This window comes from Symphalangus syndactylus, chromosome 11, assembly GCF_028878055.3.
Source record: "Symphalangus syndactylus isolate Jambi chromosome 11, NHGRI_mSymSyn1-v2.1_pri, whole genome shotgun sequence".
NCBI lineage: Eukaryota > Metazoa > Chordata > Mammalia > Primates > Hylobatidae > Symphalangus > Symphalangus syndactylus.
Window position 1 is genome coordinate 17,348,034 of NC_072433.2, and position 129,142 is coordinate 17,477,175.

At 43.5% G+C, this 129,142-nt stretch overlaps 2 protein-coding genes, 1 long non-coding RNA gene, 2 other non-coding genes and 1 pseudogene across 9 annotated transcripts; 3 read left to right on the top strand and 3 right to left on the bottom strand.

The window, feature by feature from the left end:
* Positions 1-7,236: 7,236 nt before the first annotated feature.
* On the bottom strand, positions 7,237-22,185 carry CAMLG (calcium modulating ligand). Of its 2 annotated transcripts, XM_055297684.2 has the most exons (4): positions 21,815-22,185; positions 19,113-19,573; positions 15,480-15,545; positions 7,237-7,854 (listed from the first exon to the last, which is right to left on the bottom strand). In XM_055297684.2, exons 1-4 carry the CDS (start codon positions 21,984-21,986, stop codon positions 7,663-7,665), a joined length of 891 nt encoding a protein of 296 aa, XP_055153659.1. In that variant the 5' UTR covers positions 21,987-22,185; the 3' UTR covers positions 7,237-7,662. The 2 variants fall into 2 exon arrangements, with proteins under 2 accessions (XP_055153659.1, XP_063467777.1); XM_063611707.1 differs by lacking the exon at positions 15,480-15,545.
* LOC129492541 (uncharacterized) lies at positions 22,117-34,851 on the top strand. Of its 2 annotated transcripts, none has more exons than XR_010114169.1 (2): positions 22,117-22,270; positions 34,792-34,851. It is a non-coding gene; the product is annotated as an uncharacterized lncRNA (long non-coding RNA). The 2 variants fall into 2 exon arrangements; XR_008660928.1 differs by lacking the exon at positions 22,117-22,270 and adding an exon at positions 22,296-22,390.
* Positions 34,852-37,186: 2,335 nt separating this feature from the next.
* Positions 37,187-114,559, bottom strand: SEC24A (SEC24 homolog A, COPII coat complex component). 3 transcript variants are annotated; one of them, XM_055297681.2, is made up of 23 exons: positions 114,129-114,559; positions 102,334-102,801; positions 94,978-95,151; positions 89,781-89,858; positions 86,901-87,061; positions 86,459-86,631; positions 85,248-85,350; positions 81,636-81,762; positions 78,893-79,002; positions 74,477-74,589; positions 73,083-73,201; positions 68,722-68,777; positions 67,443-67,649; positions 65,364-65,484; positions 64,554-64,712; positions 58,408-58,581; positions 56,563-56,673; positions 53,030-53,205; positions 47,329-47,466; positions 45,042-45,146; positions 41,845-41,937; positions 38,958-39,061; positions 37,187-37,643 (listed from the first exon to the last, which is right to left on the bottom strand). In XM_055297681.2, exons 1-23 carry the CDS (start codon positions 114,223-114,225, stop codon positions 37,529-37,531), a joined length of 3,282 nt encoding a protein of 1,093 aa, XP_055153656.1. In that variant the 5' UTR covers positions 114,226-114,559; the 3' UTR covers positions 37,187-37,528. The 3 variants fall into 3 exon arrangements, with proteins under 3 accessions (XP_055153656.1, XP_055153657.1, XP_055153658.1); XM_055297682.2 differs by lacking the exon at positions 89,781-89,858 and having other exon boundaries at positions 114,129-114,546; XM_055297683.2 differs by lacking the exons at positions 37,187-37,643; positions 38,958-39,061; positions 41,845-41,937; ... (6 more) ...; positions 65,364-65,484; positions 67,443-67,649 and adding an exon at positions 67,682-68,348 and having other exon boundaries at positions 114,129-114,546.
* LOC129457855 (uncharacterized) lies at positions 46,900-46,999 on the bottom strand (annotated as a pseudogene).
* Positions 61,321-61,427, top strand: LOC129457986 (U6 spliceosomal RNA). Its single transcript, XR_008649501.1, has one exon. It is a non-coding gene; the product is annotated as a U6 spliceosomal RNA (small nuclear RNA).
* LOC129457902 (U7 small nuclear RNA) lies at positions 102,125-102,184 on the top strand. Its single transcript, XR_008649442.1, has one exon. It is a non-coding gene; the product is annotated as a U7 small nuclear RNA (small nuclear RNA).
* Positions 114,560-129,142: the final 14,583 nt, after the last annotated feature.

A 129,142-nucleotide genomic window follows, 5' to 3' on the forward strand; every position in this document is an offset into this window, starting at 1 on the left:
GTACAGTCAAGATTGAGAACATTATTCGAGAGTTTGGGCACCAAAAAATGTATATGTATTGTCTCATGCAACACATACAGAAATGTTGAATTTTTTTTTTTTTTTTTTTTGAGACGGAGTTTCGCTTTTGTTGCCCAGGCTGGAGTGCAATGGTGCGAGCTCAGCTCACCACAACCTCTGCCTCCCGGGTTCAAGCGATTCTCCTGCCTCATCCTCCCAAGTAGCTGGGAGTAGAGGCATGCGCCACCACCCCGGCTAATTTTGTATTTTTAGTAGAGATGGGGTTTCTCCATGTTGGTCAGGCTGGTCTTGAACTCTCGACCTCAGGAGATCCGCCCACCTCGGCCTCCCAAAGTGCTGGGATTACAGGCATGAGCCTCTGTGCCTGGCCATTTTGAGTTGTTTTTGCAGAGAGCTATAATGGAGTTGGAGAAGGGCTCACATTTTTGCTTTACTTGCCTCTGTACTATTTTACTTTCTTACACCTAAAGATGATGGAAAAGTTCTGTATCTTGATTTTAGTGGTCATTGAATAGATTTGCACATTTTTCAAAATTCACAGAACTGTACCCTTTTTTTTTTTTTTTTTTTTTTTTTTGAGACGGAGTCTTGCTCTGTCGCCCAGGCTGGAGTGCAGTGGCGCAATCTCGGCTCACTGCAAGCTCCGCCTCCCGGGTTCACGCCATTCTCCTGCCTCAGCCTCTCCGAGTAGCTGGGACTACAGGCGCCCGCCACCACGCCCGGCTAATTTTTTGTATTTTTTTTAGTAGAGACGGGGTTTCACCGTGGTCTCGATCTCCTGACCTCGTGATCCGCCCGCCTCGGCCTCCCAAAGTGCTGGGATTACAAGCGTGAGCCACCACGCCCGGCCTAGAACTGTACCCTTTAACTGTACATGACATTGTATGTAAATTTTACCTCAACATAGTTGATTTAAAAAAAAAAAAAGCAAACCAACGAGTGACACTCCAAGAGGAGTTTATGCTCCCCACGCCCCCTGTGGTTTGCTGCCCACCTGTGGTAGCTGTGAGAAGCATTGAAGAAAGATAGAGACTGGAGGGTCTGGCAGTCCATGCCAAGGGTAAGAAGGCCTGAGCTAATTAATAAGTGACAGGATGGACACCAAGGAGGGTTAGGAATCCCCCTCTAAATTGTTTGGATGTGGGCTGCGGGTAGGGAATGTGGATTTCAGCCTAAAAGACATAGAAAACCACCAGTGGCTTAAACAGTGAAGACTGAGAAGTGATCAGATTCTGGGTGTATTCTGGAAGCAGCTCTCAAAGCGCCAATAGATAAACTGGATGTGAGCTATGATGGAAAAGGAAGGAATAAAAGAAGACTGCCAGGTTTTCAACAGAGCTACTGTGGACTGTGGTGAATTTATGGAGATGAGAAAGACATGGGAGCAACAGATTTGGTGGAGGAAATAGAGAAAGTCATTGATTTTGTTTCAGTCATGTGATATTTGAGGTGCCTACTAGACGTCCAGGAAATAACAGCTACAAATAGAGGTGGGAGAGATATGGGTCCTCAGCATTTTATAGAATGTATAATACACAGTATTTGAAGCCATGGAACTGGATGAGGCCACGCAGAAGTGAATGGAAATAAGTCCTTAATTTTTGAAATTAACACAATTTGAATACTGCTTAGAATCACAGGATTAGGGCCAGATGCAGTGGCTCATGACTGTCATCCCAGCACTTTAGGAGGCTGAGGCGCGTGGATCACATGAGGGCAGGACTTCAAAGCCAGCCTTGCCAACATGGTGAAATTCTGTCTCTACTAAAAATACAAATACTAGCTGGGTGTGGTGGTGCGTGCTAATCCCAGCTACTTGGGAGGCTGAGGCATGAGAATCACTTGAACCCAGGAGACAGAGGTTGCAGTGAGCTAAGATCGCACCACTGCTCTCCAGCCTGTGTAACAGAGCGAGACTCTGTCTCAAAAAATAATAATAAAAAGAATAATGGGATTAATGTTATAGATTTTTTAAATCACAAACTCAAACTTCTTGACTTCAAGTAACAAAACTGAGACTCAGGAAACATATTTTGTCCTAGGTCACTAACCTTGTTGGAATCTAACCTGGAACTAGAGTCCAGAGATCTGACACTTAGGCTAGAGCTATCTTCAAGATACTTTATTTCCAACTCCTCTTTTTTTTTTTTGAGACGGAGTCTTGCTCTTTCGCCCAGGCTGGAGTGCAGTGGCGCAATCTCGGCTCACTGCAAGCTCCGCGTCCCGGGTTCACGCCATTCTCCTGCCTCAGCCTCTCCGAGTAGCTGGGACTACAGGCGCCCGCCACCACGCCCGGCTAATTTTTTGTATTTTTCAGTAGAGACGGGGTTTCACCGTGGTCTCGATCTCCTGACCTTGTGATCCACCCGCCTCGGCCTCCCAAAGTGCTGGGATTACAAGCGTGAGCCACCGCGCCCGGCCCTCCAACTCCTCTTTAAGAGAACACATTAACAAGACAATTCTAACTGGCTTAAATATTTCTTACATATATAATATATATTCTATATTATATATATTCTATATTATATTATATATATTCTATATTATATTATATATAATATATATTATATAGAATATATATATTCTATATTATATATATATTCTATATTACATTAATATAGAATATGTAATTGTAGAATATATATTTTATATATATATGTATTTTTTTTTTTGAGACAGGTCCTGGTTCTGTTGCCCAGGCTGGAGTGCAGTAGTGTGATCTCGGCTTACTGCAACCTCCTCCCAGGTTCAAGCGAATCTTGTGCCTCAACTTCCCAAGTAGCTAGTAGCTGGGACTACAGGCACACACCACCCCACCAGCTAACTTTTGTATTTTTCATAGAGAGGGTTTCGCCATGTTGTCCAAGCTGGTCTCAAACTCCTGGACTCCTGGTCTCAAGCGATCTGCCTCCCTTGGCGTCTCAAAGTGCTGGGATTACAGGTATGCACCACCCCCACTCCACCACAATATATTTATAGCAAATTCACATCAAGTCTGTCCTGGGGGGAGTTTTTTTTTTTGTTTTTTTTTTTGAGACGGAGTTTCACTCTTGTTGCCCAGGCTGGAGTGCAGTGGCGCAATCTCAGCTCACTACAACCTCGCCTCCTGGGTTCAAGCGATTCTCCTGCCTCAGCCTCCTGAGTAGCTGGGATTACAGGCATGAGCCACCACTCCCAGCTAATTTTGTATTTTTAGTAAAGACGGGGTTTCTCCATGTTGGTCAGGCTGGTCGCGAACTCCTGACCTCAGGTGATCTGCTGCCTCGGCCTCCCAAAGTGCTGGGATTACAGGTGTGAGGCTGGAAGGTTTTATCTATTAGACAAGTGAAAGAAATGACTATAGTCTGTGTTCTAATACATCACTTTCAGTAAACTAACCTGTTTTCCAAAGCAGCAGATTTTGACTGTGACTTGACTTACTAACCCAGTATTGAATATCTCATAACCCTCTTGCTGTTTTTAGTGCCAACTGTGATGACACATGTCCATTTACACAACTAACTGAACTAAAAAAACTACTAGGTAACATGGTCAAGATGTCACCTCTAAACAACCATCCTTGTCCCTCTAGTTTTAATCCATATATATATATATATATATTTTTTTTTTTTTTTTTGAGACAAAGTCTCACTCTGGGCCGGGCGCGGTGGCTCACGCTTGTAATCCCAGCACTTTGGGAGGCCGAGGCGGGCGGATCACGAGGTCAGGAGATCGAGACCACGGCGAAACCCCGTCTCTAATAAAAGTACAAAAAAAAAAATTAGCCGGGCGTGGTGGCGGGCGCCTGTAGTCCCAGCTACTCGGAGAGGCTGAGGCAGGAGAATGGCATGAACCCGGGAGGCGGAGCTTGCAGTGAGCCGAGATTGCGCCACTGCACTCCAGCCTGGGCGACAGAGCGAGACTCCGTCTCAAAAAAAAAAAAAAAAAAAAAAAAGTCTCACTCTGTTGTCCAGGCTGGAGTGTAGTGGCGCGATCTCAGTTCACTGCAACCTCTCCCTCCCAGGTTCAAGAGATTCTCATGCCTCAGCCTCTCGAGTAGCTAGGATTACAGATGCGCCCGCCACCACACCTGGCTAATTTTTTGTATTTTTTTTTTTTTTTTTTTAGTAGAGACAGGGTTTCACCATGTTGGCCAGGCTGGTCTCAAACTCCCGACCTCAAATGATCCACCTGCCTCGGCCTCCCAAAGTGCTGGCATTACAGGCATGAGTCATGGTGCCCAGCCAATCCGTATACATTTCAAAACCCAGAAATTTCCAAATAAAAAATGTTTTAAACTATTCCAAACACTAAGAAACTTCAATTCCCAGGCCAGGCGCAGTGGCTCTCGCCTGTAATCCCAGCACTTTGGGACGCCAAGGTGGGTGGATCACATGAGGCCAGGAGTTTGAGACCAGCCTGGCCAACATGGTGAAACCTGTCTCTACTAAAAATACAAAAAATTAGCTGGATGTGGTGGCATGCATCTGTAATCCCAGCTACTCTCAAGCTGAGGCATGAGAATCACTTGAACCAGCACAGGGGGCGGGCAGAGGTTGCAGTAAGCCGAGATTGACATCACTGCACTCCAGCCTGGGCAACAGAGTGAGACTCTGTTCTGAAAAAAACAAAACAAAAATTAGCCAGGGGTGGTGGCACATGCCTGTGGTCCCAGCTACTTGCAAGGCTGAGGTGGGAAGATTGCTTGGGCCTGGGAAAGCAAGGCTGCAGTGAGCCCTGATCATGCCACTGCACTCCAACAGGGGCAACATAGTGAGACCTTGTCTCAAAAAAAAGAAACTTTCAGGTCGGCTGCAGTGGCTCAGACTTTTTGTTTTCTTTTTTTTTTTGAGACAGAGTCTTGCTCTGTCGCCCAGGCTGGAGTGCAGTGGCACGATCTCACCTCACTGCAAGCTCCGCCTCCCAGGTTCAAGTGATTCTCCTGCCTCAGCCTACCGAGTAGCTGATATTACAGGCAGGTGCCACCACGCCAGGCTAATTTCTGTGTTTTTAGTAGAGACAGGGTTTCACCGTGTTAGCCAGGATGGTCTTGATCTCCTGACATCATGATCCGCCCGCCTCGGCTTCCCAAAGTGCTGGGATTACAGGCGTGAGCCACCACGCCCGGCCTCACGCTTTTAATCTCAGCACATTGAGAGGCTGAGACGGGCAGATCACTTGAGGTCAGGAGTTTGAGACCTGCCTGGCCAACATGGTGAAACCGCCATCTCTACTAAAAATACAAAAATTAGCCAGGCATGGTGGCAATGCCTGTAATCCCAGCTACTCACTACTCAGGAGGCTGAGGCATGAGCATTGCTTGAACCCGAGAGGCAGAGGCTGTACATCATGCCACTGCACTCTAGCCTGGGAAACAGAGTGAAACTGTGTCTCCAAACAAAACAAAACAAAACAGGGTGGGTGCGGTGGCTTACGCCTGTAATCCCAGCACTGTGGGAGGCCGAGGCGGGCGGATCACCTGAGGCCTGGAGTTCCAGACCAGCCTGACCAACATGGAGAAACCCCGTCTCTACTAAAAATACAAAATTAGCTGGGCGTGGTGGTGCATGCCTATAAACTCAGCTACTCGGGAGGCTGCGGCAGGAGAATCGCTTGAACCTGGGAGGCAGAGGCTGCAGTGAGCCGAGATTGTGCCATTGCACTCCAGCCTGGGCAACAAGAACGAAACTCTGTCTCAGAAAAAAAAAAAAAAAAACCTTTCATTTCTACTTGACATTATTCAACAAATGCAAGCAAATGATCAGGGAGATGCCTATCAGTTAAAGAGAAAAAATGGCACCAATAGATACAAGTATCTTATAACTGTTTTCAAAATATAAATTTGACAATGATCTACAATTACTAAAATTTTGCATATGTCAGCTGGCTAAATGATTTTTTTTTTTTTTTAAGAAACAAAAGTAGGCCAGGCACAATGGCTTGTACCTGTAATCCTAGCATTTTGGGAGGCCAAGGCAGGAGGACTGCTTGAGCCCAGTTCGAGACCAGCCTGGGTAACATGGCAAGATCCTGTCTCTACAAAAAATCAAAAAATTAGCCAGGCATTAATGGTCCCAGTTACTTGGGAGGCTGAGACAGGAGGATTGCTTGAGCCCAGGAGGTCAAGCAAGGCTCCAGTGAGCCATGATTGTGCTACCACTACACTCCAGCCTGGACAACAGCAGTAAACATGGTTTGGAAAAAAAAAAAAAAAAAAGGCAGCAAGAGTAAACATGTGCAATGTGCAATTGAAGACCACTAGTATCTTCTCAGGGATTAAGGAAGCGACAACTTTAAGGATGATTTACAACCCTTTAGATACTAGATTCATTATGGAATCAGGAAAATTGTGTGCTTATAATCTTCCACCCAAATCAAAAGAATAGACTTAAATTATACTTATTCTTCATTACCCTGGTTCAAAATGAAATGACAGAAATCAAGACTTAATGGGTAATTTTTTAAAAAGTATATGTGCTTTTAATGTCACAAGGATTAACCAAATTAGACTATACAAAAATCTGTATGGAAATGTAACACCAAGTGACATTAACACTTTAGTCTTATATTCTTTTAAGAAGACAACCCATCAAAATATGGCAGTTACTGAGTTAGTTAAAAGGATATTTATAAGGCCAGGTGCAGTGGTTCACACCTGTAATCCCAGCACTTTGGGAGGCTAAGGTGGGCAGATCACCTGAGGTCAGAAGTTCGAGACCAGCCTGACCAACATGGAGAAACCCCATCTCTACTAAAAATACAAAAATTAGCCGGGTGTGGTGGTGCATGCCTGTAATCCCAGCTACTTGGGAGCTGAGGCAGGAGAATCCCTTGAACCAGGAAGGCGGAGGTTGCAGTGAGCCGAGATGGCGCCATTGCACTCTAGCCTGGGCAACAAGAACAAAACTCTGTCTCAAAAAAATAAAAACAATGTTTATAATAACTCATCTAGACCATATTTGGGGGGAAAAAGGACATTTATGCTATTGGGTTGCATGCCTCAATTCTTCAGATCCCATTTTGTTTTTGCTTGCTTAAAACATACTTCTAAAAAGTGAAAACTCAAATGTAAAAAGTTCCAATTCTGAGTTTGGTATACAGCAATAAAAATTTTATAAATACCTTCCAATTTCACATGTATGAATCATTTCTTTGATCAAATACTTGTGCTGGAGTAAAAATTAAGATACTAACTCAACAAGAAAAGTTACAATGTGCAGACTTAACATTAGACAATTCAGTTTCTTTCATTTTATTTTTCAGATGACTTCATTTCTCAGGACAGAATAACACAAATACAAGAAGCAGTCTCTAGGGCTGGCTGAGACCACGTTTATCTGTTCTCCTAAAAGCACTAGCTCAGCTCCCAAAAGAAGAATTACAAATCTGAGAAGTTAGAGGAAAGGTACAGAATAGGAATTCTGATTAAACAAGAAAAATCAATTAATGACATTGGTACTCTATTCTTCATATCAGTAATAATACAAACTCAGCCCTTTTAAATCAGAGAATCTGCCATTCTATTTCTAATAAAGTAGTTTTACAACCCCTAAAGTAAAAGAGTTACATGAAGGTGTAAACCAATTTGCCTCCTTTAGAGACACTGCAATATAGAAGAGAATTTTTTTTTTTGTAAGCTTCGCCTTCTCAGTTCTACAGGCTTCATGGTACTCCAGAGCCCCAATAATCAAGCAGTTCATGACAAAAGATAAAAGTGAAAAAGTAGACACAGAGATCTGTGAAGACTTCGCCCATTTTGCTATAGGTATCCATTGATCGATTTATCACTTCGGCAGGAATTCCCGATAATAGAAGTGCAGCTGTTAGTACTGTTGTCTTTATCTTTTTTTCACTCTGTGTAGAGAAAAACTCAAATTAATCTTCAAAGTTTCAGCAGACTACATTAAGCTCTATACAAACATGATCAATACTGTTGTTTTGAACTGAAATGATTTAAAAACTGTTAATGATGTTTCAAAACAATCAGTAATATACCAACATTTACTGAGCATATAATATGTAACTCATCAAACTGCTAGGCAATAGCAGACATCAGTCTTGCTTTTTTTTTTTGAGACGGAGTCTCGCTCTGTTGCCCAGGCTGGAGTGCAATGGCACGATCTTGGCTCACTGCAACCTCTGCCTCCCGGGTTCAAGCGATTCTCCTGCCTCAGCCTCCTGAGTAGCTGGGATTACAGGTGCTTGCTACCACGCCCGGCTAATTTTTGTATTTTTAGTAGAGACGGGATTTCACCATGTTGGTCAGGCTGGTCTCAAACTCCTGACCTCGTGATCTGCCCGCCTTGGCCTCCCAAAGCGTCAGGATTACAGGTGTGAGCCACTGCGTCTGGCCCAGTCCTGCTATTAAAAGTTTTTAAAAAGTGTCATCTTGGAAGCATGACATAAATAACAATTTATGATATATACAACAGTACAATATAAAAACAACAAAAATATTACTACACAGGACATAAATAACTGCTAAATGACTGACACGGATAATGTGTGACATAAGAGCTCACAGGAGATATAAATTACTCCAGTGTTTTATGTAAATAAAGCACAAGGAGGACTTCAGAGGAAGTAAAATTAAAAACTGCAGTGGCTCACGCCTCTAATCCCAGCACTTTGGGAGGCCGAGGCTGGCTGATGGCTTGAGCTTAGGAGTTTAAGACCACTCTGGGCAACATAGGGAGACTCTGTCTCTACAACAAATACAAAAATTAGCTGAGCATGAGCCTGTAGTCCCATCTACTCAGGAGGCTGAGGTGGGAGGATCTCTTAAGAGGTTGAGGCTGTACTGAACTGAGACTGCACCACTGCACGCCAGCCCACGTGACAAAGTGAGACCCTGTCTCCAAAAACAACAACTAAAAACAGACCTTCAAAGAAGAGCAGGATTTAGACTGGCAGAAGTGAAAGTTTTTTGAAGGGTTAAGTCTCAGGACAAGTTAGAGGCAGAAGAATGCTTGGAGAACAATGAGTAATTTGTAACAGACTTACAGGAATGTAGGGCCCTAATTGTTATGCAAAGGAATCCACACTTGATTATACATCCAATAGGGTATCACTAACAATTCAGTATACTTCTGGTGGAAGAGAGAACATTTACTTACTAATTTTCTAGTCTCATTTTTTAAGAGATTAAAAGCTGATTTTTCTTTATTATCACAAAATCCAATCATACGGTTTAAAATATTTTTAAATATAAAAACCTATAGTCGGCCGGGCGCGGCAGCTCATGCCTGTAATCCCAGCACTTTGTGAGGTCGAGGTGGGTGGATCACAAGGTCAGGAGTTCGAGACCAGCCTGGCCAATATGGTGAAACCTCGTCTCTACTAAAAATACAAAAAAATTAGCCAGGCGTGGTGGCACATGCCTGTAATCCAAGCTACTTAGGAGCCTGAGGCAGGAGAATTGCTTGAATCTGGGAGACAGAGGTTGCAGTGAGCCGAGATCGTGCCACTGCACTCCAGCCTGGGTGACAGAGCAAGATTCTGTCTGGAAAAAAAAAAAACCAAAAACCTATAGTTACCTAAGAGAAATGAAATCTTTTTTTTTTTTTTTTTTTTGAGACGGAGTCTTGCTCTGTCACCCAGGCTGGAGTGCAGTGGCGCGATCTCGGCTCACTGCAAGCTCCGCCTCCCAGGTTCACGCCATTCTCCTGCCTCAGCCTCTCCGAGTAGCTGGGACTACAGGCGCCCGCCACCACGCCCGGCTAATTTTTTTTTTTTTGTATTTTTAGTAGAGACGGGGTTTCACCATGGTCTCGATCTCCTGACCTCGTGATCCGCCCGCCTCGGCCTCCCAAAGTGCTGGGATTACAAGCGTGAGCCACCGCGCCCGGCCGAGAAATGAAATCTTATGCTCACAAAAAGCCTCATACAAGAAAGCTCTTAGTTTTAGTCACAATAACCCCAAAATTGAAAACAACCAAGATGTCCATCTACAGGAGACTAGATAAATGGATATAGTCATACAATGGAGTATTACTGAGCCAAGAAGAAAAAAACGAATTAGCTACTAATTTATCTAACAACATGGATAAATCTCAAAAATATCATGCAGAATAAAAGAAGGCTTGCACAAAAAAGTAGTATCAAGAATGATCCCACTTATATGAATTACTATGCCAGACACAACTAATCTATGTTGGGAAAAAGTTCTTTGGGGTATAGGGACTGGGACTGCCTGGAAAGGAGCATGAAAGAAACTCCTGGGGTGACAGCGAAGTTATAAAACTTGAAAGAGGTATGGGTTTCACAGGATGTCAAACGTATTAAATGGTACAATTAAGACGAGCATTTCAAGCAATCAGTTAATTACGCTGGTACCCTGCTCTTCATTCTTTCATAGAACTAATTTTTTTTTTTTTGGAGATGTAGTCTCGCTCTGTCGACCAGGCTGGAGTGCAATGGCAGGATCTCGGCCCACCGCAACCTCCGCCTTCTGGGTTCAAGCGATTCTCCCACCTCAGCCTCCCCAGTAGCTGGGATTATATGTACCCACCATCATGCCCGGCAAATTTTTGTAGAGATGGGGTTTCACCATGTTGGCCACGCTGGTCTTAAACTCCTGACTTCAGGTGATCCACCCATCTCGGCCTCCCAAAGTGCTGGGATTACAGGTATGAACCACTGCACCCGGCCTCAGAACTAATTTTACCTTAAAATTTTACCTAAAAAAGGCCAAGCGCGGTGGCTCACACCTGTAATCACAGCACTTTGGGAGGTGGAGGTGGGCGAATCACAAGGTCAAGGGATAGAGACCAGAGACCAGCTAATTCTAGCACTTTGGGAGGCCGAGGTGGGCAGATAACCAGGTCAGGAGATCAAGACTGTCTTGGCCAACATGGTGAAACCCTGTCACCACTAAAATATAAAAAAATCAGCCAGGTGTGGTGGCATATGCCTGTAATCCCAGCTACTTGGGAGGCTGAGGCAGGGGAATCGCTTGAACCTGGGAAGTGGAGGTTGCGGTGAGCTGAGATCTCGCCACTGCACTCCAGCCTCGCGAAAGAGCAAGACTCTGTCTCCAAAAAAAAAAAAAAAAAGAGAGACCATCCTGGTCAGCATGGTGAAACCCGTCTCTACTAAAAATACAAAAATTAGCTGGGCTTGGAGGCGCGTGCCTGTAGTCCCAGCTATTCGGGAGGCTGAGGTGGGAGAATCGCTTGAACCTGGGAGGTGGAGGTTGCAGTGAGCCAAGATTGTGCCACTGCACTCCAGCATGGCAAAAGAGCGAGACTCCGTCTCAAAAAAAAAAAAAAAAAAACCAGGCATGGTGGCTCATGCCTGTAATCCCAGCACTTTGGGGGGCCGAGGTGGGCGGATCATGAGGTCAGGAGATCAAGACCATCCTGGCTAACACGGTGAAACCCCGTCTCTACTAAAAATACAAAAAAAAAAATTAGCCGGGTGTGGTGGTGGGTGCCTGTAGTCCCAGCTACTTGGGAGGCTGAGGTAGGAGAATGGCGTGAACCCGGGAGGCGGAGCTTGCAGTGAGCCGAGATGGCGCTCCAGCCTGGGTGACAGAGCAAGCCTCATCTCAAAAAAAAAAAAAAAATTTTTACCTAAAAAAAGAACCTTAAAACAGTAAATTGTAGTCAGTGTTATGTAAGAGGGGTGAGGTATACTGATGTGTACACCTACAACATACTTTGAAATGCATCAAGAAAAATTTGATGGAAGGCCGGGTGCGGTGGCTCACGCCTGTAATCCCAGCATTTTGGGAGGCCAAGGCGGGCGGATCACAAGGTCAGGAGATCGAGACCATCCTGGCTAACGCGGTGAAACCCCGTCTCTATTAAAAATACAAAAAATTAGCCGGGTGTAGTGGTGGGCACCTGTAGTCCCAGCTACTCAGGAGGCTGAGGCAGGAGAATGGCGTGAACCCGGGAGGCGGAGCTTGCAGTGAGCAGATATTGTGCCACTGCACTCCAGCCTGGGCAACAGAGCAAGACTCCATCTCAAAAAAAAAAAAAATTTGATGGAAAAACTTCACAGAGATTATCTTGGGTTTGAAAAATAAAGATACATAATATAAGAAGATGTTAATTGCAGAATCTAGGTGGTTGGTATTATATAAATGGGTGTTGACAGCACAATTCTTTCAACTTTTGTGTTTATTTATTTATTTTTGAGATGGAGTCTTGCTCTGTCGCCCAGGCTGGAGTGCAGTGGCGCTGTCTTGGCTCACTGTAACCTCTGCCACCCAGGTTCCAGCAATTCTCCTGCCTCAGACGCTGAGTAGCTGGGATTATAGGTCTGTACCCACCATGCCAAGCTACTTTTTGTATTTTCAGTAGATATAGCGTTTCACCATGTTGGCCAAGCTGGTCAAGAACTCCCGGCCTCAGGTGATCTGCCCACCATGGGCTTCCAAAGTGCTGGCATTACAGGCGTGAGGCACTGCGCCCGGCCAACTTTTGTGTTTAAAAACTGCTATAACAGGCCAGGTGCGGTGGCTCACGCCTGTAATCCCAGCACTTTGGAAGGCCCAGGAGGGCAGATCACCTGAGGCTGGGAGTTCCAGACCAGCCTGACCAACACGGTGACACCCAGTCTCTACCAAAAATACAAAAATTAAGTGGGTGTAGTCATTCACACCTGTAGTCACAGCTACTTAGCAGGCTGAGGCAGGAGAATGAACCTAGGAGGCAGAGACTGCAGTGAGCTGAGATCGTGCCACTGCACTTCAGCCTGGGTGACAGAGTGCGACTCTGTCTCAAAAACAAACAAGCAAAAACACCCTGCTATAACAAAATGCTGTTTTGTTGGGAGAATATATAAAGTCTCCCTTTTCTCTCTTCCATTTACATAGTACCCGTATATACATCTCTATCACACACATAAGTATTGTTAATAATTTCATGTATAGTCTTTCAGTTTGTTTATGCATGTATAAGCAAAATCAAATCATACATTATTTTTTATTTTCAAAAAGAAATTAGTATAGATTCTATTCTGAATTTTGTTTTTCTCTTAATATTTCTTGGAGAGCTTACCATTATCAGTACATTGAGAGCATCTTCATTCTGAATAGATATAATTTTTTTTTTTTTTTTTTGAGACGGAGTTTTCCTTTGTTGCCCAGGCTGAAGTGCAATGGTGCAATCTCGGCTCACCACAACCTCCACCTCCTGGGTTCAAGTGATTCTCCTGTCTCAGTGTCCCGAGTAGCTGGGATTACAGGCATGCGCCACCACGCCTGGCTAATTTTGTATTTTTAGTGGAGACAGGAGTTTCTCCATGTTGGTCAGGCTGGTCTCGAACTCCTGACCTCAGGTGATCTGCCTGCCTCGGCCTCCCAAAGTGCTGGGATTACAGGCATGAGCCACCATGCCTGGCCAATTTTTTTTTTTAATGTAGTCACTCAGTGGACATTTAGGTTCCAAACTTTGCTACTGCAAAACTACAATCAATGTTTCAAAGGTGAATTTCTTTTTTCTTTTTTTTTTTTTTTTTTTTTTTGAGACAGAGTCTTGCTCTGTTGCCCAGGCTGGAGTGCAAAAAAATGGCACAGTCTCGGCTCACTGCAACCTCTACCTCCCAGGTTCAAGTGATTCTCCCTGCCTCAGCCTCCCAAGTAGCTGAGATTACAGGCACCCGCAACCATGCCTGGGTAATTTTTATATTTTTTTTTTTTTTTTTTTGAGACGGAGTCTCGCTCTGTCGCGCAGGCTGGAGTGCAGTGGCTCAATCTCGGCTCACTGCGAGCTCCGCCTCCTGGGTTCACGCCATTCTCCTGCCTCAGCCTCTCCGAGTAGCTGGGACTACAGGCGCCCGCCACCACGCCCGGCTAATTTTTTTTGTATTTTTAGTAGAGACGGGGTTTTACCGTGGTCTCGATCTCCTGACCTCGTGATCCGCCCGCCTCGGCCTCCCAAAGTGCTGGGATTACAAGCGTGAGCCACCGCGCCCGGCCTAATTTTTATATTTTTAGTAGAGACAGGGTTTCGCCATGTTGGCCAGGCTGGTCTCGAACTCCTGACCTCAGGTGATCCACCCGCCTCAGCCTCCCAAAGTGCTGGGATTAGGGCGTGAGCCACTGGCACCCAGCCTGAAAGGTGAATTTTTTTTTTTTTTTGAAGAGTCTTGCTCTGTTGCCCAGGCTGGAGTGCAGTGGCACAATTTCAGCTCACTGCAAGCTCCGCCTCCCAGGTTCACACCATTCTCCTGCCTCAGCCTCCCGAGTAGCTGGGACTACAGGCGCCCGCCACCACGCCCGGCTAATTTTTGTATTTTTAGTAGAGATGGGGTTTCACCCTGTCAGCCAGGATGGTCTCGATCTCTTGACCTCGTGATCCGCCTGCCTCAGCCTCCCTAAGTGCTGGGATTACAGGCGTGAGCCACCGCCCCCGGCCTCAAACGTGAATTTCTAAACAAATGCTTCAATTAAAATTACAATGCTATTTACTCTTTTACTTCTTGTATTTGACCTGTTTGACCCTTCAAAAATGCAAATGCTTCAAATCCATTAAAATCATACACAGGTCTGTCAGCCTGTTAAATATAACATGCAAACAGCCAAATAGCATTTTTTTCAGCAAAAAGCTCCCACAAAATTCGATCACACTAGTTAGGCTGTCGTCTATGTCAGGCAAGCCAAGCCTCATAAAACTGTATGTCTGTAGTCAAGCAGGCCAGGTAAACATTGACTCTCAACATCATTCTGTTCTGTAATATTGGCCAAATATTTATTGCAAATATCAGGCCCTCAACACTGAAGATAAAGTGCACTGCTATTAAGTGTCCAATATGAAGTATGGTGAGATAATCAAATCCATTTTTAAATTAATTTCCTTTATTATAGGCAAAATGAATTACTAAATTTACTAATTAAATTTAATACTTTGCTTAAACAAGTACTATTCACACTCTTTCATGAAGGACCTCAATCCACAATAGACCAATATTTTTGTAAAACAGAATAACAATGTTATGGCAATGTCAAATTGCTATAAAAGTTTCTAATTACTCCTTTTTTTTTTTTTTTTTTTTTGAGACAGAGTCTCACTCCATCGCCCAGACTGGAGTAGTGCAGTGGTGCAATCTTGGCTCACTGCAACCTCTGCCTCCTGGGTTGGAGCAATTCTCCTGCCTCAGCCTCCTGAGTAGCTGGAATTACAGGTGTGTGTCACCACACCTGGCTAATTTTTGTATTTTTAGTAGATACAGGGTTTCACCATGTTGGCCAGGCTGGTCTTGAACTCCTGACCTCAGGTGATCTACCCACCTTAGCCTCTCAGAGTATGAGGATTACAGGCGTGAGCCACTGCGCCCAGCCAATTACTCATGTTTTTGAACTTAATGTATAACAAACACAAACACATAGTTTGGAGATAAGTGGGCAAACCACACTTTGAATAGCACCGATTCAGACCATAAGCAGGACTAACATTTTTAAGTTCCTTCAATTAGCTAGTCATAAATCAATCCAAACACATCATCAAAATTTAGGAAAAAAATTAATTTACCTTGGGAAAATATTTGTATAATCCCATGTACGCAAGTTGTAAAGTAAGAAATGGAGCAAATATGGACTGTGAAGATAGAAGATAAAATTAAATATTTCCAACATAATCATTCAAATCACAATAAATCAAACAGCAGCTACAAAATTCCAAGCAAAAGCTGTAAGAAAATAGTTATTATTTTTTGAGACGGGAGTCTTCCTCTGTCACCCAGGCTGAGTGCAGCGGCATGATCTTGGTTCACGGCAATATCCACCTCCCAGGTTCAAGCGATGCTCGTGCCTCAGCCTTCTGAGTAGATGGGATCACAGGCGCCCGCCACCACACCTGGCTTATTTTTGTATTTTTAGTAGAGACAGGGTTTCACCATGTTGGCCAGGATGGTCTAGAACTCCTGACCTCAGGTGATCCACCCACCTCGGCCTCCCAACATGCTGGGATTAGAGGTGTGAGTCACCGCGCCTGGTAATTACTTTTTTTTTTTTTAAGATGGAGTCTCACTCTGTCGCCCAGGCTGCAGTGCAGTGGCGCAATCTCAGCTCACTGCAACCCCTGCCTCCCTGGTCCAAGCAATTCTCCTGCCTCAGCCTCCCATAAAATTGTAATTTTAATGGTTAAAAGTAATCTTGTTTCTGCAGAAGAGTGAAGAAAATAAAATATTTGATTTCCTAACATAAAATGTTTCTCAAGTCATGCAATTCTTTCATATTCTTTTAGTGTCCCCAAAACTGTCTTCTCTCATAAAAACTTATCTTTTAAATTATTTAAAGTATTAAATGGTGACAGATATTTAACATAGTAACACAGATGCGGTAACATCTCCGTCACCCAGAGGGAATTAATTGACATCCAGGAAGCACACAGAAAAGGCCCAGGACTCAAAATAGATGGCATTCTTCCAGCTATGCAGAAGGCTGAGGCAGGAGGACTGCTTGAGCCCAGAAGTTCTAGTCCAGCCTGGGCACCATAGCAAGATCCTATCTCTAAAACAACAACAAAACTAAATGCTTGGCTGGGTGCAGTGGCTCATGCCTGTAATCCCAGCACTTTGAGAGGTAGAGGTGGGCAGATCACGAGGTCAAGAGATAGAGATGACCATCCTGGCCAACAAGGTGAAACCCTGTCTGTACTAAAAAATTAGTTGGGCATGGTGGCACGTGCCTGTGGTCCCAGCTACTCGGGAGGCTGAGGCAGGAGAATCGCTTGAACCCAGGAGGCGGAGGTTGCAGTGAGCTGAGATCGCGCCATTGCACTCCAGCCTGGTGACTCCGTCTAAAAAAAAAAAAAAAAAAACCAAAAAAACTAAATGCTATTCATTCCTCAGACTTCAAGGCAGGGAATCAACGCATACAGTTACCATCCCTGATTCTCCCATGGCAAGTTATTCTTATTAGAGATAAAATGGCTTGGTGAACAAAACAGAAAAGATCAAAATAACATTCACATAATTACTTCCTTTTTTGAGACAGTCTCACTCTGCTGCCCAGGCTGGAGTGCAGTGGCATGATCTTGGCTCAATGCAACCTCCGCGTCCTGGGTTCAAGCAATTCTCCTGTCTCAGCCTCCCAAGTAGCTGGGACTATAGGCACCTGCCACTCTGCCCAGCTAATTTTTGTAGCTGGGACTATAGGCACCTGCCACTCTGCCCAGCAGAGACGGCGTTTCACCATATTGGTCAGGCTGGTCTCGAACTCCTCACCTCAGATGATCCACCCACCTCAGCCTCCCAAAGCGCTGGGATTACAGGCGTGAGCCACTGTGCCCGACCCCTCATAATTACTTTTAAAATGAAACTATTAAGAAGGGAGTGAAGGAGCAAACATTACTAGATGGCAGTATAGAGAGAGCAGTAAGAAACAGTTGAAAATCTGATAGCAGATTTGGCAAGAAAACCAAAACAAAAAAACTCACACAAAAATAGGACATAACTTTAAAATCATGAAAGCACAGAGCCCTCCAGATAGAGACAAAAAAGAGATAGGCAGCTCATTAAATGCTGAAAGCATCACTGATCTTTGCATTATAGCAAACTATAATGACAAGTTATCATCAAGGAAAAACAAATCAAATCTGTTCAACATTCTATTTATGAAAACATCTACATAAAAATAGATTTTAGGTTGGGCGCGGTGGCTCAAGCTTGTAATCCCAGCACTTTGGGAGGTCGAGGTGAGCGGATCACGAGGTCAGGACATCGAGACCGTCCTGGCTAACACAGTGAAACCCCATCTCTACTAAAAATACAAAAAATTAGCCGTGCATGGTGGCACATGCCTGTAGTCCCAGCTACTCGGGAGGCTAAGGCAGGAGAATCACTTGAACCCAGGAGGTGGAGGTTGCAGTGAGCCAAGATCGCACCACTGCACTCCAGCCTGGGCAACAGAAACTCCATTTCAAAAAAAAAAAGATTTACAAAAACTGTTTTGCTTAATGATATAAACTTTAATTATCTGGATATTTATGTGCCTGGTACATATACTTAAAATGTCTACTGAATGGAAAAACCTCAAAGCAAGACACTGAACTCTGAGCTATGCTTTTCTGCATTCTTCGATATACTGTAAAACAAAATGACTACATCACGGTACAACCAAAATGGACTCATTATGATACTACATTAGGAAATGCTGAAATGTCTTCTAAACCATAGGAAAATTACCTCATATTCAGGACCAGAGGAACTGCATTTTACTATTTCATATTATTTGAAAATTGATAATATACAGTATATATATGTAAAGCACTTAACCCTTTGGTTAAGGAATGAAACTGCCAGGGTTTAATCCCAGCACCGCTTAGTAGCTATGTGACCTTGGGCAAATGATTTAACCTCTCTGAGTCTTCATTTCCCAATGGATTCAAATAATACCAAGTTCATAAGAATGAGGATTAGATGAATTAATATATGCAAAGCAATGAGAAGGGTCCATAGCATGAAAAAGGGGTTTTAGGACAGTCATCCCTCAGTATCAGCAGAGGACTGGTACCAGGTTCCTCTCGACACCAAAATCCACAGATGCTCAAGTTCCTTATGCAAAAGGGCACAGTAAATATAACCTACTCACTTCCTCCCATATACTTTAAATCATTTCTAGATTTTTTTAATGCCTAATGCAATGTAAATAGTTGTTGTACTGTTTTTATTTGTATTATTTATTGTTATTGTTGTATTGTTATTTCTTCCCCAAATATATACACATACACATATTTTTGAGACAGGGTCTCACTCTGTCACCCAGGCTGGAGTGCAGTGCCGTTATCCTGGCTCACTGCAACCTCCGCCTCCCGGGTTCAAGCTAATTCTCCTGCCTCAGCCTCCCAAGTAACTGGGATTACAGGCGTACACCACAACGCCCGGCTAAATCCAAATATTTTCAATCCACAATTGGTTGAATCCACATAAGGTGCAGAACCAACTAATATGGAGGGCCAACAGTAATTATTAGGCTCTGTATTTAACCACAACACTTCATTCTATGAGATGAATAACAAAGTTAATAATATATCTTCAAACAGCCACATGGATCTGGTAGATATTAATACTGGCAATGACTTCTATGGATCACAAGCACTCATAATTATTAACATTTTGCATTTTCCATTAAGTTAGTTAATAATTTACAGATCTTTTCTTACCAAGTATTTGCAAACAAAAGCTCTGACTCCAAGAGCAAGAAGAGCACATCCCACCAATCTAAATATTCGAAAAGAGTCAAATTCTTCTGCTGTGCTTCCATCCTCTTGACTGGGTTTTTCACTAATCAGCTGTTTCCTTAGCTTCATTGCTTCTTCGAATCTGGAAAGGTACTGCTCTAGGCCATGGTGGGAACCCCTCTGGACCGAGTCCGCTGTCAGGTCCCCTCTGTTCCGCTGCCGGAGCTCAAGGTTGACATCATTACTGCACTCAGGTGGTTTAATGAACGAGTCCAATTTGTCTCCCAGTTGGGTCCCCTTTACCTCGGCCACACCACCCTGCTGGTCAGTTGTTCCTGTACTGACTGAATCACCCAGCACTACTCGCTTTGAAACGGAAGGAACGCTGAGGGAGTTCAGTTTATCACTGTCCTGCTGCTTTGATTTTGTTTGACTTTCTTCTTCTGAGAAAAGAAATTTAAAAGTCTTATGTATTTATTCCATACTGGCAAACACCTTACTTTTGTTTTAAAATATGCTGTTGCAGCTAGAACTCAGCAGCCTCTGAATCAAAATAAATAAATACTGATTCTGCATTAAAGAAAAGCTGGTTTCGGCCAGGCGCGGTGGCTCACGCCTGTAATCCCAACACTTTGGGAGGCTGAGGCGGGCGGATCATGAGGTCAAGAGATTGAGACCATCCTAGCTAACATGGTGAAATCCTGTCTCTACTAAAATTACAAAAATTAGCTGGGTGTGGTGGCGTGCGTCTGTAGTTCCAGCTACTCTGGCTGAGGCAGGAGAATCACTTGAAACCTGGGAGGCAGAGGTTGCAGAGACTGTGCCACTGCACTCCATCTGCATCTGCCTGGTGACAGAGCGAGACTCCGTCTCAAAAAAAAAAAAAGCTGGTTTCTTCCTCTACACCCTCAAAATATATCACCCAAAATGAGTATTCTGCAGAGGAAATAACCCAAACTTTGTGGGTAGGAGATAAGATTAGTACACAAACCGGGAAAGATATTCAGAGATGAAGCAAGCTGAAAAGACCAACTTTTTATGGATAATATATCCCAGATGTATGATTGCATTGCCTGCCTTAGCTTATTCGGTTAAAAATATAAAATCAGTAAAGCCTTTTAAAATCTATATTTTAAAATTAGATTTCTGAATCCAGTGCCCTATGAGCATAGGGTGTGGCATATCCCACAGCTACTGTTTATGTAGTCAGGCAGCCATTAGTAGGCACTTCAGCAGTTTTAAGACACTACTCTGGTGGGTTTTTTTGTTTGTTTTTTTTTTTAAAAGGCCAGGCACAATGGCTCACACCTGCCATCCTGTAAGCCCAGCACTTTTGGAAGCCAAGGCTGGTGGATCACTTGAGCCCAGAAGTTCGAGACCAGCTTAGGAAACATAGTGAAACTCCCATCTCCACACACACATTTTTTTTTTTTTAATTAGCCGGGCATGGTGGCGTACACCTGTGGTCCTAGCTACTCCGGATGCTGAGGTAGCAGGATTGCTTAAGCCCAGGAGTTTGAGGCTGCAGTAAGCTATGATCATGCCACTGCACTCCAGCCTGGCCTACAGAGGGAGACCCTGTCTCAAAAAACAAAACAACCTTTAAAGACATAAAATTTTCAAAGCAAAAGAACAAAATATAGAAAGTACCTCGGGTAAGATCATAAATAATGCTTTAAGAATAAATAGGCTGATAGAAAAATGTTTCTTCTATTGTTCTAGAAGAATTTGAAATGGTTTTCTTACCTCTCATTTGAACTGTCTAAAAGTTCAGAGCTATACATCTAAAGCCTTACAGAACCAAAGTCACAAAGATATAAGGAGCTTGCGACCAGTGACTGAAGGCCAATTACTAAAGGAAACACTGGAAACTTAGATAACACTAGGGGGTGCTAATTGCTCAGTTATACTCACGTGAAATAAATTTTTTTAAAGAAAATCATTGGACATGTGTTTGAGGGAGGAATGAGGCGCTCTCCTTAGAAATGCAGTTCCAGACATCAATCACATCAATCTCCCCTGATGAGGAGAGGAAACTCTCAGGTGTGCACTTCGCACTTGCTGGGTCTCTGAAGAATGCTCACTCTCACTTTTCCCACCTTTTCTAGCCGGCCCGTAGGTGACAAGTGTTGAGGACACTGAACACAAACACTAGGATATGACCACAAGAGTCCCTGATACACGTAGGATGAACTAGCGGGCAGTTCAGTAAAGACAGGCTGATGTGGGCGGACAAGAGTTACACAGCAAAAGGCAAAAGAAAGTAGACGCTAGAGAAGGCACTGTAAGGAAAAGCACTTGGAACCTTAAGAAGGAAAGCCATCTTCCTAAGGGGAGCAGTGGACACGACAGTCTAGGGATACAACGTGTGCCCTTCAAGAAAGGCGAGGAGTGGCTAAGGAAAAAAGGGGCTGTTCAACGTAACTGGGAAGAGGGAGCGAGAGCTCTGCAGGCAGGGTGGGGAAAATCTCATGGCGAGGCCCCGGGAAAATTGGGGGGAGCGACTAGGAACATCCTGGGGTTCAGGAATGAGAACTTGGGATATCACCGAAAGGGCGGGACAAAGGAAGTCAAAGAGCAGGGCTTGGTCAAAAAGGTCAAGGGAGTGGAGGTGGGAGAGGGAAGAATGACCCTGAAGATTCAAGGTGATGGGCGGGAGACTGAGGGGAAATCGAGGCTCTTACCCGCGCCGCTCCCGGGCCTGTGAAAGCCCATGATCCGGTTGATGCGCTGTTCCGAGTTCATAAGTAGCTTTCTCCGACGCAGCTCGGCCCGACGCTGGGAAGCCGACAGACCTGAGCCCGCTGGGACCCCCGGCCTTTCCCCGCCGTCGGTAGCGACGGCCATCGACTCCATCCTCCCGTCTACAGTCTGGGAGGGGTGGCAGTGGCGGTGGTGTTGGCCGCCGCTGCGAGGGCGATGACTAGAGGCCGGGCCGCAGGGCGCGCGTCCCCTTCCCACTATAGACCCGCCCCCGAGCGCGGTGCCGGAGCCTGTGAGCTAAGCACTCACGCACCGCCCCACACGACCAAGCGCGAGGCTCTGGCCGCCATCTTGAGTGAGGGCAGCGCTGGACTCCCTGGTGCCTCCCCAGCTCGTCTGGTCCTCACCCAACAGCCCCCTCTGCTGTTCGCTCGGAGGTGAAGAAAACCGGCACCCAGGGCCGGGAGTGGTGGCTCACGCCTGTAATCCTAGCACTTTGGAAGGCCGAGGCAGGCGGATCACAAGGTCACGAGTTCGAGACTAGCCTGGCCAACATGGTGAACTCTCCCCCCTTCCCCCCACTCCGTCTCTACTAAAAATACAAAAACTTAGCCGGGCGTGGTGGCCTGCGCCTGTAATCCCAGCTACTCGGGAGGCTGAGACAGGAGAATCGCTTGGACCCAGGAGGGGGAGGTTGCAGTGAGCCGAGGTCGCGCCACTGCACTCCAGCCTGGGCCACAGAGCGAGACTCTGTCTCGAGAAAAAAAAAGAAAGAAAGAAAAGAAAACCGGGAGTGGGAAAGGGAAGGCAGTGAACAGATCAGCCTAGATTTGGTGCCAGGAAGCAAAATGGAGGTTGCAGCGGCAGTCGCTTGTTTACAGACCCGCGGCCTCGCCTGTAGGCAATGGGAATACGTAACCCTGGGAGCCGCGCTTAAAGGGAGCCTTACGCTGGGATTTGCTCTTGGTACCTGTTCCTCATCCTTAACTTCTTTACGCCGAAGTATACGGCTGATGTGTTCCTAGGCTTTCCTCGCGTTTTGTGCGTTTTTGTTCAAATTAGAATTTCCCAGTGAAGCCTTTCGTGCACATTCTATCTAAATTGCCAACACTCCCCATTCCCCTTCACCTTATTTTTTCTCTTTGTCGTTTATGACCACCTCGCATGCTATTATTTTTATTTATTTATTTTTTTTTTGAGACGGAGTCTCGCTCTGTCACCCAGGCTGGAGTGCAGTGGCGCGATCTCGGCTCACTGCAAGCTCCGCCTCCCGGGTTCACGCCATTCTCCTGCCTCAGCCTCTCCGACTAGCTGGGACTACAGGCGCCCGCCACCACGCCCGGCTAATTTTTTGTATTTTTAGTAGAGACAGGGTTTCACCGTGGTCTCGATCTCCTGACCTCGTGATCCGTCCGCCTCGGCCTCCCAAAGTGCTGGGATTACAAGCGTGAGCCACCGCGCCCGGCCTATTATTTTTTTCTCCTTGTCATTTATGACCACCTCGCATGCTAAAGATGCTCCAGCCTGGGCGACAGAGCGAGACTCCGTCTCAAAAAAAAAAAAAAAGAAAAAAAAAAGAAAAAGAAAAAGGCCAGGAGCGGTGGCTCACTCCTGTAATCCTAACACTTTGGGAGGCTGAGGCAGGTGGATCACCTGAGGTCAGGAGTTCAAGACCAGCCTGGCCAATATGGCAAAACCCCGTCTCTACTAAAAATACAAAAATTAGGCCGGGCGCGGTGGCTCACGCCTGTAATCCCAGCACTTTGGGAGGCCGAGGTGGGCAGATCACCTGAGGTCAGGAGTTCGAGACCACCCTGGCCAACATGGTAAAACCCCATCTCTACCAAAAATACAAAAATTAGCCGGACATGGTGGCATGCACCTGTAATCCCAGCTACTCGGGAGGCTGAGGCAGGAGAATCGCTTGAACCTGGGAGGCGGAAATTGCAGTGAGCCGATATCATGCCACTGCACTCCAGCCTGGGTGACAGAGGGAGACTCCATCTCAGAAATACGTATATAAAATAAATAAATAGGCCGGGCGCGGTGGCTCAAGCCTGTAATCCCAGCACTTTGGGTGGCCGAGGCGGGCGGATCACGAGGTTGGGAGATCGAGACCATGGTGAAACCCCGTCTCTACTAAAAATACAAAAAATTAGCTGGGCGCAGTGGCAGGCGCCTGTAGTCCCAGCTACTCGGGAGGCTGAGGCGGGAGAATGGCATGAACCCGGGAGGCGGAGCTTGCAGTGAGCCGAGATTGCACCACTGCACTCCAGCCTGGGCGACAGAGCGAGACTCCGTCTCAAAAAAAAAAATAAATAAATAAAAAAATAAATATAAAATAAAATCAGAACAAACGACTGGGCGCGGTGGCTCATGCCTGTAATCCCAGCACTTTGTGGGGGCTGAGGTGGATGGATCACTTGAGGCCAGGAATTCGAGACCAGTCTGGCCAACGTGGCAAAACCCTGACTATACTAAAAATACAAAAATTAGCCGGGCTTGGTGGCATGTGCCTGTGGTCCCAGCTACTTGGGAGGCTAAGATGGGAGGATCACCTGATCCTGGGGAGGTTGAAGCTTCAGTGAGCCGTGATCTGGCCACTGCACTCCAGACTGGGTGATACAGTGAGACCCCGTCTCAAAATAGTTTTTTTCAGAAAAAAATAATGTATTTACTATATAGTAATGGATCCAGTTTGGATTATAGTCATCATTAATAGCAATACAGTCATAAAATACAATTTTAAGTATGTTTTCAGGCAGGAAGGAGCCACAAAGGCAAAACAGCTTAGGGCCCTTGAAAGTCATAATGCAGCCTTGGTATTCAGTAATGACTTACTAAGTGAATGATTAGATGAATAAAGGAATTGAATCCATCAACCCTTGCTAACAGGGAGCCATGGCCAGTTCACACCTGAGGCTGCGGAGGGTTTTGAAGCAGCTTACTGGGTGGGCCCCCTGCAACTAAGCCTGCCACACCATCACCCTCAAAATAATGAAGTAGGTGAAATACCACTTAGAAGATAATACATTACTATATTTATATTAATACTGAAAAAGAAGTAAAAACAAAATAAACTTCGGTTTGGATTCAACAACATAAGGAGCTCAAAGAATATACAGACTGAACTTTCACCCTTGATTGGATGAAAGTTAAATCCCAGGGACATCCACTAGTTAATAATTTTAAAGTATTAGAGGAAGTTCTTCTGCATATCTGCACACACATAGATCTCTGAGCCCTAGGCTATTCCTTAAAACAATTTTACACACAATTGAAAATAATGGAAATAACTGTCAAATAGTAACAAATGTGCAGAATTTGATGAGGCACAGCCCTGATCAATCAAGACAGTTCCAGAAAGGGTTTGAGGAGCTAAATTAGAATTATAGTGTTATATTCAATGATATAAGCATCAAGCAAATTCTTTCCAAGTAATATTTCATTCCTCCTTGAAACTGAGGAAGCCATATAACTGAACTTGAACAGAATTATAAAAAATGTCTGGGCTGGCATTTGGGAGGTCGAGGCAGGAGGATCACTTGTGGCAAGGAGCTCAAGACTGACCTGGGCAACATAGTGAGACCCCCTTCTCTATTTAAAAACAAAGAAAAGAGGTCGGGAGGCCGGGCGTGGTAGCTCACGCCTTTAATCCCAGCACTTTGGGATGCTGAGGTGGGTGGATCACTTGAGGTCAGGTGTTCGAAACCAACCTGGCCAACATGATGAAACCCATCTCTACTAAAAATACAAAAATTAGCCAGGCATGGTGGCGCACACCTGTAATCCCAGCTACTTGGGAGGGTGAGGCAGGAGAATCACTCGAACCCAGGAGGCAGAGGTTGCAGTGAGCTGAGATCACGCCACTGCACTCTAGCCTGGGCGACAGAGTGAAACTCTGTCTCAAAAAAACAAAAAAAAAGAGGCCAGGCGCAGTGGCTCACGCCCGTAATCTCAACATTTTGGGAGGCCAAGGTGGGAGGACTGCTTAAGCTTAGGATTTCAAGACAGCCTGCGTAACATAGTGAGACCTCATCTCTAGAAAAAAAAAAATAATAAAAAAATTAAAAAAAATTTAAAACGAGGCAGGAAGTTTGCTGCAATGAGCCATGATTGCACCACTCCACAACCACTTGGGTGATAGAGCCAGACGTTGTCTCAAAAGAAAAAGAGTAAAAGAATGAATTGATGAAACTGCTTAAAAGAAATTCAAGAAAAATTTTCAGAAATTAGCAAATTACTTCCTCTAAATTCCAAAATGAGTCAAATTTTTATTTTTATAGACACAGGGTCTCACTCTATGGCCTAGGCTGGAGTGCAGGGACACAATCATAGCTCACTGCAGCCTACAGCCTTGAACTCCTGGGCTCAAGCAATCCTCCTGCTTCTGCCTCCTGAGTAGCTAGGGCTACAGAATTGAGCCCAGATAATTTTTTTTTTTTTTTTTTTTTTGAGATGGAGTCTTGCTCTGTCGCCCAGGCTGGAGTGCAGTGGCGCAATCTCGGCTCACTGCAAGCTCCGCCTCCCGGGTTCAAACCATTCTCCTGCCTCAGCCTCCCGAGTAGCTGGGACTACAGGCATGTGCCACCACGCCCGGCTAATTTTTTTTGTATTTTTAGTAGAGACAGGTTTCACCGTGTTAGCCAGGATGGTCTCGATCTGCTGACCTCGTGATCCATCTGCCTTGGCCTCCCAAAGTGCTGGGATTACAGGCGTGAGTCACCGTGCCCGGCCAAGCCCAGATAACTTTTTTAAAAAAATTTTTTGTAGAGATGGGGTTTCTATGTTGCTGGTCTTAAATTCCTGGGCCCAAACAATCCAATCTTCTCAGCCTCCCAAAGTGCTGGGATTACAGGTGTGAGCCCCTGCACCCAGCCAGAAATTTTATTTCAATAATTTTCTCAAGTATAGTTGTTAAACACCCTTAAACATTCGAAGTTTAAAAGAAACAATGAATTAACAGTTTCAGTAGGAGACATGTCAATAGTCCTCTCCTTAATGAGAATGGAGCTTAGTACAACAAACTGAAAGCCAAGTAATGAACCTCATGAAATAAATGTAATTTTAGATGGTACTGAATATTTTGTTTTACAGTATTTATTTATTTATTTACTCTGTCACCCAGGCTAGAGTGCAGTGGTGCCATCTCTCGGCTCACTGCAACCTCCACCTCCTGGGTTCAAGCTATTCTCCTGCCTCAGTCTCCTGAGTAGCTGAAATTACAGGCGCACACCACCACGCCTGGCTAATTTTTGTAATTTTAGTAGAGATGGAGTTTCTGCATGTTGGCCAGGCTGGTCTCCAACTCCTGACCTCAGGTGATCCACCTGCCTCGGCCTCCCAAAGTGCTGAGATTACAGGCGTGAGCCACTGCACCAGGCCTATATTAACTTTTAGTATGTTATAAACACTACAAAACAGGCCGGGCATGGTGGCACAAGCCTGTAGTCCCAGCTACTTGGGAGACTGAGGCACGAGAATCGCTTGAACCCAGGAGGCGGAGGTTGCAGTGAGCCAAGATCATGCCATTGCACTCCAGCCAGGGTGACAGAGGGAGACTATGTCGCCAAAATAAATAAATAAATAAATAAATAAATAAATAAATAAATAAATAAAGTTAATATAAATGTGTGGATGTTGTCGTGGGTTGGGACAAAATCATCTGGCTCCTTAGATAATATTACTCTCTGATGTTACCCCAGAGTGACACTGATGAGGATTTCTGCTACTCTAGGAGAGTGGCAGTTTAAGGTTTCTGGCCTCCCTTGCTCAGGCAGTCTCCATGTTTTTTTTTTTCTTTGAGACAGAGTCTCCCTCTGTTGCCCAGGCTGGAGTGCAGTGGCTCGAACGGGGCTCACTGCAGCCTTGACTTCCCAGGCTCAACTGATCCTCTCACCTAGCCTCCCAGGTAGCTGAGACCACAGGTACATGCCACCACATCTGGCTATTTTTTATTTATTTATTTATTTAGAGACAAAGTCTCTTGCTCTATCACCCAGGCTGGAGGGCAGTGGTGCGATCTCGGCTCATTGCAACCTCCACCTCCCGGGTTCAAGCGATTTTCCTGCCTCAGCCTCCCAAGTAGCTGCGACTACAGGCGTGTGCCAGCATGCTTGGCTAATTTTTTGCATTTCTAATAGAGATGGGGTTTCATTGTGTTGGCCAGGATAGTCTTAATCTCCTGACCTTGTGATCGACCCGCCTCGGCCTCTCAAAGTGCTGGGATTACAGGTGTGAGCCACTGTGCCTGGCCTATTTTTTATTTTTAAAGACAGGGTCTTGCCATGTTGCCCAGGCTGTTCTTGAACTTCTGGGCTCAAGCAATCCTCCTGCCTCAGACTCCCAAAGTGCTGGGATTACAGGCATGAGCTACCACGCTTGGCCTCTCCAGGCTTGTGAAGCCCTCCTGTACCTGCTATTTTCAGCACTCCTATAAAGTGAATTATTTTCGTGCCTCATCTCTTTTGCCAAATCATTGTACATGAGTATTATCCTGACTCAAAACCCCTAATACTTGAAGGAAGAATTCAGGGAGAAAGCTTCCAACACAGACCAATTGGTTTGTGCCAACCATGCCATGACCCTGGCTGAATTGCTAAGAATCTTATCCTTCTAAATGATACTGCAGTTTGATGTCACCACGGAGAAGAACGGTTTGAGGAAGTGATAATTATGACACACTGATTAATCCTGCCAACTAATATAAAGAAATAGTCCCCATTCTTGAGGACAAACTCATGCTCCAAATCATAACATGCTGATGATAAATTAGCATTCTCATAATATGTGGTAGGAACTAAAAAAAGTCTCTTGATTTATAATAGTAATCACTTAAAACTTAACATAGGTAAAATATTCACAAAAAAGAAAAAACAAAAAACTGGCTGGGCATGGTGGCTCACACCTGTAATCCCAGCACTTTGATAGGCTGAGGCTGGAGGATCACTTGAGCCCAGGCACTTGAGACCAGCCTGGGCAACATGGTGAAACCCTATCTCTACAAAAACTACAAAGAATAAAAATAAAAATAAATAAAAATAGCCTGTAATCCCAGTCACTTGGGAGGCTGAGGTGGAAGGATTCTTTTTTTTTTTTTTCTTTTCTTTTTTTTTTTCTATTTATATTTTTTTATTTTTTTATTTATTAATTTTTTTTGCATACAAAAACAATAAACATTTTCTAAAAATACATACAAACAAAAAGATGCATATCAAACATATTAGGAAGGTTGCACATGGGAAGTCGGGGAATAGAAATGGGGGGTGGGAGTTAAAATAAATGAGAGAGGGACTTTATATGGATCAGTGATAATAACTCAATCCTCTATTTGACAAAGAAGAGGGAGAAGGAAGAGGAAGAAAAAGAAAGTGGGATAAAGGATCAGAAAGGGAGGAAAATAGAAAAAAATTAGAGTATGACTCCAGGGTAGACCTGTTTTGTTGTCACTGAGTTGGTTGGTTGGTTTGTCTGTTGTATTCTTCATGTTTCGCCAAGTTGGCCAGACTGGTCTTGAACTCCTAGCCCGAAGTGATCAACCCGCCTCGCCCCCCAGAGTGCCGGGACCACAGGCGTGAGCCACCACGTCCAGCCCCCACATTGCTTCTGGCCTCCGTGGTAGACCTCCCAGACGGAGCGGCCAGGCAGAGGAGCTCCTCACTTCTACCCAGACACGGGGCGGCCGGGCAGAGGAGCTCCTCACTTCCCAGACGGGGCGGCCAGGCAGAGACGCTCCTCACTTCTTCCCAGACGATAGGTGGCCGGGCAGAGGCGCTCCTCACTTCCCAGACGATGGGTGGCCGGGCAGAGGCGCTCCTCACTTCCCAGACGGGGCGGCCGGGCAGAGGCGCTCCTCACTTCCCAGACGATGGGTGGCCGGGCAGAGGCGCTCCTCACTTCCCAGATGGGGCGGCCGGGCAGAGGCGCTCCTCACTTCCCAGACGATGGGTGGCCGGGCAGAGGCGCTCCTCACTTCCCAGATGGGGCAGCCGGGCAGAGGCGCTCCTCACCTCCCAGACGATGGGTGGCCGGGCAGAGGCGCTCCTCACCTCCCAGATGATGGGTGGCCGGGCAGAGGCGCTCCTCACCGGGAGGATTCTTTGAACCCAGCAGGTCAAGACTGCAGCGAGCTATGATCCTGTCAGTGCACTTACTGTGTGACAGTGAGACCTTGTCTAAAAAAAAGAAAAAATAAATGTGCCGGGCGCGGTGGCTCACGCTTATAATCCCAGCACTTTGGGAGGCCGAGGCGGGCGGATCACGAGGTCAGGAGATCGAGACCACGGTGAAACCCCGTCTCTACTAAAAATAGAAAAAATTAGCCGGGCGTGGTGGCGGGCGCCTGTAGTCCCAGCTACTCGGAGAGGCTGAGGCAGGAGAATGGCATGAACCCGGGAGGCAGAGTTTGCAGTGAGCCGAGATTGTGCCACTGCACTCCAGCCTGGGTGACAGAGCAAGACTCCGTCTCAAAAAAAAAAAAAAAAAAAAAAAAAAAAAAGAAAAAATAAATGAACATGTAGATGCTCAATGAATAACTGAAAACTTGGAATTAATTCATATTTCCAATATCGAGAGAAAAATAATAAATATTGATTAAATAGCTAATAATATGCTACTATGCAAACACTAACACTGCTAGAGTAATATGTATTCAATGCAAAATTGAATCTTAACTATGATTTATGAGATAATACAAAATTCAAATGCATTGAACAAAGAATGGAAGGGAATAGGGAACATAAAAAGACACCTTTTATGATTGTGGATGGACTTTCCAGTTTCACTGTTATGTTTGAGCTTGTTCATTCATTCATCAATTATTTGAGTGCCTAATATATATCAGCTATATATATTAGCTAGTTAAGAGTGTAAGAGTGTTAAATTTTCAGGTGGAAATAAATTCCCAGAAAACAATCCTCTGCCATCTCAGTGTCTCGCCAGTTATCTAAAATAGTTGTGTTTTTCCATAATCTTTAGGTTGTAAACCCTCGAATTGGCATTCATAAAGCAATTGTGAAGACCTATTTAGAATGTAATTAGTGAACATCTAAAAAAGAAAGGTTATATTATAAGAAAGAAACTCATATTCAGAGAGGTTCAGTCTCCTTTTGTCGTAGTCAAGGTCTAAAGGAAACAAACATAACTTAGGGTTGTGGGTATCTACCTAGAAAAGCGTCTAACCTCTTAAACATACAAGTACAACATGTCTCTTCCCTCTTCTCTTTTAATAACAAAGTTGGCTAAATATAATCCCAGGGTAAACAGAAGATCTTTTCATTTGAGATAGCCTATAAAAGCCAGATGAAAGTTTCAGTTCTTTAGATAGATGTTTCGATATATGATGGCTCATTTAAGTCAGGTGAGAGTTAAAGTGTCAAGATTGCATGTTATGTGCTTACCAATGTCTGGGGAACCTTTTCCTGGTGGGGTTTCTGTAGTTTCAGTTATCCTTCCTAGCACATCTTAGTGGTATGTGATTCTTTGATAAATGATGTGCATACATATCTCCCTCACTATAGGCTTTACAAGGGCAGGCCCTTCCTTTTTTTTTTTTTTTTTTTTTTTTTTTTTGAGACGGAGTCTTGCCCTGTCACCCTGCTATAGTGCAATGGCACGATCTCAGCTCACTGCAACCTCTGCCTCCCAGGTTCAAGCGATTCTCCTGCCTCAGCCTCCCAAGTAGCTGGAATTACAGGCACGTGCCACCATGCCCAGCTAATTTTTTGTATCTTTAGTAGAGATGGGGTTTAACCATGTTGGCCAGGCTGGTCTTGAACTCCTGACCTCGTGATCTGCCCACCTCTGTCTCCCAAAGTGCTGAGATTACAGGCATGAGCCACCACACCCGGCCAGGCCCTTCGTTTTTTTAAAAAAGTGTACCACTTTGTCCCAAGTCTAGTACTGAGTACCAGACTTTAGTACTAGACTAAATTTACCAGAATATTTGCAGAAATTTTTCTCTTAGAGCAAGTGTCAAAACTTGGCATTTTCAATGAGTTTTTTGTATGATTTGTATTTGATCCTAGTATTTTTTTAGGTAGGCTAATATTAGTAATTTTTAAAATAAACTGTAGATACAAAGCTGAACAGATTGAATAGCAATAAGTGATAAAACTAGAATCCAGTTTTTGGGGTTACAATTATGGAAGTAAGTTGACCCTTGGATACCTCTACTACACACAGTTAAAAATAAAAAAGGAGACAAAAGATAGCTTGCTTGATTCAAAACCATGAGAGAAACATCTCAGCAGATCAAAGAGTCAGAAACACAAGGAAGTGTAGAGTTGAAATCAGATGCCTGGTGGGCTACAGGTCCAGAAGCAGGAGAAAGAGAACATTTTATGGGGTGACAGGCATTAGTCATGCTCTATATGAGACAGGGAAGACCAGACCAAACTGTTTAAAGCCTGTCCTCGCTCCAAAATGTTCAAATCATAACTCACTATTGACCTACACAGCCTCAGATTTCTGCTTTAAAAGAAAGAAGGCAGAAGGGGGGGCAACAATTACACTTCCCACTATAGGTGACTGCAATGATGATATCCCCAAATCATTACAGAATAGGAACCCAGAAGCACTACTATGAGCCCTAGTTCTGGAAAAGGGGTCAGGAAAAGGCAATTATAAAAACCTTAGATAAGAGGTAGGCATAAACGAAGAGAGATGAACTAAAACAAAAATAAAAATACTTCCACTCAAATATGCCTGAAAACCCATATTCCAACAAACATGAAGAAATACAACACTTAAATTCTTCCAGCCGAGTTAAAAGTTGGAATAGAAATGTATTCCAGAAAGAATTAATTTTATAGAACAGTTTTCAAATATTTGAAAAGGAAATGGCTGGGAGTTTTTCAGAATTGTAGACAAGGATCTTTAAAGTGTGCTCTGAATAACAAGCAGGATAAAAAAAATAAACAACAGGCTGGGCTCGGTGGCTTATGCCTGTAATCCCAGCATTTTGGGAGGCCGAGGCAGGTGGATCACCTGAGGTCGGGAGTTCGAGACCAGCCTGACCAACATGGAGAAACCCCATCTCTACTAAAAATACAAAATTAGCCAGGTGTGGTGCCGCATGCCTGTAATCCCAGCTACTTGGGAGGCTGAGGCAGGAGAATTGCTTGAACTCGGGAGGTGGAGGTTGCAGTGAGCCGAGATCATGGCATTGCACTCCAGCCTGGGCAACAAGAGTGAAACTGTCTTGGCCAGGCGCGGTGGCTCACGCCTGTAATCCCAGCACTTTGGGAGGCCGAGGCGGGCGGATCACGAGGTCAGGAGATCGAGACCACGGTGAAACCCCGTCTCTACTAAAACTACAAAAAAAAAAAAATTAGCCGGGCGTGGTGGCGGGCGCCTGTAGTCCCAGCTACTCAGAGAGGCTGAGGCAGGAGAATGGCGTGAACCCGGGAGGCGGAGCTTGCAGTGAGCCGAGATTGCGCCACTGCACTCCAGCCTGGGCGACAGAGCGAGACTCTGTCTCAGAAAAAAAAAAAAAAAAAAAAAGAATTCAGTTTATAACCTCCCAGACATCTACTTAGGCTATTTAAAGCATCTTCAGCAATAGTTTTTTCATTGACATAATTTGAATGCACAACATAGCACTACTTAGTAATTGGCAAGTTGTTCGTGTCACTTTTTACTTAAAGAGATAGGGTCTTGCTTTCTTGCCCTGGGTGGAATGCAGTGGCACAATCATGGTTCACCGCAGCTTCACACTCCTAGGCTCAAGGGATCCCCCCGCCTCAGCCTCCTGAGTAGCTGGGACTACAAGCATGAGTCACCATGCCCCGCCACTTTTTTTTTTTTTTTTTGAGACTGAGTCTCACACTGTCACCCAGGCTGGAGTGCAGTGGCGTGATATCGGCTCACTGCAATCTCCGCTTCCCAGGTTCAAGCGATTCTCCTGCCTCAGCCTCCCAAATAGCTGGGACTACAGGTGCCCGTCACCACACCCAGCCAATTTTTTGTATTTTTAGTAGAGATGGGGTTTCACTATGTTGGCCAGGCTGGTCTCAAACTCTTGATCTTGTGATCCACCCGCCTCAGCCTCCCAAAGTGCTGGGATTACAGCACTTTTTTTTTACTGGGATTATACTTTTTTTTTTTTTAGATGGAGTCTCGCTGTGTTGCCCAGGCTGGAATACAGTGGCACGATCTCAGCTCCCTGCAACCTCTGCCTCTCGAGTTCAAGCAATTCTCGTGCCTCAGCTTCCCAAGTAGCTGGGATTACAGGCACCTGCCACCATGCCTGGCTAATTTTTGTATTTCTAGCAGAAATGGGGTTTCACCATGTTGGCCAGGGTGGTCTCAAACTCCTGACCTCAGGTGATCTGCCCGCCTTGGCCTCCCAAAAGTTTTGGGATTACAGACGTGAGCCACCACACCTGGCCTTTTTTTTTTTTTTGAGATGGAGTTTTGCTCTTGTTCCCCAAGCTGGAGTGCAATGGTGTGATCTGGGCTCACTGCAACCTCGGCCAGGGTTCAAGCGATTCTCCTGCCTCAGCGTCCTGAGTAGCTGGGATTACAGGCACGCGCCACCATGCCCGGCTAAGTTTTTGTACTTTTAGTAGAAATAGGGTTTCACCATATTGGCCAGGCTGGTCTCGAACTCCTGACCTCAGGTGATCCACCTGCCTTGGCCTCCCAAAGTGCTAGGATTACAGGTGTGAGCCACCACGCCCAGCCTACTTTTAAAAACTATTTTGTAGAGACAAGGTTTCACCATCTGGCCCAGACAGGTCTTCAACTCCAGGCCTCAAGCGATCCTTACACCTGGGCCTCCCAAACTGCTGGGATTACAGGTGTGGGCCACTGTACCAGGCTCATATCACTTTAAATAACTAGTCACTATATATAAGCTCTTTTCAATTAACTTTATTGAATAGCCAAGTTGATAAGTTAGCACAGATCAAATGATTGTTTGCATGGGTTACAAATGACTTTTTTTTTTTTTTTACAGGAATAAAACAGTGAAAATTACAAACTGTAAAAAGGAAGACAAATCTTGTCTCCAACATTTCAGAGAAGCAAGATTTAACGCAACACACTGAAGATCAATACATATTTGAATTTGAGAACAAGAATTTAATTTTACAATATTATACACTACTTTACAAAATCAAAATTTCTATATAAGGATTACATTTGTAATAGTTAACAAAATTTTGAAATCACATTTGGTGGTCCCCTAGATAATAGCTGTTATGCATCTTCGATTAGAAGAAATAAATCTTTATTCTAATTATTGCAAAACAGTCTGTTAGACTCAATACATTAAATTAAAAACAGTGAAAATATATGCAAACTAAAATAAATGGTACTGCTTGAGCGACTATTAGTATGTCAGACTTACAGAAATGTTATTTTAAAAATCCTAGAAATTAGAAAAATAGAGTACTTTTTATGGTAGAACTGCCATGCTCAGATTTAAATACCAAGATTGCCCTTGTCTGTTACATTAGTAGTTGTAGATCTGTAGAAAATTCAACGATCTTTCATAATTTACAACTATGATTAAAAAAAATATGGCATAGTGTAAATATTAGTTGCTTTACATCAAAAAGTAATACAAGATGATATGGCAGGTAGTGCCCTATTGGGGTAAAAAAAAAGAATCAAACTGAAAAACATATTCAACACTGCAAAAAATAATTGCTTTATATCAGTATCTCCAAAGGCTCATTCATTCTCTCATTATGTGGAGAACAAATATTGTGAATCCTAACTAAAGTTATATTTTTCATGACCTGTTATAAAATTATTGTGAATTGCACATGTTACACAGTATCTAAAATAATATTTAAAAGTAAATTTGTGAAATATACTAATTAAGCATGTGGTAATAACAAAAGTCATACCCACTTAGGGATGTAGTGAGGCACAAAGATTATCCCTAAAAGCACAAATGTTTCCCTCTAGAAGATTCTTTACTACTAAGAAAGGACCTACAAATAACTCCATTTAAAATCACATTAAGAGGCGCATTTTAGTTATTTTAAGAAACATCAGCATATAATGACTGTTTCTTTAAAAGAGGGGATAATATAATTTGCTACAATTTGAAAATTGCTTCTTAATAGATGAAGCAGCTTTCAAGAAAACTTCCAGTTCAATGTGCCACTTACACACTGCAAACCAACCTTAACACTGCTTAAGGGAGATATTTTCATAAAACATGATTATTTTGATCCAGCTGGCAAGCAGTAGTTGTATACTGTAGAGGGATTGCTTCTTCCCTATCCCAAACAACTCAGTTAAAGTCAGCTCATGTTGATATAAACCTGAAAGTTACTATTCCATTGGTGATCATATAAGACCAAGATTGTAAACACATTTTCTAATCCATTAAAACAAAACAAAAAACCCAAAAATATTTTGATCAAGTATCATACATGAACATATTTAAGAAATTCTTAAGACAAAATGAATCTGTGAAAACTGAGCCAAACTCTTAAAGACACTATGTCACAGCACTTTAAATATACAAATGTATAATTTACCTATTTGTAAACAAAATTCACTCAATAGTTTTGACTATAATATTTCTCTAGCTGAATCAAGAAAGCAGTCTCTTGAGGATTTTCAGAAATCAAGTTTCTTTCATAACTTTAATATGTTGGATGTGTATAATCTTAATATCCACTGAATCAAACAGCAGCATTTATGCTTTAATAGATTTTCATATTCAAGAATAAATATTTCTTATGAATGACTTCCAATTTAACAATTAAACTCCTTAGAAAAATGTTACTGATGTATTTGGATAGCACTTTAGAAACCTTTTATTTCTTCACTCTCATTTCACCAAAAAACCCCCACTTTTATTATACACCCAGAGCAGAAATGCACCAAATAAAATCCACTTAAAGGATCAAGATAATTAAAGTTTCTTATCTCCCTATTATCATTGCCAGTCCCAATGTTTATGAAGACAGCTCAAATTCTTTTCACTACAGATTAAGACAGTATGTCCAAGTCTTCATCAGGAAATCAGAAAACCACCTAATGATAGTTCTCACTTCAAATCAAAGTGACTTTGTTCTTCAAGTATAAAGAATACTGACAGATTTTAAAGCTTGAATGTGTTTCCTCATATTTTTCTCAAGCTATACTAGAATTAGTTTACTCTAGTTTTAGTCAACATGATGATCCTTTCCCTTCCTTAACAAAGAAAAAAAAAAAAGACACGTGTGGGGAATGAATTCTAGTTTTCCTACATTATATTTACTTCCCATTGTTTTTATTTTAAAAACACCACTACCAATGAATTTGTAACTTCCCTGCAATACTTAGTTTTGTGAGGTTTTAAATGTAGCAGCCAAAGATTCAGAAACATTAAAAATGAGAAATATACATGTAGAACACAGAAATCTTTATTTTACAAAGTGTACTTTGCCTCTGCAATATTGTCTTGTCTTATTTTAATCCATAACAACTCAAACATAATTGGCAAGAAAAAAGTATCCAATCATATGTAGCTATATTCTAATTTGAAAAATACAGTATTTCAGAGTTGCATGTTTGATTCTCTGCTGTGGACTTTTATTTGCTATAGGTTGTTGAAATCACAGTGAGAACATCTCAATCATCACATTAGTCCACAAACATAATAGAAAAAGAAGGTATTACACATTTCCAGGTATTCTGCACTATCATGACATTCCTTAGAAATAATTAAGTCAAATTTCTTCATTCATTCATTTATTCACTTGTTGCTGTATATGCAACAGGAATTCATAATATGATAATGCAGATTCTGTTCTGTCTTCTATCATGTTTTGAAGGAAGTTTGCTTTCATTGGACTCTCATCCCTTAGGAATAAAAGGCAAAAAAATTTAGATAAAATGTAGCAGTAAAATAGAATTGTCAGAAGGCTTTTGATTTCCTCATAACCATAACATTTACTATATAAACAGTTACTTCTAGAGGCTTTCTCTGAGAATACTTGGTTGATTATGTAAATTTTTGTTTAAGGGAAAAGCTTAGAGTGGAATTAAGAGAAATAGTTGATCCAGAAATTCCATTTCTGAATATATATCCAAAGGAATTGAAATCAGTATATCAAAGAGATGTCTGCACTTCCATGATCATTGCAGCATTAATCACAAGAGCGAAGATATGGAAATAACTGAATGAATGGATTTTTCAAATGTGGTATATATACACAATGGAATTCTACTGAGCCTTTTTTTTTTTTTTTTGAGACGGAGTTTTGCTCTTGTTGTCCAGGCTGGAGTGCAATGGCACAATCCTGGCTCACCGCAACCTCCGCCTCCTGGGTTCAAGGTATTCTCCAGCCTCAGCCTCCCGAGTAGCTCGGATTACAGGCATGCGCCACCATGCAGGGCTAATTTTGTATTTTTAGTAGAGACAGGGTTTCTCCATGTTGGTCAGGCTGGTCTCGAACTCCCAACCTCAGGTGATCTGCCCGCCTCGACCTCCCAAAGTGTTGGGATTACAGGCATGAGCCACCGCGCCCGGAGACTTCTATTCAGCCTTTAAAAACCAGGAAATTCTGTCATTTGTGACATTATGCTGAGTGAAATAAACCAGGCACAGAGAGACAAACACCACACGATCTTACTTATGTGTGGAACCTAAAAAAGTTGAACTCATATAAGTAGAAAATAGAATTATGGTTATTAGAGGCTAGGAGGCAGGAAGTGGCTGTGGAGAAGGAAAGAAGAGATGTTAGTCAAAGGGTACAAAATTTCAGTTAGGATGAATAGATTCTGGTGATCTATTACACAGTATGATGACTATGGTTAATAATAACGTATTGTATATTTTAAAATAGGCAAAACAATGGATTTTAAATGTTCTCACCACAAGGAAACAATAACTGGCTGAGAAGATGAATATGTTAATTAGCCTAATTTGATCATTCCACAATGTATACATGTATCAAGAAATCAGTGTACCCCATAAATATATACACTTATTATTTGTCAATTGAAAATGAAAAAAGTTCAGTATTTCCAATAATTGGATACAAGGCATGATTTACGCTATTTATTGAGAAGAATTCTTTTTCTTTCTTCTCCTTTGTTTTGCTATACTCTTGTCAGGTCCTGGCAAGGCCAAACAAATTGTTTTACTACTAGCAAATGGAAAATTCAACTTACCTTATTACATAAAGTATTGGGAAAAATGGTCTCTGCTCTCTAAGCCAAGAGATGAAAGCTATTATTCTGGCAGATTCTGGTGTATCAAGTTCTGGAAGGTCTGTCTGTTAACCAAAACCAACAATATCCAATTACTTTAATTACATATCTAATGTATGGTCTATGGTACTTTTCAAATTTTTATTTTTTTAATTACATTTTTTTTCTTTTTTGAGACAAGGTCTCTGTTGCCAGGCTGGAGTGCAGTGGCATAATCACGGCTCACTGCAGTCTCAACCTCCAGGCTCCAGTGATCCTCCCACCATAGCCTCCTGAGTAGTTGGGACTACAGGTACGTGCTACTACGCCTGAATAATTTTTGTATTTCTTGCAGAGACGGGTTTTGCCATGTTGCCCAGGCCGATTTCGAACTCCTGGGCTCAGGCAATACACCTGCCTCGGCCTCCCAAAGTGCTGGGATTACAGGAGTGGGCCACAATGCCTAGCCTACTTCTCAAATTTAACTTAATTTATTTTTTGAGACAAGGTCTTGCTCTGTTGCCCAGGCTGAACTGCACTGGTGTGATCATGGCTCACTGTAACCTCCACTGCCTCCCAAGGCTCAAGTGATTCTCTCACCTCAGCCTCACCAAGTAGCTGGAATAAGAGGCGTGTGCCACCTGCCAGGTAATTTTTGTATTTTTAGTAAAGACGAGGATCTCACCATGTTGCTCAGGCTGGTCTTGAACTCCTGGGCTTAAGCAATTTGCCCACCTCGGCCTCCCAAAGTGCTGGGATAACAGGTGTGAGCTACCATGCCTGGCCTTGAATTTTAACATGTATATGAATCACCTGATCATCTTCTTGAACTACAGATAATGATTTAGGAGGTCTGGGGCAGGGTTGTGGTCCTGAGATTTTGCTTTCCTAAAAAATTCCCACAGTGATGCCAATGCAACTTGACTTGGGACCACAATTTTCTATGAATAATCTAGAACAGGAGTAGGCAAACTTCTTAAAGGCCCTTATAGTAAATACTTTAGGCTTGCAGATCATTTGGTCTCTGCTGCAACTACTTAACTTGCCATTGTTTTTTATTTTTTGAGACAGAGTTTCGCTCTTGTTGCCCAGGCTGGAGTGCAATGGTGTCATCTTGGCTCACCACAACCTCTGCCTCCCAGATTCAAGCGATTCTCCTGCCAGAGATTCTCCTGCCTCAGCCTCCCGAGTAGCTGGGAGAGTAGCTGGGATTAAAGGTGTGCGCCACCACACCCGGCTAATTTTCTATTTTTAGTAGAGATGGGGGTTTCTCCATGTTGGCCAGGCTGGTCTCAAACTCCTGACCTCAGGTTATTCGCCTGCCTCGCCTTGAGACGGGGGTTTCTCCATGTTGGCCAGGCTGGTCTTGAACTCCCGACCTCAGGTGATTCGCCAGCCTTGGCCTCCCAAAGTGCTGAGATTACAGGTGTGAGCCACTGTGCCTGGGCAACCCTGCCATTGTTACACCAAAGTAGCCATAAACAATACATAAGTGAACAGGCATGGATGTTCCAATAAAACCTTATTTACAAAAACAAGTAGCAGGTACCCCTTGGGCATAGTTTCTAAGCCGTCATCTAAAAAAAACCTCTTAGTTCTTCCCTTCATTTTAGCATGACATCCAGAATTAACTGATTCATTCAGGTATTACTAAAAATATAACAATTTCTTACTCATTACTTAAAACCCTTAGTCATCCAGTCCAGTAGTTCTGTTCAAGGCCTGAAAGCCAGTGCTTATCCTAGCTATAATCCTGACACAGCTGTCTTTTATTTATTTATTTATTTTTTTTTTATTTTTGAGACGGAGTCCTGCTCTGTCGCCCAGGCTGGAGTGCAGTGGTGCAATCTCGGCTCACTGCAAGCTACGCCTCCTGGGTTCACGCCATTCTCCTGCCTCAGCCTCTCCGAGTAGCTGGGACTACAGGCGCCTGCCACCACGCCCGGCTAATTTTTTTTTTTGTATTTTTAGTAGAGACGGGGTTTCACCGTGGTCTTGATCTCCTGACCTCGTGATCCGCCCGCCTCGGCCTCCCAAAGTGCTGGGATTACAAGCGTGAGCCACCGCGCCCGGCCTGTCTTTTATTTATTTATTTTTTGAGACAGGTTCTTGCTCTGTTGCCCAGGCTGGAGTGCAGCAGCGCAATCACTGCTCACTCCAGCCTCAACCTCCCAGGTCCCAGCACTCCTCCCATTTCAGCCTCGTAAGTAGCTAAGACCACAGTTGTGTGCCACCATGCCCAGCTATTTTAAAAATGTTCTGTAGTTATGGGGTCTCACTATGTTGCTTAGGGTGGGTCTCAAACTCCAGGGCTCAAGTGATCCTCCCACCTCAGCTTCCCAAAGTGCTGGGATTACAAGTGTGAGCCACCATGCCTGGCATATCTTTTTTTTTTTTTGAGATGGAGTCTCGCTCTGTTGCCAGGCTGGAATGCAGTGGTACAATCTTGGCTCACTGCAACGTCCACCTTCCAGGTTCAAGCGATTCTCCTGCCTCAATCTCCCGAAGTAGCTGGGACTACAGGCGTGTGCCACCATGCCCAACTAATTTTTTATTTTTAGTAGAGAAGGGGTTTCACCATGTTGGCCAGGATGGTCTCGATCTCTTGACCTCGTGATCAGCCCACCTTGGCCTCCCAAAGTGCTGGGATTACAGCGTGAGCCGCTGCGCCTGGCATATCTGCCTTTTAAATACATAAATTCCCTAATGATTCTATGAGTGGAGTCATAGAATCCATCAATATGAAAACCTATCAATAAAAATTTTTGGTATGATTTTGTTATTATTTTCTGATATCAAAATAGGGGATATTCATGTTTTTGCCAACTTTGAAATGCCCTTTATAATCACTATAATAAAAGAGTCTTACCATAGGCTGTGGAATTGATGCATAGTTTTGAACTCCTAGAACTTGGCTGAGAAAATTCTGTGTACAATTTTTTCCAACCCAAAGCATCAGTACCTAGGGCCAGAAATAAAATTATTTTGAGATGTAGCATACATAAAGGTGAGTCTGTTGAGTGAGTACATTTTATTTTTATTTTATATATATATTTGTGAGATAGGGTCTCACTCTGTCACCCAGGCTGGAGTGCAGTGGTGCAATCTCGGCTCACTGCAACCTCTGCCTCCTGGGTTCAAGCGATTTCCCACCTCAGCCTCCAGAGTAGCTGGGACTAAAGGCGTGTGCCACCATGCCCAGCTAATTTTTGTATTTTTAGTAGAGATGGGGTTTCACCATATTGGCCAGGCTAGTCTTGAACTCCTGACCTCAAGAGATCTGCCTGCCTCAGCCTCCCAAAGTGCTGGGATTACAGGTGTGAGCCACCGCACCCAGCCTGAGTGTATTTTAAAAAGTCAAAAAGGTAAGTATATTTAGTGAGATTGTACAGCCTTTAAATGAATTAATAATAACTAGTATTTACCTGATGAGACATTTTATGCTTGGCATGAAACAAGGAGGATATGGAGGGGAAAGGTGGCAGAGAAACGTACTGTCACGAATCACTTAACAATGGGGATACATGCTGAGAAACGTGTTGTTATGTGATTTCACTGTGTGAACATCACAGAGTGGATTTACACAAGCCTTAATGGTATAGCCTACTGTACCTAGGCTACAAACGTCTATAGCATGTTGCTGTACTGAATACTGTAGGCAACTGTAACACAATGCTAAGTATTTGTGTATCTAAATATAGGAAAGGTATAGTAAAAATATGGCAGAAGGGATAAACAGTACACCTGTATAGGGCACTTACCACGAATGGAGTGCACAAGACTGAAAGTTGCTCTGGGTGAGTCAGTGAGTGGTGAGTGAGTGTAAAGGCCTAGGACATTACTGGACACTGCTATAAACTTTACAAACAATGTACATTTAGGCTACACTAGATATATATATAAAAATTTCTTGCTTCAATAATTTTTTTTTTTTTTTTTGAGACGGAGTCTCGCTCTGTCGCCCAGGCTGGAGTGCAGTGGCGCAATCTCGGCTCACTGCAAGCTCCGCCTCCCGAGTTCACGCCATTCTCCTGCCTCAGCCTCTCCGAGTAGCTGGGACTACAGGCGCCCGCCACCACGCCCGGCTAATTTTTTTTGTATTTTTAGTAGAGACGGGGTTTCACCGTGGTCTCGATCTCCTGACCTCGTGATCCGCCCGCCTCAGCCTCCCAAAGTGCTGGGATTACAAGTGTGAGCCACCGTGCCCGGCCATTGCTTCAATAATTAACCTTAGTTTACTATAACTTTATAAACTTCTTTTAATTTTTTTTTTTTTTTTTGAGATGGAGTTTTGCTCTTGTTGCCCAGGCTGGAGTGCAATGGCACGATCTTGGCTCACCACAAACTCCGCCTCCCAGGATCAAGTGATTCTCTTGCCTCAGCCTCCCAAGTAGCTGGGATTACAGGCATGTGCCACCACGCCTGGATAATTTTGTATTTTTAGTAGAGACGGGGTTTCTCCATGTTGGTCAGGCTGGTCTTGAACTCCTGACCTAAGGTGATCCGCCTGCCTTGGCATCCCTAAGTGCTGGGATTACAGGTGTGGGCTACTGCACCCAGCCTCTTAATTTTGTTTTTGAGACAGAGCCTTGTTCTGCTGCCCAGGCTGGAGTGCAGTGGTATGATCTCAGCTCAATGCAGCCTCGACCTCCTGGGCTCAGGTGATCTTCCAACCTCAGCCTCCCAAGTAGCTGGTATTACAGGTGCACGTGACCATGCCTGGATTTTGTATTTTGAGTAGAGATGGGGTTTTGCTATATTGCCCAGGCTGTTCTTGAATTCCTGGGCTCAAGGAATCTGCCATCCTTGGCCTCCCAAAAGGCTGGGATTACAGGCGTGAGCCACTGGGCCCGGCCAACTTCTTCTTTTTTTTGAGACGAGGTCTCACTTTGTTGCCCAGGCTGGAGTGCAGTGGTATGATCTCAGCTTACTGAAGCCTCAGCCTCCCCAGCTCAGGTGATTCTCACACCTCAGCCTTCTGAGTTGCTAGGACTACAGCCTTGAGCCACCACATCTGGCTAATATTTGCATTTTGAATAGAGACAGGGCTTCACCATGTTGCCCCGGCTGGTCTCGAATTCCTGACCTCAAGCGATCTGCCTGCCTTGGCATCCTAAAGCACTGCAATTACAGGCATAAGCCACCATGCCCGGCCAAATTATTTTAATTTTTTGACTCTTTTGTAGTAACACTTAGCTTAAAACACACATTGTACAGTTGTACAAAAATATTCTTTATATCATTATTCTATAAGCATTTTTCTATTTAAAATTTTTCTTTTTTGAGGCAGTCTTGCTCTGTTGCCCAGGCTAGAGTGCAGTGGTGCAATCTTGGCTCACTGTAACCTCTGCCTCCTGGGTTCAAGCGATTCTCCTCCCTCAGCTTCCCAAGTAGTTAGGATTACAGGCATGCACCACCACGCCTGGCTAATTTCTTTGTATTTTTAGTAGAGATTTTCACCACATTGGTCAGGCTGGTCTTGAACTCCTGACCTCAAATGATCTACCTGCCTCGGCCTCCCAAAGTGCTGGGATTATAGGTGTAAGCCACCGTGCCCGGCCCTATTTTTAAAATTTTTTATTTTTTAAATTGTTTTGCTAAATACTGAAACACAAACACACATTAGGCTAGGCCTATACAGTGTCAAGATCATTAATCTCACTGTCTTCCACCTCCACATCTTGTCTCACTGGAAGGTCTTCAGGGGTAGTAACATGCATAGAGCTGTCATCTCCTATGATAATAAGATCTTCTTTTAGAATACCTCCTCAAGGACCTGAGGTTAACTTTTTAAAAAATTAAGTAGGAGTACATTCCAAAGCAATAATAAAAAAATATAGCATAGTAAATACTAAATGATAGGAATTCTTCAGCTCCATTATAAACCTTATGGGATCACCATCATATAAGCCATGACTTACACATCATTAATCAGTGTATGACTGTATATAGGTTAAAATATGAAATCTGTTCAGGAAGAGAGATATTAAAGGGAATGAAACCAAATGCTAAATTAAAACAGTATAGTAGTTTGCAGTGAGGGTCAGGATAAGTCAAACTACTTACAGAGCCTGCATCCATGAGGAAAGCTCCATCTCTGCTCAGCTTCTCCACTGAAAGCTGAAGAATGGGGGGCTGAGGTATGGTTCTATCACTGATGTTGAGTGCTCCCTGAGGAATTAAGTAAAAGAGTAAGGGTTTTAAATATAGGAAATATGGAGTCACAATTAAACAACAGCAAAAAATTAAATGAATGTTACCTCTACAAGTCTGGGCCTTGCTTAGGTAAATCACAATTATTCTTATTTATTTATTTATTTATTTGAGACAGAGTTTCGCTCTTGTTGCCCAAGCTGAAGTGCAATGGCGCAATCTCAGCTCACCACAACCTCTGCCTCCTGGGTTCACGCGATTCTCCTGCCTCAGCCTCCCGAGTAGCTGGGACTACAGGCATGCACCACGACACCTGGCTAACTTTGTATTTTTAGTAGAGACGGAGTTTCTCCATGTTGGTCAGGCTGGTCACCAACTCCCAACCTCAGTTGATCCACCCGCCTCAGCCTCCCAAAGTGCTGTTACAGGCATGAGTTACTGCACCTTGCCAATTATTCATATTTAAATATAAAGAAGATGACAAAATAGTTATCACTTATCTAACTAAGCTACTGTGACTCCCAGTAAAGCCAAATTAACTTCTGATCTTGTTTTTTTTTTTTTTTTCTGAGATGGAGTTTCTCTCTTGTTGCCAAGGCTGGAGTGCAATGGCACCATCTTGGCTCACCGCAACCTCCACCTCCCGGGTTCCAGTGATTCTCCTGCCTCAGCCTCCCGAGTACCCAGGATTATAGGCGTGCATCACCACACCCAGCTAATTTTTTGTATCTTTAGTAGAGATGGGGTTTCGCCATGTTGGCCAGGCTGGTCTCGAACTCCTGACCTCAGGTGATCCCCTTGCCTTGGCCTCCCACAGTGCCAGATTACAGGCATGAGCCACTGCACCTGGCCCACATATTAAATTCTTTAAATTTTCAAAGGTTTTTGTTTTTTAGACAGAGTCTCGCTCTGTCACCCAGGCGGGAGTGTAGTGGCATGATCCTGGCTCACTGCAACCTCTGCCTCCTGGGTTCAAGCAATTCTCTGCCTCAGCCTCCTGAGTAGCTGGGATTACAGGCACCCGCCACCATAGCTGGTTAATTTTTTTGCTTTTTGTATTTTTATTAGAGACGGGGTTTCACCATCTTGGCCAGGCTAGTCTTGAACTCTGGAGCTCCTGATCCACCCGCCTTGGCCTCCCAAAGTGCTGGGATTACAGGTGTGAGCCACTGCACCTGGCCTGAAAAGTTTTTAACCAAAACATTACTTCCAAAATATATATCTTAACTTGATCACAATTTTAGAAAGATTATGATTTAACATTTTCATTCTTGTGACTTTAATTCTGGTAAATTTCTACCAAAGGAAAACAATGTTACAACTTAGATAAATATTTTTTCTTTAATTCAAGGACACTGTTACATTGAACTGGGTGTTCAGATGTAATTTCACTCTCAGATCTAGACGTGCACTTGTTCCAGTCTGGAATGATTTCTGTAACAAAGAACCCCCATTCCCCAGAAAAAATATATTTTAAAAATACACCCAGAACTTTTTTTTTTAATATTTTAAGTTCTGGGACACATGTGCAGAACGTGCAGGTTTGATATATAGGCATACATGTGCCATGGTGTTTTGCTGCACCCATCAACCTGTCATCTGGGTTTTAAGCCCCACATGCATTAGGTATTTGTGCTAATGCTCTCCGTCCCCTTGCCCCCACCCCCTGACAGGCCCTAGTGTGTGATATTTCCCTCCCTGTGTCCATGTGTTCTCATTGTTCAACTCCCGCTTATGAGTGAGAACATGCAGTGTTTGGTTTTCTGTTCCTAAAAATGCTTCACGAATTTGCGTGTCATCCTTGCACAAGGGCCATGCTAATCTTCTCTGTATCATTCCAATTTTAGTATATTTACTGCTGAAGTGAGCAAAAATGCACCTAGAACTTTTAAAATGTCAGTTGTTAAAAGATCGATTTGTTTGAATAAATTAGTAAGTTGCTCTGGTCAATCTGACAATCTTTCCATTTCTTAGATCTGCTCTACAGATGGTATTTTAGGAAACTTAAAGGTACTATTTTTAAGAGCTTCCCTATACTAAAATTTCTTTACTCAGACTTAGCCAATAAAATAAAATAAAATAAAATAAAATAAAAGATAAAGCCTTAAGTAATAAACAAACCCTTCCTCATTTCTGTACTGGACTTTGATTAGGCTTACTAATGTTCAAGTAAAAGCCACAAAAAAGCAATCCATCTTACCTCATCTGAGAGACTGTCAACTCTATACAAACTGGGATGAGTTGTGAGCATAAGGTAAAGCAAGGGCTGGTTTTTCACTTGACACATAGCAAAAATGCGTTCATCTAGACGTGCATTTGTCCCAGTCTGGAATGATTTCTGTAACAGAAAACCCCCATTCCCCACAAAAGAATATATTTTAAAAATACATCCAGAACTTTTAAAATGCCAGTTGTTACAAAAATATTTTCAGAGAGAATTCACAAATTTACTGTTAATTTTTTTAAAGTATCTTTTTTAAGAAGTCACACACATCTATTAAACTGTAGCTATGGCCCCACCTAAAAGTCTTTTGAAATTAACTAACTGACCATGGCAAAGTTATCTGATCTCCATGGTGTCTGTTTCCTAGTTGATAAAATAGATCTAAACACTCTATCTACCATATAACGATAGTGATAATGATGTAACAATCCAAGCAACACCATAGGAAGGATGAAGTTATACTGCAGATGACAAAGTAAAGGCATACATGAAGGATCAAAAAGATATCCATTACGTCAGTGGTCCTTTTTTGTACCAGGGACTGGTTTCGCAGAAGATAATTTTTCCACAGACTGGTGGGGACACGGTGGAGGATGATTTTGGGATGAAACTGTTCCACCTTATATCATCAGACATTAGATTCTCATAAGGAGTATGCAACCTACATCTCTTGCATGCTCAGTTCACAATATGGTTGGTGCTCCTATGAGAATCTAATGCTTCCACTTATCTGACAGGAGGCAGAGCTCAGGCAGTAATGCTCCCTCGCCCACCTGTCACCTCCTGCTGTGTGGCTCAGTTCCTAACAGGCCACTCACTGGTACCAGTATGTGGCTGGGGGGTAGTGCACTTAGAATACTGCACTAAGTGGTCCATAAGTGCTGGGTGATGATTAATGGCAGCTGTCATTGATTCTCCCACCATACAAACAATGTAACAAATAATACCAATAAACAAGAAAAAATACTACTACTACAAATGAGGAAAACTTCTTAGTAAAATGAGTTAATAAGTAACTATGATATTTAACTTATTATTTTCTTTACACAGATAAAAATGGAGAAGAAAAAAGTTATGGGTAAGGTTTTTTGTTTTTTTTTTTTTTTGTGACGGAGTCTCCCTCTGTCGCCAAGGCTGGAGTGTAGTGGTTTGATCTCTGCTCACTGCAACCTCTGCCTCCCGGGTTCAAGTGATTCTCCTGCCTCAGCCTCCTGAGTAGGTGGGATTACAGGTACGTGCCACCATGCCCAGCTAATTTTTTTTTTTTTTTTTTTTTTTTTTTGTATTTTTAGTAGAGACCGGGTTTCAGCATGTTGGTCAGGCTGGTCTTGAACTCCTGACCTCATGATCCGCCTGCCTCGGCCTCCCAAAGTGCTGGGATTACAGGCATGAGCCACCGCACCCAGCCAGTTATGGGTAAGGTTTTAAGTATTCCAACTGATGGAAAGGAGTAAAACAGGCAGAGAGAAAAGAATAATGAAATTACATATTGAAACAAGTACACTGACTATATTAAAGGAAGATAATAAAAGCTCTTAAGATTTTAATGGAAGAAGGAAAGTTCCACCTATTCATTCAAAAAATATTTCCTGAGTGTCTATTATATACTAGGAACTGTTCTAACTGCTAGGACAAAAAAATGAATGAAAAAGATAAAAATCCTTGTCCTCATGGAGCTTACATCCTATTAAGGGAAGCATAAAAAATAAGCAAAATATGTGGTATGTCAGTGATAAATGCTATAGGAAAAATACAGGAGGTAAGAGTGATTAGGGGTGTCAGGATGGTGTGGGATGGGGTGGGATTAGGGTATTGCATATTAAATGGGGAAGATCAGAGAATACAGGCTTTAGAAAAAAGTATTTCAAGAAAGGCCTGAAGGAGAAAGAAGAGCTCAGATTTTTAAATGTTAAAATTTAAATATTTGCCAGGCACAATGGCTAATGGGTGTAATCCCAACAATTTGGGAGGCCGAGGTGGGCAGATCACGAGGCCAGGAGATTGAGGCCATCCTCGTTAACACGGTGAAACCCCATCTCTACTAAAAATACAAAAAATTAGCCAGGCATGGTGGTACACCTCTGTAGTCCCAGCTACTTGGGAGGCTGAGGCAGAAGAATCACTTGAACCCGGCAGGCAGAGGTTGCAGTGAGCCAAGATTGTGTCATTGCACTCCAGCCTGGGGAACAAGAGCCAGACTCCATCTTAAGAAAAAAAAAAATTAAATATTTATGTAATCTGTGTACTTATATTTAGAAATGGAAATATATAATTTGAGTTAAAGAAGTGAGAACTAGAGACCAGGCATGGTGGCTCACGCCCGTAATCTCAGTACTTTGGGAGGCCATGGAGGGTGGATCACAAGGTCAGGAGTTCGAGATCAGAATGGCCAACATAGTGAAACCCTGTCTCTACTAAAAATACAAAAAATTAGCTGGGCATGGTGGTGGGTGCCTGTAATCCCAGCTACTCTGGAGGCTGAGGCAGGAGAATCACTTGAACCAGGGAGGTGGAGGTTGCAGTGAGCCAAGATCACGCCACTACACTCCAGCCCAGATGATAGTATGAGACTCCATCTCAAAAAAAAAAAAAAAAGAAAAAGAAATGAGAACTGTAGATTCAAAACCACTCCTACTAGAAAGTAATGAGTTGCTCTTCTCACCTGGAAAAAACTATACACAACAAACAAGTAGATCCCAGAGTTCAGGAAAAATACAAGATGCAGGCCAGGTGTGGTAGCTCACGCCTATAATCCCAGCAATTTAGGAGGCCGAGGCCAGTGGATCATTGAGGTCAGGAGTTCGAAACCAGCCTGGCCAACATGGTGAAACCCCGTCTCTACTAAAAATACAAAAATTAGCCAGGCGTGGTGGTAAACACCTATAATCCCAGCTACTCAGGAGGCTGAGGTCGCAGTGAGCTGAGATTGCCACTGCCACTCCAGCCTGGGTGACATAGCAAGACTGTTTAAAAAAAAAAAAAAAAAAAAAAAAAAAAGATGCAGAGCAGTCCTTTATTTTTCTTATTAAAAAACTTTTTTTGTAGGGGTGGAATCTCACTATGTTGTCCAGGCTGGTCTCAAACTCCCAGACTCAAGCAATCAATCCTCCCGCCTTTGCCTCCCAAGGTGCTGGGATTACAGGCATGAGCCACTGTGCCCAGCCAGCAGTCCTTGAACAGTTCTGGAATCTGGAATGCTGCTTCAGGTGCTTTATTAACATGAGTTGTTTCTTTTTTAATTAAAAAAATTAAACAAATTTTTAAATAGAAACAGATTCTTGCTTTCTTGCCCAGGCTGGTCTCAAACACCTAGCTTTAAGCAATCCTTCTACCTTGGCCTCTCAAAGTATTGAGTTATAGGTGTGAACCACGGCACCTGGCCAACATGAGCTTTTATTTGTTTTTTATTTATTTAATTTTTCTTTTAAGAGAAGGAGTCTCGCTTTGTCACCCAAGCTGGAGGGCAGTGGTGCAATCTCAGCTCACTGCAACCTCTGCCTCCTGGGTTCAGACGATTCTCCTGCCTCAGCCTCCCAAGTAGCTGTGACTATAGGCATGTGCCACCAGGCCCTGCTAATTTTTGTATTTTTTGTAGAGACAGGGTTTCACCACTTTGGCCAGGCTGGTCTCAAACTCCTGAACTTAAGTGATCTGCCCGCCTTGGCCTCCCAAAGTGTTGGGATTACAGGCATGAGCCACCACGGCCAGCCAACACGAGCTTTTAAATAAAATTTTATAAGGTAAGTTTATCCTGAGGCAATAAGCTTGGACATTCAATTTTGGACACTGGATAAATAAGCCTACTCCACCAGACCAGAGTTTTCCTTCTTTTCTGGGAGGAAGGCAAAGAGCAGGCAGGGGAGACATGTAAATAATAAGTAGCGAAAGAAAAACCCTACAAACAAAGCGAAACAAAGAAAAACCCTACAAACACTTAAACTCAGACAAGGATATGGAAGTCCAATCCAGATCATGGAAACAGGTATGCAGGTATACAGGTATAAGAAAGTGTATCTAAAGAAGATTAAGGGCCAGGCATGGTGGCTCACGGCTGTAATCCCTGCACTTTGGGAGGATGAGGCGGGAGGATCACCCGAGGTTGGGCGTTAGAAATAAGCGTAACCAATATGGTGAAACCCTGTCTCTACTAAAAATACAAAAAGTAGCTGGGGTGTGGTGGTGCATGCCTATAATCCCAGCTACTCATGAGGCTGAGGCGGGAGAACTGCCTGAACGCAGGAGGCAGAGGTTGCGGTGAGCCGAGATCGTGCCACTGCGCTCCAGCCTGGGCAACAGAGGGAGACCCTGTCTCAGGAAAAAAAAAAAAAAAAAAAGATTAAGAAGTGTAATGTGGTAGCTCATGCCTATAATCCTAGCACTTTGAGAGGCCAAGGCGGGCGAATCACCTGAGATCAGGAGTTTGAGACGAGCCTGACCAACATGGTGAAACCTTGTCTCTACTAAAAACACAAAATTAGTCGGACATAGTGGCACACACTTGTAATGCCAGCTACTCGGTAGGCTGAGGCAGGAGAATCGCTTGAACCTGGGAAGCAGAGGTTGCAGTGAGCCAAGATCGCGCTACTGCCCTCCAGCCTGGGTGACAGAGCAAGACTCCGTCTCAAAAAAAAAAAAAAAAAAAAAAAGAGAGAGAAGTGTAATGTTGCTGAAATTCTGTAGGGACAGGAAAGAGCCAAAAAGGAAAAAAAAAAAAAAAAAAAAAAAAAATCACATGTATGGTCTCTTCTTTTAAAAAAAAAGTTAAATTTTTTGTTGATGAAAAATTCTAATTGTATATATCTATGAGGTATAAAGGGATGCTATGATATAGTATACAATGTGGAATGATTTAATGAAGCTAGGTAACATACCCATAACCTCAAATAGTTATCACTTATTCCTCCTAACTAAAACACTGTACCTTTTGTTCAATATCTCCCCATTCCTGCCCCACCACCCAGCCTCTAGTAACCACCATTCTGCTTTCTGCTTCCATATGTTTGATTTTTTAGCTTTCACATATAAGTGAGAACACACAGTGCATGTGTGCCTTCTTGCACCAGCAATATAATATACAATTCTTGTTCTGGAAAACTGATTATCAGTTGAATTTTTTATAATGTCACTGAATACTCTGCTTAGAGAAGCATCTTATGAACAAGGAGCTTGCTCTGAATCAGTTTTCTGTAAGTTTCTTTGGTTATTAAACTTTGAAAAGTTCAAATAAGAGGTAAGGTCCCTGTCATCAAAAATTTAACCAGCATAATGTTACATATACAATGTTTAGGGATTCATAGGATAAAAATTTTGCCTTTTGATGTTTCCATCGTGTTCGTTTCTTTCTTTTTGTTTATTTTGAGACAGAATCTGGCTCTGTCACCCAAGTTGGAGTACAGTGGTGCGATATGGACTCACTACAACCTCTGCTTCCTGGACTCAACCATCCTCCCACTTCAGCCTCCCAAGTAGCTGGGACTACAGGCATGCACCACCACACCTGGCTAGTTTTTTTTTGTATTTTTTGCAGAGACCAGGTTTCACCATGTTGCCCAGGCTGGTCTCAAATGCCTGGACTCAAGCAATCCACCCACGTCAGCCACCCAAAGTGCTGGGATTGCAGGTGTAGGCCACAGTGCCTGGGCATCATTCTGTTAGTTTCTGTACCTGTTTTTCTTACCTGTTTAAGGAGAGCCAACACAAAAAGTGGGAAAAGCCGCAAAGAAAAAGGAACCATGAGTCCAGGCTGCTGGTTACTTAAGACTGAAGAACGGTAAGCTGAAAGGGAGTCAATGACTGCATTCACTAGAGCATCCCGAGCGTCACTCAGACTGGCAGTCATAGATCTGTCAACAGCTAAGCAAGGTGAGGGTAAGGACAAAAAAGAAATATGATAGAAGTTTAGCTAGTCCACTGTTAAGGATAGAAGAGATAATTTTTAAAAACTATACTAAGTATCTCTTCAATTTACTACATACACAAACGAGACAAAACACAGCAGCTAAAAGCATGGTCTGGAGAACTGAGCCAACCTCTGTTGAAATGCTGCTCTGCTATTTCCTAGCTGTATAATGATTTGGCAAGTAACTTAACCTTCCTGAGCCTCAGTTATGCTACTGATTGTAATCCAACATTTTATATACCGTTGAGAAAGAAAAACATTGCAATTAAACACACAATGCTTTCCTGTGTTTCCTGAAATGCACAGTGTTTCAAAACAGTTCTTTTGAAATTTTAATTAATTAAAACAATTTTTTTGTACAAAGTCTCCCCATGTTGCTCAGGCTGATCTCAAACTCCTGGGCCTCAAGCAATCCTCCTGCCTCAGCCTCCCAAAGTGCTGGGATTATAGGCACAAACCACCATGCCCAGCCAGAGTTTTTATTTTATATTTACAGAAAGAGCTCTTAGAGTTATTTATTTATTTATTTATTTAGAGACAGAGTTTCGCTCTATGGCCCAGGCTGGAGTGCGGTGGTGTGGTCTTGGCTCACTGCATCCTCCACCTCCCAGGTTCAAGCAATTCTCCTGCCTCAGCCTCCTGAGTAGCTGGGACTATATAGCTGGGACTACAGACTTGTGCCACCACACCTGACTAATGTTTTTTCTTTTTTTTTTTTTGTATTTTTAGTAGAGATAGGGTTTCACCATGTTGGCCAGGCTGGTCTCAAACTCCTGGCTTCAAGTGATCCACCCACCTCGGCCTCCCAAAGTCCTGGGATTACAGGCATGAGCCACCATGCCTGGCCTCTTATTTAGACAGATTTTCATCATTTGCCATGGCACTCTGTTTATATGAGTTTCTGCATAAAAACATTTTTTCAATACTTTAAAAAAAAAAGCATAATTGAAGACTTCTCAAATAACTAAACTCCATCCATGTGGTACTAAAAATACATTCAATATGGTAGCAGAACCAATACTTACAAAGTTGTGACAATTTATCAAAAATCCACAAAACCCACCTAATAGTTACTGCTGTCAATAATAATAATAATCACAGTTACAAAAAAAATGTAACTTAAACAAAAAAATAGGCCTGGCACAGTGGCTCATGCCTGTAATCCCAGCACTTTGGGAGGCCGAGGTGGGTGGATCACAAGGTCAGGAGACTAAGACCATCCTGGCTAACACGGTGAAACCCCGTCTCTACTAAAAATACAAAAAATTAGCCGGGCACCTGTAGTCCCAGCTACTGGGGAGGCTGAGGCAGGAGAATGGCGTGAACCCTGGAGGCGGAGGTTGCAGTGAGCCAAGATCACATCACTGCACTCCACCCTGGGTGACAGAGCGAGACTCCATCTCAAAAATAAAAAATAAAAATAAAAAAAATAAAGGCAGTGATATTCAAATTTCATAGGTCACAATCTTGAACATCTAACAACATAAAAGACTCAAGTGTGGGTAAATCCTTTACCAGGCTCCATGTAAAACATTTTTCCCAATAGGAAATTCAAGAAAGTGGGTAACTATTCCTGATACAGACAGAATTAAGTTTGAAGCAAATGGTCCTACTGAGGCCAGGTGTGGTGACTCACAGCTATAATCCCAACAGTTTGGTAGGCTAAAGCAGGAGGATTGCTTGAGCCCGGGATTCAAGATCAGCCTGGGCAACATGGTGAGACTCTGTCTCTAAAAACTTTTTTTTTTTAAAGTTAGCTGGTTGACGGCCGGGCATGGTGGCTCATGCCTGTAATCCCAGCACTTTGGAGGCCGAGGTGGTAGATCACAAGGTCAAGAGATCGAGACCATCCTGGCCAACATGGTGAAACCCTGTCTCTACTAAAAATACAAAAATTAACTGGGTGTGGTGTCGTGCGCCTGTGTCCCAGCTACTTGGGAGGCTGAGGCAGGAGAATCGCTTGAACTTTGGGGTCAGAGGTTGCCGTGGGCCGAGATTGTGCCACTGCACTCCACCCTGGGAGGGTGAATGAGACTCTGTCTCTAAATAAATAAATAAATGAATGAGTGAATGAATGAATGTTAGTTAGCTGGGTGTGGTGGTGTGGGCCTGTAATCCCAGCTATTCAGGAGGCTGAGGTGGGAGTATCTGTTGAGCCCAGGAGGTAAAGGCTGCAGTGAGCTAGAACCACACCATTGCACTCCACCCTGGGTGACAGAGCAAGACTCTGTTTTCAAAAACAAAAGAAATAAAATGGACCCACTGAAGTCTTCCCTCAAGTAGAAAGACCACAAGAGTCAAAATGATGTTATTAAGCTGTATGTATTTGAAAAGGGACCAAAAAAATCAAGACGACAATTGTATCTGAGAAGGAAATAAATAGGTGAAGATATCAGTAAGTTTTCTATTGGCTCACATGATTTGGCTGCAAACAAATGTATGGTGGTAAACTGGTTTTCAATCCCAAATTCCATGACTCTAAGTCTAATGATCTTTATGGTAAACTGCTTCTCATAAAAAGAGTATTAAATAGCACTAATATTAACCATTACATAAGATATAGTTGCCCAGGCACGGTGGCTCATGCCTGTAATCCCAGCACTTTGGGAGGCCAAGGGAGGGGTGGATTACATGAGGTCGGGAGTTCGAGGCCAGCCTGACCAGCCCTGTCTCTAGTAAAAATACAAAAATTAGCCGGGCATGGGGGCGCATGCCTGTAATCCCAGCTACTCGGGACTCTGAGGCAGAAGAATCGCTTGAACCCGGGAGATAGGTTGTGGTAAGCCGAGATTGCGACATTGCACTCCAGCCTGGGCAATAAGAGCAAAACTCCATCTCAAAAAAAAAACAAAAAAAAGATATAGCTAAGTTCAGTATAGACAAATATATAAATATATAGAGACAGAAAATAGTTTAGTGGTTACTTAAGGCCAGTAAGGGAGGGAGGAAGAAGTGGACAGTAACTGCTAATGAGCACGAGCTTCCTCTTGGGACAATAGAAACGCTGTAAAATTAGATTGTGGTGATAGCTGTACAACTCTGTAAAAACACTAAAAACAAATGAATTATCAATTAAACTGGGTGAAGTGGTATGGTATGTAATTATATCTCAATAAATTTGTTTAAATAAACAAACAAAAAAGATAAGATTATCTGCAGCAGATCTTTTCATTCAAATAGTTACTTAGTAGGCACCCAGGGGATCTAAAACATTCAAACTATAAAGCTAACTATTTAAAGGAAAACAAAACTGTTTGGATGTGCCTAATGTTATTACTTGTAAGATATTTATAACAGATAACAACTCTTACCCATATTGGCCAATAACCCTGAAATTGCTTGAACATCAGCTCCAAGAAAGACATCATTCAGAGTTGAAACTACTGGCAAACACAAAGTATGAACACGAATTCTTCTTTCGCCTTTGGGGAAAATACACAAACAACAGTGAGGGGCAACTATATATAACAAAAGATTATATGAAAGTCACTTGGAAAAATCACTTCTTAGCTGGGTGCAGTGGTGCACCCCTGTAGTCCCAGCTACTCCAGAGGCAGAGACAGGAGGATCCCTTGAGCTCAAGATTTTAAGTGCAGCCTGGGCAATACAGTGAGACTCCATCTCTTAAAAAAAAAAAAAAAAAAAAAAAAAATATATATATATATATATATATATATACACACACACACACACACACACACACACACACACACACATATATAAATAAATAACTTCTTTTCAATTTAGAACCAGGTAGTATAGTTATATAGTAAGCAGAGACAGTATCAAATGTTTTATATTGGCCAGACACAGTGGCTCACACCTGTAATCCCAGCACCCAGCACTTTGGGAGGCTAAGGTGAGAGGATCACCTGAGGCCAGGAGTTCAAGACAGGGCTGGACAACATAGTGAGACCCTATCTCTATTAAAAATAAATAAGTGGCCAGGCGCGGTGGCTCAAGCCTGTAATCCCAGCACTTTGGGAGGCCGAGGCGGGCGGATCACAAGGTCAGGAGATCGAGACCATCCTGGCTAACACGGTGAAACCCCGTCTCTACTAAAGATACAAAAAATTAGCCGGGCGTGTTGGCGGGCGCCTGTAGTCCCAGCTACTCGGGAGGCTGAGGCAGGAGAATGGCGTGAACCCGGGAGGCGGAGCTTGCAGTGAGCCGAGATCGTGCCACTGCACTCCAGCCTGGGGGACACAGCAAGACTCTGTCTCAAAAAAAAATAAAAATAATAAATAAATAAATAAGTACATAAATATTAAAAATTTCACCTTTTTTTTTTTTTAGAAACAAGGTCTCATTCTGTTGCCCAGGCAGGACTGCAGTGGCACAATCATAACTCACTGCAGCCTCAAACTCCTGGGCTCAAACAATCCTCCCTACTCAGCCTCCAAGTAGGTAGGACTACCAGTGTGTGCCACTACACCTGGCTAATTAAAAAAATATTTTTTTAGAGACAGTATCTCACTATGTTGTCCAGGCTGGTCTTGAACTCCTGGCCTCAAGTGATCCTCCCCAGTCAGCCTTCCAAAGTGCTAGGTTTACAGGCCACCACACCTGGCCCTACTTCTTTTAATTTTTTTTTTAACTATAAAATTCTTTTTATTCAGGTTATTACTAAATGAACAGGGATCGTATTCAAATGACAATACGCTAAATTTTTAAAAATCTCTTTTTTGAACTTTTTAGTTGGTTTACTGCTTTTGGTAATAAAAATTTTAAGGGCTGGGCACGGTGACTCATGCCTGTAATCCCAGCACTTTAGGAGGCCAAGGCGGGCAGATCACGAGGTCAAGAGATTCACACCATCCTGGCCAACATGGCAAAACTCCATCTCTACTAAAAATACAAAAATTAGCTGGGTGTGGTGGCGCACACCTGTAGTCCCAGCTACTCGGGAGGCTGAGGCAGGAGAATCACTTGAACCCAGGAGGCAGAGGTTGCAGTGAGCAGAGACCGTGCCACTGCACTCCAGCCTGGTGACAGAGTGAGACTCTGTCTCTAAATAAATAAATAAATAAATAAATAAAATAGAAATTTTAACTTAGCACGCATAAGATATGCTACATGTGTTTTATAGCCTGTTTTAACATTTGAAATCCAGATAATATTTGAACATTTGAAATCCAAAAAAACAAACAACTTACCTTTGCTGGATGTATACAAGAGTGCTGACTGAAAAGAAACCAACTGAGTGTCAGTAAGACTCTCTTCCACTGACATCTGTACTGCATACCCAGCGTCTGGGTTGACATTAGGCAAAGACAATAAGTCGGTTGACCTAACAAAGAAGTTCCCATGGAAAGTATGAATGGAAAGACCTAGAAGAGAAAAAGGTAACAAAATGATTTTTATATACCTACATACTGATATTTACATTTTATCCTAGTTACGTATCAGATTGGCAATAAGTAAAGAAATCTAGATAATACACAGTACTTAGTGAGGTAAAGGAATAACAGATGCCTTTTGAAATGAAGGTAGGGACACTAATTTTCAAAAAACATTTTTGGGTCAGGTGCGGTAGCTCACGCCTGCAATCCTAGCACTTTGGGAGGCCAAGGCGGGTGGATCGCCTGAGGTCAGTGTGAGATCAGCCTGGCCAATAACATGGTGAAACCCTGTCTCTACCAAAAACACAAAAATTAGCCGAGCATGGTGGCAGGCGCCCGCAATCCCAGCTACTCGGGAGGTTGAGGCAGGAGAACTGCTTGAACCTGGGAGGCAGAGATTGCAGTGAGCTGAGATTGCGCCACTGCACTCCAGCCTGGGTGACAGAGAGAGACTCTGTCTCAAAAAGAAACACAAAAGGCCGGGTGCGGTGGCTCACGCTTGCAATCCCAGCACTTTGGGAGGCCGAGGCGGGTGGATCACGAGGTCAGGAGATCGAGACCACGGTGAAACCCCATCTCTACTAAAAATACAAAAAATTAGCCAGGCACGGTGGCGGGCGCCTGTAGTCCCAGCTACTCGGACAGGCTGAGGCAGGAGAATGGCATGAACCCGGGAGGCGGAGCTTGCAGTGAGCCGAGATTGCGCCACTGCACTCTAGCCTGGGCGACAGAGCAAGACCCCGTCTCAAAAAAAAAAAAAAAAGAAACACAAAAAACATTTTTGGGGGATAATTTGGCAGTATCTATCAAAATTCTAGATACTTATTTTGACTTTAGCAATCCCATATCAAAGAATGTGTCCTACAGATATACCCATTTAAGTGCCAAATTCATACATGCAGAAAAATTTCAAGTAGACTGGTGTGTCACAGCAAAAAAATTTAGAAATACCTTCAATGGGTATCAGTAGAAAAACCAGGCCAGGCACAATGCCTCATGCCTGTAATCCCAACACTTTCGGAGGCTGAGGCAGGCAGATCACTTAAGGTCAGGAGTTTCAGACCAGCCTGGGCACCATGGTGAAATCCTGTCTCTACTAAAAATACAAAAATTAGCCGGGCATGGTGGCACACGCCTGTAGTCCCAGCTACTCAGGAGGTTGAGGCAGGAGAATTGCTTGAACCTGGGAGGCAGAGGTTGCAGTGAGCCGAGATCGCGCCACTGCACTCCAACCTAGGTGAGAGTGAGACTCTGTCTCAAAAAAAAACAAAAAAACAAAAAACTAAACTGTGATTTGTCCAATCTGCTGAATACTAGGTAGAATAGGCAGAAGTTTAATGTGATGGATTTATATGATCCAAAATTAATGAATCTTCAAGGTTTATTGAATAAAAATACATGTCAATTATGTAAATCGACCATAAGATGTTTTCCATGGAGATGTACCTAAGTATGTAAATGTATAGGACATTTGGTATATACCAAGTGATATATCCCATTTTTAATAGGAAATTCTGATATATACCATTTTTAACTACATAAAAATGAAGTGAAAGTGTATGTGTCACATACACACGCAAGCTGATACAGGAAGACTTTATCAATAATGATTTTATTTTTTACAAGAAAAACAGATGCACATGTTGCTTGTGAAATAAAAACCAACTTAAAAACAGTAATCAGGATGAAAAGAATGCTGGGCATGGTGGCACGTGCCTGTAATCCCAGGTATTCAGGAGGCTGAAGCAGGAAGATTGCTTAAGCCCAAGAGTTGAAAGCAAGCCTGGGCAACATAGTGAGACCCTGTCTCTTAAAAAGAAATATATAACATTAATAAAGAAAGAAGGAAAAAGGATAATGTGGGTCTGTACATATAAAGATAGAAAGGTGTTCAAGATATTGTGATAAAAATAAAAAAGCCAGGTATAATTCCTCACTGCTTTTATTTGAAGTTAAGGCCAAAATATATGTTTAAAATGCCATGGGAAAGCTTCTGAAGGGCAGATGATTAACTGTAGAGTGGAACAGAGGTTATGCTTGAGTTCTCATTTTATATCTTTTTGTACATTATCTTTTCTGTGTTAACTTTTCTAAGAGTAAGTATTTGATCTGTAGTGAATTTATCATAATAAAATAAAAAGAGAAACCTAAACAAGCTAGCCACAAAGCTTTATTAAATTAAGCACTCTAGAAAGAGAGTGGCGGGCCACAGTGGCTCACACCTGTAATCCCAGCACTTTGGGAGGCCAAGGCAGGCAGATCACGAGGTTAGGAGTTTGAGACCAGCCTGACTGACATGGTGAAACTCCGTCTCTACTAAAAATACAAAAATTAGCTGGGCATGATGGCACGTGCCTGTAATCCCAGCTACTCGGAAGGCTGAGGCAGGAGAATCACTTGACCCCGGGAGGTGAAGGTTGCAGTGAGCTGAGACTGCGCGACTGTACTCTAGCCTGGGAGACAGCAAGACTCCGTCTCAAAAAAAAAAAAAAGAGGGCGAAGGAGTTGCCTGGAATATCCCAAAGCTGTTTATGCAAGATAAGGTACATATAAAAATAGCCTCTGTCTTGACAAGTAAAAAAGGTCTTAAAAGCACATCAGGATGTACATTTCCCTTAATTTATAACTGGTATCTGCAGAAATAAACATTTTTGAGGTCTGTCAGTTTCCAATGAATGGGATCCAACAAATGTACCCTTTAAAACATAAACACTAAAAAACTATTAGGTGCTCACTTCGACAGCATGTATTCTAAAATTAGAATGATACAGAGAAGATTAGCATGGCCCCAGTGCAAGGATGACACATAAATTCGTGAAGTGTTCCATATTTTAATTAAAAATTATAAAATAAAAACTAGGCCACGCATGGTAGCTCATGCCTGTAATCCCAGCACTTTGGGAGGCCGAGGCAGGTGGATCGCTTGACGTCAGGAGTTCGAGACCAGCCTGGCCAACATGGCGAAACACCGCCTCTACTAAAAAAATATAGGCTGGGTGCAGTGGCTGGCTGACGCCTATAATCCCACCACTTTGGGAGGCCGAGGCGGGTGGATCACGAGATCAGGAGATCAAGACCATCCTGGCTAACACGGTGAAACCCTGTCTCTACCAAAAATACAAAAAATTAGCTGGGCACGATGGCGGGTGCCTGTAGTCCCAGCTACTCGGGAGGCTGAGGCAAGAGAATGGCGTGAACCCGGGAAGCGGGGCTTGCAGTGAGTGGAGATTGCGCCACTGAACTCCAGCCTGGGCAAAAGAGCAAGACTTGGTCTCAAAAAAAAAAAAAGTAAAAAAAAATAAAAACTATTAGAATTAATAAATTCTAATTATAGTGAAGGATAAGAGAGACTTTCATCTAGCTCATGGTTTGACCAATAGATTTCAATGTGTAATGGAACAGGTTAGTGGATCTTTATTTTTTTTGTTATAGATTCCATATAAATAATTTTTCCATTGAAAAGAATATTATTATACTGGGCGTGGTGATTCACACCTGTAATCCCAACGCTTTGGGAGGCTGAGGTGGTAGGATTGCTTAAGTCCAGGAGTTTGAAACCAGCCTGGGTAATAGAGTAAGACCCTGTCTCTACAAAAAACCTAAAAATTAGCTAGGCATGGTGGCACGCACCTGTGGTCCCAGTTATTTGGGAGGCTGAGCTAAGAGGATTGCTTGAGCCCAGGAGTTGAGGCTGCAGTGAGCTATGATCGTGCCACTCCAGCCAGGGGGACAGAGGAATACTCTGTCTCCAAAAAAAGAAAAAAGAGAGAGGAGAAGAAGAAAGAAAATTACCGCTCTACACCCCATTACAGAGCAATATTTATTTAAATAAAAACTCTATTTGTGCTCCACACCCCGTTACAGAGCAATAATACTTATTTAAATAAAAACTCAATTTGTGCAGCAGCAATGGAAAAAAAAAAAAAACCCACCTTAAAAAAAAAACCCACCAGGTTGATAATGTGGAGAAATGAAAAACTAAAACTAAGAGTACAGGCCAGGTGTGGTGGCTCATACCTGTAATCCCAGCACTTAGGGAGGCCAAGGCAGGTGGATCACCTAAGGTCAGGAGTTTGAGACCAGCCTGGCCAACATGGCAAAACCCCGTCTCTACTAAAAATACAAAAATTAGTCAGGAGTAGTGTCAGGCACCTGTAATCCCAGCTACTCAGGAGGCTGAGGCAGGGAGAATTGCTTGAACCTGGGAGATGGAGGTTGCAGTGAGCCTAGATCACACCATTATACTCCAGCCTGGGCGAGAGAGTGAGACTCTGGCTCAAAAAAAAAAAAAAAGAGAGTACAAACTAAGAGATCTCCCACTTTTGGAAATAAATAGTTGCACAGTGAAAACACACTTGATGCCACTGTACAATTAAAAAATGGATAAAATGGGCCAGGTGCGGTAGCTCACGCCTGTAATCCCAGCACTTTGGGAGGCCGAGGTGGACAGATCACGAGATCAGGAGATTGAAACCATCCTGGCTAACATAGTGAAACCCCGTCTCTGCTAAAAAACACAAAAAATTAGCTGGGCATGGTGGTGGACGCCTGTAGTCCCAGCTACTTGGGAGGCTGAGGCAGGAGAATGGTATGAACCCAGGAGGCGGAGCTTACAGTGAGCTGAGATTGTGCCACTGTACTTCAGCCTGGGCGACAGAGCGAGAGACTCTGTCTCAAAAAAAAAAAAAAAAAAAAAAAAAAAAAAAAAAAAAGGATAAAATGGTAAAGCTTATGTCATATATATTTTACCACAAGTAAAAAAAAAAAAAGTTTAAAAGCAAGATCTGTGGCTGGGTGTGGTAGCTCATGCCTGTAATCCTAACACTTTGGGAGGCTAAGGCAGGAGGATCACGTGAGCCCACGAGCTTGCAACCAGCCTGGGCAACATAGGGAGACCCAGTCTCTACAAAAAATAAAGATAAAAAATTAGCCGGGTGTGATGGCTCACACCTGCAGTCTCAGCTACTAGGAAAGCTGAGGTGGGAGGATCACTTGAGTCAGGGAGGTGCAGACTCCAGTGAGCTGTGATTGCACCACTGCACTCCAGCCTGGGCGCCAGAATGAGACTCTCTCAAAAAAGACAGGGTCTAGGCTGGGTGCGGTCACTCACACCTGTAATCCCAGTACTTTGGGAGGCTGAGGTGGGCAGATCATCTGAGGTCAGGAGTTCGAGACCAGCCTGGCCAACATGGTGTAACCCTGTCTCTACTAAAAATACAAAAATTAGCCAGGCGTGGTGGCACGCACCTATAATCCCATCTACTTGGGAGGCTGAAGCAGGGAGAATCGCTTGAACTCGGGAGGCGGAGGTTGCAGTTAGACGAGATTGTGCCACTGCACTCCAGCCTGGGTAACAGAGCAATATACCATCTCAAAAAAGAAAAAAAGACTCTATCTTCTTCTTCTTTTTTTTTTTTTTTTTTGAGACAGCGTTGCCCAGGCTGGAGTGCAGTGGTGTGATCTCTGCTCACTGCAACCTCTGACTCCCAGGCCAGGCCCCAGCAATCCTCCCACCTCAGCCTCCTAAGAAGCTGGGACTACAGACGTGCACCACCACGCTCAGCTAAGTTTTTGTGTTTTTTTGTAGAGACATTATTTTGCAATGTTGTCCAGGCTGGTCTCTAATTCCTGGGCTCAAGCGATCCACCAGCCTTGGCCTCCCAAAGTGCTGGAATTACAGGCATGAACCACTGTGCCCAGCCGAAGATAAGGTCTTTTTTAAAAAACTGAGATAATTCACACACCATAAAATTCTCTATTTAAAAATATACAAGTCAGTGCTTTTGAGTATATTCTCAATAGGCCTCCCTTTTTTGGTTACAGTGTTTCTTCTTAATTGCATATTCCAGAGTAAGCAAAGTATCTCAGAAGGGCAATCTTAAAAGACTAGATAAAAACATGTACATTTACTGGTACCAAAAATATTATTTAGTCCTACGCAAAAAAAAAAATATTCCTACCTTTGGTGCACCGAATCCTCATGACTGCCTCAAAGCCAATCTTCCGCGTAAGGTATCTCTGTAGTTCCTTCCATAATTTCTGTACTTGGACTGGGTTGTGCTGATGATGGTAAGAGGGATAGTAATAGACACTACCTGCTGAATACCGAGAAATACAACCTGGAAGAGAACACATACTGTTTTAAACTGTGCCGTTAACTATTTCTACTACACCAAAGTAACTAAAGACATTGGAATCAATCTTTCTTTAACTTTCCAAGGTAAACTACTGTCAGAAAGGAGATTTCATTCCCTTTTTTTGAGACAGAGTCCCATTCTGTCACCCAGGCTGGAGTGCAGTAGTGATACCATGGGGCTCACTGCAGCCTTGACCTCTCCACCTCAAGCACTCTTCCCACCTCAGCCTTCCAAGTAGCTGGGACCGCAGATGTGTGCCACCATGCCTGGCTAGTTTTTTATTTAAAAAAATATATATATTATTTGTAAATACAGGGTCTTCCTATGTTGCCCAGGTTGGTCTCAAACTCCTGGGCTCAAGTAATCCTCCTGCATAGGCCTCACAAATTGTTAGGATTACAGGCATGAGCCATCATACCCGGCCGGCATTCCTTTAAATAGTAGAATAGAAATTTCTCTATTACTAAATGTTTAGAGTAGAAGACTATAAGATTTTTAATAGACTAAACTGACTGATTAACTCTCCCAAGGGCATACATATTCTTTAGCTTTGTTCTATATTTAGAACACTATCATAAAAGGACCATTTTGATATTCATTTAACAGAAAAAAAAATCATTACGAAGAACTTACCCAGAGAAGCCAAATCAGAATACTGTCCACTGAGAAGGAATAAGTCAACAGCTACTTGCTGACCAGAACAGTCCAAGGCTAATTTCTTATAGAAGTCAGTGGATGGTGTCAGGTGTATATCCTATTTATAATAAATTACAAAGAGACATTTAAAAAAATCATTACATTGTCATAAAATCTAAATACACATCTACATATATCATGATGTTAACAACAATTGCAATTATTTTTGGGCATTCTACAAAGTCCTTTTCCTTTGTGGTACTACTTGATTTTTCATTAAGAAGCAAGTACTGCTTAGGAATTTTCTGTAAGTTCCAGCCAGGCGTGGTGGCTCACACCTGTAATCCTAGCACTTTGGGAAGCCAAGGCGGGTGGATGCTTGAGCCCAGGAGTTTGAGACCATCCTGGGCAACATGGCTTTACTTATTAAAAAAAAAAAAAAAAAAAAATGGCCAGGCGCAGTGGCTCACGCCTGTAATCCCAGCACTTTGGGAGGCCGAGGCGGGTGGTTCACGAGGGCCGGAGATCGAGACCATCCTGGCTAACACGGTGAAACCCCGTCTCTACTAAAAATACAAAAAATTAGCCAGGCATGGTGGCGGGTGCCTGTAGTCCCAGCTACTCGGGAGGCTGAGGCAGAAGAATGGTGTGAACCCGGGAGGTGGAGCTTGCAGTGAGCGGAGATCGCGCCACTGCACTCCAGCCTGGGTGACAGAGTGAGACTCCGTCTGAAAAATATATATATATATATATATATATATATTTTTTTTTTTTTTAATTTTCTGTACTTTTTTTTCCCTTTACTTTTAAAAAGAAATACATCTACTATAATAATTTCATAGTTGGCAAAGATTTTTTATTGTAACTAAAATCTATTAAATGTTCAGTATGCTGGAAACTGTTCTAAACAATTCATATGTAATACTTACTTAGTCCTTTCAACTACCCTAAGAGGTAAGTGCTATCATTATTTTCTTTTTCTTTTTTTTTTTCTTTTTTTTTGAGATGGAGTTTTGCTGTGGTTGCCCAGGCTGGAGTGCAATGGCAGGATCTCGGCTCACTGCAACCTCTGCCTCCCGGGTTCTAGCAATTCTCCTGCCTCAGCCTCCCGAGTAGCTGGGATTACAGGCATGCGCCACCAGGTCTAGCTAATTTTTTTTGTATTTTTAGTAGAAACGGGATTTCACCATGTTGTTCAGGCTGGTCTCGAACTCCTGACCCTAGATGATCCGCCCGCCTCGGCCTCCCAAAGTGCTGGGATTACAGGTGTGAGCCACCACACCCGGCCGCTATCATTATTTTCTTTCTTTTTTTTTTTTTGAGACAGAGTCTCACTCTGTCACCCAGGCTGGAGTGCAGTGGCGTGATCTCAGCTCACTGCAGCCTCCTCCTCCCGGGTTCAAGCAATTTTCATGCCTCAGCCTCCTGAGTAGCTGGGACTACAGGTGCACACCACCACCCCCGGCTAATTTTTGTTTTTTGTTGTTGTTTTGAGATGGAATCTCGCTGTATCGCTCAGGCTGGAGTACAGTGGCACAATCTCAGCTCACTGCAACCTCCCTGGTTCAAGCAATTCTCCTGCCTCAGCCTCCTGAGTAGCTGGGATTACAGGCGTGTGCCACCACGCCCAGTTAATTTTGTATTTTTAGTAGAGATGGGGTTTCTCCATGTTGGTCAGGCTGGTCTCAAACTCCCAACCTCGGGTGATCCGCCTGCCTCGGCCTCCCAAGATGTTGGGATTACAAGCATGAGCCACCATGCCCAGCCAAGTAAGACTATTCTTAACTGGTCAATCAGGTTCTCTTTGTCCCTATCAAGCATATTCTGTTAGTCTCCCAGACTATCTCTCTGAAGGCAGGCTGAATTGCTAGTGGCCTGCTAAAGATATTAAAAATTAAAGAAGGGTGAATCAGGTAGAGAAAAATGTACAAAATAAAAATGTCTATATAAAAGTTAACTTCCTTATAGTCCCTCCTCCCAAAAATTGACAAATAAATTTAAAGAAAAAACAAGTTCTATGGTCACAGGGATGGAACACCAGCATAAACCTTATCAGACATTTCATGACTCTCTAACCTTAGCAGATGACCTGTGGTTTGGTTCCTCTCGTGGTTTCAGGGCTCCCACTCCAAGAGTTGGGAGTTGTGTTTGAAAGACAGACATTCGACCACCAGTTGGAGACATCAGCTTAAAGGCAGCCTGCAGTGCAGGACCCAAGGCACTCTGGGTCTCCAGAGTCTTGGTAAACATTTGTGGCAAAGTTTTCAGTAAATCTTGCACGAGCTTGTAAAATAAAGCAAGAAAACTCAAGAGTGTCACAATTAAAAATTTATTTCACATTAAGTCAGTATCTAATACAATAGACAAGACATTGAGTCATGATGATGGTCAGAGAATCTACAGACACTAAACAATGAAGTTGGTCAAATGACAAGAAAGCCATTTTAAGTCAACATTATAAATTGGCAAGCAAGACAAATCAAAGTTGGGGCCTTACAGTTCTTGCACATGCAGTAATCCAGCAAGACTATAAGTCCAAAATGTATCCAAAAGAACCATCACAGTTTAGAGATTTGATGTATTTTAATGCCATGAAATATGGCCTTCTCCATCGCCTCTACATACTTTATTCTTGTAAGTTCCAAAGTGAGTTTAGCTCTTCCCTGTTGCAAATCTAAGATATCCAGTAACTTTGCCAACTAGTAATATCACTACAAAAGAAAAACAACTACCTTTACAGGTTAGGTTGTACAAATAGAGTTAATGGGGAAAAAAATACTTCGCACTATGGCACAGTCACCATTGCCAACAGCAGAGACCATAGACTTGCTAGTTAAAATGTTACCCCTACGGCATATATGCATGTACAGGGTAGACAACATCCCCCCTTCAGACACATTCTGTTCACCTCTCACTGTATTATCTCATGGCAATTTCCAGGCAGGTAATAAGAGTTTCTTCTGAACTGACCCCAATGACACTCTGTGAATCAGAAAAGCAAAGGGCACTGAAAGCAGCCTACCTAATGTGCTTCTATGTAGTGACCAGAAGCTTTATCTCAGCAACCCTCCCAACTTCCCAAATGGCTGGCAAGACAGATTTCCTTCAGGTGTTCCTCCTTTATGGAATACGCTTATTTTCTACCCTACTACAAATAACTTGCTTCATTAGACTTAAAAATGATCAGCTCAAGGTTGAACTCAAGAGCTGTTCATCTAATTATAAGAGCAAATATAAAATGCTACACATCTTAGAAATGTCACAGAAATAATCAAAATTTTACTTAAAATTCATTTCAAAAACATATTCCTTCAATATTTCAATTAAACATGTCAGGTAGGAAAATGTGCCTTACCTCTTTACTTTCATTTAAGTTTACTAGTAAGTTCTCTGGCATAGGTATAAAAACATCTGAAAGAAGAAATACATATTTATTTTAAACAAAATGTAATAATTAAAAGTGTTCCAAATATATAATACTAATGCAATTAACCACCTCCTTCCTTAAAAATAAGCCACCTCCTCCACTATTATAGCACTGTTTACATGTGTCCAAAGAGCCACCAAAAAACCACAATGATACAGGTATCTACTGTAAATTTTCTTCTCCTTGTCTGCTACCTTGTAAAAGGTACACCCTCCCAGTTAGAAAATATTTATCTGGGCCGGGTGCAGTAGTACACGCCTGTAATCCCAGCACTTTGAGAGGCCGAGGTAAATGAATGACTTGAACTCAGGAGTTTGAGACTAGCCTGGGCAACACAGTAAAACCCTGTCACTATAAAAAATACAAAAATGAGCCAGGCATGGTGGTACATGTCTATAGTCCCAGCTATGTGGGAGGATTCCTTGAGCCCGGGAGGCTGACGCTGCAGTGAGCCAAGATCGCACCACTGCACTCCCACTTCCAGGCTAGAGGGGAGGTTGAGACCCTGTCACCAAAAAAAAAAAAAAAAAAAGGAAAGAAAAAAAAAGAAAATACTGATCTGTACTCACTGAATAAGGGTTTGTGTAAGTGCTATGCTTCTTAGGCTAAAGATAATAATTTACAATTCTGCTTTGACCTTTTTTTTTTTTTTTAAATGGCTGGACCTGGAAGCCAGCCAAAGATACACTCCTGGCATTAAGAAATGTTTTTGACTAACATGACACACAAGAATGCTGTCTTTATAAGGAAGCAATACAGCTCACCAATAGCTCTGTCATTCACAAAGCGGATGCTTTCTCATAAAGAAGGTCGGCCGGGCACGGTAGCTCATGCCTGTAATCCCAGTACTTTGGGAGGCTGAGGCTGGCGAATCACAAGGTCAGGAGTTTGAGACCAGCCTGACCAATGTGGTGAAACCCTGTCTCTACTAAAAATACAAAAAGTTAGCCGGGCGTGGTGGTGGGCACCTGTAGTCCCAGCTACTCGGGAGGCTGAGGCAGGAGAATCACTTGAACCCGGGAGGCGGAGGTTGCAGTGAGCCGAGACAGTGCCACTGCACTCCAGCCTGGGTGACAGATCAATCAAGACCCGTCTCAAAAAAAAAAAAAAAGAAGGCCCACACCAGTGCCTTTAAAAAGGGACTATGGGCCAGGTGCGGTGGCTCGTGCCTGTAATCCCAGCACTTTGGGAGGCTGAGGTGGGCGGATCATGAGGTCAGGAGTTCAAGACCAGCCTGGCCAAGATGGTGAAACCTTGTCTCTACTAAAAATGCAAAAATTAGCCAGGCGTGGTGGGCGCCTGTAATCCCAGCTACTCGGGAGGCTGAGGCAGAGAATTGCTTGAACCCAGGAGGCAGAGTTTGCAGTGAGCGGAGATCGCGCCGCTGCACTCCAGCCTGGGTGACAGAGCAAGACTCCTCAAAAAAAAAAAAGAATGGAACTATGGAGGCCGGGCATGGTGGTTCATGCCTGCTGTAATCCCAGCACTTTGGGAGGCCGAGGTGGGCAGTTCACTTGGAGGCCAGGAGTTTGAGACCAGACTGGCCAACATAGTGAAACCCCATTATTTACTAAAAACTACAAAAATTAGCTAGGCATAATGGCACACGCCTGTAATCCCAGCTACTCGGAAGGCTGAGGCATGAGAATCGCTTGAACCTGGGAGGCAGAGACTGCAGTGAGCCAGTGAGCCAAGATCGCGCCACTGCACTGCAGCCTGGGCAACAAAGCAAGACTCTGTTTCCAAAAATACAAAACAAAACAAACAAACAAAATTAGTGGGACTGCAAAATCAAGTGAATCAGAAGGTATGCTAACTGACCACTTCAGATGAGCCTCTCAGGATTCACATTTATTCTTGCTTAGAAATTCTTCCTTAGAAAGGGAGAAAACTGGGAAGAGAGTGGTGGAGGATTACAAAGATAATCACTTTCTAGATTTCTATATTTTGTTTCTGATTACAAAAAAATAAGGCCTGGCCAGGTGTGGTGGCCCATGCCTGTACTCCCAACACTTTGGGAGGATGAGGCAAAAGGACTGCCTAAGGCCAGGAGCTTGAGACCAGCCTGTGCAACTTAGCAAGACCTTGCCTCTACAAGAAATTTTAAAAATTAGCTGGGTGTGGTAGCGTGTGCCTGTATTCCTAGCTACTTGAAAAGGTGAGGTGGAAGGATCGCTTGAGCCCAGGGCTTCAAGGCTGTAGCGAGCTATGATTGCACGACTGCACTGCAACACGGGCAACAGAGTCTCTGTCTTTAAAAAAATAGTAATAGCCAGGCACAGTGACTCACACCTGTAATCCCAGCACTTTGGGAGGCAGAGGCGGGCAGGTCACCTGAGGTCAGGAGTTCAAGACCAGCCTGGCTAACATGGTAAAACCCCGTTTCTACTAAAAATACAAAAAATTAGCAGGGCATGGTGGCACGCACCTATAATCCCAGCTACTCAGGAGGCTGAGGTAGGAGAATCGCTTGAACCCGGGAGGCGGAGGTTGCAGCGAGCTGAGATGGTGCCATTGCACTCCAGCTTGGGCAACTAAAGTGAAACTCCATCTCAAAAAAAAAAAAAAAGTAATAATAATGATAACTCCCTATTAACTCTCCTTCCCCCCTAGCCCCTGGTAACCTCTATTCCATTTTCTGTCTCTATGAATTTGCCTATTCTAGGTACTATATATAAGTGGAACCATATAATATTTGTCGTTTTGTGTCTTGCTTATTTCACTTAGCATGTTTTCCAGGTTCATCCACATTGTAGCATGTGTGAGAATTTCATTGTTTTTTTAAGGCTGAGTAATATTCCATTATACTTTTTTTTTTTTTGAGATGGAGTCTCACTCTGTTGTCCAGGCTGGAGTGCAGTGGCACGATCTTGGCTCACTGCAAGCTCCACCTCCTCCCGAGTTCATGCTATTCTCCTGCCTCAGCCTCCCGAGTAGCTGGAACTACAGGCACGCGCCACCACGCCCAACTAATTTTTGTATTTTTAGTAGAGACAGGGTTTCACCATGTTGGCCAGGATGGTCTCTATCTCTTGACCTCGTGATCCGCCTGCCTCAGCCTCCCAAAGTGCTAGGATTACAGGTGTGAGCCACCACACCCGGCCCCATTATACGTTTATACCACATTTTGTTTATCTATTCATCTGTTGATGGCTACTTGGGGTGTTTCCACCTTTTGGCTATTGTGAATGATTGCTATTGCTATTGCTATAAACAATGATGTACAAGCATCTGCTTGAGTCCCTGCTTTCAATTTTTTGGAGTATATATTGAACGGTCGAATTGCTACATAATGTGGTAATTCACTATTAACTTTGAGGAATTGCCAAGGTATTTTCCACAGCAGTTATGCCATTTTACATTCTGACCAGCAATGCACCAGGGTTCTAATGTTTCCACATCTAGTGGCATAAATATTTGCCCCTGTTTTATATTTATAGCTCTTAAGTTTAGGTCTTTAGTCCATTTCAAGTTAATTTTCTTTACGTGGTATAAAGGTCCAACCTCATTCTCTTACACAGTCGGTATTGCCACAACTGTATGTTGAAAAAACTGTCTCTTCTCCCACCGATTGTTCTAGGCACCTTTGTCAAAAATCAATTAACTGGCTGTGGGTGGTGGCTCATGCCTGTAATCTCAGTACTTTGTGGGGCCAAGAGAGGCAGATCACTTGAGGTCAGGAGTTTGAGACCAGCCTGGCCAACATGGTGAAACCTCATCTCTACTAAAAATACAAAAATTAGCTGGGCATGGTGTTGCATGCCTGTCGTCCCAGCTACTCGGGAGGCTGAGGCAGGAGAACTGCCTGAACCCGGGAGGTGTAGGCTGCAGTGAGCCAAGATCGTGCCACTGCACTACAGCCTGGGCGATAGAGTAAGACTCCATCTCAAAAAATAAATAAATAAAATAAAAATAAAAATCAATTGACTATATATGCTAGGCTTTATTCTGAGCTCTCAATTGTATTTCTTTGCTCTATATGTCTATCCTCAAATAGTTGTTGAATGAATAAATGGGAAGAAGGGGGAAAAAAGCCTAAATTTGATCTGAGTTCTCACATTCACTTGTTTTTGTTAACTTGTTCAGAATTCAGGTTGTCTCCGTAACCCCCATTTCCTCCTCCATAAAATGAGAGATTGAACTGAAAGACTCTTACAACTCCAACAATCATGATTTTATACTCAAGATTTTCCTTGACATAGTACAAACGACACACATCCAATTTGTCAAGTAATCAAGAAATATTTCTAAAACTGAAAAATTATGAAAGTAGTTCAATAAATCTATACCTTCGATATCTGAAACTATTAGCATCTGAGGTTGAGAGAGACCTTCCTGAAGACTGTAGAAATGGATTGTACTGTCAAATGTTATGAAGCCAATTTTTGTTCTAGTGTTGCCAGGAAGCCTAAAAACAAATTCAGAAGAGTATTTTATCAAGTTTTAACCATATACAAATACACATAAAATATGTCCTAAGAGTTACACGAAAATATCTAATTCGATATTATAGAAATTGGCCCAACACAAACAAATGTTTAAACTACCCAATGTTTACCATGAAAACATATCTGACTCAAAGGGAAAACACTACACATAAGCCAAACAATAAACAAAAAACAGCAATCATACAACAATCCAAAACCAAGTATAGCTATGTAAAGTTACATATAATCACATAGGAAACAGTATGTTAAAAATACTGAAAAGTATTAATGAAATTTTGCAGATGATTTTAAGTTATAAACCATGCTTCAAAATATTGATACAGAAACTCTAATATTTAAGAACAAAGAAAAGCAAAAGCATCTATTTTAAAGAACTACAAATATGTGAACTACAATTATATAAGGGGAAGAACAAACTGTTTTTCACTCTTGTTCATGCATGGGTGAGTCAGTGGCAATCTCAACAATTCACAATCCCCATTCACAATCTACAACATTAAAAATACAAATGCTGGCAGGAACAAGAATGAGCTTTTCACCGAAGTGAAGGAGTTACTCCACTCGTGATGAAATTTGGCCTTCTATATGCCTCCACACCACACACAAGCACTATACTTTGTTACACAGAAAGGTCACATTAGCTTTGATGGGTTACACTAGGTCTCTAAGCACCACTGGAAATAGTTATTTTAAGAGACTTAAGACACTTGATAACCAAATGCAATGTGTGTATACTGTTTAAATTCTTACTCCAATAAACTGACAGTAAAAAGGCATTTTTGAGACAACTAGGAACAAAAAATAAACTAGGTATTAGATCATATGTGGAATTACTGCTAATTTTCCTTGATGCTTTAGTATTATAGTTAGGTATAAAAGTTAGTCTTGAAGTACGTATAAGTAAAACAGTACACTGGCTGAAATTTGCTTTCAAATACTCAAGGTGGGAAAAAGTATGTGCATGAAAGGGGAAGGATGAGATTAAGCAAGAAGAGCAAAATGCTGAAGATGATGAATCTGGGTGACAGGTGCCTGGAAGTTCATTACATTATTCTTCCTACCAACTATAGGTTTAAAAATAATGTTTTGAAGAGAAAATGAGGCCTAAATTAACAACTGATTTGGGTGGAGTTTTAGAACATAATTATACAGCTTTTTTTTTTTAATTTCAAAAACTACTTATTCATTTAGAAAATATTATTAGCTTCATATTTAGGCTGAATTGAAAAACTTACAAATCCAGATTGTCTAACAAACTCTGGCAAACTGAATTCAAGTATCCAGTTTCGACTGCATTGTGAGACACATCAAATACAAAGAGATACACTGGAGGCTGAGGTGGTCGTAACTGAAGAAAAAAAGATCTTGTTAAGTACATTTAATAGGATTAAGTTTAAACTTATTTGCTGGGTACACATACAGCAAAACAATTTAAAAAGCATTATTTACAGATTGAGCAGAGATCATAATAAACAGGCAAAGCTATACTATATTGTTTATAGATGTATACCTAGAAGAAAAATGAGTCTGTGATTGCCATAATTCAGAAGTGTTTTCTCTAGAACAGGAAGGGGAAGAGATGTAATCAGAAGGGCTTGTGGCCAGGCGTGATGGCTCACGCCTGTAATCCCAGCACTTTGGGAGGTCGAGGCAGGCAGATCACCTGAGGTCAGGAGTTCGAGATCAGCCTGACCAACATGGAGAAACCCCATCTCTACTAAAAATACAAAAATTAGCCAGATGTGGTGGCGGGCGCTTGTAGTCCCAGCTACTTGGGAGGCTGAGGTAGAAGGATCACTTGAACCTGAGAGATGGAGGTTGCAGTGAGCCGAGATTATGCCACTGCACTCTAGCCTGGGCGACAAAGTGAGACTCCATCTCAAAAAAAAAAGAAGGGATTCTGGGAGTATTAGCAAGGTTCAATTGCTTGGCTTGGGTTATACTAACAAAAGTGTTTAGTTTATAATGATTTGGTAACTTGAATATTTATGTTTTATTGATTTTTCAATACGTTTGTTGGATTTCACAATTTAGGGAAATTATAGCTCTGAAAATTACAAGTGAGCTTCAGCTGGTTACTTAAACAACAAATTACGGCCAAATCTCATAAAAACATAAGACTGTATTTTTTTTTTCTTTTGAGATGGAGTCTTGCCCTGTACCCCAGGCTGGAGAGCAGTGGTGTGATCTCGGCTCACTGCAACCTCTGCCTCCTGGGTTCAAGAGATTCTCCTGCCTCAGCCTCCTGAGTAGCTGGGATTACAGGCACGCGCCACCACGCACAGCTAATTTTTGTATTTTTTTAGTAGAGACAGGGTTTCACCATTTTGGCCAGGCTGGTCTTGAACTCCTGACCTCATGTGATCCGCCCTCCTTCACTGCCTCCCAAAGTACTGGGATTACAGGTGTGAGCCACTGCACCTGGCCGAGACTGTATTTAAACTTCCAAATCCAAAGATTTGTTCTCAATTCAGTAAAATGCATCAAATAGCCACAATCAGAACTGGGTATGTAGTATACAGTCTTCCCTTGGTATCTGCAAGAGATTAGTTCCATGATCTCTAACCTCAAATATCAAAATCTAAGGATGCTCAATTCCCTTACATACAATGGTGTATTATTTGCAAATAACCTATGCACATCCTTCTGTATACTTTAAATCATCTCTAGATTTTTAAAATAATACCTAATACAACATAAATGCTATGTAAATAGTTGCTATACTGTATATTAAAATTTGTATTTTTTTTTTTTTTAGAGAGAAGGTGTTGCTCTGTCACTCAGGCTGGAGTGCAGTGATGCAATGCAATCATAGCTCACTGCAGCCTTGAACTCCCGGGCTCAAGCGATCCTTCCACCTCAGCCTCCCAAGTACCTGGGACTATAAGCACACACCACAATTCCTGAATTTTTTTGCAGAGATTTGGGTCTCACTATGTTGCCCAGGCTGGTCTCAAACTGTCGGCTTCAAGCAATCCTTCTGCATCGGCTTCCCAAAGTGCTGGGATTATAGGTGTGAGCCACCATGTCTGTCCTATAATATTTTTTACTGTGTGTTTTTCTGAACATTTTCAATCCATGGGTAGTTGAATCCATGGATGCAGAACTCATGGATACAGAGTCAACTGTACTTTTATATATTTTTGCATGTATCACTTGCCAAATCCACACAACCTGCCCCTCAAGAGATAGAAAGGAGCAAAAACCTTCTGCTATAGGAAAGTTTCCAAATTTAAAGGGAGCAATTTTTGCAAAGCATGAGTGATAAAGGGAAACTAGGAAGTAAATTTAAAAGAACAAGTGCTTCTGGTTTTTTGTTTTTTTTTTAATCCAATAAAGGAACACCTACTCTGTGGATGGCTATTACCAACCACTTAAGTGCAACAAAATGTTTTCTTTTTTTTTTTGAGATGGAGTCTCGCATTGTTGCCCAGGCTGGAGTGCAGTGGCACAATCTCGGCTCACTGCAACATCTGCCTCCCTGGTTCAAGCAATTCTCCTGCCTCAGTCTCCCAAGTAGCTGGGATTACAGGCGTATGTCACCATGTCTGGCTAATTTTTGTATTTTTAATAGAGACGGGGTTTCACCATGTTGGTAAGGCTGGTGTCGAACTCCTGACCTCCGGTCATCCGCCCGCCTCAGCCTCCCAAAGTGCTGGGATTACAGGTGTGAGCCACTGAGCCTGGCCAACAAAATGTTTTCTATATAGAAGCTTTTCTGTGATGAGGAGACTGGTTCCTCATAAGTTTACAGAAAAATGGACCCAACTGCCCAGATAAAGACACAAAAATATATTAATTTTTTTTTTTTTTTGAGATGGAGTTTTGCTCTTTTGCCTAGGCTGGGGTGCGGTGGCGCAACCTTGGCTCACTGCAACCTCTGATTTTCGGTTTCAAGCATTTTTCCTGCCTAAGCCTCCCGAGTAGCTGGGATTACAGGCACTCGCCACCAGGCCCGGCTAATTTTTATATTTTTAGTAGAGACGGGGTTTTACCATGTTGGCCAGGCTGGTCTCGAACTCCTGACCTCATAATCCATCCAGCTTGGCATCCCAAAGTGCTGGGATTACAGGCAGGAGGCACTGTGCCCAGCCAAAATACACTAAAATATTAAAAGGTAGTGTTGAGAGTTAGCTTCATATTCCCTTTTCCCAAGAGACAATTACAGCATGGTGAAAGAGTAACCAAATCAAAAGGCCTAAATTATTATGCAAGTTCTACTACTAAGTGAAATTTGGCAAGTCACTTAACCTAAGTCTGTTTTCGTATCTGTAAATGAGGATTAACAGCATTTTTCTAGCTTCCTTCAGATACTGTTTGTGCTGATCAAAAGTATAAGTGCTTTATAAAACGTAAAGTGCTAATTAAACATTAGGCATTCACGACCAGCCTAAGCAACATAGTGAGACTCTGTCTCTAAAAAACTTTTAAAAAATTAGCAGGGCATGGTGGTGCACGTCTGTGGTTCCAGCTACTTGGGAGGCTGAGGCAGGGGAATTGCTTGAGCCCATGAAGTTGAGGCTACAGTGAGCTATGATAGTGCCACTGCACTTCAGCTTCAGCAACAAAGTGAGACCCTCCTCTCTAAAAGAAATAAACATTAAACAAACAAAAAAATTAGGCATAGTTATTAGTTTTAAAACGCAAGACCTCAGATATTCTCACAGGTGTAGAAAAGAACAGTATTTGCAAGAGGATGTTCATCACAGAATTATTTCTAATAGAAAAAAATTTGTATGAAGGAAAAATGAAGCAATAGGGAAAAGAAAAAAAACTGACTGTAACTTATAAGTAAATATGAGCTGGCCGGGCGCGGTGGCTCATGCCTGTAATCCCAGCACTCTGGGAGGCCGAGGGAGAAGATCACAAGGTCAGGAGTTTGAGACCAGCCTGACCAACATGGTGAAACCCCGTCTCTACTAAAAACTCAAAAATTAGCCAGGTGTGGTGGCTCGCGCCTAGAATCCCAGCTACTCAGGAGGTTGAGGCAGGAGAATTGCTTGAACCTGGGAGGTGGAGGTTGCAGTGAGCCGGGATCACAGCACTGTACTCCAGCCTGGGTGACAGAGTGAGACTCCGTCTCAAAAAACAAACAAAAAAAAAGTAAATATGAGCCCAATATGATATTGGAAATTTCTGAATGTCACATAAGACACTTAAATGGGACTTTACATAAACTTTTACCTTTCAAATATACCCTTATATATTAATTACTTTAGTAATAAACAAGTATTATACTTTTATACATTTAAAAACAAAATTTTGGCTGGGCACAGTGGCTCACACCTGTAATCCCAGCACTTTGGGAGGCCAAGGTGGGCAGATCACTCGAGCCCAGAAATTCGAGACCAGCCTGGGCAACATAGCAAAACACTGTCTCTAATAAAAATAAGCCAGGTGTGGTGGTGCGTGCCTACAGCCCCAGCTACTCAGGAGGCTGAGGTGGGAGGATCACTTGAGCACGGGAGGTCGAGGCTGCAGTGAGCCTTGAACGCGCCACTACACCACTGCACTCCAGCATGGGAAACGAGAGTGAAACTCTCTCAAAATAAAATAAAAGAAAAGAAAATTTTGTTACAGGATGCTATATTGTTTTACTTAAAACCTGGTAATAAAAAATGGGTATACTGTATTAAAAAATAAAAGTTTACCATGTATTCTGAAGGAGCCATAAACTCAATAGTAGCATTTTGAACTTCTGGTCTTCTGTGAGGTTCTCCATAAACTCTGGTCAAAGGGTTGTACAAGAATTCTTCAGGAACTATATAAAGTTAACAATACACACATATTGAAAAAACTGAAAGAATTTTAATATATTTTGCATTTGGCCACTTTCTTCCTTGAAAAGATGACAAAAATTCATTAAATGCCAATTATTTTCTTTTTTTTTTTTTTGAGACGGAGTTTCGCTCTGTTGCCCAGGCTGGAGTGCAGTGGTGCAATCTGGTTCACCGCAACCTCCACCTCCTAGGTTCAAGCTCTTCTCCTGCCTCAGCCTCCCGAGTAGCTAGGATTACAGGCATGTGCCACCACGCCCGGCTAATTTTTTATATTTTTAGTACAGATGGGGTTTCTCTGTGTTGGTCAGGCTGGTCTCAAACTCCTGACCTCAGGTGATCCGCCCGCCTCGGCCTCCCAAAGTGCCAGGATTACAGACGTGAGCCACCACACCCGGCCTATTTTCTTAAATTTCACAATTATACAAGGATATTAACATTTCACATATGAAATGTACAGATACTAGCTGGCACTAGAAGCTATGGTAAGACAATTTCAGAGGTCAAGGTCATAAGGTTTAGTGAGTTTCATTAATTAATGAGACCTTTATGGAACATCACTTAACCTAACATCATACCTACCACTTATAATACACTAGTGGTCAAAGAGTATTTTCTAAATTAATTATCATTGTATCCGTCTTTCTACTAATTGTTTAGAAATTCAAATCCCTATGCACTCTAAAGGGTAAGCTATAGTTCAGGAAATAGCCTGGTTTGCAGATGAAAGGGACTTCAACTTTTATTACAATTTCATTTTGTATATTAAAGCACCTACACATAAAGATTTTAAAGGTAACTAAATACTACATGTACATTTTCAGAATTATTATAGTTCAAAAGAAAGTTCCTAGCCTATCCTTACTTTTCTATACTCAAAAAAAAAAAAACTACAAACAATAAAACTGTTTTGTTTTGTTTTGTTTGTTTGAGACAGAGTTTTGCTCGTTTGTTTTTTTGTGATGGAGTTTTGCTCTTGTTGCCCAGGCTGGAGTGCAATGGTGCAATCTCAGTTCACTGCAACCTCCACCTCCCGGGTTCAAGCAATTCTCCTGCCTCAGCCTCCTGAGTAGCTGGGATTACAGGCGCCCGCCACCAGGCCCAGCTAAATTTTTTATATTTCTAGTAAAGATGGGGTTTCACTACATTGGCCAGGCTGGTCTCAAACTCCTGACCTTAGGTGATCCACCCACCTCAGCCTCCCAAAGTGTTGGGATTACAGGTGTGAGCCACTGCATCTGGCTCTGTTTTGTTTGTTTTTGAGACACAGTCTCCCTTTGTCACCCAGGCTGGAGTGCAATGGCGCGATCTTGGCTCACTGAAACCTCTGCTTCCTGGGTTCAAGCGATTCTCCTGCCTCAGCCTCCCGAGTAGCTGGGATTATAGGCGCCCGCCACCACACCCAGCTAATTATTGTATTTTTAGTAGAGATGGGGTTTCACTGTGTTGGCCACGCTGATCTCGAACTCCTGACCTCAGGTGATCCACCGCCTCGGCCTCCCAAAGTGCTGGGATTAGAGGCGTGAGCCGCCATGCCCGTCCAATAAAACTGGTTTTTAAAAACTCTTGGCCAGGGCCGGGTGCATTCTCGGGAAGCTGAGGCAGGAGTATTGCTTGAACCTGGGAGGCAGAGAGGTTTCAGTGAGCTGAGATCATGCCACTACACTCCAGCCTGGCGACAGAGCCAGACTCCATCTCAAAAACAAACAAACAAAAACAAACTCTTGGCCTGGTGCAGTGGCTCATGCCTGTAATCCCAGCACTTTGGGAGCCTGAGGCAGACAGGTCACTTGAGGTCAGGAGTTCTAGACCAGCCTGGCCAAAACTGTGAAACTCTGCCCCTACTAAAAATATAAAAATTAGCCGGGTGTGGGGGCGGATGCCTGTAATTCCAGCTACTGAGGAGGCTGAGGCAGGAGAATCGCTTGAACCTGGGAGGCGGAGGTTGCAGTGAGCCAAGATCGCGCCACTGCCCTCAAGCCTGGGCAAGAGTGAGACTCCATCTCAAAAACAAAAACAAAAACAAAACTCTTATATTCCTCTATTTCTCAAATCTTTCAGACACTGTGGATACTGGCATACCCATTTCCTTCTCTAACCCTAACAGAATCCTGTTGATTACATTATATTCCTCAAATAAAAACTGTGACATAGTTACTGAGAGAAAACTCCTCCTCCTCAATTACTGAGAAAACTACATTCAACTAACCTTCTAGCACTGCCTACCTCCCTTCATTCAGCAGTGAATGAATTGGGCAGCTATTCTGTGGACTTATTTTTTTTCACCCTAGAGAAAAGGCGTGGGACAATTTCTAAATAAAAATGTTTCTTAAATTCCTGGCTTAAGTAATACCATGAAATATACCACTTATTATATACCCAATACAATGTAAAAATGGGATATCCATGTAATACTATCATTATTTTTTGCTTAAAAAATAATTAAATTTATTTATGAATATAAATGCACAGAAAAAAGTTACCCGTAGTTTTCTCTGAGTGGAAGGATTGACTACAGGTAAATAAAAGGGTTTTTTTTTAACTGTGCATTTGTATCATCTGATTTCCCTACAATGCAAGTAGAAATGTTTAAATGTTTCAAAAAAGCATCCCATACCATCATTGACTCGATAACATAAGTTACACTTCCATCTCCTTTGATCAAGAAAGCTGACAAAAGGATTGATGTATGTCCTGCATGAACGGCATCTCACAATTGTACTGGAGGTAACCACAGGTAATTGCTGAAAAAAAAAAAAAACAGAATTAAATTTTTAAAGGCAATAATTATCATGTTGAAAACATAAGCATGAATCCATCCTGTCTAAATAACTGTTGGGATATTATCATTTTAGAGAAAACCTAGAATATAAGATGTATCTAAACTGCCATACACAAAAACCATGTAGTTGAAATGTATTAATTTTAAACCCTACTATTTTGTTCCAAGACCATTCTCATTAAAAGTTGTCTTAAAAAAAAAAATTACTGGCTGGGCACAGTGGCTCACATGTGTAATTCCAGCACTTTGGGAGCCAAGGCGGAATGATTGCTTGAGGCCAGGAGTTTGAGACCGGCCTGGGCAACATAGTGAAACGTGACCCTCTCAAAAGATTTAAAAAATTAGCCCAGTGTGGTGAGTTGGGTTGAAGTGGGAGGATCACTTGAGCCTGGGAGGTCAAGGCTGCAGTGAGCCATGATTGAGCCACTGCACTCCAGCATGGGCAACAGAGCAAGACCCGGTCTCAAAAAATAAAATAAAATAAAAATTTAAAAAGCATTTTTTTCCTCATTAAACACTCACATTGTGAAACCAAAATAGCAGGCCAGGCACAGTGGCTAACACCTATGTCTAAAATCCCAGCACCCTGGTGGGAGGCCGAGGCAGGAGGATTACTTGAAGCCAGGGGTTTGAGACCAATCTGGCCATGAAAGTAAGACCCTGTCTCTATTTTAAAAATAAAAATAGGCTGGGCGTGGTGGCTCATGCCTGTAATCCCAGCACTTTGGGAGGCCAAAGCGGGTGGAACACGAGGTCAGGAGTTCAAGACCAGCCTGGCCAACGTGGTGAAACCTCGTCTCTACTAAAAATACAAAAATTAGCTGGGCGTGGTGGCGGGTGCCTACAATCCCACCTACTTGGGAGGCTGAGGCAGGAGAATTGCTTCAACCCTGGGAGGCGGAGGTTGCAGTGAGCCAAGATTACGCCACTGTACTCCAGCCTGGGCAACACAGCAAGACTCCATCTTGGAAATAAATAAATAAATAAAAATAAAAATATCCCAGTGCTTTGGAAGGCCAAAGCAGGAGGATCACTTGAGGTCGGGAGCTAGAGACCAACCTGAGCAACACAGCAACAGCCCATTTCTACCAAAAAAAAAAAGAGTTTTTAAATAAATAAATAATAAGTTAAAAAAATAAAACCAAGATGGTAAATTTACAACGTACTTTTGGCATAAATGGCAAAGAAAAAAAATCAACATTCTAAAATATATGACCAATGAAACTATTACAAAGTTTGTTGATGTTACATTAAGAAGCTTACTTAGTTCTCAACTGTAATAAAGTAAGGTGAGGTTAAATAATCAATTAAACTTTGGAATTACACTCCTAGTTAAAGTTTATCCTACATATTAAAAGTTCTAAAGTCTTAGCTGGGTATAGTGGCCAGTGCCTACAGTACCACTTACTCTGTCTGGAGGCTGAGGCAGGAGGACTGCTTGAGCCCAAGAGTTCAAGGCTGCAGTGAGCTATGATCATGGAACTGCACTCTAACCTGGGTGACAACGAGAGACCCGGTCTCTGATAAATAAATAAATAAATAAATAACAGTAAATACATGGGAAGGGTCTTTGTAAGACTATCAGATGTGGGGAGATTTGTTTTGATTTATCAGAAACCCTGAGACAGGTGAACACTGATCAACTTAACTGAGAGCCAGTGCCTTGGACAACAAAGTGACATAGCATCTCATCTTTAAAAAAAGGTTTTATTTATTTATCTTTTTTTTTTTTTTTTTGAGGCAGTCTCACTCTATTGCCCAGGCTGGAGTGCAGTGTGGGATCCTAGCTCACTGCAACCTCCACCTCCCGGGTTCAAGCGATTCCCTTGCCTCAGCCTCCCCAGTAGCTGGGATTATAGGTGTGTGTCACCATGCTTGGCTAAATTTTCTATTTCTGGTAGAGACGAGTTTCAACACGTTGGCCAGGCTGGTCTTGAACTCCTGACCTCAGGTGATCTGCCCGCCTCAGCCTCCCAAAGTGCTGAGATTACAGGTGTGAGCCACTGCACCTGGCCTTTATCTTTTTTTTTTTAAGATAAGGATCTCATACCCAATCCTGGGCAACATAGTTAAGACTCTGCTTCTCAAAAAAAAAAAAAAAAAAAATCAATACAGTCAATAAAATTCTATCACCACCAAAAAAATCCTATTACCAAAAGAAGGTGTGTTTTGGGAAAGTTAGCAATCCTCAAGAGTATGTGGCCACACAGCTTTAGGACAAAGGTAAATCAGTTTCTTTCTTCTTTTGAAATAACTTTTCTTTTTGGATACAGGGTCTCACTCTGTCACCCAGGCTGGAGTGCAGTAGTACAATCATGTCTCACTGCAGCCTCAACCTCCTGGGCTCAAGTGATCCTCCCACCTTAGCCTCCTGAGTAGCCAGGACTAGGCTGGTCTTGAACTCCTAGACCCAAGCAATTCTCCCACCTTGGCCTCCAAAAGTGCTGGGATTAAAGGCCATGAGCCACCATGTCTGGCTTAAAACAACTTTTTAAAATAACAAATTTTACTGCAAGGATGGCAGAACAGGGAGACTAGGGTAAAGTACTTTAATGGGTAAATAATTCACGACCTATTAAAATAGTATGATTCATTTATTTAGTTTCTCTCAGTACCTCTATTCTATTCAGTACTTTTTGAATTTTCCAGCAATATACTTACTTTACACCTAGTATTTGAAAGTGTTTAGTAATAAAATTTTTGGTTGAATTGTAAGTAATCTGTCAATCATCAACTCCCTAAGGATAGATCAAACAAATTCTGTATGTAATTCTTGCATCACTGCAGAAAATTTTCACCACCAAGATAATTTTGCACAAGACATTTACCTTCACTAAAGAGGCCGGGTGTAGTGGCTCAGGCCTATAAATCCCAGCACTTTGGGAGGTTGGCAGATCACTTGAGGTCAGCTCGAGACCAGTCTGGCCAACATGGTGAAACACCATCTCTACTAAAAATACAAAAATTAGGTGGGTGTGGTGGCAGATGCCTGTAATGCCAGCTACTTAGGAAGCTGAGGCAAGAGAATCACCCGAACCTGGGAGGTGGAGATTGCGGTGAGCCGAGATCTTGCCACTGCACTCCAGTCTGGGCGACAGTGAGACCCAGTCTCAGGAAAAAAAAAAAAAAAAGTTGGGCACGGCGTCTCATGCCTGTAATCCCAGCACTTTGGGAGGCCAAGGCAGGTGGATCACGAGGTCAGGAGTTCAAGACCAGCCTGGCCAAGATGGTGAAATCCCCTCTCTACTAAAAATACAAAAATTAGCCAGGCGCGGTGGCAGGCACCTGTAATCCCAGCTACTAGGGAGGCTGAGGCAGGAAAATCGCTTGAACATGGAGGGCAGAGGTTGCAGTGAGCCGAGATCGCATCACTGCACTCCAGCCTGGGCAACAGAGGGAGACTCCGTCTCAAAAAAAAAAAAAGAAAAGAAAAGAAAAGAAACATACCACTAAGTCTTTGAAAGGATGAAGCAGCAGCCCCAAAGGAAGTTTGGCTTTATTCAATAAGGCCTGCGTCTGAGGAATGCTAGTCAGCGTGCATCGAAATAACCTATATCAAAGTAAAAAGTATGTATCAGTTGCTGCTATGATTATTTTTGAACAAAACAACAACAAAGGTTTAAAAGGTATACATTTTAATATTGGATCAGATTACAGATGAAATATTTCAATAGAGTCTCTAAAATTTTATCCCATTTAAATATTTAAATCTAAGTCCTATGCAGAAATAGAGTGGATGGTTATCCCATAACTAAAATATAGTCTCTTCTTGGCTTGTGTGTAAAACAGTCTAAACTATCAAATGACTTATTTTTTGTTTTGTAAGTCTAGTTGACACTGGAATTAAATTAAACTTGGGTGATGGCCCAAATTGCAAAGTCTATTATTTAAAAGTTCAGTTTTGCTGAAGATTCTAAATACAATTTAAAGGTACCAAATTTAATTTATCAGAAATTATTGATCGTATACATTTAAGCTTATGGTAATTTTTTAGGAAGAAAAGGTATTATGTTTGTTATGAAATTAATTTTAAACGAGAGCAAATAAAGGATTATGTAGAATCAAATCCCTGTACTTTGGATTTTGAAGAAAGAATGTAACCACCATAATGATAATGAATATCATAATCTCATTAGAGCTGATAAGAACAAAATCAGTTCAGGAGTTACATCCCTATTTCTTGACACAGGACTTTTCAAATCTCGATTAAGTAAACAAGTAAGAGTTCTGGCCGGGCGCGGTGGCTCACGCTTGTAATCCCAGCACTTTGGGAGGCCGAGGCGGGCGGATCACGAGGTCAGGAGATCGAGACCACGGTGAAACCCCGTCTCTACTACAAATACAAAAAATTAGCCGGGCGTGGTGGCGGGCGCCTGTAGTCCCAGCTACTCGGAGAGGCTGAGGCAGGAGAATGGCGTGAACCCGGGAGGCGGAGCTTGCAGTGAGCCGAGATCGCGCCACTGCACTCCAGCCTGGGCGACAGAGCGAGACTCCGTCTCAAAAAAAAAAAAAAAAAAAAAAAAAAAAAGTTCTATCTTTTGTATCTAGAACTTTCATAAATTAATAATTTGTACAGCTTATTCATAACACCTGATGTGCCCCCTGCAAAACACTAGAAAACTTTTCGGACATGCATAATGTCACATCTGAAGCCTTACTCTGGGTTACAGTTGAGTTTCTGGATGTCTTCATGCAAATTTGGAACTGGAGGCTTCAAAGGTGTTGTTGGAAGCATGTTTCTTTCTTGAAGAAGATTGACAACTCTTAGACCCTCTGGTTGTAGACTTAATCCACTCATGCTTGTGGTTAAATGATTAGCACCTAAGGGAGTCTACAGATATATAATTTTAAAGTAAGTAACTTTTATTAAGTGTGTAGGGAAGTGGTTAATTTCTCTGTAAATAACAAAAGTGTAATCTAGATCTCTTGGCCAATCTTTTGGTTCTGGAAAAATGTATGAAGACAAAGGCTTTATGAAATATCCATTATTATTCTAATTGGTTATAAAAATGTATAATATATCTTCCTAAAACTTTCTTCATGTGTATACAGTTTAAACCAAATGGAGAAATAGGTTAAAGAAAATCCCAAACAGTTTACCTGAGTAAAGGCTTGTGGCCCACTTGGGTAATTCAAGGAAGAGGGTGGTACTCCAGTTGCACCAGGTGGTGTTGTGTTCTGATAACCAGGCGGTAAGGAGGGATATGAATATCCAACACTTCGGCTCATTTTGGGATTCTTATTAGTAAGCTGTGGTGTTGCTAGAAACAAGGTAACTTTTAAGTTCTATTTTATACTCCAGAATACTTGATTTATTTATTAAAAAAAAAAAACATTTTTTTTGGAGAAAGGGTCTCTGTATTGCCCAGGCTGCAGTGCCGTGGCGCAATCACACCTCACTGCAGCCTTAACCTCCTGGGTTCACGTGATCCTCCTGTGTCAGCCTCCCAAGTAGCTGGAATGACTGGTGTGTGCCATCATGCCTGGCTGATGTTTTTATATGTTTTGTAGAGACAGGACTTCACCATGTTGTCCAGGCTGGGATTACAGGTGTAGCCACCACCCCTGGCCCAGAATGTTTTAAATCAACACATAAATCTAATAAGTTATAGGTATTATAACTCCAAAATTCTTTGGATAATTTAATACTTCCATTTATCAAATTTGTAAACTAAGACAAACACCAGTAACAAAGCAATAGCAATGATTAAAATCTATTTATTTATCATTTTATTTTTCGAGATAGAATCTCACTCTGTCGCCCAGGCTGGAATGCAGTGACACAACCTCGGCTCACTGCAACCTCTGCCTCCCGGGTTCAAACGATTCTCCTGCTTCAGCCTCTCGAGTAGCTGGGACTACAGGCGTGTGCCACCACACCAGCTAATTTTTGTATTTTTAGTAGAGATGGGGTTTTACTGTGTTGGTCAGACTGGTCTCAAACTCCTGACCTCAGGTGATCTGCCCACCTTGGCCTCCCAAAGTGCTGGGATTACAGGCATGAGCCACTGTGCCCAGCCAAAAATCTTGTTAATAGATTTACACTAGTTAATATTTTATACTATAGCAGTAGACACAAAAACTAGTTTGCACAGTTAATTTACTTTCATATCGGCTGGGTGTGGTGGCTCATGCCTGTAATCCCAGCACTTTGGGAGGCTGAGGTGGGCAGATCACTTGAGGTCGGGAGTTCGAGACCAGCCTGGCCAACATAGTGAAATCCCATCCCTACTAAAAGGTACAAAAATTAGCCAGTTGTGGTGGCATGCGCCTGTAGTTCCAGCTACCTGGGAGGCTGAGGTGGTAGAACTGCTTGAATCTAGGAGGTGGAGGTGAGCCAAGATTGTGCCCACTGCACTCCAGCCTGGACGACAGAGGGAAACTCTGTCTCAAAACAAAAACAAAACCAACAAAACAAAAGAATAATTTACTTTCATATCATGTACTACATTTTGTATTCAGACTAAAATTTTAATTCAAAACAACCTTAATTAAAACATCCTGGAAGGGTGAGGTGGCTCATACCTGTAATCCCAGCACTTTGGGAGGCCAAGGTAGGTGGATCACAAGGTCAGGAGATCAAGACTATCCTGGCCAACGTGGTTAAACCCCACCTCTACTAAAAATACAAAAATTAGCTGGGCGTGGTGGCAAGTGCCTGTAATCCCAGCTACTCGGGAGGCTGAGGCAGGAGAATCGCTTGAACCAGGGAGTTGGAGGTTGCAGTGAGCCAAGATCACACCACTGCACTCCAATCTGGGCGACAGAGCAAGAATCCATCTCAGAAAAAAAAAAAAAAAAAATCCTAAATGGGCCGTGTGAGGTGGTTCACGCCTGTAATCCCAGCAAATCGGGGAACCAAGGCAGGAGGGATCTCTTCAAGCCAAGGGTTCGGGACCAGCCCAGGCAATATATTGAGACCCACCACCCCCATCTCCACAAAAATAAAAAAAAACTAGCCTGGCATGGTACCATATGCCTGTAGTCCCTGCTACTCAGGGAGGGTGAGGTGGAAGATCGCACGAGCCCAGGAGTTTGAGGCTGCAGTGAGCTATAACGGTGCTACTGCACTTGAGCCTGGGTGACAGAGACCCTGTCTCAAAAACAAAAACAAAAATCCTAAAAGTACTCTATAGTCAAAACATAATAATAATAAATCCATGATCCCAATTCTGACAGGAAGAAAAACTTAACAAAAAATCTAATACATAGAAATAAAAAATGTTAAATAATAGAGCCAGGTGTTGTGGCACACACCTATTATCCCAGCACTTTGGGAGGCAAAATGGGCAGATCGCTGGAGCCCGGGAATTCAAGACCAGCCTGGGTAACATGGTGAAACCCTGCCTCTACAAAAAATACAAAAATTAGCCAGGGCCTGGGCATGGTGGCTCACGCCTATAATCCCAGCACTTTGGGAGGCTGAGGCGGGCAGATCACTTGAGGTCAGGAGTTAGAGAACAGCCTGGCCAACATGGTGAAATCCTGTCTCTACTAAAAATACAAAAATTAGCAGGGTGTGGTGGCGGGTGCCTCTAATACCAGCTAACTGGGAGGCTTAAGTGGGAGAATCACTTGAACCCGGGAGGCAGAGGCTGCAGTGAACCGAGATCTTGCCACTCCAGCCTGAGCAACAGAGCGAGACTCAGTCTCAAAAAACAAAAACAAAAACAAAAACAAAAAGCTGGGCATGGTGACACGTGGCTATAGCCCCAGCTACTCAGGAGGCTGAGGTGGGAGGACTGCTTGAGCCCAGGAGACTAAGGCTGCCATGAGCCATGATCGCACCACTGCACTCCAGCCTGAGTGACAGAGTGAGACCCTGTGTCCAAATAAATAAATAAATAAGTTAATAGTATGTATGGCTACATGATTATGAAGTTTCCCTCTTAGTTTCCTATATATTTGTACAATTACCACATATTATTTTTATAATCAGAAAAAAGAGATTAAAAAAAAAAAACTTTCATAGCATCTCACCCAATAAGCCACCTCCTTCAATCTCATCGTAACTACTGTGGACCACCATAGATCCGTTATTGGTATTTGATGTAATACCTAAGAAGGAAGTTCATCAAGAAGATTTTAATTAGAATGATTATTACAATCTCTGTATGATTTGAACTAATATCCAAAATTTTAAATAATTTTCTAAACAACAAATAATTTAAAACCACAGCCTATTAAAAACATCGAAAATCCAAGTTTTTACATATACGATAGTTTCAAGTAATTTAGCTGCAACTTCAGGGAAAGGAAACATGAGTCTTTGGAAAGAGTCTTTTTTCACCTTACACTGTACCTAAGCCAAAGCCCCAAATAACAAGGCTTTTTCAAAACCTACTCCAGCAAAACAACTTCTAGCAAAAGATGGTTCTTTATGAAGTTTATAAAATTATATACCATCTGAAAGATTTCAGCAGTTGTGAGAGCTGCATTAAAAACCTCTAAGGAGGCCGGGCGCGGTGGCTCACGCTTGTAATCCCAGCACTTTGGGAGGCCAAGGTGGGCGGATCACGAGGTCAGGAGATCGAGACCACGGTGAAACCCCGTCTCTACTAAAAATACAAAAGAATTAGCCGGGTGTAGTGGCAGGCGCCTGTAGTCCCAGCTACTCGGAAACGCTGAGGCAGGAGAATGGCGTGAACCCGGGAGGCGGAGCTTGCAGTGAGCCGAGATTGTGCCACTGCACTCCAGCCTGGGCGACAGAGCGAGACTCCATCTCAAAAAAAAAAAAAAAAAAAAAACCCACCTCTAAGGAGCAGTACACCATGAAACAAAAATTATCAAAATCAAAACCACCTAAAGAAAAAGAGGCCAGGTGCAGTGGCTCACCCCTGTAATCCCAGCACTTTGGGAGGCCAAGGCGGGCGGATCACGAGGTCAGGAGTTAGAGATCAGCCTGGCCAACATGGGGAAATCCTGTCTCTACTAAAAATACAAAAAAAATTAGCTGGGTGTGGTGGCGTGTGCCCGTAATCAGCTACTCGGGAGGCTAAGACGGGGAATTGCTTGAACCCGGGAGGCAGAGGTTGCTGTGAGCCAAGATTGTGCCACTGCACTCCAGCCTGGGCAACAGAGTGGAACTCCATCTCAAAAAAACAAACAAAAAAAGAAAGTAAAATTATGAGGAACAAAGACCTTACTTTCTTTTTTTTTTTTTTTTTTTAGATGGAGTCTCACTCTGTTGCCCAGGCTGGAGTGCAGTGGCGCAATTTCAGCTCACTGCAACCTCCACCTCCTGGGTTCAAGGGATTCTCCTGCCTCAGCCTCCCAAGTAGCTGGGACTACATGCACCCGTCACCACACCCGGCTAATTTTTTGTATTTTAGTAGAGACAGGGATTCACCATGTTGGCCAGGATGGTCTCAAACTCCTGGCCTCGTGATCCATGTGCCTCGGCCTCCCAAATTGCTGGGATTACCGGCATGAGCCACCACGCCCAGCCCTTGTTTTCAAAATATCTAACAAAGAGAGTGGAATCCAAATTAATACGAAGATGATATAAATGAATAAGAACAACTGCTTTAAGTCCAGAGGACAATCACTAAAATAGAATTAAAATCTTAACATCTCTTCTCCCAAAATTATACAGGATTAAATACAAATGCCAGGGACATCTGTTTATGAGAACTAAATATTTATTTCTAGTTACCTCTACTAAGTATGAGCTCTAATTCAGGAATAGAAGAAACTTAATTCAGTGAATAGCATTAACCTCTAGCACCTAAGTACAAAACTGCTAACTTCAATAGCTGTATTAACATGAAGCAGATAAATTTAATGGTTTAAAGTCAGTAACTTCTTTCCAGTTCTCAAGACCAACATGACTTTAGCCAGAATTTGTAACAGAAAACCACAGTAAAACTTTTAGGAGAAACAAAAACACTGGGCATATTGTGAATTATTTTTAGTTGTTAAAAAATGTAGGCAAGGTGTGGACGCTTACACCTGTAATCCCAGCACTTTGGGAGGCCAAGGCAGGCAGATCACTTGAGCTCAGGAGTTCACACCAGCCTGGGCAACATGGGAAAATCCTGTCTCTACTGAAAATACAAAAATTAGTAGGTTGTGGTGGCACATGCCTATAATCTCAGCTACTCAGGAGACTGAGGCACAAGAATCGCTTGAACCTGGGAGGCGGAAGCTGCAGTGGGCCAAGATCCTTCCACTGCACTCCAGCCTGGAAAAAAGAACTCCAGCCTGGACAACAGAGTGAGACTTATGTCTCAAAAATAAATAAAATAAAATATTAGCCAGGTGTGGTGGTACACACCTGTAGTTGCAGACCAGGACGCTGCAGCTGTAGCCTCCTGCACCTCTGCATTCCAGCCTGTGTGACAGAGTAAACTCTATCTCTTAAAAATTTTTTTTTCTGGGGCTGGGCGCAGTGGCTCACGCCTGTAATCCTAGCACTTTGGGAGGCTGAGGCAGGCGAATCACAAGGTCAGGAGATCGAGACCATCCTGGCTAACACAGTGAAACCCCATCTCTACTAAAAATACAAAAAAATTAGCCGGGCGTGGTGGCAGGCGCCTGTAGTCCCAGCTACTCGGGAGGCTGAAGCAGGAGAACGGCGTGAACCCGGAAGTGGAGGTTGCAGTGAGCCAAGATTGCGCCACTGCACTCCAGCCTGGGAGACAGAGTGAGACTCCGTCTCAAAAAAAAAAATTTTTTTTTCTGCCGGGCGCAGTGGCTCACGCCTGTAATCCCAGCACTTTGGGAGGCTGAGGTGGGCGGATCACCTGAGGTCAGGAGTTCAAGACCAGCCTGACCAAAATGGAGAAACCCCGTCTCTACTAAAAATACAAAATTAGCTGGATGGGGTGGCACATGCCTGTAATCCCAGCTACTTGGGAAGCTGAGGCAGGAGAATTGCTTGAACCCAGGAGGCAGAGGTTGCGGTTGGCCAAGATAGCGCCATTGCACTCCAGCCTGGGCAACAAGAGTGAAACTCCCTCTCAAAAAAAAAAAAAAAAAAAATTTTTTTTCTTATTTAAATATTTAATGTAACTTGATTTTCAAAGTAATACTGTGGCAACCAATGAGCAAATGCCTCATCATTTTGATACTCTTTTTTTTTTTTTTTTTTTTTGAGACCGAGTCTTACTCTGTCACCCAGGCTGGAGTACTGTGGTGTGATCTCGGCTCACTGCAACCTCCACCTCTCGGGTTCAAGCAATTCTCCTGCCTCAGTCTCCCGAGAAGCTAGGATTACAGGCACATGCCACCACGCCTGGATAATTTTTGTATTTTTATTTTTTATTATTTTTATTTTTTTTGAGACAGAGTCTTGTTCTCTTGCCCAGGCTAGAGTGCAATGGGCAACACTGGAGTGCCTTATGGGTTCAAGCAATTCTCCTGTCTCAGCCTCCTGAGTAGCCGGGATTACAGGCACCCAGCACCACTCCTGGCTAATTTGGTGTTTTTTTTTTTTTGAGATGGAGTTTTGCTCTTGTCACCCAGGCTGCAGTGAAATCGTGCCATCTTGGCTCACTGCAACCTCCGCCTCCCAGGTTCAAGCAATTCTCCTGCCTCAGCCTCCTGAGTAGCTGGGATTACATGTGCCCACCACTATGCCCGGTAATTTTTGTATTTTTAGTAGAGACAGGGTTTCGCCATGTTGGCCAGGCTGGTCTGGAACTCCTGACCTCAGGTGATCCGCCCACCTCGGCCTCCCAAAGTGCTGGGATTACAGGCGTGAGCCACCGCGCCTGGCCTTAATTTCTGTATTTTAGTAGAGATGGGGTTTCACCACCTTGGCCAGGCTGGTCTCAAACTCCTGACCTAAGGTGATCTGCCCACCTCAGCCTCCCAAAGTGTCAGGATTGAAGGCATGAGCCACCACGCCTGGCCTTGTTACTCATTGCTAACATTATTCTTTTCCCTACTTATAATACTTAATGTAATGCTAGAAGAAAACACAAAAATGATAATATTGATTGTATTCAGTAGTAGAATATGGGCAATGTTTTTACCCCCTCATCTGTTTCCCTATTTCTACATCTTGCTGCAACGATTATATTACTGCTAAAATCAAAAGCAATTCTCCTGCCTCAGCCTCCCAAGTAGCTGGGATTACAGGCATGTGCCAGCATACCTGGCTAATTTTTGTATTTTTAGTAGAGACAGGATTTCACCATGTTGGCCAGGCTGGTCTCGAACTCCTGACCTCAAGTGATCCGCCTGCCTCAGCCTCCCAAAGTGCTGAGATTACAGGGGTAAGCCACCGCGCCCAGCCTAAAATCAAATTTCTTACTTTATAAAATATCTTATTTAAATGAACACTCTTATTTCCATTACATCCCAAGATGATGCTTTAAAATATATTACTTATATAAAACTGCATGTAGCTGACATTGATTCCAGGGAGGGGAAAATCAAATTTCAAAAGCTTGTATTTTTCCACTGCTTGTATAAATGACTTTTATTTAGTTTCATAAGTATATGCTAACATTTACGATAATAGTGGCAATCAAAAAACATCTTTTTTTTTTTTTTTTTTTTTTTGAGATGGAGTCTGGCTCTGTCACCCAGGCTGGAGTGCAGTGGCGCAATCTCAGCTCACTGCAAGCTCCGCCTCCCAGGTTCACGCCATTCTCCTGCCTCAGCCTCCAGAGTAGCTGGTACTACAGTCGCCTGCCACCACACCCGGCTAATTTTTTTGTATTTTTAGTAGAGACAGGGTTTCACCATGTTAGCCAGGATGGTCTCGATCTCCTGACCTCGTGATCTGCCGGCCTCAGCCTCCCAAAGTGCTGGGATTACAGGCGTGAGCCACCGCGCCCGGCTCAAAATACATCTTGAATGAAAAGGGTCAATATTTTAAAAGGAGATTCCTAACATTCTAACATCATGTCAAGAAAAGTCGTAATTCTCCTCTTGCATGCACCCCCAAAAGCCACCTGACTTTATAGCCATGATTTTTAAAAAATCTGCATAGCAACAAAAAAAGTGTCAAAATGCTAAGAGCTTTTTTCCCAATGGTAGTCACAGCCCAGCAGATGGCAATGGAATTCCTGAGGAACTTTAAATTGTAAATTCCTGTAGCCTATCCCTAACCAGAACTAGATTTTCTGGAAAAAATGTGATTTTAATGCACAGAATTCAGCTAATATTCATCTTTCTACCCTAAGTCAAAACTTGAGGATTTGACTTTGTTTCTTGGTTCACTTACCTTCTTGGTTGACAGCCGAATTAAATGAGGGCTGGGGTACATCTCTATATGATGATGTCTGGGGCATGAGGGCCCTTATTGGGGGTGGGCCTCCAGCTGGAGGGGGCCCATGAGGAACTCCTGGTTGAAAAGTTGTAGGCAGAGGTGGATTCGCTAAGGGAGGTACAGAAGAACCTATGGAAACATTGGTTTTTCACACGTCACTTAAGAACTCAAGACTATGGCCAAAATCAGCCTTTTATCAAAGCTGAGTAACTTCCAAACTTACATTTAAATTATAATAACCAAAGAGTTACCAGAAACATGTTAACTTCCCAAATTTACAATTTTTCAATCTACATGCATATTTTACAAATTTCTCTCTCTTCCTTCTCTCCCTCCCTCCTTCCCTTCCTTCCTTTTTTCTTTCTTTGTTTCTTTTCTCCTGCCTGCCTGCCTTCCTGCTTTCCTTCTTGTCGCCCAGGCTAGAGTGCGATAGCACTATCTCAGTTCACTGCAACCTCCACCTCCCGGGTTCAAGAGATTCCCCTACCTCAGCCTCCTGAGTAGCTGGGACTATAGGCATGCAAAACCATGCCCGGCGAATTTTTTGTATTTTTAGTAGAGCCAGGGTTTCACCATGTTGGCCAGGCTGGTCTCAAACTCCTGACCTCAGGTAATTCGCCCATCTTGGCCTCCCAAAGTGCTGAGATTACAGGCATGAGCCACTGTGCCCGGACCATATTTTACAAATTTCTAACTCTCCCCTACCAGGCCTCTTACCTGTCAATTATTAAAGCGGGGTAAATATAAAATTTGGATTAAATCACTTCTAGAGTAGATACATTGCCCTGTTTTTATTATTATTATTTTAAATTTTAATAAAATAGAGATGGGGGTCTCATTTTGTTGCCCAGGCTGATCTTGAATTCTGCAGCTCCAGTAATCCTCCTGTCTTGGCCTCCCAAAGTGCTGGGATTACAGGCGTGAGCCACTGTACCTGGCCAGCCCTGTTTATTAATTTTTCATTAACTGATCATTAGATTCAATAGGACATGTGTCATATTCTAGTACAAATTAACATGAATAAAATTTCAATGTTATTAATTTTGTACTATTTTGTTAATTTTGTTTACCAACATAGTCTGTTCCATTAACATCAACTAAGTTTAGAGTAAGCCTAAAAATAGAGGGCCGGGCCAGGCACAGTGGATCACCTGTGGTCAGGAGTTCAGGACAAGCCTGGCCAACATGGTGAAACCCCATCTCTACTAAAAACACAAAAAATTAGCCAGGTGTGGTGGTGGGCACCTGTAATCCCAGCTACTTGGGAAGCTGAGGCAGGAGAATCACTTGAACCTGGGAGGCGGAGGTTGCAATGAGCTGAGATCTCGTCACTGCACTCCAGCCTGGGCAACAGGAGCGAGACTGTGTCTCTAAATAAATAAATAAATAAAAATAGGGGGCCAGGAGCAGTGGTTCATGCCTATAATCCCAGGACTTTGGGAGACTGAGAAGGAACACTTTTTTTTTTTTTTTTTTCTGAGACGAAGTCTCACTCTTGTCCCCCAGGCTGGAGTACAATGGCGCCATCTCGGCTCACTGCAACCTCCGCCTCCTGGGTTCAAGCGATTCTCCTGCCTCAGCCTCCGGGAGCAGCTGGGTCCACAAGTGCGTGCCACCACGCCCGGCTAATTTTTGTATTTTTAGTAGAGACAGGGTTTCACCATATTGGCCAGGCTGGAGGCTGATCTCAAACTGCTGACCTCGTAATCCACCTGCCTCGGCCTCCCAAAGTGCTGGAATTACAGGCGTGAGCCACCGCGCTCAGCTCGAAATTTTTCAAAATGTTTCACCAATACTGTTAAATACTCCAGTATCAAGTTGAAAAATTGCCTATTAGGCTGGGCGCAGTGGCTCACGCCTGTAATCCCAGCACTTTGGGAGGCTGAGACAGGCGGATCACAAGGTCAGGAGTTTGGGACCAGCCTGGCCTATATGATGAAACCCTGTTTTTACTAAAAATACAAAAAAATTAGCAGGGTGTGGTGGCGCATGCCTGTAATCCCAGCTACTTGGGAGGCTGAGGCAGAAGAATTGCTTGAACCTGGGAGGCGGAGGTTGCAGTGAGCCGAGATTGCGCCACTGCACTCTAGCCTGGGCGACAGAGTAAGGCTCCATCTCAAAAAAAAAAAAAAAAAAGAAAAAAAGAAAAATTGCCTATTACTGAACCTTACAACCGCTAACAAGACTATCAGTGCCTTGTTGACAAAAGTGAAGACAAAGATTATTGCCATGTAACTCCCTTATCAAAGAAGTAGTCACACATATCTATGGCAGTACAGACAAGTCAAAGGAACAAAGGGGCAAGGTACATTGCCAACTCAGCATGAACAAGAATATAAGATACATCTGGCCACAAAGATGTAACAACCTACAACCTAATGTTTAACGAATAAAAGTAAACTTATAGAGATTTTCACAGCTTTTAGAAGACTATTTTTGGGCCGGGCACAGTGGCTCACGCTTGTAATCCCAGCACTTTGGGAGGCCGAGGCGGGTGGATCATGAGGTCAGGAGATCAACACCACGGTGAAACCCCATCTCTACTAAAAATACAAAAAATTGGGCCGGGTGCAGTGGCTCACGCTTGTAATCCCAGCACTTTGGGAGGCCGAGGCGGGCGGATCACGAGGTCAGGAGATCGAGACCACGGTGAAACCCCGTCTCTACTAAAAATACAAAAAAATTAGCCGGGCGTGGTGGCGGGCGCCTGTAGTCCCAGCTACTCGGAGAGGCTGAGGCAGGAGAATGGCGTGAACCCGGGAGGCGGAGCTTGCAGTGAGCCGAGATTGCGCCACTGCACTCCAGCCTGGGCGACAGAGCAAGACTCCGTCTCAAAAAAAAAAAAAAAAAAATACAAAAAATTAGCCGGGCGTGGTGGGGGGCACCTGTAGTCCCACCTACTTGGAGAGGCTGAGGCAGGAGAATGGCGTGAACCTGGGAGGCGGAGCTTGCAGTGAGCTGAGATCACGCCACTACACTCCAGCCTGGGTGACAGAGCGAGACTCCGTCTCAAAAAACAAAAAAAAGAAGACTATTTTTGAACAGATAATCATATATTTCATAAAATGAACATTTTTTCAAGTTGAATAATTCTTATTTATGACACTGACAGCTAGAGTTTCAGAGTCTGCCCTCTCAGCCCCTAAATGAGTATAATGATGCTTAAAGGTGACCTATTAAAAAAATTCAGGAAAATTTAATATATGAACTAAAAACTTAGTATAACCTAGATATTCACAGCTTTTATATCAGACTATCAAGTACCAACTCTCAGTTATGAGTTGGAAAAACAGGAAAAAAAATGAGGAATTTGAAGGTTCTTTGAAGGTTCAAATGAGAAAAAAGGTTACTTTTTAGGTTCATTTTATTAGTTTATATGTTTTCATTTCCCCTTCTTTCATAAGTTTCAGCACTTTTTTTTTTTTTTTTGAGATGGAGTCTTGCTCTGTCGCCCAGACTGGAGGCTGTGGTGCAATCTCAGCTCACTGCAACCTCCACCTCCCAGCTTCAAGCTCTTCTCCTGCCTCAGCCTCCTGAGTAGCTGGGATTACAGGCGCATGCCACCATACTTGGCTAATTTTTGTATTTTTAGTAGACGCAAGGTTTTCACCATGTAGGCCAGGCTGGTCTCGAACTCCTGCCCTCAGGTGATCCACCCGACTCAGCCTTCCAAAGTGCTGGGCTTACAGGCGTGAGTCACCATGCCCAGTCTCAGCACTTATTTATGTCTCTCTCACCAAATCTGTAGTGGAGACAAGGTACTCTGAGGGTTTCTATTATAGCTAAAGAAATTTCAGATTATTGATAATGTACCTTTTTAAGAGAAGCTACACCTACTCTTATTTATTTTTAAATAAAAATATTTTAAAAAATAGAGATGGGGTCTTGCTATTTTGCTCAGCCTAGTCTTGAACTCCTGGCCTCAAGTGGATCCTCCTGCCTCGGACTCCCAAAGTGCTAGGATTATAGGCATGAGCTACCACGCCTGGCCCTTAAATAGTTTTTAAATAAATGTTTTCCCAAACTATTTTATTGTGGCTTTGGGCAAATTATTCAAGTCTTATACGTTAGATCTGTAAGAGGCTGTTATGAAGATTAAACAAGATAATGCAGGCCTGGCTAGGTGGCTCACACCTGTAATCCCAGAACTTTAGGAAATCCAGGCAGCAGGATGGCTTGAGGTCAGCAATTACAGTGAGCTATGTTGCAGTTAAGTGAGCTATGATTGTGCTACCCTACTCTACCCTGGGCGACAGGGTAAGGCCCTGTCTGTACAAAAAAATAAAGAACAAAAGATTAGCCAGGCACTGTGGCACGCCTACTCAGGGAGGTGAGGCGGGAGAATAGCTTGAGCCCAGGAGTTTGATGACATAGTGAGCTAGGATTGCGCCACTGCACTCCAGCTTGGGAAACAGGGAGACAGCCTATCTCTAAAAAATAAAAAGCAATACAGAAAAACAGATAATGATATAAAAGTTTGATAGAGCCTGGAAAATAATATGGATAACATTTTTTTTAACACTTAAATTTTTTTTTAGACAAAGTCTCACTCTGTCACCTAGGCTGGAGTGCAGTGGCACAATCATAGCTCACTGCAGCCTCAACTGCCAGAGCTCAAGCAATTCTCCCACCTCAGCCCCCCGAGTAGCTGGGACTACATATTCATTCATTCAAGTGATTGATGTGTGCCACCATATTCATTCATTTCAAGTAATTGATGCTCACTCATGGTATCAAACGAATTAGAACAAAAGTAACATGAAGGATTTTAGCTCTAGTAATTGCAGGTCAGAAGATTTCCACAAAGAAACAAGTTTCTAGAGGCAGCTTTAATCTTTACAAGGCCAAAATGCATTCACCAGGGCCAATGTCTGATCAAAGGCTTGGAAAAATAAAGTTTCAGCTGTTAACAATTTACAAGCCTGATGGAGTATATGCCATACAAACATACATGAGTTTAAAAAGGTAACTATTGATATTACTATTTCACTTGGAAGCCTTCACTAGTTCATAAACTTGAGCCTGTCTGCTGAGAAGTATCAGCCTGCAGATCCCAATACAGAATTTTATTTTTTATTTTATTTTATTTTTTTTTTTGAGATGGAATCTCACTCTGTCCCCCAGGCTGGAGTGCAGTGGCGCGATCTTGGCTCACTGCAAGCTCTGCCTCCCGGGTTCATACCATTCTCCTGCCTCCGCCTCCCGAGTAGCTGGGATTACAGATGCCCGCCACCACGCCCGGCTATTTTTTTGCCAATACAGAATTTTAAATGCTTTTCAGAGAAATACTGGCTCACACCTGTAATCACAGCACTTTGGGAGGCCAAGGCGGGCGGATCACGAGGTCAGGAGATCAAGACCATTCTGGCTAACACGGTGAGACCCCATCTCTACTAAAAATACAAAAAATTAGCTGGGCGTGGTGGCGGGCGCCTGTAGTCCCAGCTACTCGGGAGGCTGAGGCACAAGAATGGCGTGAACCCGGGAGGCAGAGCTTGCAGTGAGCCAAGATCATGCCACTGCACTCCAGCCTGGGCGACAGAGCGAGACTCCATCTCAAAAAAATAAATAAATTCACCATAGGCCTCAAACCGCTCACAAATATCCCTCTGCAGATTCTACAAAAAGACTTGTTTCCAAACTGCTCAATCAAAAGAAAGATTCAACTCTGTGAGATGAATGCACACATCACAAAGAAGCTTCTCAGAAAGCTTCTGTCTAGTTTTTATGTGATGTTTCCTTTTTCACCATAGGCCTCAAAGCGCTCCAAATATCCACTTGCAGATCCTACAAAAAGACTGTTTCCAAACTGCTCAATCAAAAGAAAGGTTCAACTCTGTGAGATGAAAGCAGATACTTCTCAGCAGACAGCCTCAAGTTTATGAACTAGTGAAGGCTTCCAAGTGAAATAGTAATATCAATAGTTACCTTTTTAAACTCATGTATGTTTATATGGCATATACTCCATCAGGCTTGTAAATTGTTAATGGCTAAAACTTTATTTTTCCAAGCCTTTGATCAGGCATTGGCCCTGGTGAATGCATTTTGGCCTTGTAAAGATTAATAATAAATAAATAATAAATAAAATAAATAAATGTGGCCGGGTGTGGGGGTTCATGCCTGTAATCCTAGCACTTTGGGAGGCTGAGGTGGGCGGATTACCTGAGGTTGGGAGTTCAAGACCAGCCTGGCCAACATGGTGAAACCCCATCCCTACTAAAAATACAAAAAGTTAGCTGGGTACAGTGGCACATGCCTGTAATCCCATAATTCCAGCTACTCTGGAGGCTGAGGCAGGAGAATCACTCGAACCCGGGAGGCAGAGGTCGCAGTGAGCCGAGATCATGCCATTGCACTCCAGCATGGGCTACAGAGTGAGACTTCGTCTCAAAAAAAATAAAATAAAATAACACCTTGCTAATTTTAATAGCAAAAAAGGAAAAGTCCAACCAAACACTGAGGTTAAAAGATAAAAAGATCAAAGTCAGTCTAAGAATACATAATATGTAGCTTTGTCCTCAAGCTGATGTACAGATTTAACACAATCTCTATGAAAACCCCAGCTATCAGCCAGGTGCAATGGCTCATGCCTGTAATCCCAGCACTTTGGGAGGCCGAGGCAGGCAGATTACCTGAGGTCAAGGGTTCGAGACCAGCCTGGCCAACATGGTAAAACCCTGTCTCTACCAAAACAAATACAAAATTAGCTGGGTGTGGTGGCGGGCGCCTGTAATCCCAGCTACTTGGGAGGCTGAGGCAGGAGAATTGCTTGAACCAGGAGGTGGAGGTTGCAGTGAGCCATGATCGCACTATTGCACTCCAGCCTGGGTGACAAGAGCAAAACTCTGTCTCAAAACAAACAAACAAAAAAACCCCACAAAACCCATCTACTAAAATTACAAAAATTAGCTGAGCATGGTGGTCACGCCTGTAGTCCCAGGGGAGGCTGAGGCAGGAGAATCACTTGAACCTGGGAGGCAGAGGTTGCAGTGAGCTGAGATTGTGCCACTGCTTTCCAGCCTGGGTGACAGAGCAAGACCTCATCTCAAAAAAAAAAAAAAAAAAAAGAAAAAAGAATGAAAAAAAAAAAAAAACTACTAATGAGTATTATAGCTTACTTAATTTGTCTAGCAGGCTTTCTGGTTTTTGCTGGAAAACCGAAAAACAAACAAAAAAAAAAACAAACAACTACTAATAATTTTAAAAGTCACATTTTCCATATGGTTTTCAGGTTTCAAGTATTATTTCAAATATCTAAATAAGCAAAAGTTTCACATTTCTACATTTTAAGCACTTCTATAAGAATACTACCTGACTTTATGAAGCTATTTGGAAGTGAAGGATATCCAGAAGAAACATATTGATGATTTGTGGTTAAACTTGTATTTCCAGATACAGTTGGTTGGGATGATGCACGAGGACAATGGTTTGTTTGTGAGGCTGTGGATGGATAGTTATATTGCCAATTCAAAGGTGGTGGCAGGTTGGCTCCAGGAAGAAAGCAACTAGAAGGCATTGGTGTAGTAGATGGGTTCTGAGAAGCAGGAAATGGCATTCGGGGAGCAGGACTACTATGAAGCGAAGGTGTCACTGGATTAGAGGCCACAGGTGGTCTATTAAGAGTCTGCCCAGATCCCTGAGAGCCACCATAGTTAGACTGTCCAGAGACTGGATTCAAAGTCTTTGCTGGTATTGGATGCGGGTAGGATCCTGGAAGCTGGAAATTGTATCCTTGGCTCGCTGACTCTTGTGAAGACAGTAATGCATTTTGGACAGGACCTTCCAATAAAAGGAGGAAAAATTAATCTTACCAACAAATATAGCAATACTTTAAAAAATAAAGTAAAACATATATTCTTACAGTCAGCAATAAAAACATATAACTCAATTAAAAAATAAGCAAAGGACTTAAATAGACATTCAAATACACTTCCAAAGAAGATAGCTAATAAGCACATGCCAAAACATTCAACATCATCAGTCATTAGAGAAATACAAAAATCATTAGTTATAACAGAAATGCAAATCAAAACCACAATGAAGGCCAGCACAGTGGCTCACATCTGTAATCCCAGCACTTTGGGAGGCCAAGGCAGGTGGATAGCTTGAGCCCAGGAGTTCAAGACCAGCCTGGGCAACATGGCGAAACCCCATGCCTATAAAAAAAACAAAAAGTAGCCAGCCTTGATGGTATGCACCTGTAGTCCTAGCTACTTGGGGGGCTGAGGCAGGAGGATTACTTGAACCCAGGAGGTCAAGACTGCAGTGAGCCGAGGTCATACCACTGCACTCCAGCCTGGGTGACAAAAAAAAAAAAGATGGACTAAACAGTAGCAAGTAACAGAGGGAATACAGAGATGTCTCAATAAATGAAAACATTTGTAATAAATTAATGTATAAGCATATGTTGGGTCACTTGGATAAAAATAGGCCATCTCACGGCCCAATGTTGCCACAGGATGTCCTAGCCTAGTTTCATATTTGTATTACAATTTAATTTATTTACTTACTTATGGATTGATTGATTGATTGAGACAGCACTTTACTCTGTTGTCCAAGCTGGAGTACAGTGGCACAATCATGGCTCACTGTAGCTCTAACCTCCTGGGCTCAAGTGATCCTCTCATCTAAGCCTCCTGAGAGGCTGGGACTACAGGCATGCGCCACCATGCCCACCTAATTTTTTTTTTTTTTTTTTTTTGTAGAGACAGAGACTCACTATGTTGCCCAGGCTGGTCTCAAATTCCTGAGTTCAAGTAATCCTCCTGCCTCAGCCTCTATAAGCACTAGGATTACAGGCGTGAGCAAACAGGTTGTATTTACAATCTTATCACAAGCTAATACGCTAAAGAGGTGCCTTCAAGCCAGGTGCAGCCAAGTGAAAGCCAAATACTATCAAAATGTACAAAATAAGCAAAAATTTGACAGGTCAATAAAGATGAAAAGATGCCGGGCACGGTGCCTCACACCTATCTATAATCCCAACACTTTGGGAGGCCAAGGCGGGCAGACAGCTTGAGCTTAGGAGTTTGAGACCAGCCTGGACATAATAGTAAGACCTCATCTCTATAAAAAAATACAAGAATTAGTTGGGCATGGTGGCGCCTGCCTGTAAGTCCCAGCTACTTGGGGCTGAGGCAGGAGGATCACTGAGCACAGGAGGTTAAGGCTGCAGTTCACACCACTGCACTCCAGCCTCTGTGACAAAGTGAGACCCTGTCTCCTGTCTCAAAAAAAGAAAAAAAAAAGAATATGAGGTCATAAGGCCAACTGGCAGGAAGACAGATACAAAAGAACTTGTTCTGTGGTAGTCACCATCATAGACCTATTGTGAGTAACTATTACATGAAAATTTTTTTTTCTGACCTCCCTCCCCACTATGTGAAAATCATATATGGATCAATTACAAGTAGTTCACAAAAAGTGTAGTAATAAATATATAATAACACCTTCACTAAATGGATAATTTTTTTTAATTCTGAATTCATTACTAAGTAGCCCATCAAAATAATGGGTCAGTGAGGCCGGGCGCAGTGGCTCACGCCTGTAATCCCAGCACTTTGGGAGGCCAAGGCGGGCGGATCACGAGGTCAGGAGATCGAGACCATCCTGGCTAACACGGTGAGACCATCCTGGCTAACACGGTGAAACCCCATCTCTACTAAAACTACAAAAAATAGTGGAGCGTGGTGGCGGGCACCTGTAGTCCCAGCTACTTGTGAGGCTGAGACAGGAGAATGGCGTGAACCCAGGAGGCAGAGCTTGCAGTGAGCCGAGATTGCGCCACTGCACTCCAGCCTGGGTGACAGAGCGAGACTTCATCTCAATAAATAAATAAATAAATAAATAAAAAAAAATGGGTCAGTGATTGTGAAGGGGTCCAGAATATGCTACTATGGCATAAAAATTATTTTAAGCACAAGGCATTTGAATTCCTAAAATCTCTTATCTGCCTAAAACAGAGCCTTCCAAAAGAACTCAATTGTCATAATCTACTTCCCAGGGGCAACCAGGAAAGATGTCAATCTGACTCATGACCTGAGATGAGAAATTTCCACACCACACCTAAACAGATACCATCACAAAACTATCATATCTATTCTAAGAGCCCATTTATCCTTCCTATAAGTTGTCTGTTTTCCAGTAAATATCCTTTCCCCCACCCCACCCTTCCCCTATTAAAATCGTGTAGAGGTTGGGCATGGTGGCTCATGCCTGTAATCCCAGCACGCTGGGAGGCCAAAGCAGAACTACTTGAGCTCAGGAGTAGCAGACCAGCCTGGGCAACATAGCGAGACTCCATTTCTACAAGAAAAAATTAAAAATTAAAAAATTAGCCAAGAGTTGTGGCACATGCCTGTAGACCTAGCTTCTCAGGAGGCTGAGGCAAGAGGACTGCTTGAGCCCAGGAGTTTGACTTCAGTGAGCTATAATCAAGCATTCCACCCTGGGCTACAGAGTGAGAACGTGTCTCAAAAACAAAAAGGAAAAAGTGAGCATGATCATCACCCAAGTAATGTTCCAACATATTCAAAATTAAAACAATCAAATCAATTGTGGTTTCAAACAAAATGTAGCATATTGTTTAATGTTTTAAAATTGAATTATATTGCTTTTGATTTTTTTTTGAGACGGAGTCTCACTCTGTTGCCCAAGCTAAAGTGCAGTGGTGCGATCTCAGCTCACTGCAACCTCTGCCTCCTGGGTTCAGGAGATTCTCCTGCCTCATTCAGCCTCTCGAGTAGCTGGGATTACAGGTGTGCACCACCACGCCTGGCTAATTTCGTATTTTTAGTAGAGACGGGATTTCACCACGTTGGCCAGGCTGTTCTCGAACTTCTGACCTCAAGTGATCTGGCCACCTCAGCCTCCCAAAGTGATGGGATTACAGGTGTGAGCCACCACGCCCAGCCATTTGTTGATATTTTTAATGTTTGGTTTTACAATAGTACAATAGCTATAAACCTATGAAATTTACACCTAGTTTTGTGTTTGCATATATATATTTAATAAAAATAATTTTTGCCAGGCATGTTGGCTTGATCTTGTAATCCGAGCACTTTGAAAAGCCAAGATGGGAGCACGGCTTGACCTCAGGAGTTCACGAACAACCTGGGTAATATAATGAGGCCTCGTCTCTACAAAAAAATAAATAATTAGCCAGTTATGGTGGCACGTGCCTATAGTCCCAGCTACTTGGGAGGCTGAGGCGGGAGGATCACTTGAACCCAAAAGATCAAGCCTGCGGTGGGCTGTGATCATGCCCCTGCACTCTAGCCTGGGCAACAGAGTGAGAACCTGTCTCAGAAGTAAAATAAATAAATAAATAATTTAACATTGGGATGGCAGAGAATTATTTAGTATCTATACATTACTCACATTTTTAAAAAACTGATTTGAGGAAACAGCACTCATGGGATTTTATGTGGAACTGAATATGGGTGATGAAGAGAGGAAAAAATCTAGGATGACTCCTAGGTTTCTGACCTGAGCAACCTGGTGGATGGCCATGTTTATTCATTTGAACAGAAAGAGAAAAGAATAGAAATGTAGGCCAGACATGGTGGCTCATGCCTGTAATCCCAGCACTTTAGAAAGTCAAGGTGGGAGGATCACTTGAGGCCAGGAGTTTGAGACCAGCCTGGGCAATATAGCAAGTCCCTATCTCTACAAAATATATATTTTGGTTGTGTGTGTGTGTGTGTGTGTTTCAGAAATGAGGTCTCGCTCTGCCACCCAAGCTGAAGTGTCACAGCTCACTGCAGCCTCGACCTCCCAAGCTCAAGCGATCCTCCCACCTCCCCTCTTGAGTAGCTGGGCCTACAGGTGTGCACAATTATGCCTGGCTAATTTTTTAATTTTTTTGTAGAGATGGGGTCTCCCTAAGTTGTCCAGGCTGGTCTCGAACTCCTGGGCTCAAGGGATTTTCTTGACTCAGCCTCCCAAAGTACTAAGATTACAAGCATGAGCCACTCCAACAACTTGATCAAGGATCAAGGATCACTTGAGCCCAGGAGTTCAAGGCTGCAGAGAGCTATCATTGCATCATTGCATTCCAGCCAGGGCGACAAAATGAGAGCTGTCTTTAAAATAAAAAAAAATGTCAGGTGCAGTGGCTCATGCCTGTAATCCCAACACTTTGGGAGGCCAAGGTGGGTGGATCACCTGAAGTCAGAAGTTCGAGACCAGCCTGACCAACATGGTGAAACCCCGTCTCTATTAAAAATACAAAAATTAGCGGGGCATGGTGGCACACGCCTATAGTCCCAGCTACTCAGAGGCTGAGGCAGGAGAACTGCTTGAACCTGGGAGGCGGAGGTTGCAATGAGCGGATATCGTGCCACTGCACTCCAGCCTGGTTGACAGAGCAAGACTCTGTCTCAAAAAAGCAAAGGTGGGGAATGGCAAAGGGAAGAGAGACTGAAGAGTTATTTCAAACACACTAATTTTCAGGTGCCACCAAGAAATCTAAGTGGATATGTCCAGTATAAAGATATTTATCTGCACTGGGTGCAGTGGCTCAGGCCTGTAATCCCAGCACTTTGGGAGATCAAGGCGGACAACACCTTCCTAAGACGGTGAAACCCCACGAGGTCAGGGGAGCAACACCATCCTAAGATGATGAAACCCTATCTCTTCTAAAAATAAAAAAAATTTGCCGGGTGGGTGTGGTGGCACATGCCGGTGGTCCCAGCTACTCCGGAGGCTGAGAAAGGAGAATCGCTTGAACCCGGGAGGTGAAGGTTGCAGTGAGCCAAGATCGTGCCACCTCACTCCCGCCTGGGCAACAGAGCAAGACTCCATCTTAAAAAAAAAAAAAAAAGATATTTATCTGCAGCCAAAGCAATAGGTTTCAGCTTAAGATATAATTATGGGAGTCATTGATCTATGCCTAAGATTTAAAACCATGGGAATTAAAGATACCCCGGGAGCATATAAGAGTAAGAAAAACAGGTCACCTTGAAGAAGAGCAATATTTAAGGAGGAGAGAGAAAAAAACAATCAGAAACGGAAGAAATATTGAGAATACTGCTGTTGAGAAATAGCAACCAAAACAAAGAAAGAAAACCATAACTACCCTTCTGGTGATATCCTAGAAACCAAAGAAAGCAATTGTTGTAAAAACAAAATAACAGCCAAAGGTATCAAATGCAGCTCGGAAAATGAGGAATGAAAAATATTTTCTATTTAATAACCAGGAAGCCATTTGTGGCTTTATTTATTTATTTATTTATTTAGAGATGAATTCTTGCTCTGTCACCCAGGCTGCAGTGCAATGTCGTGATCTCGGCTCACTGCAACCTCCACCTCCTGGGTTCAAGTAATTCTCCTGCTGAGAATCACTCAGGCTGAGGCCTCCTGAGTAGCTGGGATTACAGGCGCATGCCACCACGCCCGGCTAATTTTTGTATTTTTAGTAGAGACAGGGTTTCACCATGTTGGCCAGGCTGGTCTTGAACTCCTGACCTTGTGATCCACATGCTTTGGCCTCCCAAAGTGCTCGGATTACAGGCATGAGCCACCACGCCCAGCCTTGTGGCCTTATTAAGGACAATTTTGGGATGTGTGGGTAAAGAAGCTAAATTAGAAAGTTAGAGGCAAGAATGAATGCAGATGAGTGCTTCCCACCCAACCAGCAGCTTCAGAATCAGAGGAACCTGCTATAATAATGGTATGAATTGAGATCCCAGGTCCCACCTTTGTAAAATCCTATTTCATAGGATTCAAAAGGATCCCAGAATCTGCATTAGTAAAAAATCTCATGTGGCCAGGTGCGGTGCCTCACACCTGTAATCTCAGCACTTTGGCTCAGGCGGGCAGATCACCTGAGGTCAGGATTTTGAGACCAGCCTGGCCAAAAAGCTTTAAGTTTCTTTAGGAAAACCTGGGCCAGGCGCAGTGGTCCACACCTGTAATCCCAGCACTTTGGGAGGCCAAGGCGGGAGGATCACGAGGTCAGGAGTTTGAGACCAGCCTGGCCAAATGGTGAAACCCATCTCTACTAAAGATACAAAAAATTAGACAAGCATGGTGATGCACACCTGTAATCCCAGCTACTTCAGGGGCTGAGGCAGGATGATTGCTTGAACCTTGGAGGTTAAGGCTGCAGTGAGCCAAGACTGCACCACTGTACTCTAGCCTGGGGGACAAAGTGAGACCATTTCTGAAAAACCAAAACAAAACAAAACTGCAGTTTCTAACTGCCTTTGCAAGTTGATTCAGTCAATAAAGGCACTAATTAATGGTGGGAGTCATTATTTGCCTTTAGCATTATTACATGATAATCAGATTAAGATCTATTAGTTTAAGAGGTCTTGTAGTCTCGCTATCAATTTTTGCAAAGGAAATATGTATACACAAAGACAGAAAAACCTGTCAGCTGGGCGCAGTGGCTCACGCCTGTAATCCCAGCACTTTGGGAGGCCAAGGCAGGCGGATCACGAGGTCAGGAAATTGAGACCACCCTGTCCAACATGGTGAAACCCCGTCTCTACTAAATATACAAAAATTAGCTGAGCATGGTGGTGGACGACTGTAGTCCCAGCTACTCGGGAGGCTGAGGCAGGAGAATCGCTTGAACCCGAGAGGCAGAGGTTGCAGTGAGCCAAGATGTGCACCATTGCACTCCAGCCTGGGTGACAGAGTGAGACTCCATCTCAAAAAAAAAAAAATTTTTTTTTGAAAAAGGCTACTGTTAGGTCTTTTGTTTTTTATTAATTTATTTATTTTTGTGACAGGTTCTCACTCTGTTGCCCAGGCTAGAGGCTAGTGGCATGATCACGGCTCATTGCAGCCTTAACCTCCTGGATGCAGGTGATCCTCCTACCTCAGCCTCCTGAGTAGCTGGGACCACAGGCTGGCACCACTACACTGGACTAATTTTTCTTACTTTTTTATAGACATGGGGTCTTCCTATGTTGCCTAGCCTGGTCTGAACTCCTAGGCTCAAGCAGCCCTCCTGCCTTGCCCTCCCAAAGTGCTGGGATTACAGGTGTGAGCCACTGCACCTGGCCTATTTATTTATTTTTGAGACAAGATATTGCTGTGTCACCCAGGTTGCTGTGCAGTTGTGCAATTGTAGCTCACTGCAGTCTTGACCTCCTGGGGTCAAGTGATCTTCCTGTCTCAGCCTCCCCAGTAGCTGGGACTACTGGGCCCACAGCATGCCTATTTTTTAAAAAATCTTTGTAGAGACAGGGTCTCACTATGTTGCCCAGGCTGGTCTTGAATTCTTGGGCTAAAACAATCCTAGCACCTCGGCCTCCCAAGGTGCTGAGATTACAGGTGTGAGCCACCACACCTGGTGAGGTCTTTTGACTATAATATAAAAAATATCTGGGCTAGATGTTGTGGCTAATGCCTGTAATCCCAGCTCTTTGGGAGGCCAACGCAGGAGGATTACTTGAGTCCAGGAGTTCAAGACCATCCTGGGCAACAGAGTGCAGCTCTGTTTTCTAAAAAAAATTTTTTAATTAGCCAGGTTTCAGGGCATGTGCCTGTAGTCCTAGCTTCACAGGAGGCTGAGGTGTGAGGATCACTTCAGCTGAGAGGTTCGAGGCTGCAGTGAGCCATGATCAAGTCACTACACTTCAACCTGGGTGACAGAGCAAGATCTAGGCTCTTTAAAAAACAAACAAACAAACGAAACTGGAACGGGTGTGGTGGCTCACACCTGTAATCCCAGCACTTTGGGAGGCTGAGGCGGGCAGATCATGAGGTCAGAAGATAGAGGCCATCCTGGCCAACATGGTGAAACCCCATCTCTACTAAAAATACAAAAATTAGGCCGAGCATGGTGGCTCACATCTGTAATCCCAGCACTTTAGGAGGCCAAGGCGGGCGGATCACGAAGTCAGGAGATTGAGACCATCCTAACAGGGTGAAACCCTGTCTCCACTAAAAAAAAAATACAAAAAATTAGCTGGGCATGGTGGCAGGCGCCTATAGTCCCAGCTACTCGGGAGGCTGAGGCAGGATAATAATGGCATGAACCCGGGAGGCAGAGCTTGCAGTGAGCCAAGATCGTGCCACTGCACTCCAGCATGGGCGAGACTCTGTCTCAAAAAAACAAAAACAAAAACAAAAACAAAACAAAACAAACAAAATACAAAAATTAGCCAGGCATGGTGGCATGTGCTACAGGTGCCTGTAATCCCAGCTATTCCGGAGGCTGAGGCAGGAGAATCGCTTGAACCTGGGAGGCAGAGGTTGCAGTGAGCTGAGATCGCATCACTGCACTCCAGCCTGGCGACACAGCAAGACTCCGTCTCAAAAACAAAAAACACCAAACTGGCCAGGCACAGTGGCTCACACCTGTAATCCCAGCACTTTAGTAGGCCGAGGTGGGCAGATCACCTGAGCTCGGGAGTTCGAGACCAGCCTGGACAACATGGCGAAACCCCATCTCTACTAAATATACAAAAATTAGCTGGACATAGTGGCGCATGCCTGTAGTCCCAGTTGCTCAGGAGGCTGAGGCAGGAGGATTACTTGAACCCAGGAGGCAGAGGTTGCAGTGAGCCAAGATTGCGCCACTGCACTCCAGCCTGGGCAATAGAGCAAGACTATCTCAAAAACAAAAAACAAAAGCAAACTGAAGATCTAATTTTACTGTAATATGTAATTTAAGCAAACTTCATTAAATACTTAAGACTTTTCGGCCGGGTGCAGTGGCTCACGCCTGTAATCCCAGCACTTTGGGAGGCCAAGGCGGGTGGATCACCTGAGGTCAGGAGTTTGAGACCAGCCTGACCAATGTGATGAAACCCCATCTCTACCAAAAATACAGAAACTAGCCGGTTGTGGTGGCACATGCCTGTAATCCCAGCTACTCGGGAGGCTGAGGCACGAGAATCACTTGAACCTGGGAGGTAGAGGTTGCAGTGAGCCGAGATTGAGCCATTGTACTCCAGCCTGGGTGACAGAGTGAAACTCTGACTCAAAAAATAATAATAATAAAATATATACATTTTATATATATAATATATATTATATACTTATATAAAAAATGGGGCCTGGTGGTATGCACCTGTAGTTACTGGGGAGGCTAAGGTGTGAGGATTGCTTGAGCCCAGGAGTGACAGTGAGTTTTGATCCTGCCACTGCACTCTAGCTTGAGGGACAGTGTAAGCAAGATCCTGTCTCAAAAAAAAAAAAAAAAAAGGCAAAAAACAAACAACTTGTAGAGGCCAGGCACAGTGGCTCATGCCTGTAATCCCAGCACTTTGGGAGACCAAGGTGGGTGGATCACTGGAGGTCAGGAGTTTGACATCAGCCTGACCAGCATGGTGAAACCCTGTTTCTACTAAAAATATAAAAATTAGCTGGGTGTGGTGGGTGACACGTTCCTGTAATCCCAGCTACTAGGGAGGCTGAGGCAGGAGAATCGCTTGAACCTGGGAGGCGGAGGTTGCAGTGAGCCGAGATAGCGCCACTGCACTCCAGCCTGGGAGACAAAAGCAAAACTCCGTCTCCAAAAAAAAACCAAAACAAAAAACAAACAAAAAACGCTGTAGAAATGGAACTTATCAAAAGACTATGAAAATTATATTTTAAAAAAGAGGTCTGGGTACTGTGGCTCAGGCCTGTAATTACAGCACTTTGGAAGGCTAAGGAGGCAGGAGAATCGCTTGAACCCAGGAAGCAGAGGTTGCAGTGAGCTGAGATCACACCACTGCACTCCAGCCTGGGCGACAGAACAAGACTCCATCTCAAAAAAAAAAAAAAAAAAAAGAAGATGTGGAACAAATGTCTGTTGGACTGTATCAAATCAACATAGTGACAATATCTCTAATACGGCATACCACAGTGGTCAAATCCCTTTAACATTTCAATATTATGACAACTAAACTCATATATAAACGTTGAAGCACATTTGGGGATTTGTCATTTAAAGTTAACGTAAAACTGCAATTTATAGATTATAAGAAAAATCCATAGCCATGTAACATATTTTTTCTCATCCTCAGTGTAAATGTTATTAAATATTCTAGAATAAAATGTAGTGTACATAATCTGTTACCATAATTTTGAGAAAGAATGGTTAACTCAGTACCCTTTCAGTGGCTTTCCTCCACTTATTCTTTCTTCTGCCCATATAGTTGCCTACTCACAGACATTTTTAAAAGTCTTTTAGAGCCATCTTTGTAAAGAAAACAGCGGTCTTCTCTAAAAACAACGTAAATTGGCGATTTTAGTCACTGTCTGTTTTCTCCAACTTCACAGAAATCTTAGACTCTAATGGCAACTTAAGTTCTTTAGCATTATTCTACTAGTCTTATTTCTGTAAACCAAAGATTTGTAAGTAAATTGGTAAGTAGGCAATCTGTCGGCAGAAAGTCTTTGTCTATTTTAACAACTGAAATAATCTTAGCAAATCACAATGTAGGACGATTTAAGGAATCCTAGAAGAGGTATAAAATTATAAGACATTCTAACACCAAATGACAAACTATAATGTACATGTAGACTCTTGTTAGAGATTCAGAGGGTTGTGTCCAACCACTTTCCAAATGCTGTACAGACATCTAGAAGTCAAGCAGGAGATCCTCCCTTCTATTTGGTTTTTCCACAGCTGAAAGATTGAACAGCTGTTGTAGGTACAATTCTGGGAAGGTTCTGGGAGAGATGAGTAGGCCCTAAAGGGGTGTCCCAAAAGCATGCATTCATCTCCAGAAACTCAGACTGAGTACGACCCCCACCCCACTTCAGGGCCTGCGGAACCCAGATGAATCAGACCCCAAATCCTGCTCTCTAGGAGACTGGGGTGAGGTGGCATGGAAGGCGAAGGCATACAAACACTATGATCCTTATATTCGAGTTTTGAGGCATTTTCTCACCCGTGTTTCACCCAGGGCGTTGCATACAGCGGGTGCTCATTTACTGTTTTGGTGACCGACTAAATAAATAAATGTGAAAGACTGAGACGAGCCTGGGGCTACAGGTGCACAATTGCCGTGGTCCCCTGGCCCAGCCTCCCACCACCATCCGCGCCAGAACCCGGTAAGGAGGTCACCCTCTCTATCTATGTCGCCTCAAGCAGCAGTGGCAAGCAAAGGTCAGTCAGCCCTGGCCAGGCTGCGCCCTCCCCCCCGGACAGCACTCACCGTTGGTGTAGGGAGACCCCGAGGCCAAGGCGGCTCCGTTCTGGGCCTGGAGGCTGGCTGGGGCGCCGCCGGAGGCCGGTATTCTCGGCTGGGACATGACGACGGCGGTTATCTGGGTTGGAAGGGGCTGGTCAGGGTCGACAACAGCGCACAAGAAGAGAGCTGAAAGACCACTGCCGAAAGCGGAGGGAGGAGGCTAACGACTTAAGACTGAAGACTGGGAGAAGAGAGGGGGGCGCATTAAGCCCGAGGCATGGCGCCGCACTCTCCCCAGGCCACCGGCGGCCACGGCCTAGCCTGGGAGCTGAGGCTTGGGAGTCGGGCCGGCGGGGCCGCGAACGCCCGGCTGGAAGGCGGCAGCCAAATCTTGAGAGAAGGAGGGAGGCCCTGGCCGGAAGTGCCTGTCAGCCGCCGGCCGCGCAGCCGCAATCAAGACACGTGGCACTTCCGGCTCCGGGCTCTCAGCCGCCGCCGCGCCGGCGAACTCTTCTCTGCCAGCCGGGTTGCCTCGAGGCCACCTGACAGCTCCTGGTGCCCCGACCCCGACGACCGTGCCCGGCCTCGCCGCCACGTCACCGACTCTCACGGCCGGCCGGAAGTGCCGTGTGTCACCGCTACGGAAATTCCCGCAGTTGTGAACGTGACCTCGCTCGCAGAGCCGGGATCGTGGGGCAGTCTGGGATTCAGTAGCCGCTTTCGTCGGCTGGGACTGACAGTTCCTCTCCTCGGGTTTTGTGAAGATTATCTGAGACCATAGAAGTCGTCGTCCTCTGTTGAGACCCTACCACCACTGGTAGCTGGGACGGTTAATGTTCATCTCAGTATTTCATTAACATTTCGTCTTCATGTTTTAGATGTAAATTGTAAGGGGTTTTAAAAAGAGGTGGTTAAATATGTGTACATGTTAATAGTGTGATCAAGCCAAGAAGGAGGCCTTTGTCTTTTTGACTGGAGGACTCAGAGGAATTTTAATTTTGAAACTCGCTGATTCACAGCATACTCATACTCAAGTTCATTAGCACATTTAAATGGCAGTTTTGTTTCCTCTTCTAAGAGTTTACAGTAAGGTAAAGAACTCAAACTTCCTTTCAGAGCAAGTAGACTTTTTTTTTTTTTTTTTTGCAAGTAGACTTTTTTGACTTTTGAAGCCAAAGGGAGGTCGAAACTGCGGTGATTAGACAACATTAGTTAATTAATGACTGAGTAATCATCTTAGCTGCCTTATTCTATTTAGGTTTTTCCTGCTGTGTGCTGATGATAAAGTCCTTCTTTACAGATTTGTATTGTTGATTAAAATGTCATGCCACGCGGTTTCGAAACCTCAGTGTGAAGTACATGTTACCTAATTCATTTAATATCAAATGCCTGCTATGAAGTGTTATATTACATACAAAAAAAAGCCAGATCTAAACCACTGTGTCAGGCTGGGCAAGGTGGCTCACTCCTGTAATCCAAACACTTTGGGAGGCTGAGACAGAAGGATTACTTGAGGCCAGGAGTTTGAGACCAGTCTGGACAACAGGGAGAGTCCCCTTATCTCTATTTAAAAAAAAAAAAAATTATTTTTGAGACGGAGTCTTGGTCTGTTGCCCAGGCTGGAGTGCAGTGGCACCATCTCCGCTCACTGCAACCTCTGCCTCCTGGGTTCAAGCAATTCTCCTGCCTCAGCCTCCCGAGTAGCTGGGATTACAGGCTCCTGCCACCATGCCTGGCTAATTTCTGTATTTTTAGTAGAGACAGGGTTTCACCATGTTGGCCAGGCTGGTCTGGAACACCTGACCTCAGCTGATCCACCCGCCTCAGTTGATCCACCTGCCTCAGCCTCCCCAAAGTTCTGGGATTACAGGCGTGAGCCACCGTGCCCAGCCAATTTTTTTAAATTAAATAACAAATTTTAAAAACGTGGCCAGTGTGGTGGCACATCCCTGTAGTCCCAGCTACTCAGGCGGCTGAGGTGGGAGGATCACCTGAGCCCAGGAGTTCGAGGCTGCAGTGAGCTGTGATCTCACCACTGCACTGCAGCCTGCGTGAGAGTGAGATCCTGTCTCTAAGAAAAGAAAAAGAATAAACCACTGTGTCAGGCCTAAAAACAGTCAGTAAAAATTCAAATAACTAAATACTAAATTTTATACTAACCCTGTTTTCATCATTTGCCTCAGAACTTTACTGAAAATGTATTTGCTCGGGCGTGGTAGCTCATGCCTGTAATCCCAGCACTTTGGGAGGCCGAGGCGGGCGGATTACCTGAGGTCAGGAGTTCAAGACCAGCCTGGCCAACATGGTGAAACCCTGTCTCTACTGAAAATACAAAAATTAGCTGGGCATGGTGGCACATGCCTGTAATCCCAGCTATTCAGGAGGAAGAGGCAGGAGAATGGCTTGAACCCAGGAGACAGAGGTTGCAGTGAGCCAAGATTGTGCCACTGCACTCCAGCCTGGCCGACACAGCAAGACTGTCTCAAAAATATATATAAATAAATAAATATTTGCTGTAAGTAGCATTCAACAATTCCTTTGTACAAGATCCAAGTACAATATCTTTTTTTTTTTTTTTTTTTTTAAGACAGTCTGTTTCCCAGGCTGGAGTGCAGTGGTGCAGTCACAGCTCACTGCTGCCTCAACCTCCTGGGCTCAAGCAGTCCTCCAGCCTCAGCCTCCTGAGTAGCTGGGACTACAGGTGTGTGCCATTATGCCTGGCTAGGTTTTTATTTGTTTGTTTGTTTCTTTGTTTTTGTAAAGAGAAGGTCTTGCAAGACCTTGAAAGTTTCTTTGTTTTTGTAAAGAGAAGGTCTTGCAAGGTCTTGCCTCATCCTTCCAAAATGAGATTACAGGTTTGAGCCACCATGCTCAGTTAAAATCTTCTTTAAGATGAAGATGATACTTTGGTCAAATTGTTTACAGTTTGGAGCCACTATAACAAAATCCCAAATTATAGATCCAAAAACACTTTAAAATTGCACAGACACAAGCCTCTGAATGTTTTGAAGAGGAAATAGAGCTCAGAGAGAAACAACCTTTCTGAGGTCAGACAAAATCAGGGTCACTCTTCAAAGAGGCAAATACCTGATCTCAAACCTGCATTAGTTTAATTCTCTCTTTTTATTCAACTCATTTTGAATTATCTTGATTTGTTTTGACCTTGGCACAGTGGTTTGATTTGGTTAAATCAAGCTTTCTTTGAACTTTGTGCTATTTAAGCAGTATCTGTGTGTTCAGAGATTTTTTTTTTTTGAGACGGAATCTCGCTCTGTCGTCAGGCTGGAGTGCAGTGGTGTGACCTCGGCTCACTGCAACCTCTGCCTCCCGAGTTCAAGCTATTTAAGCAATATCTGTGTGTTCAGAGATTTATTTATTTATTTATTTATTTATTTATTTATTTTGAGACAGAATGTCGCTGTGTTGCCAGGCTGGAGTGCAGTGGTGCGATCTCGGCTCACTGCAATCTCTGCCTCCCGGGTTCACGTGATTCTCCTGCCTCAGCTTCCCGAGTAGCTGGGACTACAGGCGCAAGCCACCATGCCCAGCTAATTTTTGTATTTTTACTAGGGACGGAGTTTCACCATGTTGACCAGGCTGGTCTTGAACCCATGACCTCAGGTGATCAACCTGCCTTGGCCTCCCAAAGTGCTGGGATTACAGGCCTGAGCCACTGTGCCTGGCCCCAGAGATTTTAAAAAGTAGTCTAGTTGGTTAAATCAGGTTAAATCAACATAAATAATTTGCTAATAAGTAAACAATGCTTTTTCTAAAATTTGTTCCACCCCTAAGTTGCTATGTTACTGTGCGTGTCCTCAAAACAATGATTAAGTATTTCAAATGGTTTTTACACTCTCAGTGTAATCAGCACTACAGTATTGAGGAGAGCTGGGCACAGTGGCTCACGCCTATAATCCCAGGACTTTGGGAGGCCGAGGCAAGTGGATCCCCTATGCCCAGGAGTTGGAGAACAGCCTGAGGAATATGGCAAAACTCCGTCTCTACAAAAACATACAAAAAATTAGCTGGGCATGGTGACGTATGCCTGTAGTCCCAGCTGCTCAGAAGACTGAGGTGGGAGGATCGCTTGAGCCTGGGAGATTGAGGCTGCAGTAAGCCATGATTGTGCTACTGGACTCCAGCCTAGGCAACAGAGTAAGACCCTGTCTCAGAATACATATATATACAGAGAGAGACAGAGGAGAAAAACAGCATTTGTCATCTGCCTAACCTTTGGGATAGTAGGAAGGTAAGTTTAAGTAACTGAGATGGGACACCATGTTTTAAAAGTTTTCATATTAAGTATTATCCACATAATATCAAATCATTTGATGACTCATTTAAGTGTGGCCACAGAAATATGAAAAAATTATTGGTGATAGCAATTATAACAACTGCTCTTGGCCAGGCGCCTGTATTCCCAACACTTTGGTAGGCCAAGGTGGGTGGATCACTTGAGGTCAGGCATTCAAGAGCAGCCTGGCCAACGTGATGAAACTCTGTCTCTACTAAAAATACAAAAATTAGCCAGGCGTGGTGGTGGGTGCCTGTAATCCCAGCTATTTGGGAGGCTGAGGCAGGGAAAATCTCTTGAACCTGGGAGGCAGAGGTTGCAGTGAGCTGAGATCTTGCCACTGCACTCCAGCCTGGGCGACAGAGGGAGACTGTCTCAAAAAAAAAAATTGCTCTTACCAATTGTTATTGATATTTCTTTCTTCAATTACCTGTATCTATGCTACACTACTATACATTTTACTAAACTGATGTCAGTAATATATTCTACTTTTTTATCTTTGTTGTCCAGAAAAACAGAATCCTTCTGCCACATATACAACCTTCATAAGGCCATTATATGATTTTCTGCATATTTTCAGAGCCTTCAACCCTAGTTAAGAAAATTGTAGGCCCAGGGCAGTGGCTCACGCCTGTAATCCCAGCACTTTGGGAGGCCGTGGCGAGCAGATCACAGGGTCAGGAGTTCAAGACCAGCTAGGCCAACATGGTGAAACCCCTGTCTCTACTAAAAATACAAAAAATTAGCTGGGCGTGGTGGCAGGTGCCTGTAATCCCAGTTACTTGGGAAGCTGAGGCAGAAGAATCGTTTGAACCTGGGAGGTGGAGGTTGCAGTGAGCCGAGACCACGCCAGTGCACTCCAGCCTGGGCAACAGAGCGAGACCCCGTCTAAAAAAAAAAAAAGAAAGAAAGAAAATTGTAAACAATAAAATAAGTGACAAGAAACTGTTTCAGTAAGGATATAAGCACTATACTAAGAATATTCCATTACATTTGATTATTTAGACTCAAAACTGGGAGACAGGCATTTCTAATAAAATTTGCTGATATGCAGAAGTGGACTTAGGCTCACACTAGAGCTCCTTTGCCTGCCTGCTCATGACTGTTGCATATTCACGTGATAAATAGGATCAATTTGATTTCAGGAAAGGGTAAATTATTTTGGGTTCTTTAATTATTAAAAATATTGTTCGGGCCAGGCGTGGTGGCTCACGCCTGTAATCCCAGCACTTTGGGAGGCCGAGGCGGGTGGATCACGAGGTCAGGAGATCGAGACCGTCTTGGCTAACATGGTGAAACCCCGTCTCTACTAAAAATACAAAAAATTAGCCGGGCGTGGTGGTGAGCACCTGTAGTCCCAGCTACTCGGGAGGCTGAGGCAGGAGAATGGCATGAACCTGGGAGGTGGCGCTTGCAGTGAGCCGAGATCGCACCACTGCAGTCCAGCCTGGGCGACAGATCAAGACTCCATCTCAAAAAAAAAAAAAAAAAAGTACTGTTCGGCCGGGCACAATGGCTCACACCTGTAATCCCAGCACTTTGGGAGGCCAAGGTGGGTGGATCAAGAGATCAGGAGTTTGAGACCAGTCTAGCCAAGATGGTAAAACCCCATCTCTACTATAAATACAAATATTAGCTGAGTGTGTTGGCGGTTCCCTGTAATCCCAGCTACTCGGGAGGCTGAGGCAGGAGAATTGGTTGAACCCGGGATGTGGAGGTTGCAGTGAGCCGGAATCGCGCCACTGCACTCCAGCCTGGGTGACAGAGCAAAACTCCATATCAAAAAAAAAAGACTTCCATTTCTATTTCAAACAAAGAACAGTTTCAGTTACAAACAGGTTTATAAGAACGATAGTTTTGTTTACTGAAACTCTTGTGGTTCCGTTTTAAGAACAGTTCCTTTGGCCTCATTTGTTTCTGACAGGACAGCTGTTTGTATCTGAAGTCAGCAGCTCTGAAGCTACATCACAAGTACATTTATCCCCACCAAGCCTGAAAATCCCATTGCTTTCTTTGAAAACTTATCATTTTTATGTAGCTCTTACCATTCTTCCTGCCCATTCTGGTTACTTTTCATCATCTTGCACTTGAACTGTTGAGAATGAATAACCTTCTGGATTGCCTCTCTCTAATCCATCCCACATGTTGAATTGAGTTCCTGAACTACTGATTCCATTTTTACTTTCCTATACTCCCAGATCTGTGATTACTCCCTCTGCTTGCTCCATCAAGTTAAAATTTTTCTGCATGACTTTTTTCATCTCAAGCTAAGTAAAATCCAGAGTGCTACCCAAGCCCCACAATGACCTGGCCTTGCTACCTCTTTGACTTCCACACTCCTTCCCACTCACTCCACTCCAGACACATTTGCTATTTCTCTAGCTATTCAAGCACAAGCCTGCCATTACACTTATTTCTGTTACTTGGGATACTCTTCCCCAAGACATCCAGGGAACTCAAACTCTCACTCCTTTAGGCCCTTGTTCAAATGTTACTTTAATTGAAGAGGGCTTCTCTAAATATCCTACATGACACAGCTCACTCTGTGTTCCTCTTACTCTGCTTATGTTTCTTCATAACACTTATTATTGTTACATATTTGTGTCTTTTTTATTATCTTATTTGATAGAGATGAGGTCTCACCATGTTGCCCAGGCTGCTCCCAAACTCCTGGCCTCAAGTGATCCTCCTGCCTCAGCCTCCCAAAGTGCTGGGGTTATAGGCATGAGCCACTGACCCTGGCCCTATTGGTGTCTATGTTTATCTTTTTTCTTTCTTTTTTTTTTTTTTTTTCAGATGTTGTCTCGCTCTGTCACCCAGGCTGGAGTGCAGTGGTGCAGTCTTGGCTCACTGCAAGCTCCACCTCCCAGGTTCACGCCATTCTCCTGCCTCAGCCTCCCGAGTAGCTGGAACTACAGGCGCCTGCCACCACGCCTGGCTAATTTTTTGTATTTTTAGTAGAGACGGGGTTTCACTGTGTTAGCCAGGATGGTCTTGATCTCCTGACCTCATGATCCGCCCACCTCAGCCTCCCAAAGTGCTGGGATTACAGGTGTGAGCCACCGTGCCCGGCCTGTTTATCTTTTTTCAATGGAATATAAGTCTATACATAGCCTGTCAATTCCAAGGTAACCATGTCTGTTTCCCTGTTAGACTGTCAGTGAGTAGAGACCAAGGACTGTGTCTTATTCACCTGGGTATTCTCAGCACTTGGCTTGGGGCCTCACACTTAACAGGTCCAATATTCAGTAAACATTTTTGAAGGAATAAATTTAAAGTGTCTTTATCTTCCAGACTTCTGACAATTTTAATTTTTTTTCCTTTTTCTTCCTTTTTAGAAACAGGGTCTCACTGTCACCCAGACTGGAGTGCAGTGGCGTGATCATAGCTCACTATAGCCTTAACCTCCCAGGCTCAATTATCCTCCCACCTCAGCCTCCTGAGTAGCTGGTACTACAGGCGCACACCACCACACCCACTAATTTTTGTATTTTTTGTAGAGATGGGATTTCACCATGTTACCCAGGCTGGTCTCTAACTCCTGGACTCAAGCGATCAGCCTGCCTCGGCCTCCCAAAGTACTGGGATTACAGGCATGAACCACTGCCCTAGGCCTATTCTGACTATTTTGACCCTCATTAATTCATTACTATAAGTTACTATTGCACTTATAGCCTAAACCACATCACTAGCACTTGTTTCTAAACTATGTTGGTCTAAGTTCTTTTTTTTTTTTTTTTAACTTGGGTGCTTAGTAATGAGAAGTCTCAAGTTCTTTTTTTTTTTTTTTTTTTTTTTTTGAGACGGAGTCTCGCTCTGTCGCCCAGGCTGGAGTGCAGTGGCACAATCTCGGCTCACTGCAAGCTCCCTCTCCCGGGTTCACGCCATTCTCCTGCCTCAGCCTCTCCGAGTAGCTGGGACTACAGGCGCCCGCCACCACGCCTGGCTAATTTTTTGAATTTTTAGTACAGACGGGGTTTCACCGTGGTCTCGATCTCCTGACCTCGTGATCCACCCGCCTCGGCCTCCCAAAGTGCTGGGATTACAAGCATGAGCCACCGTGCCTGGCCGAGAAGTCTCAAGTTCTTTTAGGTTCTCGACTGTTATGTTATATTGTGATAAGGCCTAATACTGTAGTTGAAGTAGTGCTAGCCTCTGTTCAGGCCCGGCTCACCTGGGAAGGGCTAGAGGTACAGTATCAAATGCCAATTTTTTCTCCTTTCTCTTTTTGAGACAGAATCTCACTCTGTTACTCAGACTGGAGTGCAATGGCGCGATCTCGGCTCACTGCAACCTCCGCCTCCCAGGTTCAAGCGATTCTCCTGCCTCAGCCTCCAGAGTAGCTGGGACTACAGGCGTGTGCCACCGTGCCCGGCTAATTTTTTTTTTTTTTTTTTGAGACAGAGTCTCACTCTGTCATCCAGGCTGGAGTGCAGTGGCGTGATCGTGGCTCACTGCAACTTCTGTCTCCTGGGTTCAAGCAATTCTCCTACCTCAGCCTCCCGAGTAGCTGGAATTACAGGCGCCCGCCAACACACCCAGCTAATTTTTGCTTTTTTTTTTTTTTTGACAGAGTCTCACTCTGTCGCCTGGGCTGGAGCGCAGTGGTGCGATCTCAGCTCCCAGGTTCAAGCGATTCTCCTGCCTCAGCCTCCTAAGTAGCTGGGATTACAGGCGCCTGCCACTACTCCCAGCTAGTGTTTTGTATTTTTAGTAGAGACAGGGTTTCACCATGTTGGCCAGGCTGGTCTCAAACTCCTGACCTTCTGATTTACCTGCCTCAGCCTCCCAAAGTGCTGGGATTACAGGCATGAGTGGCTGCCCCCAGCTAATTTTTGTATTTTTAGTAGAGACGGGGTTTCACCGTGTTGGCCAGGCTGGTCTCGAATTCCTGACCTCAGGCCATCCACCCGCCTTGGCCTCCCAAAGTCTCTTTTTCCATTTCTAACCCCAACTATTTATCTACGGATACCCTGACACCACAGCATTAAAGATGTATACCTTCCACTCTAAACCTACCTTTTCCTCATGATACTTTCTCATGAATAACTTCACCAGCTCCTTCATTCTTTCATTAAAAAAAAATTTTTTTTTTTTGAAGCAGACTCTCACTCTGTCGCCCAGACTGGAGTGCAATGGTGTGATCATAGCTCACTGCATCCTCAACCTCCCAAGTTCAAGCAATCCTCCTACCATAGCCTCCCGAGTAACCGGGACTACAGGCATGTGCCACCACACCCAGCTAATTTTTAAAATTTTGTGTACAGACATGGTCTCACTATATTACCCAAGTTGGAAAGAGTATTTATTTATTTATTTATTTTGAGGTGGAGTTTCACTCTTGTTGCCCAGGCTGAAGTGCAATGGCACCGTCTCATCTCACTGCAATGTCTGCCTCCAGGGTTCAAGTGATTCTCCTGCCTCAGCCTCCCAAGTAGCTGCGATTACAGGCACCTGCTACTATGCCTGGCTAAGTTTTGTATTTTTAATAGAGACAGGGTTTCACCTTGTTGGCCAAGCTAGTCTCAAATTCCTGACCTCAGGTGGTCCACCTGCCCCAGCCTCCCAAAGTGCTGGGATTACAGAGCCACTGTGCCTGGCCGGAAAAAAATACTAAATACGTTTCATGTGCCAGGCACCAAGTAAAAAGGAACAGGACAGAGAAGATCTCTTCCTTCTGTGGATCTGTGGAGTTTATAGTTGAAGAAACAAAAATGTAGATAAATATATATTTTAAACTTTTAAATTGGTAAGTGCTATTGAGGAATCAGTGCTGAGGCAGAAAATAGCAAGGAAGGACCTGGTTTGGATACAATGGTTAGGACAGGAGATGACATTTGAGCTGTGATGCAAAGGATGAGAAAATTATGCGAAAAGAGAAGCTGGGTTGGGGAAAGGGCTCCAGGCAGGAAGAGCATCTAGAAAGGCCCAGTGCCAGGAATCAGCTTGCTGTGGTTGGCAAGGCAGAATGGTGTGAGATGAGATTGGAATAGTAGAGGGGGACAGAGCCATGAGAAATTTATAAGCCATTTTCAGGAGTTTAGAGGTTTGGAGAAGCAAATGAAGATTTATAAATAGAAGAATAACTTGGTCCAAGTATGATTTAAGATGAATCCATCAACAAAAACTCAGGCCATGCAAGGTGGCTCGTGTCTGTAATCCCAGCACTTTGGGAGGCCAAGGCAGGAGGATCACTTGAGCCCAGGACCTCGAGACCAGCCTGGGCAACATAGGGAGACTCTATCTCTACAAAAATTTTAACAAATTAGCTGGGCATGGTGGTGCATACCTGTGGTGCCAGCTGCTTGCGGGGCTAAAGTGGAAGGATCACTTGAGAGGTTGAGGCTGCAGTGAACCATGATCGTATCACTGCACTCCAGCCTGGGCAACAGAGCAACACCCCATCTCAAAAAAAAAAAAAAAAATCTTTCCAACCACTGTGAGGATAAGTTATTGGAGGGGAATAATGGAGTTGTTGCTGTAACTTGGGCCAGAGCTGATGGTGGCCTGCAGTAAGGTGTTTGCACTAGAGATAGAGAGAAGTAGACCTACTAATTCAAGTAAAACTTTGGACTTTGCTACCTCTTTTGCTTTTGCTAGCCACATGCAATCGATCATGAATTGTTTCTTTTTGTTTGTTTGTCTTGAGATAAGAGTCTTGCTCTGTCACCCTGGCTGGAGTGCAGTGGCACGATCTTGGCTCACTGTAACCTCTGCCTCCTAGGTTCAAGCGATTCTCCTGCCTCAGCCTCCCTAGTAGCTGTCACTACAGGTGTGCACCACTATGCCCAGCTAATTTTTGTAGAGACAGGGTTTCTCCGTGTTCGCCAGGCTGGTCTTAAACTCCGCCCGCCTCAGCCTCCCAAAGTGCTGGGATTACAGGTGTGAGCCACTGGGCCAGGTCAATTATGAAATCATTTTTTTTTTTCTTGAGATGGATTCTGGCTCTGTCACCCAGGCTGGAGTACAGTGGCACAAACTGGGCTCACTTCAACCTCTGCCTCCCAGGTTCAAGTGATTCTCCTGCCTCAGCCTCCCAAGTAGCTGAGATTACAGGTGCGTGCCACCATGCCCGGCTAATTTTTGTATTTTTAGTAGAGATGGGGTTTCACCATATTGGCCAGGCTGGTCTCCAACTCCTGACCTCGTGATCTGCCTGCCTGGGCCTCCCAAAGTGCTAGGATTACAGGTGTGAGCCACCGTGCCCAGCCATGAAATCTTACAGATTCCAACCTTTACAATTTCTCATAGGATTCCCTATTTCTCTGTTCCCACTGACTCAACCCAGGTCCTTGTTACCTCTCACCTGCATAATTGCAGCAGCCTCATTACTTATCTCAGCTTTCAGTCTTGTTCCAATAAAATCTGCACACTGCTGCCAGAGGAAACATTTAAAAACACAATTCTGACCATGTTTCTGTTCTGGTCAAAACCCCCAAAAGGTTCTGCAGTTTGGGAGTCAAGGCCCCCAGTGGGCTAGGCCAAATCGATTCAGTTAAACTATAATACTTGCCTGGTGCTTTTCCTATATCTATTCCTTTTTGTATGTTATTTTCTCATAATATCATTCCTTTGGGATATTAGTCCCCATTTTATAGATGCAGGAACTGAAACTTTGAGTGGCTAATGTTGGAACCAGTCTTTAACCTGTAGTCTGTAGCTAGATTAAGTTTTTCATTTTAAGTGTTTTATAAAAGTGTATAGAATGTTATAATCTTTTTTTTTTTTTAAGAGACAGGGAGGTTCTCGCTCTGTCACCCAGGCTGGAGTGCAGTGGCACAATCATATCTTACTGCATCTTTGAACTCCTGGGCTCATGCAATCCTCCTGCCTCAGCCTCCCAAGTAGCCGGGACTTCACATGCACACTACCACACCTGGCTAATTAAAAAAATTTTTTTTCAGAGATAGGGTCTCACTTTGTTGTCCAGGCTCGTCTCCAACTCCTAGTCTCAAGCAATCCTCCCACATCAGCCTTCCAAAGTGCTGGAATGACAAATGTGAGTCAGGGAGCTAGCTCTGCATCAAATTTTTAAAAGGCTGACCAAAATGCCAGGGATATCAGGAAAGAAAGCCTATCTAGGACAATAGCTGTAATCTTGAGGAGTCGAGGAGCCTTGTGAATTGCCTCAGGCCACATTAATGTTTATTAAACCAAACAATTCAAGACTAGGTGAGTAGAGAGAGTGTAGAGGGAAACCCAGACTGGAACAACAGACTCTTCCACCGCAGATTAATAAACTCTAAAGAAACCCTTCTGGCCCGGTGCAGTGGCTCACACCTCTAATTCCAGCACTTTGGGAAGCCAAGATGGGTGGATCACTAGAGATCAGGCTTCTGAGACCAGCCTGGCCAACACGGTGAAATCCTGTCTGTACTAAAAATACAAAAAAAATTAGCCAGGTGTGGTGGCAGGCACCTGTAGTCCCAGCTACTTAGGAGGCTGAGGCATGAGCATCACTTGAACCACACAGGCGGAGGTTGCAGTGAGGCGAGATCATGCCACTGCACTCCAGCCTGGGCAACAGAGTGAGACTGTGTCTCAAAAGAAAAAAAAAAAAAAAGGCCGGGCGTGGTGGCTCACGCTTGTAATCCCAGCACTTTGGGAGGCCGAGGTGGGCGGATCACGAGGTCAGGAGATCGAGACCACGGTGAAACCCCGTCTCTACTAAAAATACAAAAAAAAAAAAAATTAGCCGGGCGTGGTGGCGGGCGCCTGTAGTCCCAGCTAGTCGGAGAGGCTGAGGCAGGAGAATGGCGTGAACCCAGGAGGCGGAGCTTGCAGTGAGCCGAGATTGCGCCACTGCACTCCAGCCTGGGCGACAGTGAGACTCCATCTCAAAAAAAAAAGAAAAAAAGGAAACCCTTCAACCCCCAGAGGACAAAAATGTTCCTAGGAGTCCTTCAGGTTACAAATCATATTTATTAAGTACCTATTTTGTGCCAGGCCCTGAAAATAGGTTCAGGAGGGAAAAAAAGTATATAGGGGCCATAACCTCAGGAAGCTTATGAAATGTCTGCTGGTGGTGTGATTATTTAAACAAATAATCACACATATATAATTCTATAACTTCAGTGATTAAATTGTAAACCGGGCGCCGTGGCTTATGCCTGTAATCCCAGCACTTTGGGAGACCAACGCAGATGGATCACCTGAGGTCAGGAGTTCGAGACCAGCCTGGCCAACACTGTGAAACCCCTATCTCTACTAAAACTACAAAATTAGCCAGGCATGGTGGAGCACAACTGTAATCCCAGCTACTCTGGAGGCTGAGGCAAGAGAATTGCTTGAACCCAGGAGGTGGCGGTTCTAGTGAGCCAAGATCGCCCCATTGCACTCCAGCCTGGGCAACAAGAGTGAAACTCGGTCCAAAAAAAAAAGGTAAATCGTAAAGTTGCTGAGGAAGCTTGTTACCCAACCAAACTGGAGCCTGCTTCCCAATGCAGTAAGGCCTGACATCTATATGGAGGCTTTACATGAGGGTGTTTATTTGCAAGGCACCAAACAAGGAGAATCTGTCAGCTCACACTTAAGACCTGACCTCCCCAATGGCTTACAAGCCAGAGTGTTTGTTTGTTTGTTTGTTTTTTGTCAGTCTTACTCTCTAGCCCTGACTGGAGTGCAATGGCGCGACCTGGGCTCACTGTAACCTCCGCCTCCTAGGTTCAAGTGATTCTCTGCCTCAGCCTCCCAAGTAGCTGGGATTACAGGCGTGCACCACCACACTCGGCTAATTTTTGTATTTTAAAGAGAGATGGGGTTTCACCATGTTGGCCAGGCTGGTCTTGAACTCCCGACCTCAGGTGATCTGCCCACTTCGGCCTTCCAAAGTGCTGGGATTACAGGTGTGAGCCACTGTGCCTGGCCCAAGCAAGAGTTTTTAAAGGGAGGGGTAAATTTCAGAAAAGCAGAAGTTACAGGCAAAATTGTATATCAGTACATGAGGTTATACATTGGTTTGGCCTAAAAAGATGGAATATCTTTTTTTCTTTTTTGGTGGGGGAGATAAGGTCTCACTCTGTTGCTCAGGCTGGAGTGCAGTGGTGGGATCATAGCTCACTGCAGCCTGGATCTCCCAGGCTCAAATCAAGCAATCCTGCCACCTCAGCCTCCCAAGTAGCTGGGACTACAGGCATACAACCATGCCCAGCTAATTTTTTTTTTTTTTTTATGGAGATGAGGTCTCACTATATTGCCTAGGCTGGTCTTAAACTCCTGGGCTCAAGCAATCCTCCTGCCTCAGCCTCCCAAAGTGTTGGGATTACAGGCATGAGCTACCACACCCGGCTCCAGTGGATCCATTTGATTTGGGTCTGGGTTTCTGAAAAACAACTCAGGGACATATGTTAAGATGTTATCTTTAGTTTTTATAAAGAACCAAACATTGCCGGGCGCGGTGGCTCACGCTTGTAATCCCAGCACTTTGGGAGGCCGAGGCGGGCGGATCACGAGGTCAGGAGATCGAGACCACGGTGAAACCCCGTCTCTACCAAAAATACAAAAAATTAGCCGGGCGTGGTGGTGGGCGCCTGTGGTCCCAGCTACTCGGAGAGGCTGAGGCAGGAGAATGGCGTGAACCTGGGAGGCGGAGCTTGCAGTGAGCCGAGATCGCGCCACTGCACTCCAGCCTGGGTGACAGAGCAAGACTCCGTCTAAAAAAAAAAAAAGAACCAAACATTTTATGACTCAAACTTCTTAGGCTGTTGTTTTGAGCTACTATTGCTTTCTTGCTTATCAAGTTGCT

What these genes read in the sequence shown, in the direction of transcription:
- CAMLG (XM_055297684.2), bottom strand. Translation starts at nt 21,986, where the DNA reads ATGGAGTCGATGGCCGTCGCTACCGACGGCGGGGAAAGGCCGGGGGTC. An exon ending in CAGGCCCGGGAGCGGCGCGG is followed by an intron (nt 19,574 to 21,814) that starts GTAAGAGCCTCG and finishes TTCTTTTCTCAG; the next exon opens with AAGAAGAAAGTCAAACAAAA. An exon ending in CTTTTGTTTGCAAATACTTG is followed by an intron (nt 15,546 to 19,112) that starts GTAAGAAAAGAT and finishes CTATCTTCACAG; the next exon opens with TCCATATTTGCTCCATTTCT.
- SEC24A (XM_055297681.2), bottom strand. Translation starts at nt 114,225, where the DNA reads ATGTCCCAGCCGAGAATACCGGCCTCCGGCGGCGCCCCAGCCAGCCTC. An exon ending in TTCGGCTGTCAACCAAGAAG is followed by an intron (nt 89,859 to 94,977) that starts GTAAGTGAACCA and finishes CTTCCTTCTTAG; the next exon opens with GTATTACATCAAATACCAAT. An exon ending in TTCTGATTTGGCTTCTCTGG is followed by an intron (nt 64,713 to 65,363) that starts GTAAGTTCTTCG and finishes GTTCTCTTCCAG; the next exon opens with GTTGTATTTCTCGGTATTCA.